This window comes from Syngnathoides biaculeatus, chromosome 15, assembly GCF_019802595.1.
Source record: "Syngnathoides biaculeatus isolate LvHL_M chromosome 15, ASM1980259v1, whole genome shotgun sequence".
In the NCBI taxonomy this organism is placed as follows: domain Eukaryota; kingdom Metazoa; phylum Chordata; class Actinopteri; order Syngnathiformes; family Syngnathidae; genus Syngnathoides; species Syngnathoides biaculeatus.
The window spans coordinates 6820001-6947500 of NC_084654.1; the positions used below are offsets into that span (position 1 = coordinate 6820001).

At 41.0% G+C, this 127500-nt stretch overlaps 6 protein-coding genes across 16 annotated transcripts in view; 2 read left to right on the forward strand and 4 right to left on the reverse strand.

Annotated features, from left to right (window-relative positions):
- Window positions 1–22060, forward strand: part of rock2a (rho-associated, coiled-coil containing protein kinase 2a) — a 62313-nt gene extending 40253 nt beyond the window's left edge. Inside the window, exons 11-32 of the mRNA XM_061844863.1 lie at window positions 899–987; window positions 1068–1116; window positions 1513–1648; window positions 2187–2278; window positions 5019–5265; window positions 9609–9715; window positions 9896–10055; window positions 10171–10331; window positions 10576–10760; window positions 10863–10932; window positions 11157–11260; window positions 11771–11957; window positions 12056–12149; window positions 12232–12326; window positions 12451–12642; window positions 12853–13021; window positions 13155–13225; window positions 13331–13419; window positions 13574–13652; window positions 14779–15046; window positions 15115–15328; window positions 20793–22060. Coding sequence (XP_061700847.1) covers window positions 899–987; window positions 1068–1116; window positions 1513–1648; window positions 2187–2278; window positions 5019–5265; window positions 9609–9715; window positions 9896–10055; window positions 10171–10331; window positions 10576–10760; window positions 10863–10932; window positions 11157–11260; window positions 11771–11957; window positions 12056–12149; window positions 12232–12326; window positions 12451–12642; window positions 12853–13021; window positions 13155–13225; window positions 13331–13419; window positions 13574–13652; window positions 14779–15046; window positions 15115–15328; window positions 20793–20796 — 2862 coding nt within the window. The 3' untranslated portion in view covers window positions 20797–22060. The remainder of the gene's footprint in view (window positions 1–898; window positions 988–1067; window positions 1117–1512; window positions 1649–2186; window positions 2279–5018; window positions 5266–9608; window positions 9716–9895; window positions 10056–10170; window positions 10332–10575; window positions 10761–10862; window positions 10933–11156; window positions 11261–11770; window positions 11958–12055; window positions 12150–12231; window positions 12327–12450; window positions 12643–12852; window positions 13022–13154; window positions 13226–13330; window positions 13420–13573; window positions 13653–14778; window positions 15047–15114; window positions 15329–20792) is intronic.
- Window positions 22061–22505: 445 nt separating this feature from the next.
- slc66a3 (solute carrier family 66 member 3) lies at window positions 22506–28473 on the reverse strand. The gene is made up of 7 exons (XM_061844867.1): window positions 28183–28473; window positions 25281–25363; window positions 24545–24614; window positions 24379–24436; window positions 23293–23413; window positions 23133–23174; window positions 22506–22810 (listed from the first exon to the last, which is right to left on the reverse strand). The coding sequence occupies exons 1-7, from the start codon at window positions 28329–28331 to the stop codon at window positions 22710–22712; spliced, it is 624 nt and encodes a 207-aa protein (XP_061700851.1). The 5' UTR covers window positions 28332–28473; the 3' UTR covers window positions 22506–22709.
- Window positions 28474–29215: 742 nt separating this feature from the next.
- Window positions 29216–32422, reverse strand: c15h2orf50 (chromosome 15 C2orf50 homolog). Its single transcript, XM_061844868.1, has 3 exons — window positions 32108–32422; window positions 31997–32036; window positions 29216–29564 (listed from the first exon to the last, which is right to left on the reverse strand). Exons 1-3 carry the CDS (start codon window positions 32320–32322, stop codon window positions 29367–29369), a joined length of 453 nt encoding a protein of 150 aa, XP_061700852.1. The 5' UTR covers window positions 32323–32422; the 3' UTR covers window positions 29216–29366.
- A 6045-nt stretch (window positions 32423–38467) lies between these two features.
- On the forward strand, window positions 38468–93219 carry LOC133513383 (CAP-Gly domain-containing linker protein 4-like). 4 transcript variants are annotated; one of them, XM_061844128.1, is made up of 15 exons: window positions 38468–38571; window positions 40101–40247; window positions 41431–41570; window positions 42124–42217; window positions 42367–42528; window positions 51685–51803; window positions 57709–57954; window positions 59753–59888; window positions 60065–60196; window positions 73155–73301; window positions 73378–73512; window positions 83061–83184; window positions 89110–89177; window positions 89276–89354; window positions 90120–93216. In XM_061844128.1, the coding sequence occupies exons 2-15, from the start codon at window positions 40121–40123 to the stop codon at window positions 90481–90483; spliced, it is 2073 nt and encodes a 690-aa protein (XP_061700112.1). In that variant the 5' UTR covers window positions 38468–38571; window positions 40101–40120; the 3' UTR covers window positions 90484–93216. The 4 variants fall into 4 exon arrangements, with proteins under 4 accessions (XP_061700112.1, XP_061700111.1, XP_061700113.1 ...); XM_061844127.1 differs by lacking the exon at window positions 38468–38571 and adding an exon at window positions 38688–39018 and having other exon boundaries at window positions 90120–93219; XM_061844129.1 differs by lacking the exons at window positions 38468–38571; window positions 90120–93216 and adding exons at window positions 38689–39018; window positions 89588–90113.
- A 6067-nt stretch (window positions 93220–99286) lies between these two features.
- On the reverse strand, window positions 99287–104866 carry LOC133513323 (creatine kinase, testis isozyme-like). 3 transcript variants are annotated; one of them, XM_061843988.1, is made up of 8 exons: window positions 104760–104866; window positions 104610–104661; window positions 100818–101005; window positions 100362–100712; window positions 100113–100284; window positions 99917–100040; window positions 99660–99849; window positions 99287–99576 (listed from the first exon to the last, which is right to left on the reverse strand). In XM_061843988.1, the coding sequence occupies exons 2-8, from the start codon at window positions 104630–104632 to the stop codon at window positions 99398–99400; spliced, it is 1227 nt and encodes a 408-aa protein (XP_061699972.1). In that variant the 5' UTR covers window positions 104633–104661; window positions 104760–104866; the 3' UTR covers window positions 99287–99397. The 3 variants fall into 3 exon arrangements, with proteins under 3 accessions (XP_061699972.1, XP_061699973.1, XP_061699971.1); XM_061843989.1 differs by lacking the exon at window positions 104760–104866 and having other exon boundaries at window positions 100362–100494; window positions 100558–100712; window positions 104610–104753; XM_061843987.1 differs by lacking the exon at window positions 104760–104866 and having other exon boundaries at window positions 104610–104753.
- Window positions 104867–106934: 2068 nt separating this feature from the next.
- Window positions 106935–127500, reverse strand: part of alk (ALK receptor tyrosine kinase) — a 453734-nt gene continuing 433168 nt past the window's right edge. For 5 of the 6 annotated variants that reach the window (XM_061844090.1, XM_061844089.1, XM_061844092.1 and 2 more), the window contains 4 exons: window positions 121440–121541; window positions 121016–121150; window positions 112453–112543; window positions 106935–109549 (listed from right to left, as the gene is read on the reverse strand). In XM_061844090.1, coding sequence (XP_061700074.1) covers window positions 108539–109549; window positions 112453–112543; window positions 121016–121150; window positions 121440–121541 — 1339 coding nt within the window. In that variant the 3' untranslated portion in view covers window positions 106935–108538. Of the gene's footprint in view, window positions 109550–112452; window positions 112544–119054; window positions 119243–121015; window positions 121151–121439; window positions 121542–127500 lie in introns of those variants that run through there. The other variant, XM_061844093.1, reaches the window with a different exon arrangement.

The following is a 127500-nucleotide window of genomic DNA, read 5'->3' on the forward strand; positions in this document are numbered from 1 at the left end:
AGTATATTGACAGCTTTCAAACATCCTCCTAGTCCGACTGAACGCACTTTATTCTTACATTTATCCTCTGTGTCATGTCTCTGTTATAATAATTGTGTGAGCCATTGAGCCTAAAACTAATTCAGGAAGTCCCCATTGACTTATTTAAAATAGAATTAAGGACTCCTAATCCGCAACTACTTTGAAGGAATATGGAGGATTAGGTGGTCCAGAAATCTGTGTCATTGTCTTGACATACTGCAGTGAGTTTGCTGAGACATTAAAAAGACTTCTAACAAATAAACGCAATGCTAAAGAAGAATTCACAAATTCTGGTTCCCAATGAATACAATATTTCAGTTCAAAATCTTTCTGTTGCTTTTTATTTGAAAAACCAAATGTAAGAAAATTCAATGACTGGATTATAGGGGGGAGAAATTCAACACAATTTATTATGTAGCTCAGAAGTGTAATGTACGTGACCTCCAAATGACTGCATACACTTCCTGTTACTGCTGCGATGACAGTCTCTTCTGGGATCTCCTCCCAGAACTTAATCAGGGTATCATTCAACACTTGGACCGTCTGGCTCTTGACAGAACAGAAGGTGAAACTCATTCACAAAGGCTAATGCTCATAGGAGTGCAGCGGACTTGAATTTACACAAAGTGTAAGTGTACTTTTTGGGGTGTTTGCACATCGTGTACTGTACTGCTTGTTGCGTGCAGTGACTCTTATAAGGAATAGTTCCCTATTAATTGAATGTCTATTGTTCTTCGTTCTTGTTAGTTTGTTTGTTCTTCTTCTCAGTACTCAACATGAATATCGTACCAGGGCGGCACCAACTGCTGGAGACAAATTCCTTGTGTGTTGTTACATACTTGGTGATTAAATCCAATTCTGATTATTATGTTCTTAGTCTGTAGCACTGCAGAAGAAGCTTCACCACTTGGAAGTGCAGCTGAATAATGAGAAGCAAGCTAAAGATGATCTGGAGCACAAATTTAGGTACATGAGCTGAAGCTTACAATATCTGACTTATTAATGAAACTAAATTCTCTTATAATTATTTATCTGTATCACTTCAGAGCTTCCACAAGTCGTCTGGACAAAGTCTCGAAAGAACTTGAAGATGAGGTACTACAATGGTGAAAAGCATGGTGCACAAACAGATTTGACTTGAATATTTTATATTGCAATGTTTTTATGGATATACAGTCTAGTTTTCCATCCACAATAGTTAGCTTTATATGCTGAATTGTCATTTCCTTGTTTCTGTGTGTGTGTGTGTGTGTGTGTGTGTGTGTGTGTGTGGTGTGTGTGTGTGTGTGTGTGTGTGTGTCTGCGTGCTTGTGTGTGTGCGTCCATGCGTGTGTGTTTAGTTTTGTTTCAGTCGAATGACATTGCTTCTGCAGTGGGAACAGCCATATAAAATGTCTGTGGGGTGTTGAAGACAGAATTTTATCATTTGTCGTTTAGATAGTGATAACATCACAGGCTTGATAAATGTGCAACACAAATGCTTCCTTTTAGGTGGCTAGCAGGAAGAATTTGGAGTCAAGCATGAGGCAGCTAGAAAGGGAGAAGGCACTTCTGCAGCACAAGAGCCTGGAGAGCCACCGCAAGGCTGAGAGCGAAGCAGACAGGAAACGCTGTCTTGAAAATGAAGGTGACAACAGAAAGTAACTATTTAACTTCATGCCGTTATATTTTTGGGATCCTTTTAACCCTCTGTTAACCAAGCAGGGTTCCAGATAAAAGGGCCCCTAATGTACCATGTGCAAAAATGCAACATGGGTCAACGGAGGGTTTTAACCCATTCATGGGAAGGGTGGCAATTTTTTGCCTTATTGAGATAAATGTCTCCTAACAGGCCACAATCAAGGAAATAACACTTCTTTTTCGTTTAATGCATAAAACAAAGGGCAAAAAAGATGTACCCTCTTGCGAGCACCGTCCCAAATTTGGAATGGGTATGTTATCAGTCCTAATGAACCATGTGCAAAAATGCAACATGGGTCAACAGAGAGTTAAAGGCACTCATAAATACTAAAATAATTCAAATCAACACAATTAACATATTGTTGCAATCAGTGAAAATGAATATCGTTATCTTGAAAATGACCAGGAATTTGATATTCTTAGCTAGATTGAAGAAACAGTGTCACGTGGTAATGTGGCGTATTCTTCTGTTATACCTTTTTCAGTCAACAACCTCCGTGATCAGCTTGATGATCTAAAAAGAAGAAATCAGAATTCACACATTTCCAATGAAAAGAACATACATCTGCAAAAACAGGTCAGTGAGGTTATTTTTTCAGGTCAAGGCTTTTTTTTCCATGAATGTTTACATATTAATCATTTATATTCTCATATATAACAAATGTATGGACTGAAATGTTCTCTGTAAGTTTCCGTGATTTGCAAGCCAGATTAGTTACTCGTACTTGGCTTCGCTACACACTGACTGGTTTAAGTTTTTTTATGCTTTCCTGTCAAAGTTTTAGATTAAAGTGCCACTGACACCAAAACAGCACATCAGAATGTTGTCATATATTTATTTTTTTTTCACCCCATGAAAAAGCTGTGGACTGTGTGAAGTTGACGAAGAAGCCGGAAGTGATGTATTTTGCAGACAACTTCAGCTGCAGGATCGAGTGTATTTACCTCTTGTAGAAGCGAGAAATTAGCTGTTTTCTTCTGCGTTTTTGTGAAAATGCCAGGTTGTTGTGTTGGATTATGCTCTAATACACGGTGGGATGGATTCACCCTTCACACGTTTCCAAAAGACCCTATTGGTCGTGAAAAATGGATTGCACAGGTGCAAAGGACAAGAGCTTTGTGGGTTCCAAATGACAGATAAGTGTGTATAGAGCTAGTAAAAAAAAAAAAGAGTGGGAGTACTAATTTGTCCCACAGTTCATATATGTTGTGTGATTTTAGAATAAATCCCCTTGGTCAAACCAGCAAAATATAACAAAGCACTTGTATTGCGTTTGAGGCAATTTAATCACACACAATACAATACAACACAAAACAATAACAAAATAGAAGTACAAAGACAGTTTAGTAGTGTGTAAAACGAGGTAACTAGCCAAAACGACCTATAGTCACCAAACTCAAATGTTATTTCAAGCGAATGTTCCGGGAAGGCAGTGTGGCATCCGTGTACTTGTACACTTGTCCGAAAGCAGCAGTATTAATAAAAAGCTCCATCGACAGCCACCCTCGTTCTTATAGGAACATTCTAGAAATTCGCGTCCGACGACGTAAACCTTCTCTCAGAACGTAAGATCCACGTCATAATAACTTAATACAGTACAAAAGTAATAAAGTACGTAAGAAAGGAAAATAAAGAAAAGAGTAAAGAATCTTCTTCTTTTCCTTTCGGCTTGTCCCGTTAGGGGTCGCCACAGCGTGTCATCTTTTGCCATCTTAGCCTATCTCCTGCAACCCCAACTGCCCTCATGTCTTCCCTCACCACATCCATAAACCTTCTCTTTGGTCTTCCTCTCGCTCTTTTGCCTGGGAGCTCCATCCTCAGCATCCTTCTACCAATATACTCCCTCTCTCCCCTCTGAACATGTCCAAACCATTGAAGTCTGCTCTCTCAAATCTTGTCTCCAAAACATCCAACTTTGGCTGTCCCTCTAATGAGCTCATTTCTAATCCTATCCAACCTGCTCACTCCGAGCGAGAACCTCAACATCTTCATTTCTGCTTCCTGTGGTTTCTTCAGTGCCACCGTCTCTAATCCGTACATCATGGCCGGCCTCACCACTGTTTTGTAAACTTTGCCCTTCATCCTAGCAGAGACTCTTCTGTCACATAACACACCAGACACCCTCCGCCAGCTGTTCCAACCTGCTTGGACCTGTTTCTTCACTTCCTTACCACACTCACCATTGCTCTGGATTGTTGACCTTAAATATTTGAAGTCGTCCACTCGTGCTATCTCTTCTCCCTGTTGCCTCACTCTTCCCCCTCCACCTTTCTCATTCACGCACATATATTCTGTTTTACTTCGGCTAATCTTCATTCCTCTCCTTTCCAGTCCATGTCTTTGTAATTGTTCCTCTGCATGCTCCCTGCTTTCACTGCATATCACAATATCATCTGCGAACATCATGGTCCAAGGGGATTCCAGTCTAACCTCATCTGTCAGCCTATCCATTACCACTGCAAACAGGAAGGGGCTCAGAGCTGATCCCTGATGCAGTCCCACCTCCACCTTAAATTCCTCTGTCACACCTAAGGCACACCTCACCATTGTTCTCCTGCCATCATACATGTCCTGTACTATTTTAACATACTTCTCTGCCACACCAGACTTACGCATGCAGTTAAAGAAAAGAGTAAAGAATGAATAACTAAAATAACAGTATAGACTCATGTGACTCATAGCTCTAGATTAATTTTGATAACACCCATGATATTTACTTCGCCCAGCATGGGTCCTCCGGAGCACGCTACATACACAAGATTTGTAAAAGGGTTAGGAAATCAAACAATCATGGGCCAGTCATTTAGAATATTTCATTGGGTCCCTCATCCTCCTCATCTGTGTCTGTCGGGGAGTCTGTTGTCAGTGGTGAAGTGATGCGCATATCGTCAAAATATGGCTCGAAATGATATGACAAAATGGCCCTGGTCGCTTTACTTGCTGCTGTAATGTTTTTATTCCTCAAAAAGAGCTTCAGTCTCTGAAGGGTGTCAGAACAATCAGAAAATTTCTCTTGTTCATCTGCCACTGCATTCGGCACAGCATGTTTTCAACGCCAGGGATCCAGTGCGATGCCTGCACATGACATTACAGACAAATATGACCGCCACTGGGATGTGCATTGTGTCGAGTCAGACTTACGCAACTTTGCACTTTTATAAAACGCTTCTAGCTCACTTTTTCCGACTGGTATTAGCATCAAAGTGATTAATATTTTTTGTAGTTTTGACAACAATACCTATTTTAAAATGTGCTTTTTGTGTCAGTGGAACTTTAAGAAGAGTTTTCTTTCATTTCAAAATGAATTCTCTTACAGCTGGAAGAAGCCAACATATTGCTGCGGGCTGAATCTGAGTCTGCAATGAGGCTCCGTAAAACCCAGACAGAGAACAGCAAACAACTGCAACAGCTGGAGGTGAACACACGAGAGCTGCAGGACAAATGCTGTCTGTTGGAACGCAGCAAGTTAAGCCTAGAGAAGGAATGCATCAGCCTGCAGGCCGCCCTGGAGACAGAACGCAGGGAGCATAGCCAGGGCTCAGAGACCATCAGTGACTTGATGGGTGCGTAAAATTAATGCTTTACTCAGCTCAGGAAATGGACGCCACAGTTCTAAATGAACTACACTTATTTTCCTTTCGGCTTGTCCCGTTAGTGTCGCCACAGCGTGTCATCTCAAATGAACGCGTATTTGTTTGGCACAGTTTTTACGCCGCATGGCCTTGCTGACGCAACCCCTCTGCATTAACAACTTCAGAAATCACCTTAAACATTGGAGAATGAATTCGTCCAAGAAAGCTTAATCGTCCACTTGTTGGGATAAATTTAATCAGTTGAATACGCTGATACCTGACTTAGAATCACTTTTATCTCGTTGTGTAAACTGCGGTATAGTGACGTGATCCTTGTAAGTTTGGCTATTTTTATTTAACCAGGGTACAAACTTGCCCAAGACAGCAACAACATGGTTTTAATACATAGAATGGGCACAGAAACCATTCAAACCCTTTAATTTTTTGCAGTCTTTGTTATATTGCAGCCATTTGAGTTCAATATTTAACTTTATTTTTTCCATACAGTATCCATATTAACAGAAATAAATTTGAATTTGAAATTTTTTTGCCATTTTATCAAAAACGGAGAAACTGAAATATCTAACAGCCATATGTATTCAGCCCCTTTGCTGTGACATTTATTAACTCTGGTGCTGGTCACACACCTGTCTATATATATACCTGTCTATGACCTTTCAGCTCACAGTGCATGTCAGAGCAAATGACAATAATGAGGTCAAAGGAACTGCCTGGAGAGCTCAGACAGAATTGTGCCAAAGCACAGATGTGGTCAAGATTTTTTTTGAAATCCTGCTGCACTTATAGTTCCTAAGAGTACAGTGGACTCCATAAAACATTTGGGATGACCAGCACCCTTCCTCAAGCAGGCCACCCGGCCAAACTGATTATTCACGGGAGAAGAGTTCTTGGGGGTGAACCCAAAGCTCACCATGGCTGAGCTTCAGAGATTCAATCGGGAGATAGGAGAAAATCAACCATCACTGCAGCCCTCCACCAGTCGGGGGATAATGGCAGAGTGGCCCGACATATGACTCCTACATGAAATTTGCTTATTTAAAAAACAAACCAAAAAAAAAAAAAAAACTAAAGGACCACAGTCAAGGGAGAAATAAGATTCTCTAGTCTGATGAGACCAAATAGAATTTTTTGGCCTTAATTCTTAGCAATATGTGAGGAGAAAACTCGGCACTGCTCAACACTTGTCTAATACAGTCCAAACTTTGAGGCATTGGGGTGGTGGCATCCTGCTTTGCGGGTATTTTTCAGCTGTAAGGACAAGACGACTCATTGCAATCGAAGGAAAGATGAAAGCAGCCAAGTACAGGGATATCCTAATGCTCAGGGCCGAAGGTTCACCTTCCAACAAGACAATGACCCTAAGCACACAGCTAAAATAACGAAAGAGTGGCTTCAGAGTAATTTAATGACATCTACTTCTTAGATGGCCCAGCCATGGCCCTAACTTAAACCCAAATGAGCATCAAATGGCTGTCTACCAACGAGATGCCATCCAACATGACAAAACTGGAGAGAATTTGTTAGGAGGACTAGCAGAGGATCCCCAAATCCTGGTGTGAAAAACTGTTGCATCTAGTCGTTCATCATGGCCTCACTGAACTCCTCCCACTGCCGAGTTTCTGCCTCAGCGTCCATCAAACCTGCATTACGCTTGGCCAGCCGGTCCCCAGCGATGGCCTCAGGAATCCCAAAGGCCAAAAAGGCCCAATAAGATTCTTCAGGTTGACTGCATCCATCCCTGCTGGTGTCAACCAACTGGTTGAGGGACACAATCGGTACCGACACCTTACAGCCACAGCTTCGGTTGGCCGACTCTGCAGTTGAGGCACGGAACATGGTCTACTTGGACTCACCCCTACCACCGCGTCCCCAAGCCATGGGTGAAGTTTTGCTGGAGGTGGGATTTGAAACTACAGCTGACAGGGTATTCTTCCAGACGTTCCCAGCAGACCCTCACAATATGTTTGGCCCTGCCAGGTTGGATCGGCATCTTCCCCTGCCATCTGAGCCATTGGATCCGTGGACAGTTCCACGTCTCTCTTCACCCAAGGCATCAAGCTGCAAGTCAGATTACACAACCACAAAGTCAGTCATTGAAGGGCAACCTGTGAGAATTCAGTTTTTGTTGTATGATAAAGCCGCAAAGACTTCAACAATTCAATTTTTTCTGTTAATATAGGGTGCGGTGTGTACATTAAAGAGACAAAATGAACTTAAATGGTTTGAGCAAATGGCTGCTATAGAGTTTTTGGAGGTGATGTCACCATTTTTACAGCACCATAAAGTCAAAAAGAGCTGCTCAACAATGTGGGGAACATTGAACCGGAGCAGAATATACACAATGCCCAAACATGTTATGCTGTTGGTTGTTACAACAGACAAGAGAGATATTCAAAGAGATCAATCTACGGAATACCAGCTGATAAGACGACAAAAAGATTGATGGATTTCGGCAATTAAACGTAATGGATGGTGCCCAACCAAAAAGACACTACTGTGTAGCGATCAATTCATTTCAGGTAGGAATTATTCTTCTCAATCTCAAATTCCCTAGAAGTATTTATAATGCCAAGTTGGCTCATTTGAGAACAATGCGTAAAAAAAAAAGACAGGGAGTCGTCTCCAATGTACATGGAAACGTATTGCGGCCACACGTTAAACTTATAAATTTGTTTAAATATGCATTGTTCTCAAATGAGTCCAATGCGTATTTAAAAAAAGAAAATAAAGTGTTGGTCACTGTGATGTTTACGTAGTTTAACGTGTGGCTGCAACACACTTCCGTGTACGGGGGCTGAAGCCTATCCTAGCGGTTTATTCTCTTTTTTTCAAATATGCATTGGACTCATTCGAGAACAATGCATATTTAAAAATAAACGTCTGTCACGAGAGCTTTACCGAAGTTTAACCTGTGGCCACAACTCGCTTCGTGTACAGAGGAGACGACTCACTGTCTTTTTTTTTTTTTTTTTTTTTTTTTTCAATCATACCTAATGAATGTGAGTTTGTGTAAAGCCAGGGGTCATTTATTTAAATATTGGTATTTGTATTGAAAAAATCTGATTGGCTCCATCACTATGTGGGATTTAACCATGATTGAGAACAGATCCAGCAACAAAGTATTTGAATGCGTCCAGACTTTGCTACGCTTTCAAACTCTTCCGTGTAAATCTCGACAACTTACTCACCCCATACATGTGTATATCCAGTTGTCCAAGACAAGCGGAAGCAGGTTAACAGTCCACTTTCTTATCGGCGAAAACATCAACTTCGCCATTAAATATAGATCCTCTATGCCAAGTGTATCTCATTTTTCCATGTACTTTCGTTTATTATCACCTTGTAAATGTTTAACGGTTTGGGACAAAACTCTGGGCATCGTGCTAAAAGACATATTTTCGTGCCGTCTCCAACCGACTTAGCATTGAAGAATGCTTAGCTAGACCGTCAATATGGCCAGTCATGTGACTTCGGTGACATAGGTGCACGAGCTCTATATAAGATCCATCCATCCATTATCTGAGCTGCTTATCCTCAGAAGGGTTGCAGGAAAGCTGGTGCCTATCCCAACTATCTTCGGGCAGGAGGCGGGATATACCCTGAACTGGTTGTCACCAAATCGTCAAAACTTTATGTTGGACAATACAATGCATTGAGACACTCAGCATGTGCACGCATATCCAGAAACTCACCATAGTTGAATATGTCATCTCCTTTGGGCCTTAAATGAGAGGCAAGTCTTTGTATGAAAGTTAAACCGTTTTAGTCATTTTTTACCTGCGTGGCCTGAAATAACACAAATACAGTATTTATAGCGAAATACCTCATTAAGGTCCAATTTTAATAAATTTTTTTGGGAATTCCTGAAGCGTACTAATTACCTCAGAATCATACTTTCAGACTGCTATATTTACTAATTAAATTAGCTTTTTAGAACTGTCAGAGATTATGGTCGTGAATCAAAAGAAGCACCATGATGATTGAAAAGGAGATCTCAGATGGCCTAGATAACTTTAGCCTATCACCTTTTTAATAGTCACAAACCTCTACTTCTACTGTTTTTCTTCAAAGTTAGACATAGCTTCTGGACCTTTTAGTAATCACTTACACAGTATGCGTTATTCTCCGTGATCATTTATAATTGAAATATGCCGAACAAAAAAACGAGTGATATGATCACCACTGCTGCTATTTGTCATGATTTATTGCCTTAAGGGTACCAACACACTTGTACTTTCTACAGTCAAAAAATGTTAAAACTTTTAGGGTTATATTTTGTTTAAGGACAAAGTGAAATTGTATCCATCTTATAGGGCGCATATCTGGCCTTGAAGGGGAGGTGCAGCAGCAGAAACGAGCTCTCTCCAAAATGGAGATTGAGAAGAGGCATCTTCAAGAGAAGCTCACTGACTTGGAAAAGGTTAACACCATCATCCCACCAAATACATGACTATTTGGAACTAACTCTCTCAAGCTAAATTCTTCTTTTTTTTATTATTCTCTTCCATATGTGGTTCTGGACTCTGGCATCTTGCCTTGGGCATGGGTGACATTTCCCGCTTTGTACTGTGTGTTGAAACATGTTTGCACTTATACATAGGAAAAGAGCAACAAAGAGATTGATTTCACCTACAAGCTGAAGGTGCTGCAGCAAGGGCTGGAGCAGGAAGAGAGCTCCCACAAAGCTACCAGGGCTCTGTTGGCAGACAAGAACAAGATAAAAGTAACCATTGAAGGTGCAAAATCGGAGTCTATGAAGGGTAAGATTCCCTAAGTTTACTTATTCAGAATTTGTCAAGTAACTGTCCTGATAATCATTGTGAAATGTCCAACATATATACAAAATATATGTTGATGTGTCCTTTTATAACCCAGAAATAGAGCAGAAGCTGGCAGAGGAACGAGCAGTCAAGCTCCGCCTGGAGAACAGAATACTTGAACAGGAAAAGCACAATAGCATGATGGACTGTGACTATAAACAAGCTCTTCAGAAGCTGGATGAGCTGCGCAGACACAAAGACCACCTCACAGAGGAGGTGAGTAACTGTTCTCATTATCAAATGCGTCAATATTGAGACTTTAGTCACTAATCAGATTTCAGTTTTGAGCTGTATGGAAATTAACACTGACCACAACACACAGGTATTGGTTTATTGGGACTCAGATGGGTTGAGATTCTGTTGATTTGTAAAATCAGAAACTGATTAAATAGGAAAACAAAAGGAAAACACAGCCTCTCTTTATTTGGCAGCATTTTAGTCCAGTTGTCCATGCCTACAGGTGAAGAATCTAACACTGAAGATTGAACAGGAGACCCAGAAACGTAACCTAACTCAAAATGATTTGAAGGCTCAGAATCAACAGTTAAATTCTTTGCGAACGTCCGAAAAGCAGCTCAAACAAGAAACAAATCACCTACTGGACATTAAATGCAGCTTGGAAAAGCAGAACCACGAGCTGCGCAAGTTAGTTAATTTTTTTATGACCACTTATTTTGATGCACATTTCTTATTAGGACATGCATAGTGGATGGATTGCAATAAAACTGTTCCTGTTTTTGTCTACAGAGAAAGACAAGATGCAGACGGGCAAATGAAGGAACTACAAGACCAATTAGAAGCAGAACAGTATTTTTCTGTGAGTCTATTCCCCGTAAAGGGTTTCACAGTTAAAAATGTATTTTGGGGTGTGCCACCTTAACAGCCCTTTTATTTTTATATAATGAATCTTTTTTTGGATGCAAAATTGAGAAAAAAAAGCATCAGCGATAAAAATAAATACAAATTACAAAAATATATTCAAGCAATACATTGTAACTACTATAGCAGTCATTAATTTGACCTGTGTTTTGTATTTTCCAGACTTTGTATAAAACCCAGGTTCGTGAACTAAAAGAGGAATGTGAGGAGAGGAACAAACTCTTCAAAGACGTACAGCAATCTCTTCAGGAACTACAGGAGGAGAGGTGCTTTAACTTTTAAAGAAAGATTCTGTCCTAGTGAGGAAAAGCCGTTCAGAAACTGGATGGACAGAAGGAGCCAGACAAACAAACAAATGAGATTGATAATATCCTTGGCATCCCTAACATTCAGACATTCTCTCCAGCCAGTTTTCCTTTTTTGACATTCTATCGCTAAGAGCAGCCTCTAGTGGTACAGTGTAACTGATTGTACTGATTGTAGTTCAGTCCATGTACCCTCCAAATGAAATGACTCAAGCTGCCTGGATACATTTCCAAAAATAGAAATATGCACAACTATGTTCAGACTCATTAATGTTAGATACACGTAATATTTTCCTATACTAAAAGGGAAATGTTACCAAATAAAATCCCTGTGCCATAGTTACTAGTTCTTCGTAGAGGTAAGTGACGAGGTCTTGTTAATTTACATTTTAAATTACAGGCTCGATTAAGTATTTATGTCATAGGCTTGTGGATGGCTGATGCTCAGCCTTTCATTTTTGAATCTTTCAGAGATTCTCTGGCTGCCCAGCTGGAAATCACCCTTACTAAAGCTGACTCAGAGCAGCTAGCTCGCTCAATTGCTGAGGAGCAATACTCTGATCTGGAGAAGGAAAAAATCATGAAGGAGCTGGAGCTAAAGGAGATGATGGCCCGCCATCGACAAGAATTGTCAGAGAAGGACATCACCATCAATTCGGTAATTTTTCCAAGCCTGCATATGTGTGGGATTTGATACTGTGAGTAAAAGTAAAACACAAGGCTATCATATCTCTTGCCATAATATTGATGTTATAGTTGGAAGAAGCCAATAGAACCCTCACCAGTGATGTTGCCAACCTGGCCAATGAGAAGGAGGAGCTCAACAATAAAATGAAGGAAGCCCTTGAAGGTATTGATTTATTATTATTTTTTTTTAAACATCAAATTCCACTAAAACTATTCATCATTGCTGCATTTTTTCTTTATTACAGAAACAGAGAAGTCCAAGGATTGGGAGCAGCAGATCATCCAGATGAAACACACATTTGAGAAGCAGCTGCAGTCAGAGAGGACCCTGAAAACTCAGGTTTGTTAAGTTGCAACAACAGCCCTGCAATGTTGTGTTTCTTTCAACATTTCAAGGTGCTTATTTTCCACCAAGACATTTCAGCAATTGGGTTATTAAAAACTAACAAAATCTCCATCTACAGGCCGTCAATAAACTGGCAGAGATTCTGAACAGAAAGGAGATACGTGGTGGAAGTAGTCGCCGTGGCAATGACACGGATATGCGCCGCAAGGAGAAGGAGAACAGAAAGCTGCAGTTGGAGCTGAGATCGGAAAAAGAAAAGCTCAACAGTACCATAATCAAATATCAGCGAGAGATCAATGAAATGCAGGCGGTGAGTAGAAGCCTCAGTTTGGTTTTGCATTCTTCACAAGACTTTTTGGATGAGCTGATTGAGTTGGTATTGTACACTTTGTTTTTTAATATGCACCACATATGCATTCACGTCTGTTTTCTAAGTTAATGTTGGGGCAGGTGCGAACTAATGCCACCTTCTGTGAGTATGTTTGATCATACCTGTTTCCTTTTTAATTGTGTTTTGTAGCAATTGGCAGATGAGAGTCAGATGCGCATTGAGCTCCAAATGGCGCTGGACAGTAAAGACAGTGACATTGAGCAGCTTAGGAATCTCCTCCAGTCACTCACTGTTCAGTCAATGGACTCTGCCAGCATCAGTAGTGGACCGGATTTTGATGCAGATGATGCCTTTACAGGTAAAAGTAAATGAAGAGCTCCACTGCACGATACACTGTATTTACTTACAATATATTTTTAAAAGATTGAATTTAGTCTGAGTTTAAATATAGATCATGCTTTTATGAGCCTAAGGATTTATTTACCTTTTAGAAACAAGGCTTGAAGGGTGGCTTTCCCTCCCTGTGCGTAGCAACACTAAGAAGTTTGGATGGGAAAAAAAGGTAAACGTTAAAAACTGATAAGTGAAATGTAAAATGAGAAATATTTTTGACCTCTCTCTCTCTCTCTCTCTCTCTCTCTCTCTCTCTCTCTCTCTCTCACTTTAGTATGTTGTTGTGAGCAGCAAGAAGATTCTCTTCTATAAGAGCGAACAAGACAAAGAGCAGTCCATTCCTTATATGGTGCTTGATATAGAGTGAGTACACACAGCACCTGAATTGAACTGTAGAAATTGATGTTTGTCAATTACATGAATTAAATTACTTACTGAGAGTGAAGCCTGTATCACTCAGAAATGCAGCAGCGGCATGTATGTATTATTTTATTCTTTTTTTTCCTCTTCTCCACAGCAAACTCTTCCATGTGAGGCCTGTCACTCAAACAGATGTGTACCGAGCTGATGTCAAGGACATTCCAAGAATATTCCAGGTTTGTAATTGCAATTTCAATCTTTTCATCATTCAGGATATTCACAGGGCACGTACAGTCCACAACATTTAAAGATACATTCCCCTCCAGGTGGATTTCATTTATTTTTACTGACTGAGTGGTTTGACGTTCAAAAAGATTAATATACGACATGGTGTTTTATTTACATGTACATCTGATGCACAACAGATTTGTAACGAAACTGAAGTTCTCTTTCGCTTTTAATAGGTGAATCAAGGCTTTACTTGTTCTACCTGTTTGACGTCAGTTACTCAATACATTTGTTGTCTTTCTTGATCAAGACATGTCCAAATGGTTGTATTGTCTGTGGACAATGTTTTGGGCTATGATAGAGTTTTCATCTTTTCTCATGTTTACCATTACTCGTTTTCCACCCATACATATTGTTCTGATTCTTGGTTATGGTAGTTACACCTCTAACTAGTAGAGGTTTTCTCTTTACTTAGAATCTTCTGAACCGTGTCTGATCCAGATGGTGAACATTGATCTCTTGTTTCATATTCACCTTTTGATGTCAAACCCAAATGTCTGACAGTCTGGAGCACAAATAAAGAAATTGGGCAATCGCACCCATCTGGGCACAGAACACGCAAACGGATGAAGGCAAGCTGTCGAGAGTAATCGGTTCCAATTTTTGCTGTCTTTGCCACGCTGGTAACTGTCATCGGTCTGTGCATCTTTCACACTTGAGGTGAAATGAAATTAACCACACCAGATCTCATTTAGATGTTAACCAGGACCCACCTCTTGAAACGGTCTCAGTTGGTAGCGGTGTGATAGCATTCACAAGTAACCAAACCAAGATGACTCATACCGCAGTTCATTTTAACTGAATTACATCACACAAGAATAAAAATCTGGATCTCTCTGTTGTCACTAAAATAAACACAAGCCAAAAACCAAGTACTAGCACTTTAGAACAAAATTATTCAATAGTACAGCGTTTCAACAATATTGTTACTGATATATGGATTTTCTCACTGAACCAGAATGGATTCAAAAGAATAAATCAAATTCTTTGACCAGGCCATTCTGAAGCGGAAAAATTGTATAAATAAACACCAGTTCAAGACATCACATCTTTCCTTTTTTTTTTCCTCTTTAGATTCTTTATGCCAATGAAGGTGAGAGCAAAAAGGAGCCTGAATTTCCTGTCGAGCCTCTGCCAATTGGTGAAAAGTCCACCTACATCTGTCACAAAGGCCATGAGTTCATCCCCACGCTTTACCACTTCCCCACTAACTGTGAGGCATGCACCAAACCACTTTGGAACATGTTCAAGCCTCCACCTGCTTTGGAATGCCGGCGCTGCCACATTAAGTGCCACAAGGATCATATGGACAAAAAGGAAGAGATCATCGCTCCTTGCAAAGGTGAAGTTGATCAAGACATTGTTTCCAGTGTAATAATGCTAATAAAAAAACCCACTTCATATCTTCAGTGAACTATGACGTGTCTACGGCCAAGAATCTGCTGCTGCTCGCCATGTCTCAGGAGGAGCAACAGAAGTGGGTGAGCCGTCTGGTCAAGAAGATTCCCAAGAAGCCACCACCACCTGAGAACTTTGCACGCTCCTCACCACGCGCATCCATGAAAGTCCAGTCCACTCAGTCCATTAGGAGAACCAGTCGACAGCTCCCCACCAGCAAGAGCAGGTAGCAAAACCTTTTACCTTTTTTAATTGCTTCCAGGTTTTACTTGATGGCTGATCTCTACAATGGAGAAGTGGTCATGGAAAAGTAATGTATTTAAGAAAATTTGAATCACAGACAAATTTTAAGGTGCTAAATTTTGTAGGTTACCTGAATAACTGATAGACTAGTTAGTAATACCGAGCCTTCACATTCCACAATTGAGCTGTGCTTGTGAGGAAGGTGCCATTTTGAAGTATGTTGTAAATCCTGCAATACCTTGCATATGGGTGCTTCTCAATTCATTACAATTTTGAAGTAAAGTTATGTATCTTAGGAGTTAAATTTAAAAATTGAAATCCAGTATACAGACACCCATGAAAATACTTTTCAGAAGGTGCAATACTACCTCTCCTAAAAATAATTTTGATTGTTTTTGTGAAACAAGATACTCTCTTTGTAATGTTGGGGTTTCATTAGCCATAAGCAATAATCATCAAAACTGAAAAAAGTACATTAATGAAATATTTGACTTTGTGTAGTGAACTACTGAGGTAGATTGATTAGATATTCTCATTTGTGGTGCACCAGTTCATGAAATAGACCGGTCAGAATGCACTTGGATTAAAATTTAAAAATTTTTTTTGTTTGTCTTTTTTGTTTTGCTCTATACAATGACAAGATGTTTGATACTGAAAGTGATTTTTTTTTTTCTGGGGGGACCAGCATTATTGGAAAAGAATTTTGAAAGAAATATTTTTTTGTCTGCGTTATTTGTCTCTGGGACAGCAGTACTTTACATTATGTGTCAGTTGTGTGTGATTGGTCTCTGGCCATTATAATTTATCTCCCCTTTCAGATTGGTGGATTTTGGTCTTCAAGAGTGGTACTGGTCCCTGGATGACATTGCTAATTGTTTCTATTCACTTCTGATGAGTTGTTATGGTAAACCTGTGTGCAGTGTTGTGCAGTGCAATAGATGCTGTGTGTATCTATCGCACATGGTTTGTCCTGATGCATTTTGGTTGGCTTTGGCCTTGTTTGTTAAATCTCATTTATCGTTTATTTTGACAAATCTGCACTTTCTTACCGATACGAAAACTACACGAGGCCTTTTTTTCCCCAGATGAGTTAGGAGTTGAACTACAACCCCGATTCCAATGAACTTACCATTATTTATAAATCACATCCAGCCTGTATTTAATTGAATGCACCACAAAGAAGATATTTGATGTTCAAATTGATGAAGTTTTAGTTTTTAGTAAATCATTAACTTTGAATTTTATGACTGCAGCGTGTTCCAAAAAAGCTGGGATAGGTGGCAAAAAAGACTAAAAAAAGTTGAGGAATGCTTATTAAACAGCTGTTTGGAACATCCCACAGGTGGACAGGCTAATTGGGAACAAGTGGGTCCCATGATTGGGTAAAAATGGGGCTTCCTCGAAAAATGGGGCTTCCTCGAATTGTACACTGCCTCCTGCCTGATGACAGCTGGGATTGGCTCCAGCGCTCCCGTGACCCTCGTGAGTATAAGCGGCTCAAAAAATGGATGGATGGGTGTCCTCAAGGCCAAATAGGAAAAGAACCATATGGACACAACATTTGAAAGCCAGCATCTGTGATTATTTTGGTCTGTGTTAGGGTCAATGGCATGGGTAAAACCATTCACGCCGAAGGGTTTTGGAGAAACATATGGTGCCATCCAGGCGACGTCTTTTTCATCATAGCCCCTGCTTATTTCATCAAGACAATGCCAAACCACATACTGCATGTGTAACAACAGTGTGGCTTCGGGGTAAAAGAGTGTGGGGATTAGGCTGGCCTGCCTGCAGTTCACACCTGTCTTCCATTGAAAATGTGTGCCAATTAAAGCAAAGCAGAGCAAATTTATTTGTATAGCACATTTCATACACGAGGTAACTCAATGTGCTTTACATGATTAAAAGCCTTTGAAAACAAAGAGATAAAACATTTACAATGGGATAAAAACAATAAAAATGACAACAAAATATAAAACAAATAAAAAAATTAAACCGCGTACAGTGCAAGTAATATGATTAAAAAGTGGAAATACTATTAAAAAGCATGAGAAAAAAAGTTTTCAACCTGGATTTAAAAACATTCACACTTGTGGCTGACCTCACCTCTGTTGGTAACGTATTCCATTTGTGTGCAGCATAATAGCTAAATGCTGCTTCACCGTGTTTGCTTTGGACTCTGCACTCCACTATTTGAGCTGAGTCTACTGGGTTTGTATTCCTTAAGGATTTCTTTCACGTATTCAGGACTTAAATCATTTAGTGATTTATAGACCAATAGCAGAACTTTAAAACGTATTATAAAGTTGACTGGAAGCCAGTGCAAAGACTTTAGAATTAACCCTAGAGAACCCAAGATATCCAAATCCTCTTTTAACCTTGACCTCATGAGTTCTCTAGGGTTAATACTCTTTTTGGGGAGTCCAGTGAAAAGACCATTACCATTAGTCAAGTCTACTTAAGCGTAAAATGCTACAACAGAGGCCCTTTGACTGTTGAACAACTCAAGTTGTACATCAAACAAAAATGGTAAAGAATTCCACCTACAAAGCTTCAACGCTTAGTATCCTCAGCTCGCAAACATTTATTGAATGTTGTTCACAGAAAAGGTGACGTCAAACAGTGGTAAACATGACCTTCTCACAGCTTTTTGGAGTGTGTTACAGCCATAAAATTCCAAGTTAATGATTATTTTGGTGGCACAGGGGCGCAACTGGTTAAGGTGTTGGCCTCACAGGTTTGAGGACCGGGATTCAAATCCCGGCGCCACCTGGGTGGAGTTTGCGTGTTCTCCCTATGCCTGTGTCTGTTTTCTTCTGGATCTCCGGTTTCCTCCCACATCCCAAAAACATACATTAATTGAAGACTAAATTCCCCCTCTGGATTTTTGTGAGTGGAGCTGTTTGTCTCTCTTTATGTGCCCTGTGATTGGCTGGCAACCAGTTTGGTGTGTACCCTGCCTAATGATGGCTGGAATAGGCTCCAGCACTCCCACTCCACTTATGAGGATATGCGGCTCAGAAAATGTGCAGATGGATTATTTGCTAAAAACAAAGTTAATCAGTTTGAACATTAAATATATTCTCTTTGCAGTGTATTAAATTAAATATAGGAGAAAACCCACGCATTCAGGGGAAGAACATGCAAACTCCACACAGGTGTGCTAGAATTTGAACCACAGACCTCAGAACTGTGAGGCCAACGCTTACTCCAGCTGTTCCACCGTGCCGCCGCATTACAAATATGAACTTCTGTATTGTATCCATAGTAAACTGCTTTGCATCTACTGATATTGTAAATGCAAAAAAATTGCTTTTCCTCAAAAGAGAATTCTGTGACTGTAAGCCCTACTGTTAAGCCATTTTTGGACTAAAAAGGTTTCTCCCCCCCCCCCCCCCCCCATTTGCATTCACAACATTTAAGAAATGTTTAATCCACTAGCTCAAATGGAATCAAATTGATGCGAGAAAACTCCAGGAGTGGACTATGGTACCAACTGATTTCTGTGACTTTTTTTTTTTTTTCTTCTTCATCTTGGGTCGGTTTGTGGTGGTGGGCAACTCGCGATGCATGTCTCAACTTGGTGCTAGCATGAACGCAAACGTGGTGCTTTTCTTAGGGGATGGATTTACAGAATTCCACAGTGACAAAAATGGAGACAGTTTTCCATAGTATTGTGTAATTATTTTGCAAGGATATTGAATAAGATGTTTGAGTATTTATTTGATATCATTGTTCGAGAACTTCCAGAAGTTTTACTAGTAATGTTCAGTTGTGTACTAGTAGGCATAGGGTACTTTATACTCCCATGGTGGCGTGGCAAACAATGGCTGTATTGCATTATGTGACCTCAGTATCGCTCGTGCGTAGCTCGCCGCACGCATGTCCAAGAAAGTTGCTGCGCGGCATTCACCATGGAGCTCATCTCTCGCAATTGGCCCATTTAGTCACATGCTGTGATGACGTACTCGCCGTTACTCCCAGCTCCACATAGCATGTACGCTGCCCCCTTCTCAATTGATTTTGCAGAAATTAAACATCTGGTCATTTAGGTCCATTTTTTTCAAGCAGACATGCTTCCATGTTCACCATTGTTGTTGCGTGGTTCCTTGTTACAGAAAGCAGAGTAAAAATAGCTACCGGAAATGACCAAAATGTGCTGAGGAAACCTCTCCTGGTGGCGTCTGAGCCAATACTTCTAGAAGAACTGCAGTACATTTTCAAAACTGAGTGTGGGGGTTGCGCTTGGGTATGAAGGCAAAGTACGACCAGGAGACCCGCAATGATGCCAACGTGGTCACCCCACATGAGAGTATAAAGAAATACAGAAGTAGCATAAGTAGTGAAAAAAATGGCTAGCTAGACACACATTCAATTGGTGTACAAAACTTTGTAACTGGTAAGGACCTTGAGCTGGATATCAAATAAATGCTCGAATAGCTTTCCGTAAGTAACATCATGTCCGATTGTGTTGACTGGAAATTGTCAAATCAGAATCAGCTTTATTGGCCAAATATCTTCTAAGAAACAAGACATTTGTCTCCAGTAGTTGGACCCGCTCAAGTATCGTAACAAATAGCCACTGTGCAGAAATTTACATTTAGCACATTTCAAGTGACCTATACACATGCAGTACATCTCCAATATCAATTGAACATATGAAACAACCTAATTGCATAAATGCCCAAATTGCAAGTATTGTAACTAACTGCACAAGCGTCAGAACCAGAGAACACACAACAGAGAAATAATCAAGTAATACAAATATTGAATGTTGCATATTGGTTGGTTGACCTGGGTTACTCTTCTCCCCTGACTGCTTTAAATGAGCGTAATCTTGTACGTAATAGTGCACTGGCTCCTGTGAGCAATTATGTTGCTTAATGAGACACACTTTTAATGTACCATATTTCCTGTTCTATGCTAGGAGGCCCCGTAGCTCAGTGGTTAGAGCACTCGTTTGGTAAACCAGGGGTTATGGGTTCGTATCTCACTGGGGCCTCCACTCCCTGAGAAGGGTTGCGTCAGGAAGGGCATCCAGCGTAAAAATTGTGCCAAACATATATGTGCGTTCATCTAAGATGACACGCTGTGGCGACCCCGAAAGGGACAAGCCGAAAGTGATCTCCTTCCTGTTCTATGCTTACGTAGAGTTTTAACAAGTTTCTTTTAAATATCTGTATTTTTATTTGTGTAGACTTGGTTGTGTAAACATGACCAGGCAGTGCATTTTGATATCAACCTTGAATTGCCGGAGTAGATCCAACCTCCAACCCTCGCACCACCCTCACACAAAATCACACACACACATTTCTGCTACCATGATGCATCTTAATTGCTCCACTTGAGAGCCATAAAAAGTAAATAAATTCACTTGAGCCATGGAGTGTAAATTCACTTTAACTGACAACAAAATGCAATAGCCCCCTTCTGTTTCTGTCTTTCTATAGCTAACCTTGTGCGGGAGGAGTGGGTTCATCTTGAAGACATCCCCCCTTATAAAATGAAGACTGTATTACAAAGCTCTGTTGGCCAATCAGCACACTGAAGTTCAACTCTCCACAAGCCGCCCTTCTGCTTCACGCCAGGCATGACTTCCAGCTGCTCATCTAGTTCATGTTCCTGTAATCAACTCGGGAACACTTGACGTGAACATTGAAGCACGTCTCGGGATTCTCGGCTCCCACAGAACAAGATGAGATGCACATACCTCAATACTTAATTGAAGGACCCTCATCTCCTCCTCTTCTTCATTGTGGATCATGGCCAAAATACTTTGTGTGTTATTGTGAATAGAATTAAGGGTTTATGTGGAAAAACTACAAACAAAAGATCATAAATCCTGTAATTTAAGCGCCGTTACCATTCGTTGTAGCTTTCAACTGTGACCACATTGGTCACTTAACTTGAATAAGCGACTTTAGCAAAAGTGCCACCAAAGTCCCGCTTGTTGCGATCCTGTCGGTCCTAAACAAAAAGAAATCCACTTTGAATGCCGGCTCCCGTTAATCCCGCCGTACTGCACTGTCAGTTCAGAGTTGTTGTTTACTGAATTGAAGGGATTTACCTTCATTGCTTTCCTGATCCAGGCGCAGTTGTTTGAATGTAAAAGCTGAAATGCACCAGAGACAAGACGCAAGCATTGTATTCCTTGGATCCAAACTTACTTGATTGAAGCGCTTTGTCAATCACAAAGCCACTGAATGACCTTGCATGTCCACTTGTTATCACACGCGTACACACTGTGACACATTTAGACGTGTCATTCACAGATATGAAAGTGAGGGAAGTATACCAATAACCAGAGTTAGAGTCGACTCAACTCACTGAGTGACACTATTTTATTCAAAGTTTTTCTTCAAAGGTGTTTGGTATGGTATTTTTGTATTCAAGGTAACCAGACGCTAGAGTTTGGGCACATTGTTCTGTGTGGATCTGGCTTTTAAAGCAAGTGGAGAGACAGGTTTTTTTGTTGTTGTTTTTGTCTTTTTGTGTGTGTGGGTGCGCGCTCCTTTAACCATCAAGCATGTTTTATACATATAAATAAATATACACGGTAATAATGTACACAGTATATAGTTTACATGCGATACAGTGCACATATTATTTATACAGATGTGTCCACTTTGTATTTAAGGGCTTTACATTCAGACTGCATGTTGGCTACCAAACAGTTCTCTATAATAACCACAATTCAACAATAAAGATGTGGATGTGCCCTTTGGCTCCTCAGTTATTTGTCTAGAAGAAAAATGTAAACTGAAGAAATAGTGGGAGGGTACCAGGGGTTGTCTGGAGTTTTGATGTCCCATGTCCCTCTATGGGTTTTCCCCGGGAACTCAGGTTATCCTCCCACATCCCCAAAATATTGGAAGCCTAAATTTCCTTTCATGGCCACATTAGCTATATCTGCAACACAAACTCTTTAACTAATATTATACCCCAAGATAATGTTGGTTGATCCTGGCAATTAATTTTGATAAAAAATTACCCTGATGTTAAATTGGTCTCTATCATACTCAAGATTTATTTGAACGCCTTTGTCAAGGCAGAATTTCCAAAGGGTACCTAGTAGAATAGCTAGGTGTAGATTCAGTAGAAGTACCTTATGAGTGCAAATGTACCTAAAGTTGCAGTGTACACAAGAAGCGTCACACACCAAGTTAATAAAAACGCATTTTATTCAAATATTTCCATGACAAGGATTTAACATAAGAACACTCATTTATGCTGAGTTGGAATGTGTCATTTTGTCCTGAAAGTTATACAACACTAGTGTAACAAAATATATGTCTGTATAATATGTGTGTACTTTTTCCAGGTTAAATCTTGCAGTAACAGTTTTGTAACATTGCGCTCTAATGTGCTCAGTCTTCTTTGATGGGGGTGCCCCCGTGTCTTCGGTAAAAGAGCACGCTGAGCAGCACCCACAGGTTCAGCAAGGTCATGGCGATGAACCGCATCAGAACTGCACTCAAGAGAACTTGTGATAGATCCATAGAAACCCTGATGCATTCAATGTACAAGTTTTTTTTTTCCCCATGCAATTCTGACATGACTTCAATCACGGAAAATAGGAGTAAAAAAAAAAATTTATACTGTTGAAGTATATTCAAATGTTCTGAAATAATTAAAAAAATTTAACACAGTCCTTTGCAAATCAACAGCTGTGATCGAGAACTGAAATTCCAATGAAGTTGGGACAGAGTTTAATACTAAAAACAGTGTATTCAATGTACATCCATCCATCCATTTTCTTAGCCACTTATCCTCACAAAAATGTTATTTACCTTGCATGTCTCCAGTTGTTGCGACAGTGGTGTAAATCCGTGCTGAAAACAGAAGCACGGTGATTGATGGCACCAATACCCAATCAATCATGAACGGAAATGCTTATCTACTAAAAGGCAACCAACGGGAAAATCTGTGTACTGTATTCCTTTGACTTACTTGAACACGTGTAGGTGGCCAGCGTCCAGGTGAGGGCGCTCACCTGTCCAGCATCCTTTGACCTCCAGAGGCATTGGAGTTGGGCAAACTTACTGGCTGCACTAATGAATGTACACAGGCTCTGAGAAAAGAGGTTGAAGATGGGTCGACAAAATAAACAAGACAATTTACAGTGTGTACACAGTAAAAATCAACCAAGGTTAAAACTTTAGGCGCTGCCTAATTGGAGATTTCGACAAACCAATGACATGCAGAGTAACTTTAATTTTGAGGGTTTTTTTCCCCACATTAGATGGTGTTTACAACAATGTTCTCTATGTCATATTTAAATTACTGTAGAGCAAACTTCAGCAAAAACAATATCCATATGTACCGTGGACCTCTTCACTTTTTTTACTCACCTATTTATGTATACAGACTGTATCAATCTATCAATACATATAATTGCAAGAATTCAATCAAAAGCCTTTGTCATAATATGACTGCATACAATGACATAACGACCGCTACCCCACAAGGTGCTTGAACCAATATAAATAAAATAGAAAACATTAAATGTGAGGTCAAGTGATTCAGATAAATTGAATACCGCAAGAATCAATGATATATTTTTTTTTAATCCAACCAAAACACTGAATACAGTATGCCGCACAATGCTTGTATTATGAATAATTTGGCAATTGTACTTTTTAAAGGCTTACAGATATGCCACTTGCTCTCTGGAGTACCTGCCCACCCATCAACTAAGTAATTATTTTATCTGTCTAGTTGTGAAAATCTGTCTGTGAGTTGAGTTGTTGTGAATACTGGGGCATTTTGACATTATAAGACAGCTAATTTGCATGATCAGAGCCACTGCAATGAGTTCCTCTCCCTGTCGGAGCAAAATGAAACCAAACTCAATGACCTCATAAGGTTTACGCCCTTTTACTTCCCTTTCCAGTCCTCCATTGCTAACTGCAGGACATCTTGGCCCTTGTACACCATCCCAAGATGCTGTCTAGACAATTAATTCAATATCCACCCAATTGTTGCCAACTAACTGCATGATTTGGTCATCGTGGTTGGTTATGGAGGCGCGTTTACCATTGCTAAATCGATGATCCGTTTATCCACTGTGAGGAGCTGCCAACCCACGACAAAGCTGAACGTGTGACGTTAAGGTACATGACATATATGAAGATGAAGGTAACAACACGGGCTTGTGGGACACGAAACCCTTTCGCAATGAGATTCTGTGGAAAAAGAATACACGACAGCGTACAGAAGGCTGTCTTTCAGTCTGCCCCTGTAGAGAAGAATCAGGAGCAGAAGAACGACATCTGAGGAGACAAAAGAGTCCTATTCATTTGTGTCATTCACAAAATACAATACTTTATCAAGGTATGCATGTTTGTCTTTTTTTAAAGGTGGTGAACACATTTATTGTCAATCCATAAAATGATGCATTCAAATATCCCTACGATGCCATCTCTTCGACAAACACAGTCTGAGGTCACCCATAGTTTTGTTGGCTATTTTCACTTTTCCCATATTTTCTTACCATCACCATTGCTTGATTTTCACCCAGACAATTTTGGTGTTTTCGTCTTGGTTACACTTATAATTGTAAATGTAGCTAGTGGTACGCTTCATGGATAAAACCCAAATCTGAAACTGCATTTAGTTATCTGTTGTAAAAAAAAAAAAAAAAAAAAAAAAAAGATGTAATAGGACACACTTGGGCAACAAATGACATCTTCCAATACGTTTGCTGACATTAAACAAAGGGATGGATTCAAAGTACATTGTCCTGACATGTCCAGCTCGTTTCATATTTAAAACGGAAATAAAAGGAATTGGCCTAATTGTTCCAATATTTTCTGGAGGGGGTGATACACAGTATTGTATTATACCATATATTGTAACACTGATAACACTAATAGTGACATTTTGCACACTAGACTACTTTAAATAAAGATTTAGACAAACTGAACATGTCACCTCACCTTGAGCAATAAGAATGGGGTATTCCAGGTAAGTTGGAGGTGGGTACTCATAATACATCTGGTATGTAACAAAGACAATGAACCTGTGAAGTAGATGAGAAGTGAACGTTTTGTACTCAACTCGAGTGACAGCCAGAGTGAATGAAAAAAGCAGTCATGCTGTGCAAATGGTCAAGTACATTATGTGGCTTCAAAGCGGATGGTCACAAATACTACATGGAGCCAAGTCTGATGAGCACTACGTTATTTAAAAACTGCTGACATTTTTTGAGGCACGCGTGCAGAATCTAATGAGATCCAATACAACGCTATAGAAATGACTGTATTTGTTCAACTTCTTTTGATCTCATCAGAGTGTGTAAGTTGTAGACGTTCCATATTTCGTTCGCTGTATTCTGAAGTGATATTCACCACATAAATATGCAGTGACGTGGGCAGGCAAAAAAAATAAAATACAGTGTATATACAGTGAAGAAAGTAAGTACTTGAACACCCTGCTATTTTGCAAGTTCTCCCACTTAGAAATCATGGATGGGTCTGAAATTTTCATCGTAGGTGCATGTCCACTGTGAGAGAGATAATCTAAAAAGAAAAATCCAAAAATCACGATGTATGATTTTTAACGATGTATTTGTGTGATACAGCTGCAAATAAGTATTTGAACATCTGAGAAAAGCATTGTTAATATTTGGTACACTAGCCTTTGTTTGCAATTACAAAGGTCAAACGTTTCCTATAGTTGCTCACCAGGTTTGCACACATTGCAGGAGGGATTTTGGCCCACTCCTCCACACAGATCTTCTCTAGATCAGACAGGTTTCTGGGCTGTCGCTGAGAAACACGGAGTTTCAGCTCCCTCCAAAGATTTTCTATTGGGTTTAGGTCTGGAGATTGGCTAGGAAACGCCAGAACCTTGATATGCTTCTTACGGAGTCACTCCTTAGTTTTCCTGGCTGTGTGCTTTGGGTCATTGTCATGTTGAAAGACCCAGCCACGACCCATCTTCAATGATCTGACTGAGGGAAAGAGGTTGTTCCCCAAAATATCACAATACATGGCCGTGGCCACGACCCATCTTCAATGTTCTGACTGAGGGAAAGAGGTTGTTCCCCAAAATATCACAATACATGGCCGTGGCCACGACCCATCTTCATTGTTCTGACTGAGGGAAAGAGGTTGTTCCCCAAAATCTCACAATACATGGGCGTGGTCATCCTCTCCTTAATACAGTGCACTTGTCCTGTCCCATGTGCAGAAAAACATCCCCAAAGCATCATGCTACCACCCCCATGCTTCACAGTAGGGATGGTGTTCTTGGGATGGAACATTGGTTTTCTCAGGTGTTCAAATACTTATTTGCAACTGTATCACACAAATTATGAAAAAAAAAAAATCATACATTCTGATTTCTGGATTTTTCTTTTTAGATTATCTCGATTATATCGAACGCTTGTGTTCATTGGATCTCACGCCATTGTAGCATAGCGAATAAAACAATACAAAAACAAATTTTATCGCATCACTAAAATTGACATTCCACACGCAACTGTGCAAAATTGCTCAACTACCACTCGCTTTAATGTCCACAAGTCACTTCTCCATTCAAATTTTGTCATACACAGGAAGAGTGACGTACATTTTAACGTGCTTTAACTATGAGAAAAGTACAATAAAAATGGCCATATTTTAGTCTGTTTTGAGTTTTCTGAGACTGATGCAGTAGTTTATAGATGCCCATTGTAGCATTGCCATAGCAAATGATCTACTGGGGGCCAAACACTGCACTGCACACTAAACAACTAAAAAAGAAAAAAAAAAACTAGAGTAATGTTAATCTTTACTTGTAGTCGTAAACATTTTTGCTTCATTTTACTGACCAACCTGGACACAATTAGGAAATGTATGCAACTTTCCATTAGTCCATGAAATTTTTTTAGAAAGTGGTTATTGTGCAATATACTTCCACACTGTTCAAATCCTTTTCTAATTTTTTTTCCAGTACTTTCAGTAGCAATAAATTTAACACATTAAATGGCATTCTCCATCTGGTTTGCAGTATCTTTTGATCCTCTGTGCAGAGTTAAGCATTGATTGCTTTTTTTTTTTTTTTTTTTGTCACTGCCGCATGCAAGGTGACAGCAGGGCTTCACTTACCACATCAGGGGCCTTTGGCACTAAAGGAAATAAAGTATACTGAGAAATGATAGCACCATCATAATATGACTCACACCAACACTGAGAACCACCACCTCAACAACATTTGAAGAGTTTTGAGAGAAATGTGCAGAACAGGAGCCTTCGCTTTACAACATTTTGAGGTTCAGAATGGTCTGGAATGGTTAAGAAGATGTTGTCAAGCCGCACAAGAAAGTTAGTGCCGTGACTACTGTTTTTCATTTGATTGTTTTATATTTAGTATGTGCTTTTCAATGCTGTAATCGTGACTTCACTATTGTGTGAGCGTAGGTTAGTGATGAGTTCTGAAATTCCCCCTTCCAAATTCGAACCACGGATTTGCTGTAATCTAATGTATCTACTGAAATAGTGGCATCTGTTGGAAAAGACGCACTACTCCAAATAATCTCTAACTGCGTTGACGCACCTTAAACAGATGTCCCTCTTTCTATGTGCCATAAGAGGCCTGTGATGACCTTAAACGATAATCCCGCATGTTATACAACATAATAGTTACTCTGTTATGGTTCATAAATTGTGGCTACGATGTTATTTGAATATATTTTATTGCATCAACCTTGCAATGGCGGATGGTGTTGTAACCTGAATCAAAGTATCCGACAGCCATGACAAATATTTGTGTATGGGTTGAATCGTCAGTACCAATTCTATTCTCAATACTTTACGTAATACTTTAGATTTATATTTTTTTCAATTGTATACTCACCCGATAAGTTCCAGCACAAGACTTTTGATGCTGATCCCAGTCGTGGATTTTGCCCGTAACAGTATGAAGATTTGCGGGAACTTGAGCACCATGCACACCAACAATGTAGAAACATTGGCGACGTGTAACAAAGTGTCCGACTGCATCATGTTTAATCGATGGTTACAATTAACAAATGTGATCTATAGACAACGCTGGGGAAGTGATGCGCTCCTACTAGTTTCGAAATGAGCATTATTTCCATTACTGAATTTCAAAACAAATAGAAGACCGCTTGTTGACAGAGTTTCCTGCCTGATGTTATGGGTGAAGCTTTTATTTTGAAGAGCCTCTCCTCTCGCCCTCTTTATGCAAATCGTTTCCTGACCAGTGTCACGCGCTCACTTCCGTATACCGAGCTGAAATTTGTTTTCGATATTGCAATCGTGGAAATTCCACCGCTAAACACCCACCGTCATTTTCACCAGACGAAGATTTAAAAATTTAGTCGAAGCCAAATTCATGTTAGAACGGAGAGGAGTCATGTTTTGCAAAAGTATGGCAGTAGACTGGTACTGTATTTGCAGCTTTACCTTGTCCAAAAATTGGTACATACCAAAAAATTACGTTACATATATGGAAATAAGACAAGGTAATAGCGCATTTGCACTGCAAGTGGTCCCACATTAGCACTGCTCTCACGTCTTCAGGACCTCAAACCATTTAGCCATTTATAGGCCAATAGCAGAACGTAAAACTTAATCATACAGCTTACTGAGAGCCATGGTAAAGACTTGAGAATGACCGTAATGTTATCTGATCTGTTTGTTCTGGTCAGAACCCGAGATGCAGCGTTCTCAATGAGGTGCAACTGTTTGATGCTCTTTAGGGGGAGTCCAGGCAGAAGACCATTGCAATAGTCAAGTCTACTTGAGATAAAGTCATGCATTAGCTTCTCCTGAAATTAGGAAATCAGTTTGAACAAGATTTATCTTATTAAATTGTATTTTGGTGTACATGGGGTGAGCATTATTTGAAAAACAATACATTTTCCTTCATCACTGTGCATATAGATTACATTCTGATTACAAATCAATATTGGGCTGCTATGACAAGCTGCAAATCGAATGAAACAAAACTGAGCACCATGTAAGGACAGGAATATCCCAATTTGGTAAACTCATGGATCAAGAAGAGTAACTTATCTAGCATGTCATCATCTCTGAATCCTGTTTGCATTTGTGATGGCTTGCAGACCATGATAGAAGATTGTCCAATCTAATCAGTTCACGTCCCAGTGGCGTTGATAGTCGGCTTCCAAATATTTGGTTAGTGGTGTTGGGGGCCCAGTCGGAAAAGAGTGACGCATTATCAGGTAAAGGCTCGTCTCTCCTCAACTCTCCCTACAAACAGACAGCAGATTAAAAAAAAAAAAAAAAAAGACTGAGCGAACGTTCACAGTTTGAACTACAATGGCAAAGCCCCCTTGGAGGGTGCATTAATCAAAAGTCAACCACGATGTAAGTTCAGGCGGGTTAACCACGTAGCATTTTTTAACATCCATCCATGATCTGAGCTGCTTATCCTAACTAGGAGTGATGGTCAGGCGGGATAACTATGTTGCAATTTTTAACATCCATCCATTATCTGAGCTGCTTATTCTTACTAGGTGTGATGTTACCCACCTCAGCTATCTTTGGGCAGGAGGCGGGGTACACCATGCACTTGTTGCCAACCAACAGGAGGGCACATAGAAACAAATAACCACTCGCACTCACATTCACACCTATGGGCAATTTATAGTCTTCAATTATTATGTTTTGGAGTCTCTGCTAGGATGAAGGGCAAAGTTTACAAAACAGTGGTGAGGCCGGCCATGATGTACGGATTAGAGACGGTGGCACTGAAGAAACAACAGGAAGCTGAACTGGAGGTGGCAGAAATGAAGATGTTGAGGTTCTCGCTCGGAGTGACCAGGTTGGATAGGATTAGAAATGAGCTCATTAGAGGGACAGCCAAAGCTGGATGTTTTGGAGACAAGATTCGAGAGAGCAGACTTCGATGGTTTGGACATGTTCAGAGGCGAGAGAGTGAGTATATTGGTAGAAGGATGCTGAGGATGGAGCTGCCAGGCAAAAGAGCGAGAGGAAGACCAAAGAGAAGGTTTATGGATGTGGTGAGGGAAGACATGAGGGCAGTTGGGGTTAGAGAGGAAGATGCAGGAGATAGGCTAAGATGGCAAAAGATGACACGCCGTGGCGACCCCTAACGGGACAAGCCGAAAGGAAAAGAAGAAGAAGAATTATTATGTTTTGGGGATGTGGGAGGAATACCACGCAAGCGGTGCCAGGATTTGAACCCCGGCCCTCAGAACTGTGAGAAACCCTAACTCGTCCATTGTGCCACACAATTTTTGACAATTTGAAACATTTTTTTTTTTTTAAATGTGAGAGAACCGTGATAAGTATGTGCTTACTGCACTTCTCGCGCACGTTCCACTCAAATGGCTAACACAACACACCACACACATACAGTAATGATCATTTCAAGAACAATCATGGGAGACCAAACAACTCACCTGTAAGAGGCAGTATAGTGCCCCAGGTCATACAGTCTGCCAGAAAATACAACAGAGAGAGCAAATGTCCTGTAAATCCCACCTCGGAACAAGCCCTGCCACAGAAGCTATTGTTCTACCATAAATCACCCCCTTCCCCATTAAAAAGGTTTGAAAATGTGTGTAGTTAACAAAATAATTTGATTAATATTTTTCTCTAAATGAAATTCTTTAACGCACTTCAACAGAGTTCCATGGCATAAAGATGTCACAAGATTGATGCAAAGCAAAAAAGTGTCTCAATTCAATTTAACGTAGTTCCATGGCACCTAAATGCCATGAAAGCTATGCTTTTGTCGAAATGAAGATCAACAGTTCACTAAAATATCATTCCTTGGCACCAATACGCCACCATACGGTGCCAAGATAACATTTTATTGCTTTGGCCTTATAATAAAAACGGTGTCATCACTATGTCTTGAACCGCATTCATGAAAATAATAATGACAAGGAGTGTTTGCAACCGCAGTGTACTTATGAGTCAAACTAAGAGTTAGCCTAGCTTCTTATACTGCTACTCAATCTTCTTCTCTCTTGCAGTTAAATGACCTTTGGCCCCCTAGCTTGGCTCTAACATATAAGTATTGGTACTATGACAGACCTCTGGGTTTGTATTACTTCAGCTGTTGTTATGTGTGTGGGGATCTGTGTCGGTCATCTGCAGAACATCCCACACTAGAAGAGCAGAAAGTAAGCACACAATTTTTTTCCCCTCAGTTCATGTGGGCTAAAAGAAAACAAGTCTTCTTGATAAAATTAAGGCGTTCTCTTTTTTCCAGTTTACCATTACCTTTGCCTCGCTTCTTTTTCACTCGTGTGATAATGAAACATGAAAAAGTGATATACGTGAGGGGACATGATTCACTTTTGTGTTAAGTAGGTGTTTTACTTCAAATTGGTTTGACATCATAATTGCCGTTTTTTTGTTCCATCCGTATGGGTGTTTATTATGAAAAGGGCCTGCGCGATAATAGGTAATAGGAAGGGCATTTAAATGTAAAACAATGAGTAAACTGTTGAAATCCGATTAAAAAGCCGACATTGTATTCAACGTGATGATTGACATTCTATTTTCTCATTTTTCATCACTGATACTTTTGATATTGTTAATGTACGGATTGCTATGAGAGCTATCAAAAATGTTGCATTCGTTGGGCACATTTATCCATGATTTTTTTATATACTAGTTTATTAGAAACAATAAACAGTCATGCTTACCAAGTGGTCGTAATTCCGCAGGAAACTCCAATTCTTCTCCCTGTGAAAGAATCGTTGTTGTCGCGGATTGTTTATTTGTAGCTCTTTGCAGCGTGTTGAAAATATACTCACCATTCCAGCGTCGCTCTCCTTTCATTCCACAGCATTTCTTTCCAGGCTTGGTCTCGTTTGACCGGATCAAACTTGTCTGCATCCCGCGTCGCGGTGGGCTTCGGGTCTTTGCCCCTCTGCAGACTTTTGGCCGCAGGTGCCGGCTGCTTCGCGTTCGGCCGTTCCGGTAATCGGTAGCCAGCAGATGAAGCGCGTTTAAGATTGTCGAAGTGCATCTTGCTCAATTGGAAACAGGAAGTGATTTAGAATCGTCAGCTGAGCGGCCGATCAAATCACTGCCGTTACTTCTTCCGCGTGTTTGTGTTACCTAGGAAACGGGACAGTGAGCTCGAACACCTTCCCGCCCCCCGCATTTTGTACAGGAACTAGTTCAAAGTTCCATTCGCAAATATAATGAACGAGTTCACTTTTTAAACTAAATTCACAATTCCCAAAAAATAACTGCATAATAATAATTGTTTACTTGGCGAGCCTCAAATACTGACATTTCCCTATTTTTTCCTCAAAGTCCAGCTCATATCATCATCATCAATTCATTGTGTGCTTTTATTGTGATTTAGCTTTAAGTTCGATAGTCGTCAATACAGCTACAGTACTTGTAACCTTCGTACCTCATTCAAAACTAAATAATCAAGTATGTTTCAAAATCTTTTTGGCATTTATTATTGTGGTGTAACACATTAGTGGTGGTATGTAATGATTATACTTTTCTGAAATCCCTTATAGTTTATATTGAATCCCATTAATAATAAATAATAAATGTTAATTTTTTTAATGATTCTTCACGTTGCCTTTAAAGATTGGTACACAATTTTCAAGTTGTGAATAGGTAAGTCATATTCTCCTGTGTAGCGAAACAGAAGTGGGATTGCATTCAAAATAAGAGGAGATAAATAAAAGATGATGCAACTTTCCAACAAGGGCAGACAAACCATCTAAAGCACAACTGTTTGAAAAAAAGGCCTAAAATGGCACTTCAACTGGCTCTGTTTCATTATGAACACAACAGTTTTTCTGCTTTGTGTTGAAATTCATTTTGCATTTGTGTGTACACTAAAATCATCCATTTTCTTTGAGAATCTACTGCCCCCATTGGTAACTTTTTTTCACATGTAGCAATAAAAAATATATTGAAAATGTGGATTAATGTTGTTAGTCACATTGCACTGCTATTATTTTGAACACTACTGTACATTTTTTTTGATCATCCTAAACATCAAAGTTGGGAAACTATGCAATAAATAATAATAACATCCATCCATCTATTTTCCTAGCTGCTTATCCTCACAAGGGTCGTGGGGAGTGGTGGGGCCTATCCCAGCTGTCAACGGGCAGGAGGCAGGATACACCCTGAACTGGTTGCCAGCCAATTGCAGAGCACATAAAGACAAACAACCACACTCACAATCACACCTAGCGGGAATTTAGAGTGTCCAATTAATGTTGCATGTTTTTGGAATGTGGGAGGAAACCGGAGTGCCCGGAGAAAAGCCACGCAGGCACGGGGAGAACATGCAAATTCCACACAGGTGGGCCGGCGATTGAACTCGGGACCTTGGAACTGTGAGGCTAACGCTTTACCAGCTGATCCACCGTGCTGCCTACACTCAAATCAATTTACACTGAAAGCGTGTTGCTTTTTAGGATAAATTTTGTGGGACACTGCAATTTGTGAGCAACATGGTGTGCCCCGCCTCGTGCCATAACATAGCTTGGATTGGCTACAGCACTCCTAAATTCCTTGTGAAGATAAGTATAATTTGAAATGATTAATCAGTATGAATTACATATATATATATATATATATATATATAATATATATATATATATATATATATATATATATATATATATATATTATTTTTCCAAGTCCCTAATTTTACCATTTCAACAACTTATTTTAGACCAATTTAATAAGATTTGCATTCATTGAATTTGGGTTTTTACTACCTTCCACTCTCATAAATCCTTTACTAAAAGACGGTCCAAATGTTCTCAAAAGGGTTGACTTCAGGGGAGTGGGGGGGGGCACAATAGGTTTGCAGAGGTATTCCATCCATCCATTGTCTTAGCAGCTTATCCTCACAAAGGTCGCTGGAGTGCTTGAGTGCTGGGGTCTATCCCAGCTGTCAATGGGCAGGAGGCAGGGTACACCCTGACCTGGTTGTCAGACAATCACAGGATACGCACAAACAAACAACAATTCATACTCACATTCACACCTATTGTCAGGATCCTGGCGCTTCAGCCCGGGCTGTGCGGGTGCCCACGCGCTCGCGCTAATTGGGAGACACACATGTGCCTCATGCGGGCTGATTATCCCGTATGTGTATATATAGGACCCCAATGACGACTGGTGCTCTGCCAGATCGTTGAGGTTCATGTCCCGTTCCAGCACTCTCGTATCCCTGATCATCAAGCCGTGTGTACCGACCGTCGCCTGTTCTCCGACCGACCCCATAAGCCTGACTCCTTTGAGACTTCTGCCTGCCTTGCTCGATCTCCCGTGTACCGACTCCTGCCTGCCCGCTCACCTGCTCTCTTCGCCCGACGTCCCAGCTACCGCTGCTGCACCTGACTGCCTGCCCGATCCCCGACCTTCTAATAATAAACGTTTTTCCCCGAACTACCTTGCATCTTCCGTGTCCTCCTGCATTTGGGCCCTACCTCCGTTCCGATGGGTCGTGACAGCAATAGGCAATAGAGAGTCGTCAATAAACATGTTTTGGGGATTTTGGAGGAAACCCGAGTACCCAGAGAAAACCACAAAGGCACAAGGAGAACATGGAAAGTCCACATAGGCGGGGATGAAGATTTCAACCCTGGTCCCAGAACTGTGAGTCAGACACATTAACCAGTCATCCACCGTGCCGCCTCCTTGCATTCCATAATTCCAAATTGACAGAGATACACCTTGTGCTTTATCATGATTTCCAACTACTGTGAGAGCTTATCTCGTGTGCTGTTGGAAATTATCCAATTCCAGTTACCTGGGAATTGGTCATAGTTATTTACCACAACAAATGCATATTTTTTCCCATCCTTTTATACCATAGAGTTATAATGCAGAACGATCAAATGCTCTTCCACTAGATGGCAGATAGTACAATTAACACGCATCTCCACCTTTTCCTGAGAGTATAGAACGGTTATCTTCAATTAAACAGGCCCAGCTTTCGCATGACATTAATTTGCAAGTAAACCACCATCTGTCCACTTTCCAGTTTCAAGTATTGTACAAAACATAATTAACGAATCCAAACCATCCACTTGTCAACTCGATCCTCTCGCAGCATGGCTTGTCAAAGTTTGATAACCGCCTTTGTTCATTTCTATCTCACATCTGGTACTGCACCTTCATCTCGAAAATCTGCCGCACTTTTTCCACTCCTCAAGAAACCTGGTCCTGACCCCAACAACTTCAACAACCTCCATCTGATCTACAATCTCCCACTGATTTCCAAAATCCATGAAATAACTGTTGTTTCACAGATCTATGTTCACCTTTCCGATAATAACATATGGACGATTGCAGCCCATTCCACACCACAGAAATAAAATATCAATGACATCCTAACGACTGCTCATTGACGACAGCTTTCCATGCTTATTATCCTGGACTTACTTCAGCCTTTGACACAATATCACCCTCAAACATCAACAGATTTTGGTCTGTTCACTTCACATCTTTCTGACTGCACTCAGTTCATCAGATTAGCATCCTTCAAATCTGATTGTCCCTCCCTTTCCCCTTGCTCTGGTGATCCCTACGGCTCTGTCCTTGGTGTAATTCCTTTCTTAATCTACATTCTTTCACTTGGTCTAATCTTTCAGAAACATTATTTTCTACATGGATGACACCCAGGTCTAGTTTTCCACCCAACCTATCTCCGTCCGTCCACCCACTTTGTTCACAAACTGTTTAGGGGAAATCTGTTCCTAGCTTGCCATTAAATTTCCCAAACGGTCAACTACTGGCACAAAATCCATCCTCTCAAAAAAAAAAAAAACTTTTCTCATTAGATTGACAAATACTCAGTTTTACCCTCCACACAGAAGAGACTTAAGAGTCTAAGCGTCATCCTTGATAGTACTCTTTCATTTAAGTCAGACTTTTACCTCCTCTCCATCCATCCATCCATCCATCCATCCATCCATCCATCCCTCACCCCAAAAACACTTCCACGATTATTCTTTCACTCGTAATACTCGGTCTTGTTTACTGCAACTCACTTCTCACTGGCCTGCTACTAAACAAATCTATCTGTAAATTGACACTGGTTGAAAACTATGCCTCCTGAATTTTTATATGATCCCCTCATAAAAGCCACATCACAGCAACTCCACTGGCTACCCATTACACACTACTTTTCATACAGTACACGATCCTCCTCACATTCAAAGCCATCAATGGCTTTGTTCCTGTGTACCTCCCTAATCTTCACCACATCAACAGACTGACCTGTTCTCTTAGGTCGTCATCCATCTTCAAGTTTTTCCACCAGGCACCCATTTGATCAAGAGCCTTCAATCGCTCAGCCCCCCTGCCATTGAAACTCACTTTCACTGACAGGGAATTTAGACTCTTATCACATTTAAATCATTGCTCAAAATACATATTTTTAAACATGCATATTCTTTACAACAGGCTTCGTCATAACAACTGTATTTTCTATTTATTCTTGCAATATAGATTGCTGTATTTTTGTGCTCATTATACATTACATAGATTACTGTATCTTATTGTTTTTTTTGTATTTCTGATATTTTTCCCAAATTGTTCTTTTAACCTTGTAGGGTGATGTTAAAGGTGCCGAAAATAAAATGCATTATTATTTTTCTTATTCTTATTAGGTGAGATACCCTTCTGACTCAGGGGTAATATACTGTTTACACATGCTAATTTGATAACATTTATAAAAACTCATTCTCCAGCAAGTATTCCATATCTAACTTGAGTATATATCCTCCCATGGTTTGAAAATCGAAATTCAGCATGGTAAACATCAAAATGACACTTGCTAAATCACCCTAATTAGATGGGCTATTGTTGATAGTGTTTAACAATTCAGAACTACAGATTTGTGACACATTTTGTTATAAAACAAATTATCAGAAATACTAAACCTAAACTAAACTAAACCTAATCCTCTATTTAGAGAGGAACTGTGGCACTGCATGCGTAAGTCTGGTGTGGCAGAGAAGTATGTTAAAACAGTACAGGACATGTATGATGGCAGGAGAACAATGGTGAGGTGTGCCTTAGGTGTGACAGAAGAATTTAAGGTGGAGGTGGGACTGCATCAGGGATCAGCTCTGAGCCCCTTCCTGTTTGCAGTGGTAATGGATAGGCTGACAGATGAGGTTTGACTGGAATCCCCTTGGACCATGATGTTCGCAGATGATATTGTGATATGCAGTGAAAGCAGGGAGCAAGCAGAGGAACAATTAGAAAGATGGAGACATGCACTGGAAAGCAGAGGAATGAAGATTAGCCGAAGTAAAACAGAATATATGTGCGTGAATGAGAAAGGTGCAGGGGGAAGAGTGAGGCTACAGGGAGAAGAGATAGCTAGGGTGGACGACTTAAAATATTTAGGGTCAACGATCCAGAGCAACGCTGAGTGTGGTAAGGAAGTGAAGAAACGGGTCTAAGCAGGTTGGAACAGCTGGCGGAAGGTGTCTGGTGTGTTATGTGACAGAAGAGTCTCTGCTAGGATGAAGGGCAAAGTTCACAAAACAGTGGTGAGGCCGGCCATGATGTACGGATTAGAGACGGTGGCACTGAAGAAACAACACGAAGCAGAACTCCAGGTAGCAGAAATGAAGATGTTGAGGTTCTCGCTCGGAGTGAGCAGGTTGGATAGGATTAGAAATGAGCTCATTAGAGGGACAGCAAAAGTTGGATGTTTTGGAGACAAGATTCGAGAGAGCAGACTTCGATGGTTTGGACATGTTCAGAGGCGAGAGAGTGAGTATATTGGTGGAAGTGTGCTCAGGATGGAGCAGCCAGGCAAAAGAGCGAGAGGAAGACCAAAGAGAAGGTTTATGGATGTGGTGAGGGAAGACATGAAGACATGAGGGCAGTTGGGGTTAGAGAGGAAGATGCAGGAGATAGGCTAAGATGGAAAAAGATGATTCGCTGTGGCGACCCCTAACGGGACAAGCCGAAAGGAAAAGAAGAAGAATCCTCTATTTAGACATTAGTGTACCTTCAAAAAGTTTCGTGATAAAACGAATTATCAGAAATACGAAACTTAATCCTCGAATTAAACATGTGTCCCTTTAAAAAAAAAATTAAAATATCAGTACTATTGTTGTTAAATGCCAAACTAAATGCTTTTATTTTGAAACCCGACATAAAAACTCGGATGTTCCTTAGTAGTATCGCTTACTGACGGGATGTGGGATTGATGGAATTTCCAGTGCGAGATATTTCATATGAGCCAGGCCACTGTGATAAGGTAAAACTTTAAAAATATTTTACACAGCATTTATGTATAATTCGGCGTGAGTTATCTGCTCCGCACGTGTTTTATATCAGTCTTTTTGAACGATTGGACCAATATCAAAGCTCGACGCTCAAGTACGATTTGAAACGAGATGAAATTATTCTCGCTTTTCTCGTTATGCATGAATAGACTGGATAAAAGATAAAAGTGGTTCTGGACTATTTCTACTTTCTTGCCTCGAGGCACCACTTCCATCATTCAGGTTTAACCGGTATCTGAAATCATGCTAGCCCGCTATATCGTGAAAGCGTATGACGTTTGACAGGACATCGAACGATACGCTTTCGAGTACAAAATAATGACAACAAAAGTCTGCTCCCTTCCCTTCAGGGATGGAAATGTCTCAGTTTATTTTTTTTTCTTCTTGCGCACGCATGCTGATGCATTAAAATGATAAAGGTACCTATACTCAGGACGAGATTAAGAGTAATTGAGTGGGTGGAACTAAGAGTCAATGTTTTTATCATGTTTTATCAGAACTGTTCAGCTGAACCTTTTGGGTAATAATTGAGTTTTATTGTTTGTGCACGTAGACAACAACTGTGCCTGTAAAATCGCTTTTGAATAGTGCAGTGTAGTTGTCATCTGAGATCTGCTTCGGCAAGGTTTAAAGACTTTCCGTGCAATGATGCCCAAGTTGAAGCATTTAGACTATGACCATCTCCACTCTGGTACACTGTTTGTTAACGCGGTCATACGACAAGGCCTCATTCGCTGCATTGTGGTTGACCAGCGACATGAATTGGCGGCAGGGTCACAGTGCACAATACAGGGCCATGTCAGACATTGAGCATCAGTGGAAAAAAGACATTTAGGTCTTGAAAGAGAGCAGGGTGTAAGTAGAGCAGGCAATCAGGGGATTAGCGGCGTTTAATCAGTGGGACAAGTAATGTTGTTGCCCGGTACACACGGTGTTTTAGAGGAAGCAACTTTCTTGGATGTTTGTTATGCATGTTATTATTGGCTCTTGATTGAACATAGCTTGACCATCTTACTTGTATAGATTTAAGTGGGAAAGAAGATGGATTCAAAGATGTATTGGTTGGGAAGATGTGTGTTCTGTCTCCCGGATTTTGGCCTGTGTGTCTTCTTTCAGTGCTACGTCCTACTTCTTTCTCACCTCCTTTGCCTTTTAAGATGAATAATTTTTCAAAAACATATTTAACCTGGATCTTTTCTATAATTATTCACTATGGCTCCCTATTCAATTCTCTGGTCTTCCACATGTGGTCATATTATGCAGTTTTTCTACATAAGCATATAGCAATCCTTCCAAGGTAACTTTCTAACAAAGTGACTTTGCTGGGAGTTTGTACAAAACGTTAGTACCATAACCATTCTACTAAAATCAGCCTCAAAGTCACGTTATTCTTCTTGAAACATTAAATGGAGAAATTTCACTGTGCCAATGGTGTTGTCTCTGCTTTCTTGAGATGAGACCCATTTAGTTTCTAAGAATAGGGCTTCTAATATCGTTTCAGCCACGAGCCCGGAGAGGGAGATGACAAAGGAGGATGTTTTACAGCCTGTGGAGGAAGATGCTGCCCTCGACTGCCTCACTACACTCTCTCTCCATCAGCGGCCAGTCATCCACCAGGTGGCATCTGCACCAATGCCTAATGACTGCGGTGAGAAAACACATGAATGCACTGCTTGCATTGGAAAGTTTACAGGTTCACAATCACTAATTAGTTTACATTCCTGTAGACGGAATAAATAAAAGACAAAAAATAATATAACAATAATAAAATAGAGTAACGTTACCCGTTATAAAAACTGAATTGACAAAATGTGGGAAAAAAAGCACTCAAAATTGACTGAGAAATCAAATACTTTGTTGTAGAAGATCAATACGAAATTTCACAAATAAAGTATAAATGAGATTTCCCTAGCAAATGCATGACGTTTTCTTGATGTGTTTCAGGTACTGTAATAATAAATAAAATAATGTATAGTAGCCATGCACATCTAGATGAGGTTTAACATATCCATATAGATATGTACAAAAATGAGTGGTTAGTGTCAAAAAGTTAAATCCCCGAATAGACTTACAGTATGCCAAACAAATTATATGAGTGACGCGCTCGACCCCTGATGGGATAAGCAATAAAGTCGCAACATTGCCGAATTAATAACAAAAAGGAAAATTTTAAGTGGAGCTCAGACCTGCTGACCTTCGTTTTGTACTCTAAGTGCACTTTCATGGAAACTTTTAGAACACTATCAGCAGTACAGGAGAAGGGCTGCTTTTAGATGAAAAAGGGTCCAGAAAGGTCCACTAACATTTAGTTTCAAAGTCTCCGGTGTCGGTTATTAGGGATTTTGTTGCTCAAAAAGCTGCCTTAAGAGAGCGAGTGGAATCAGATTTGTTTGTATAGTCTTTCATTACAGTGTCTCCAAATGGCTTTACAGTTGAAAAAGACAATATCGGCTGGTCTAAATGTCCTAGCCAATCAAGGGAAAGTGAAAAAAGGAAGAAGCCTTGAAAAGGGACTATAGATGCAGGAACTTGAATGCCTCTTCCAGAGTGCAATGGATGGCAAATTGGCAACATTATAACAATATGAGACTTAATTTAATTAGGTGAAGCGTTGCAGGTAGAAGCCTCTGGGAAAGTGGGCCTTCCTTAGGGCTTGACATGTTCAGTCAATGCGAAATCCATATGACGACTTGATTTTGATCCAATCATTGCCATCGAGACTGCTCTCCACCCATTTGTATTCATAAGAACCAATGGGGTCGGGGTGGTGGATAAAGCACAAGTGATTCTTATTATTTCCATGTTTGTTTTCTTCCACCCACCATGGCCAGAATTCTCCTTCTTTGATCCCAGCGAGCCGCAGTGCAGAGAAGTTCTACAAGACCCTAACACCACCATACCGGAACTGTTTGCTATCCTTAGGCAATGGGTTCCCCAGGTTCAGAAGAACATTGATCTGATTGGCAATGAGGTAATATTACAATCCTTTTACCCACTGTGTTAGACATGCATATAGAACCGCAAAGCTTACTGCACTGTGTACTTCTGTTTGTCTTCTAGATATTGATCACTTGGTAAAAGTCTATAAGCAAACACTCATCCAAAGGGTTAAAGCAGCAGCTGTTTCCTCATGCTTATTTGCAGAGTTGCACATAACAATTTTAGCTGGGTTCTCAAAAGACCACCAGTGCTGGGTGTTTATTTTTCAATCCTTTTTATACCACTGTCCGGATTCATGTAAATGATGGGCCCGAGTCATATCTGCTTTCTTTATTTATTAACTGAATCCCTTGAGGAACTGTGCCTTGTTTTGATGTCAGTATATGATACTCATACACAGTTTTTAGACAAAATCTAAGTCAAGTCTCAGTCAATTGCCATTTTATTTGCTTCGTTGCATGGTTGGTTTTGGGTCTAGCCAAAAAAATTGGTGCTCATCAAAATGTTATAATTATGCGTGATCTTTTTGCCTGTTTTGTTCATAGACTTATATGGTCTCAAATGTATATTTATTTTTTGCACAGATTCTTAACAGAGGTTGTGGCGTGAATGACCGAGATGGTCTGACAGACATGAGCCTTCTGCACTACTGCTGCAAGGCTGGTGCCCCGGGGATTGGTCAGTGAAGAGAATATTAAAAGTTTGGCTTTTTGTCAGGACTTAATGTGAATATAACCCAGTATGGCATGGCACTCACTAGTATTTCTACAAAATACAGTACAAGGATCTTACAATCAACACATGGTTTATATCATTGTTCTGTTTAGGTGATGCAGATACAGCTGCTGGTTTCGCCCACCACCTTCTTTCCCTGGGAGCTGATCCTAGCCAGCGCTCCCGTTGGACAAACATGAGGGCTCTGCATTACGCTGCATACTTTGACGTTCCCCAGCTTATTTGCGTTGTATTGCAGGCCTCTCAGCCTGGAGGTAAGCAGAGGCTTGTTGCGCCATTTTTTTTTTAATAGAGGCCTAATGGTCATTTCACTAACAAGTTGATTTCATTTATTCTTTGGTCAAGAAAATGAAACTGGCAGTAATATTAAGCTATGTTGGGGGCGCCCCCACCCCACTCGCCCCCATGTCTTGAAGTGATGTCAGTGGCAGAAGTGGAGACAAAATTCACTGTATAACTGTCTGGAAAAAGGAATGCACTATATCCTGTTAGTGGCAATATTTAGTCATTTTATATATTGTTGCTGTCAGGTAGAATACCCCCTCCACTTCCAAAATAACTTGGAGAAAAAAAAAAGTTCAGACACTAAATCTGATGTGGCGATAGGAATGCACTACACCAGGGGTGGACAGACTCTTTTACCCCAAGATCTACTTTTCAAGCAGCCAGCCTCTCGTGAGCTACCGACGACGGGGGGGTTGATGATGCTCCCAATGTTATGTTATTAATGTTATGTGATATATTATACTCTATATAAATATATATAGTAAGTAAGTATCTTTCGGCTTGTCCCTTTCGGGCTCGCCACAGCGTGTCATCTCAGATGAACGCACATATATGTATTCTCTGCTTTCATCCTGGATCAGGCTGTGCCAGGGTGGAATTTTAAAATTACACACCATCTGATCCTGCACTTTCTACTTTGGCTGGCTTCAGACCAGACCTTTCCCACTCGTAAAGAAGAAAAACTCATCCAGTTTAACCACTTTTTCTTCGATATATTCACAAAGTCTGACAGTCATTGCATCTTAAAACAACAGCATTTCTTTTCTTAACTTTCTCCATTAATATTGAAAGTAAACATAAGAAGCATGTCTAGCTCATCTTTGCTCTACGTTTCCCAGACTGTTGCAAACTAAAGCAGTGGTGGTAGACGTCATTATAAAACACATTGATGGGCTGCGTAAGTACTGTAACATTTGTAATTATGAGTGCACGTCTTTGAGAGTGGGGATGGGGTGCGGGTGTAAGGTAAACTAGGAAAAAGAATCACATTGCAAAATGCCACAAACTGAAGAGTTGTATGTTATACTTTCAATTTACGTTGGATTTTTTTTTTGTGTGCGCAACACAGAATATCTGTGAAGAGACTGCATCAGCGGTGCACAATTGCGCAGTTAAGAGGGAACATTAGCTGATGTTTTTTTTTTTTTGGGCACGCCGGTCGATTGCAATCGCATTGAGCACCCCTGCACTACACTATAAAGTGCAAGTAATAACTGGAGTTTCAAGTAACTTTGTCAGTATCATGGTCCTGCCGTTCCAGCCCTGGCTGAGCGGGTCCCAGCACACCGGGGCTAATTAGGAGGCGCGCACCTGCGCCTCATCCCCGCTGATTAACCTCTGTATTTATAGGACCCAGGGGACGACTGGTCTTCGCCAGATCGTCGCCTCGCATGCCTCGTTCTCGCACTTCCGCATTCCTGACGCCAACCTCCCCTGTACCGTCCAACACCTGTCTCCCGACCTACCCTGTAAGCCTGTCACTACTTTTCCTGCTGTTTGTGCTGACTGACTCCCCGGTTACTGACTCTGGAACGAATAAAGACTTTCTCCTTACTGGTTGCCTGTGACTGGAGTCTTGCATTTGGGGCCGCCCTCGACTCCTGGTTATGACAGAATGATCTGGCCAAGACACGGACACAGCCGACTTCAAAGCCTTCCGCCGCTCGTTACAATTCCAGGGCTGATGCCTGGCCCTCCAGGTAACAAACCAGAGACTCTTCGAGATCTGTGCCTGGCTGGAGCCATGCCTAGCCTCTCAGGCTAGCGCTGCTACTACTACGCTGGTGGCGACCATTCCAGCTGCTACCCTAGTCCAGCTTACTCCGGCTACCCCGCCCGCTGCGAGATTCAGCGTACCAGAGTAACACCTCTCTCCTGACCCGAACGTTTCTCTGTCGACTCTGGGAATGTCAGACCCTTCCTCGCTCAGTGTGACCTCCACTTCGAGCTACAGTCCTCCGCTTTCCCGACGGACCGCTCACGGATCGCCTTCGTCATCTCCCACATGACGGGAAGAGTGGAGGCGTGGGCCACGGCAGAGTGGAGTTGCGACTCGGAAACGTGTCGCTCCTGGACGGCCCTTGTCTGCGCCATTATGCAGGTCTTCCAGTACGCCGCGCCACAACGTGAGGCAGCGGCATCGCTGATGACGTTACACCAGGGACAGCGCCGGGTGTCCGACTATGCCTAACTAAGACGCCCTCTCGACGCCTTCTTCCAGGGGCTCTCCCCGCAGATCCGCAGCCTTCTCATCGCCTTGGATCTTCCTACCTCATTGGATGCACTCATCCCGCTGGCGCTCAAAATCGACCAGAAACTAACTATGCAGGGACAAATGGATGCGCTGGTCGGAGGAGAGACAGGGGCGTCCGTCCTGCCACCTTCCCTGCCACCGACGCTCACACCCGCGACGGAGCCCATGCAGGCGGAGGGTCTCGACGGGGCGGTAGAGGAGCGCCTACGATGTCGATGGGAGGGATGCTGCTTCTACTGCGGCCCCTCGGTCCACTTAATAGCCCACTGCCCAGTCAAACCGAAGCGTCCCGGCCTCAAGATCACCACGCCAGTGAGTGTACGATATACCGCGGCGGAATCGATTCGGGCGCTACTCCAAGTCACCCCAAGTGCGGAGGGCTGTGTGTGCTCCATCACAGCGTTCATCGACTCAGGCTCTGACGCAAAATTAATCAACCCCCGCGTGGTTGAGGCGTTTGGTGCGGCAACCTTTCAGACGCAGTGAAAATGGTAAATCCCTCTGTCGGGTGACGCTCTGCACGCAAACCTTCAGAATGCCGTTTCCGGACGCTCACGTGGAGAGAATTAGCTTCCCCGTGTTCAACTCGCGGAGCAGCAATATCATCCTGGGTAGTCCGTGGCTCAAGGAGCACAACCCGCATATCGACTGGATCACGGGCCAAATACGGGCGTGGGGCGAAGATTGCTGCAAGGGGTGTTTCGGGACTCATGAGGAAGGGAGGATTCAAGTTGCGCCCGTTGAAATAGAAGAGCCAGGTACCGTACCGGAGCTACCCGCCGTGCCTTCCTGTTATCTGGACCTCAAGGAGGTTTTTTCGGAGGCAAAAGCTACATCCCTGGCGCCACACCGCCCGTACGATTGCGCCATTGAGCTCCTACCCGGCACCTCACCCCCACGAGGGAGGCTGTTTTCTTTGACAGGACCGCAGCACCATCCATGGAAAAAATACGTCGGAGTCGCTGGCGGCAGCGCTCATCTGACCGTCTTCCTCACCAGCTGGAGCAGGGTTCTTCTTCGTGAAGAAGAAGGACAGCTCACTACGGCCCTGCATCAACTATAGAGGGCTCAACGACATCACCGTAAAGAATAGGTACCCTCTTCCCCTGATCGCGACTTATTTCAAACTACTTCAGGGGGCCCGGATCTTCACTGAGCTGGACTTAGGGACTGCGTACCATCTGGAACTCATCCGGGAGGGGGATGAAAGGAAGACGGCATTCAATACCCCCACGGGCCATTACGAGTACTTGGTGATGCCGTTTGGGCTGACGAATGCACCGGCTGTATTCCAGAACTTTATTAATGATGTGCTCCGGGAGAAACTGAACAAAAACATTTTCGTATACTTCGACGACATCCTGATTTTCTCCTCAGACTTGACCTCCCACATCGAACATGTCAGAGAGGTGCTTCAACAGCTGCTGCAACATCAGCTGTATGTGACTGTTGAGAAGTGGGAGTTCCACCGAGCCTCCGTTTCATTCCTGGGGTTCATCCTGGAAGAGGGACAGATTCGAATAGATCCCGGGACGCGGTTCTTCAATGGCCCACTCCCTCTTGTCAGAAGGACGTTCAGAGGTTCATTGGGTTCGGCAATTTATACCACAAGTTCATCCGGACCTTCAGCTCCATTGCTGCCCCTCTGCACGCTCCCACGTCTCCCCGCAACACCTTCGAGTGGACCAGGATCTGTCAAGAGGCCTTCGACAGGCTCAAGGCAAGTTTTACCACCGCAGCGATCCTCATTATCCCGGATCTGGAACGGCAGTTTGTGGTCGAGGTGGACGCATCAGATTCTGGAATAGGAGCGGTCCTCTCCCAGAAGTGCGTGAAGGATGGAAGGATTCACCCGTGCGCCTTCCTTTCGAAGAGACTGGCCCCGGCCGAGTGGAACTACGGTGTGGGTGATTGCGAACTGCTGGCGGTCAAGACAGCTATGGAGGAGTGGAGACATTGGTTGGAAGGGTCGCAGTGCCGATTGTGGTACTCACCGACCATAAAAACCTGGAGTACCTGAGGACTGTGAAGAGGCTGAATGCCCGCCAAGCCAGGTAGGCACTGTTTTTTTTTGCGGTTCCGGTTTACCCTGTCCTTCCGTCCAGAATTGAAGAACGGTAAGCCGGATGCACTCTCGCGGATCCTCGAGGGGGACCGGACGGAGCCCGTGAGTGTCCCAATCCTTCCGGAGGCCTGCTTCGTGTCTGGCTTTGCCTGGGAGATCGAGACACGAATGAAGGAGGCCTTGAGGGACACTCCGGGTCCAGCCGGATGTCCTCCCGGCCGCTTGTTCGTTGTCCCGTCACTACGGGGAGACGTCATTGACTGGGCTCACACCAACAAGACTGTCTGCCACCCGGGCATGACCAAGACACGCTCTGTCGTCGAGCAGCGGTTCTGGTGGCCATACATGGGTAGGGACGTGAGGGAATAAGTTAACGCGTGCCCGGTATGCTTGGCCAAGAAGACTTCCTGCCTGTGACCAATGGGGGAGTTGCAGCCACTGCCAATTCCCTCTCGTCCCTGGTCACATATCTCCGTGGATTTCGTCACAGGGCTGCCTCCTTCCGAGAGGAATACGGTGGTGTTCTCCATCGTGGACCGTTTCTCGAAGATGGTCCATTTCGTACCGGCCCTGAGGATCCCATCCACCAAGGATGAGGTCGTCCGCTACCACGGGCTGCCGGTGGATATCGTCTCAGACAGGGGACCACCGTTCGTATCCCGTTTTTGGAAGGAGTTCTGCACCCTCATCGGGGCATACGGGCCTGACGTCAGGCCATCACCCGGAGTCCAACGGCCAGATGGAGAGGATTAACCCAGACCTGGAGACCGGCCTACGCTGCTTGGCGTCTTGTGACCACAGCACATGGAGCCATCCTCTCAGATGGGTGGAGTATGCTCACAACTCCCTGCCCTCTGCCTCCACAGGTATGGCTCCTTTCCATGTAGTGGATGGTTATCCTCCCTCTCTGTTTCCATCAGTGGCCACAGACTCCGTGGTGCCATCCGCTCTGGCGGTGGTGAGACGCTGCAAGCGGACCTGGGACATAGCGCGTAAGACGCTGGTGCACATGGGCAGCTCCTACAAGTCTGCAGCGGATCTCAAGAGGAGAGGGGCACTGGCGTTCAAGGTGGGACAACATGTGTGGCTGTCCACATAGGATCTTCCGCTGCGGACGGAATCGCGCAAGGTTGCTCCCAGGTTCGTTGGTCCGTTCCCCGTCAGCAAGGTCATCAACCCTGTCGCCGTCTCATTAAAGGTCCCCAGGTCGATGAGGGTCCACCCCACCTTCCATGAGAGCAGGCTCCGTCCAACCTGTCCGTCACCACTGGTTCCTCCGGTCAAGCCTCCTCCGCCTCCCCGCATGGTAGACGGTGGTCCTGTGTACTCTGTGCGCCGTCTGCTGTCTTCTCTTCCCAGAGGTAGGGGGGTCCAGTACCTGGTGGATTGGGAGGGATATGGTCCAGAGGAGCGTTCTTGGATCCCCTTCCGCTTCATTGTTGACCCCAACCTCATCAGAGACTTCCACGCGGCCCATCCTGAAGCCCCTGGGCCGTCTGGAGCTGGCCATTAAGGGGGTGGGGGAGGCGCTAATTAGGAGGCGTGCACCTGTGCCTCATCCCCGCTGATTAACCCCTGTACTTATAGGACCCAGGGGACGACTGGTCTTCGCCAGATCGTCACCGCGCATGCCTCGTTCCCGCACTTTCACATTCCTGACACCAACCTCCCGTGTACCGACCAACGCCTGTCTCCCGACCTACCCTGTAAGCCTGTCGCTACAGTTCCTGCTGTTTGTGCTGACTGACTCCCCGGTTACCGATTCTGGGACGAGTAAAGACTTTCACCTTACTGCTTGCCTGTCACCAGAGTCTTGCATTTGGGTCCACCCTCGAGTCAGATGTGTTAATCATACATGACATACATCATACCTGAAATGGCATTCTTCTTAGACCTAAAGTTCTGTGATAACAAAACACATCCATTCATCCATTTTTTGAGCCGCTTATCCTCACAAGGGTCGGCAGATTGCTGGAGCATATCCCAGCTATTTTCGGGCAGGAGGCGGCTACACCCTGAACTTGTTTCCAGCCAAATGCAGGGCACATAGGGATAGACAACAGTTGCACTCACATTAACTCCTAGGGGCAATTTAGAGTGTCCAATTAATGTTGCATGTTTTTGGGATGTGGGAGGAAACCGGAGTACCAATAGAATCAATTCTTCAGTATGCGTACCATACAGAGGACAGAAATTACGCTACTCTCGGGCGCAGGTGTCAAACTCAAGGCCAGAAGGCCATATCTTGCCCATAGCATGATTTTATGTGGCCCGCGAAGACAAATCATGTGACAACTTTCATGATTCTTGGACCCAAATTTCAAATTGTCATATATTATATATGCTCATGATGAGATATTGTAAGCATTTTTGTGCTATCAAACATGAAAAATGGTTGAAAAATTCCAAAACTACCTCATAGATTTTGTGTGTAAATATAATGAGGCGATGAAAGATTTTCATGGTTTCGCAGTCATAACGGCCCTCTGAGGGAAACTGTAACTACAGTACAATATGGCCCGTGACAAAAAGTAGTTTGACACCCCAGCTCTAGGGAATGTGGTTCTACAAATAATATCAATACAAAAAGCTCAATAAAACTATGGTATGTACAATATAAAGTTCTAATTGAATCTACAATATCAATGATGTGCAAAATAATCAAGGTCCAAGAACGAGAACATAAATTAGATGACAAAAATGTGGGGTTGTATTGCCAAAGGAGGGACTGGTACACTTCACAAAATAAATAGCATCATAAGGAAATATTATGTGGAACCACTGAAGGAACATCTTCATACATTAGCCAGGAAGTTAAAATTGTACTCTAAATGTGTCTTCCAAATGGACAATGACGCGGACAAGCATTCTATAAAATAAGTGGTTTTTGGATTCCAAAGTCTAAAATGTTTGAGTGGTCAATGCAAACCCCTAATTTCGATCCTATTGCAAATTTATGGGCAGAGCTGAAATAATGTGTGAGCAAGGTGGCCTACAAACTTGGCTCTGTTACATCAGTTCTGTGGGAAGGAATTGGTCAAAATTCTTCATTATTGTGAAAAGTTTGTGGAAGGATATCCAAAACATTTGATGCAGAAATAGTTTTCAAGGGAGCGGTATCAAATACTAATGAAATGCATGGAGTCTTAATTGAAAGAAAGCAAGGATGAATTGTCTGGGGGAAAAAAACCCATCATTATTCATTTACCAAATATAAATAGTTTCAATAATTTGTCTTGACCCAATATAGAAAAGGTTCAGTCTGATTTCCTGTCAGACAGTGAGGAAAAAGGTGCACGTCTTTTTATATAGTGGATTTAAACTTCTCATTTCAACTGTTTGTCTGTACACATATTATACATATACACAAAATGGGTAGTTTGCATCAGGAAAATAATTTGCCATAAAGTCAAGGCCAAACAAATGTGAGTTACTCATCATGGAGAATCCCTGGTTTCAACTTTTTACCAAATTTTAGTCCAACAATCCATCCATCCATTTTCTTTGCCACTTGTCCTCACGAGGGTCCCAGGGAGTCCTGGAGCCTATCCCAGCTGTCAAAGGGCAGGAGGCAGGGTACACCCTGAACTGGTTGCCAGCCAATCGCAGGGCACATAGAGACAAACAGCCGCACTCACAATCACACCGAGGGGCAATTTAGAGTGTCCAATTAATGTTCCATATTTTTGGGATGTGGGAGGAAACCAGAGTGCCCGGAGAAAACCCACGCAGGCACGGCAAGATCATGCAAACTCCATACCGGCGGGGCCGGTATCGAACCCGGGTCCTCAGAAATGTGAGGCCAACGCTTTACAAGTTGCTTCACTGTCCCGCCCCATCTATCCTATAAATCCAATCAAAAACAGGCAATAATTATAGTTAATTGAGTTATTCCTTTATTTTTTTTTAATTAAAAACGTGTACTGCAGTCTGTTGTGTCGTCCACTGTTTTTTAATTTTGTTTTTTTAAACAATGACAGCTGTAGTTGGTGGTTAAAAAAAAAAAAAAAAAAAGTATTTACATACTGTACAACTGCCTGTTTTGCGGGAGGTAATTACATTGGCATTTGAGGAAAAACTTTTGACAAGGTTAAACGATCCTGATGTGGCTCAACTCCAAATTGGTTACCCACTTATACACTAGTCTTAGCTATAAGGTACAGATTTATTTTTACTGACAGTCAACCTGATTTTTTTCAACAAGAATTATGTACATCATTCACTAAAGCAAACATTTGAAGCATTTCTCCTAGTTTGTGATAAAAATAGGGATTGGCGAGTACTGATGCCAGGCATCAATATCAGGCCAATACCAGCTTTATTTCAATGTATTGGGTACTCCTGAAAGCTCCTGATACAGTCACTGATCTTTAAGGCAAAATAGTACAACTGAGTAAGTCCTCGTCAGTAGTTGTTGCCGCACTGCAGAAGTTTGACGCGTGGGCAAATCTTGCTTCAGAAAGAAAGAAAGAGGTTTTTGGTCACAATTAACTCTCTCTGTTAATTTTAACTTCATGTATCAAAAGTACTAGTTGTATCAGTATTGGTGAGTTCTGTACTTCAGAGTGAATACTAACACTGGTATCATTTGAATAAAAGTGCTGGCAATCATCCGTACGATCAAAGAAAGCAATTTTAAAGTAACCCTCTGCAACTAGAGCCTATCTAAACATTAGTTGAGGCACAACAAACTATTTTTCATTTCACGGTTTGAATTTATGGTGACTTGAAATAAGTTGATGAGTCAAGAAATACTGTATGAAAGCCTAATAAAATCCTCAGATTTCTTTTTTTCTCCTCTCTAAGACATTGACGCGACCTGTAGTGACTTTGACTTTGGCACCGCCCTCCACATTGCGGCATCTAACTTGTGTACATCGGCTGTCTCATGTCTCTTGGAGCTGGGAGCCAATCCTGCTTTCAAAGTAAGCGACATCTTCTCTCAGAATCTTCTTTTGTTCTTGTATTATATCAGTACACCACATCTAGAATCCATGTCCATTCATCTTTTTTTTTTTTACACTGTTCACGGATCAAGGTGGGCTGCCCAAGTATTGATACTTAAAAAAATAAAATAAAAACTCTTACAGCCTTTTGATGAAATCATCTGAATTACATTTTCTTTTCATCAGTGTGCCTCCAAATTGCAAAGACATGCATAAATAATTCTATACTGCTTATCCTCATTAGGGTAGCAGCAGTGAAGTTGAATTTACGCCCACACCTATTCAACAACATAACCATTCATAAACCATTCAACTCGCGCTACAAATTAGGGTCCACTCTTCAAAGAATCTTCCATGCATGGTTTTACAATGTGGGAAGTAAAAATAATAAATAAATACATTTGTTTTTAGCTCTGTAATTTTCAGAAGCACTTTTACAACGCGAGTACAGCATTCTCTCTTTTTGGTAGTCAGGGGGATTATCTGCCATTGTTATTATTTTTTTTGTATAATTATTCTCTCATTTGAGAATGAATGCAGCTGATATTTAGAGATAGCAATGTTCAGGTATCCCCTTAGAGTTTCAATCAAAGTTCCTTATGGGTACTCCAACGCATACAGAAGTATTTCTCAGGTACTGTGTTATCTGAGCGGTGTGTGGAGTCATTGTCATAATGGGAGGTTCATGGAAAGTGGAAGTGTTAGCCCAATTTGATGGCCTTTGTGGGCTTTCTAACGCTTAAAGTCTACGCTAAAAATCTATTTAAAAAAAAAAAATTCTGATCCTCTGTATTTTCTCTGCTTACCATTTCTGTTGCTGAGACTCATGGCATAAGTCTTTAAATTTTCCCCTTTTCACTTTCAAGCATTTTTTTCGAAAGTTATTACCAGGCTCAGTCAGAGAGCCAAAGTAATAAAAATAAATCCAGAAAAATACTGACCACTTATTAACATGACGGGATATGGAAATGTGAACTAAGACAAACTACATTTGGGGAAAAAAACAGGGAATTAAATACAAACAAAGTGACAAGACAACAAGGAACAACTGGACAAGACGTGAGTGGTTGGAGGGACGTGATTGATTGACACAAGGTAGAGGGTTAATGAGCACACGACATGAAAAATACCACAAAGCCAAACATGAAACAAAGCTTCATCGAATCTAAACTAAAACAGAGACCATGGCAGTTTTTGCTTTCAGTTTGTTTAAAATAACAGGTAGCAAAAGTTCTGAAGGTTGGATTCATTGAATGCCAGGCAACAGAATTTTCATAACACACTGCCAGAAGGTATTTTTTGCAAAATGACGTTTGATTTGTTTTTTTTTTTGTCTGTACACAAGGTCTGAGCAGGATGGTGTTTATTTTTATGTTCTTTTATTATTGGATGTTGTTTTCATAGGTATTGGTGTCTTACTGGAGGAAATAAAACTTTTTATAGATTTTTTTTTTTTTTCCCTCGTCAAATTTATTTTGTTGTGTTGTCTTGCTGGTATAATGACAACGTCTGAGAGTTATTGCAACATGGAACATAAAGTGATTTTTAGCATATTTTCCTCATGTATCGTTTAGCTTTGATGGATGCAAGCGAAAGGTTGATAATTACTCTATTTTGGAATTTATTTGTATTAAAAATTGTAATTATTATCATGAACCATGGACTGACTCTCCACTGGGTGTCACTAAAGCCCTTTGTGCTAAATTGTTTCTTTTTCAAAGGCGCAACCTTTTTTTTAGTTCTTGATACAAACCTCAAAATCCATGTGAGCAAGGTTTATGTGGGAAATGCTCTTTTAACATCTTGAAATAGATGGATAGATATATGGTAAGCATAGTAGGTAGTTGCAGGTATTAGCCCACTGTCATAAGAAACAAAATTATAATTTAGGGAAGAAAAAGGCAACCATCTTACACAATGTGAGGGCAAAGCAAAAATGTTGTGACCCAATTACCTTACTTCTCCTCTCACTGCTCTGTACTTCTTACCCTCATTACCAAGCTGACTCGTACCCTATAAATTATTTTAACAATTTATCCAATCATCTGTGTTCATGCCATCATGATCCTCTTTTTGTATGCATTCAAATAGAATTTTGTTCCCAGAGTCCAAGTCCCAACATGGTCTCTGGAATAATCCAAATACAAAATATTGCCAAAAGTATTTGCTCACCTTGACTTAATATAATTTTAAGTGACACTCCATTCTTAATTGACATGGTTTAATACGGTGAAGAAAATAAGTATTTGAACACCCTGCTATATCGCAAGTTCTCCCACTTAGAAATCATGGAGGGGTCTGAAATTTTCATTTGAGAGATATAATCTAAAAAGAAAAATCCAGAAATCACAATGTATGATTTTTTTAAAATTGTGTGCGACAGCTGCAAATAAGTATTTCAACACCTGTCTATCAGCTAGAATTCTGACCCTCAAAAACCAGTTAGTCTGCCTTTAAAAGTCCACCTGCACTCCATGTATTATCCTTAATCAGATGCACCTGTGTGAGGTCGTTAGCTGCGTAAAGACACCTGTCCACCCCATACAATCAGTAAGACTTAAACTTGTAACATGGCCTCGACCGAGGACTGTCCAAAGACACCAGAGACAAAATTGTACAACTCCACACGACTGGAAAGGGCTACGGAGAAATTGCCAATCAGCTTTCTGAAAAAAGGTCCCCTGTTGGAGCAATCATTAGAAAATGGAAGAAGCTAAACTTGATGGTCATTGTCAATCGGAGTGGAGCCCCATGCAACATATAACCTCGTGGGGTCTCAGTGATCCTTAGAAAGGTGAGGAATCAACCCAGGACGACATGACAGGACTTGGCCAATGACCTGAAAAGAGCTGGGAACACTTTTTCCAAGGTGACTGTTGGTAATACACTAAGACGTCATGGTTTGAAATCATGCATGACATGGAAGGTTACCCTGCTAAAACCAGCACATGTCAAGGCCTGTCTTAAGTTTGCCAATAACCATTTGGATGATACAGAGGAGTCATGGGAGAAGGTTTTGTGGTCAGATGAGACCAAAATTGAAATTTTTGCTCATAATTCCACTAACCGTGTTTGGAGGAAGACAAATGATGAGTTCCATCCCAAGAACACCATCTCTACTGTGAAGCATGGCGGTGGTAGCGTCATGCTTTGGGGGTGTTTTTCAGCACATGGAACAGGACAACTGCACTGTATTAAGGAGAGGATGACCGCGGCCATGTTTTGTGAGATTTTGGAGAATAACCTCTTTCGCTCGGTCAGAGCATTGAAGATGGGTCGTGGCTGAGTCTTTCAACATGACAATGGCCTGAAGCACACGGCCAGGAAAACCAAGGAGTGGCTCCATAAGAAGCATATCAAGGTTCTGGCGTGGCCTCGCCAGTCTCCAGACCTAAACCCAATAGATAATCTTTGGAGGGAGCTGAAACTCCGTGTTTCTCAGCGACATCCCAGAAACCTGTCTGATCTAGAGAAGATCGGTGTGGAGGAGTTGGCCAAAATCCCTCCTGCAGTGTGTGCAAACCTGGTGAAAAACGACACGACAGGAAATGTTTGATCTCTATAATTGCAAACAAAGGCTACTGTACCAAATATTAACATTGGTTTTCTCAGGTGTTCAAATACTCATTTACAGCTGTATCAGACAAATAAATCGTTAAAAAAAATCATACATTGTGATTTCTGGATATTTCTTTTAAGATTCCCTCTCTCACAGTGGAAAGGCACCTTTGATGAAAATTTCAGACCCCCTCCATGATTTCTAAGTGGGAGAACTTGCAATATAGCAGGGTGTTCAAATACTTATTTTCTTCACTGTATATATAATTAATTAATTAATGTATTTATTTTACAATGCAATGTAAAATGGGAAAATTCTGGTCTGCCCTTTACTGACAGCACAATTTGCATAGGTTCGCAAAACGTTACAGCCCAGTTATTTTAATATTCGTTAATAAATCACAAATGCAGATAAAGCCACATGCTGCACAGGAAATGGTTTGCTAAAACCGATTCATGTTATACATGAATGTTTTACCACCAAGGATCTCAACACTGATCTTAAAATACAGTTAACATGCAGATTTTTCTTTTTAGATTATCTTTCTCACAGTGGACATGCACCTACGATGAAAATTTCAGACCCCTCCATGATTTCTAAGTGAGACAACTTGCAATATAGCAGGGTGTTGTTTTATTTTCTTCACTGTAACATCTTCCTGGCATCACATTCGTTAGGAGGGACGTCAATTTTTACCCATGATGCATGACACTCGATTGTCACCAAATCATGTTAGCGCTGTTGCACGCTGTCACACGCTAGCACACATTAGGACGGTACAACTTTTACGTGAGTATTTTTTGTTTTGTGCAGGTTTGTTCATCTTTACTCACCAAAAGCCCCAAGAAACTTTAGTGGAATTAAGTGTTGTGTGTGGGTACATTTGTACATATGTTTTCTCTCAGCTGTCAAATATTTGCCCTTACTTCTGTCCCCCACGATGCCTTTTGCTTGTCATTCACCCTTCTCTTTGCATACTCGCCCAACACCAAAGCTAAATTAACCTAATTTCTATTATTCTTTAGGTTATGTACTTTGAATGCTTATTTTTGGCAGGGGGCTTGGAACATACTTGGCTATTTACATGTGAAATGTGCTTCTACTTACGAACAATTCACGTTTTGAAACGACTTCCGAGCGAATTAATTTCGTAAGTACCGGTACCACTGTATATATTTGAGTATACTACCAGTGGCTCTTAATAGAATGGATTAAGGTTTCTCTGTTGCGTTGTTGTTCAGCACAAGACCAAAATTAAAAAGTGAACACATCCAAAAAAATGTTCCTTTTATTGCCATGATCAATGCTGTACACAAACTCTTGGTAAAGAACACAGCAGACACAACAAACACACTGTAAGTGAAAAGGCCCTTTGCTAAGGACATGTGCTATTAACCATGATACTCAAAGTTCTTAAAGCATTTTACTCCGAAGACAAAAAAATTGCAATCCAATAACAGGATATTTTGTTACTTTTTTTTATTTGCCTAGCCAATAGCAAGCCAAGATTCTTCTTTAGAAAACAAGTTATTGCCTCCATAGGAATAATATAAAAAGTAATACAGTGCAAAGTTCTCAAATAGTTTTCTTATCACAAAATGATTTGTAATTCTAGTTGTTGAAACCAATGCATACAAGTCACAAACGTTTAGCTTGTTGTGTGCTGCTTTTTTTATCGATGGCAATGTATGCCATTCAGATGAAAAGAGGATAATAGAGCAGCTTGTTAGCACTACATACTGTTTGTCTTTTGTCATATTATTTATTGACTAAAACACATGTTTACTTTTCTGAACAATGGGCAGAATTTGTTAATGCACTTCTTCTATTATCAGCGATAGGCGAAATAACATGAACACATGTAAGAAAGTGCAGACAGTTTTTTTTACGACTACTTGTGCTGACATAAGTCTTGTAAAATCAACAGCAGACCACGGAGTAATGTGATCATGTACCGGAGGATTTATGGAGTAGTGCTGTAGTAACTTCTCTGGAACACACTGTCTAAAATCCCCTGTGCCTGTGTCTTCCAGCTAATAACAACATGTGTACAGCATGAAGGAGCTCCATTGAGGGAATTCGGCTTCATCTTCCATACTATATGCAAGTGATCAAAAAAAAAAAAAAAAAACTTTCTTACAACATTGCATTGAATAATAATGATGTTTGCTAGGCTTGCATCTCTCCAGTCATTTATATTTTTTCTGACATGATCCAAATTCAATCATTAATCATGGATTTCCTGAATGCACATTTTAATCTCTATAGTTGAACATATTCCTGTAATAAATTATACATCAGATCCTCTGGGTTCTTATATTACAGGATGACAAAGGCCAATACCCAGCTGATGTTGTTCCTGAGCCCCTTGACATACCCTTAGAGATGCCAGATGCTGCCTCCCTGGCCAAAGAAGTGCGGACCTTACTAAGAGAGGCTTTGCCACAGCCCAGCTCCCTGCCTTTAAGATTCCAAGTGCAGACCCCTCCTGCTCTTTCTGATAAAGCCAGGATAAAACTGGCCTCAATCGGAATAAAGCTCGGTGATCGAGTGATGATAGCTGGGCATAAGGTGGGTGGTCAATCTTTGTTTAGTTGATAATTCTTTCTATAACTCACACCTTGATAATGAAAAAAAAATATTAATAAAAACCATTTCTTTAGTGGTAGTGAGTGAGTTGGTGGGGGAAAAAAGAAATAGCATTGACCTTAAGAAAGTATGTAGTTTATTAATGATAAATCATGTCAATATTTTTAATTAGTTAAACTTTTTTTACCTTTAGCTGCTAAATTAATACTGTTATTTTCAGTGGTGGATAGTCAGTTACATGCTCTATTTACTCCGTTACATCGACTCATGTTACACTTTGGATAAATTGTATTTGTCAGAGTAATTAGAATTCACCATACGTTTTACTTTTACCCGAGTGTTTATGTTAAGAAGAATCAATACTTTCACCCCGTTCCAGTGACTGACATTCTGCTCAATACTTTTATTTAACTGTTACTATAATATCTATTTTTAGACTTTACCTTTAACTTCCGCCTTGGGTGCCTTTGCACCAATACAAAAGGGGTCATTGTCATTTGACTTCGATTCACCAACCAAGACGGCACAACACAGTCACATGACTGCACAAAAAGCCTTTGCAGACCAATCAAAATGACTTATTTTTTTGGGGGAAACCCCCCCACCCCACCCACCAGCTGCTGTGGAAATGTTTTCTTGAGATACTCCACCCCCCCAAAAAAAAACAAAAAAAACATCAGTCTTATGTCTCCCCAAACGTGGATATTTCTGCCCACTACTAATTTGAGAAAACACCTTGCAGTAAGTTGCAAATTTATGGTCGTTTTGGCAGTCCATGTGGCAATATTAGCCCTATTTTATGGTCATAAATTATTGTAAAATCTCACTCACTGACTCAGTGAGTGATTGTGTCTGTTCAGCAAATAGCTTCTTCATTCAGTCATTGAAGCGAGAAAAGCAATGATTCTGTAGGGGACAGTGCATGTTGGTGCATTTGGACATTTAAAGGTGAAGTGGTGTGTGTGTATGTGGACTCAACTTTTTTTTTCTTGATGTTCTTGTTTTTTTTTTTTAAATCAGAAGTTAATCAGATCTACTTTTTACTTATAGTTTCGTTTTCCACAAAGTACTTTTTTTACTCGGAAATATTAGGAAGAATAGTTTTTACTTATGCTCGTGTCATATTATTCTAAAGTTACTGTACTCTTGCTTGAGTGCAAGATTTGGATATAAAAATAGTATGGAATTGCATTTCTTATCTTTCACACAAATATAAAGTACTCCATTGGAAAAACACTGAGGAATTGTTAGATTTTTATTTTTTTAGGTTTCTCCGACAATAAAACCTCTGCATGCCAAAATGGACTAATCAACTGATCTTTTATTTCTGTGCCCCAACTTTGATGTGTGTTTCAGTTATTTTCACTTACTCTTCTTATTCCACCCAAGAACAATAGAAGGAAGGACGATACAATCTGATCACCCACTCTTCCACTCATGTGTTAGCCTTCATTGACTGAACCTAGCCCCAGGTTCAAACTAATTTACAAATTAATGAGCTAATACTATATCTGTCTTGACTTGGCAAAAAAAAAATCCTCCAAATGTACTATGCCTCAATTACCAGTAAGCAGATTTCATGACTGAAAAAGCACAGCAAATCATCTATGACCCTCGGCCTTTGTAATGTTGCCATGAGGAAGTACCTTTTCTTTCAGTTTGGTCAAATAAGATCATACCACCTGTCTCTTGTGTTGACTAGCTGCATTGTGTTTTGCAATGACTGTGTTTACTCCTTGTGATCATCTTCAGTTAGACATTCATGTTGTTGGCTTTGCAGATGGGAACCCTGCAATTCTGTGGCAACACTGAGTTCTCTAGCGGTCTATGGGCTGGAGTAGTGCTTGACAAACCAGAGGGGAAGAATGATGGCTCTGTAGCGGGCGTCCAGTATTTTACCTGCCAACTCAAACACGGTAGGTCGTAGCACAACCCTTGAGTCATGGTAGAAATTTTATCTTACACTTTATTTATTATTCTGTTTTTCCATCGTTGTTCTAAACATCTATTTAATCAATGTAATTCATAACCAAGACTATGTATTGTGAAGCACAACAAGCATTTGATTTTATCTTGTTCGTTTTTTTTACAGGCGTATTTGCTCCTCTCTCCAAGATAAGCAAACCTTTGGAAAGATACAAAAGGGCCAATAAGGTGTCTATACCTGCACGCCCTCGTCGCATTGACCTGTCCCTCATTTCCCCTAAGTCTAACACAGAGTTAGGTATGTATGTTAAGTATAATTATGTCAACATCAAAATCTTTCTGCTTTGTACTTATAGAAACTGTGCCTTTTAGCTTTGAGCATTTGTTTTACGGTGTTGTCAAAGTTGAGCTTGTACAACATAGATGAAGGGTTGTTCGTGTAGATTCCAATACATAAGCTTAACTGACTAGACTGACATCTATTAGGTAGTGTGCAGTACGGTCAATCAACTTTTTCATTCAAAGATTGGAGCAAATTCCTAATTGCAGCAAAGCCTGCAAATACTTTAAAAAATTCTGTACAGACACCAAAAACATGCCATCATTAACCTTGACTGTGGTCTGAGAGTGGGTTGTGGGATTGGTTGCTGGGGTGGGGCACACTACTTGGACTTGTGTCTGTAATTGCACATTATTCTCTGTTTTCTATGAATTTCTCTCTCTTTCTCTCTCTCTCTCTCTCTCTCTCTGTCTCTCTGCCTCTTTTTGTCTGTCTGTCAAGAACCTCGGGGGCGGACCCAAATGCAGAGGCATAATGTTCATTGTGGTTTATTCCGGAAACTGGGTCATACACGGTGTAGCAGTCCGAGAAGGCAGAGGCACAGAAACGCTTGGCTAGGCGGGATCCAAAAGACATACGGTCCGATGACCATGGGGGAATGTATCAAACTCCACAGGACTGGATCAAACAAAAGGGCACAGAATCGCTGTGACTAGGGTTACTCTAACTTACCCGTAGAAGTGGAGAGTCCCACAGGCAGTGAATGCAACTCACTAACATGAAGCAACAAACTGGCAAATGCCAGTGACAAAAACTCCAACTTAAATGTCTGTCTAATTACAGTCCAAATGTAGAAAAAGCTGTGACTCGTGGCAGGTGTCACTGCCCAGAGCAGTGGCCTGGCCACGCCCCTCTTGGCAGTGGCCAAGCCTTGCTCATGACAGAACGTCCCCCCTTCAAGTGCAGATCCCAGACGTGACAAAACCGAAAAACAGAACAGAAAACAAGACCAGGGGAGGGTCGAAGTGGGCCCGGAGGAGGGCACATACCCCCCAACCCCAGTCTGTCTGCTGGCCATCCAGGCCACCCAAAGCGGGGTGTCCGACCGAGCTGGTCAGGAGGTCGACCAGGACGCCAAGCACCTGTGTCCCCATTGTGCGATTTGGGTGGACTTCCTCGAGGAGGAACCCAAAGGCGACGCAGGAACCAGATGGGAGCAAGCAACTGCTCCGGACGAAGACCTCCAAGGATGTGGTCGTGAGGCGGCTGGGGATCGGTCGCTGCCGAGGTTCGGTCATGAGGTGGCCATGGATCAGTCGCCATCGAGGCTAGGTTGGGAGGCGGCCGGGAACCGGTCATCGCTGAGGCTAGGTCGTGAGGCAGCCGGGAATCGGTCGCCGCTGAGTTTTGATTGTGAGGCAGCCGGGGATCGGTCGCCGCCGAGGTTTGGTCGGGGGGTGGCCGAGGGATCGGTTGCTGCCGTAGCGTGGTCCTCAGATGGCCAGGAATCGGTCGCCCTTGAAGCGTGGTCATGAGACGGCCACGGACCGGTCATCATCAAAGCAGGAGAGGGAGGTGGGCACCGTCGAGACAGGGGCGTGAGGAGACCATAGGGTGGTCGCCGTGAAGACAGGGGCGTGTGGCGGCTGTATTCCTGCGCTGTCGAACGTGAGACTGAAAAATACCTGTTGCAGCCGAGACAGGAGAGTGAGGCGACCATGTGCCGGTCTCCGTCGAGACAGGAGAGTGACGCGGCCGAGGACGGTCGCCGTCGAAGCAGGAGCGGGGGGCGGCTGCGGGCTGGTTGTCGTCTAGACAGGAATGTGAGACGGGCGGATATCTGTCGCTGCTGGAACCAGAACAAAGGGGACCGTGATGTGGCCGCCACCGGGGGGGGAACGTGAGGCGGCTGACGAGCCGTCGCTGGGACAAGAACATGAGGCGGCCAATGAGCCTTCGCCACCGCCTGGAGAGGAACGTGCGGTGGATGACGCTGTTTGTGTTTACTCTTGATAAAAGTAAAAAAAAAAAAAAAAGCGCTGTTTCTTTAATGAATGTCGGGGTATATGAATATTAGAAGAAAAAGCGGTCAAACTGGATCAGATTTTCTCTTTTTTTGATTAAAAATATATATAGGAGGCAATAATAATAAATATAGAAGGCAACATAACATTAACCTTAAAACTGTTTGGGAGCATCATTCAGCTTTCACCGTCCATTGCTGAAGATATTCTGCAAACAAAAATGCAGTTTTACACCAAGAAAAATAGACAGGGATATCATTGTGGGTTAAAAAAAAAAAATGAAGCAAAGTTGGAAGGGACCTTTTAAATTTATAGTTCATAGTTGGCTTGGTTTGGTTAGAAATGTATTTTTTGTTTGTTAATATTTTCATTGTAGGTTTCCAAAAACACAAAATTGTTCTTAAAAATGTTCTGATGGGAATGTAAAAGCTGTAATCTGTATATTTGAATGAGCCATGTAACTTCAATGGATGACACTGGGGCGCTCACGGGCTTAGTGTTTGCTCTGACACGAGGTGAGAGTTAAGAAGCAAAGCAAAAAAAGCTCTATTATTTACTGATAACCAAAAATGATGTTAATTGTTGTCAAATTCATTGTTTCAATCATTTACAAAAACAAGAATTAAATCCTTTTTGAATGGATACGATATACATGCTTTGAAAGCACGCTTGCATGCCATGACGCAAATCTGAATTTAATTTAGTTTCACTTCTAGTAGTTAGTGGAATTTGTATTTTAATTTGTAATTTTTTGGGGTAAAGGTATGTACCTAAATAATCAACGATCATGTTGTGTAAATTTTGAAAACAGAATAGCATTTATTTCTCGATGTCTTAGATATATTTCATTCACAATACAATTTATAAAACTTGCACTTTAAAATTGGTGATCATACTTGCAGCCACCCAGACGCCTGGCTATTTTTCAGTCTTTTTTCATTCAGTCAAATCACATGCCTGTTAGTGTATGACCAACAGTCACCTTGGAAACGGTGGTCCCAGCTCTTTTCAGGTCATTGACCAAGTCCTGTCATGTAGTCCTGGGCTGATTCCTCACCTTTGTAAGGTTCACTGAGACCCACGAGGTGATATCTTGCATGGGGCTCCACTCCGATTGAGATTGACCGTTGTGTTTAGCTTCCTCTATTTTCTAATGATTGCTCCAACAGTGGACCTTTTTTTCACCAGCCTGCTTGGCAATTTTTCCGTAACCCTTTCCAGCCACGTGGATTTGTACAATTTCGTCTCTGGTGTCTTTGGAGAGCTCTTTGGCCTTGGCCATGTTACAACTTTGAGTTTTACTGATTGTATGGGTTGGACAGGTGTCTTTATGTAGCTAAAGACCTCACAGAGGTGCATTTGATTCAGGATAATACATTACATAAGACAAAATTGGAGTAGACCCCCATGCAAGATATCAGCTCATGGGGTCTCAATGATCCTTAAAAAGGTGAGGTATCAGCCCAGGACTACGCAACAGGACTTAGTCAATGACCTGAAAAGATCTGGGACCACCGTTTCCAAGGTGACCATTGGTAATACACTGAGACGTCATGGTTTGAAATCATGCATCCCATGGAAGGTTCATATGCTTAAACCAGCACATGTCAAGGCCTGTCTTAAGTTTGCAAATGACCATTTGGATGGTACAGAGGAATCATGGGAGAAGGTTTTGTGGACAGATGAGACCAAAAAGAAACTTTTTGGTCATAATTCCACTCACCGTGTATAGAGGAAGATGAATGATGACTTCTATCCTAAGAACGCCATCCCTACTGTGAAGCATGGGGGTGGTAGTATCATGCTTTGGGGGTGTTTTCTGCACATGCCACGGGACGACTGCACTGTATTAAGAAGAGGATGACCGCGGCCATGTATTGTGAGATTTTGGGGAACAACCTCTTTCCCTCAGTCATAGCATTGAAGATAGGTCGTGCCTGGGTCTTTCAACATGACGATGAGCTGAAGCACACAACCAGGAAAATCAAGGAGTGGCTCCGTAAGAAGCATATCAAGGTTCTGGCATGGCCTAGCTATTGTGATTTCTGGATTTTTCTTTTTAGATTATCTCTCTAATAGTGGACATGCACCTACAATGAAAATTTCAGACCCCTCAATGATTTCTCAGTGGGAGAACTTGCAATATAGCAGTGTGCTCAAATCCTTATTTTCTTCACTGTATATATATATATATATATATCCCAGTGTTGTCTTTTCTTTGGAAACCGGGTCGAAATGGCTTTTTGAATATTAAAGGTTGCTGACCCCTGCTCTAGTCACTGTCACGCCTATTTATAGACCATCTGAGCCATGCAATTTGATAGGTCATTTGGTATCAGGAAAAAAATTTTATAAAATAAATAATCTGAGTGTCTAAACATGCACATTTCTTATTGTAGACCACACGTCATGTCAAGACAAATTAACTACAACCACACCAGAATAACTGCATCAAATCAATAAATATTCTAATATTCTGTTAATTGAAGAAATAACTCTTACATACAGTACACTGAAGTACGGTGGCAGCAGGGACCCTCCCATTACTGAGGGGAGGATATACTCGGCATGACAGCAGTGTTGTTAATCAGCCTCCATTCCAAATTAAATACATTACTTATCTGGACTGTAGTCTTTCTTACAGTTGTCTGGTGATATGCACAATAGTATGGATCATTACAAAAGTAATGTTGATGTTGCTATGACATAAGTAAGTGGTCATATACTGTGTCTTATATTGCCCATTTATTTTCAGAATTTGCTGACACAGAGTATTCAAAGGAAGTGGTTGAGGTTCTTTGTTGACATGAGATTTTGTCCGAGGCTTGGTGCACTTTAGATATTACAAGGTCGAACACAATTCATTCTCAGGTGGTGTTGACCACCGTTGTCCATATTTAGAACCAGTTTTACAACTTAGAAAACAATGGAATCAAATGAATCTGTTCCAGGTTCGAACTGTTATCATTAATCTTGTACTAACGATACAATAAGTCAGTAGTTTCCAACCATTTTTGTCCTGTTTACCCACTGACCAATTTTGTCATACCATGAGTACTTCCATCTGTTAGTTTCTCCAGAAGTAGAATGCAACTTAACTGATTGAATCAATGATTTTATTTTCATTTTAACACATACATACATACATTTCTTGAGTTTCAAATAGCATTTGCTTTGAACTGCATGACTTGGATCAAATGTTTTGGGTAACCTTCATCAAGCTTCGGACAGTATACTGCTGGAATCCCAGCCCATTCCTCCTGACAGAACTGGTGTAACTGAGTCAGGTTTGTAGGTTGCATTGCTCGCACACGCCTTTTCATATCTGCCCACAAATTTTCGATGGTATTCAGGTCAAGGGTTATGTGATGCCCACTCCAAGAGATTGACTTTGTTATCCTGAAGCCACTTTCTAACTATTTTGGAAGTATACTTTGGGTCATTCTCCATTTGGAAGATTCATTTGTGCTTAAGTTTCAGCTTCCTGTCTGATGTCTCGAGATGTTTCCTTAATATCTCCATGTAATGTTCTTTTTCATGATGCCAAACAGAGCTCCAATTCTTGCAGCAATAAAAAAGCCCCACAACATGCTGCCACCTCGATGCTTCACATTTGGTATGGTGTTCTCAGGTCTACAACCCCCTCCCCCCCTTTTCCTCCAGAAATAACGTTGGTCATTATGCCCAAAAAAGTAACCCTATTTCATCAGACCACAGGACGTCTACAGAAGTTAAGATCTTTGTCTTAGTGTCTTTTTGCAATTTATCATGTCTTTTTTTCATGTTTCTTTAGCCGTAATGAATTCATTCTCGGTGAGTGGCCTTTCAGCCCATGTTGGTGCAGGAATCGGTTCATTGTGGATAATGACACTTTTTTCTTCAGCTTTATTCATCTTCTTCAGAAGGTCTTTTGCTTGTGTCCTGGGATTGATTCACACACTTCGGCCCAATAAACCTTCATCTCTGGGACACAGAGCCCGTCCCCTTCCTGAGTGGTGGGATGGCAGGACATACCCCTGATGTTAATACTTGCGTATAAGTGTTTGAACAGTGGCACCTTCAAGCATCTGGAATTTACACAAACGATTCTTTCTCTGATTTCCTGTGTAATTTCTTTTGATTTTCCCATGATTTCAAACAAGGAAGCAGAGTGTTTGAGGTGCAGGGCTTCAAGTATTTCAGCGAGGGGTATTTCAATGGTATTTACATGCATATCGACAGAGAAACCATTGATATTAGCGCAAGATCTTTCCAGAGTCAGAGGAAGACCGAGAAGCCACATAATATAATATATTATAACCTAAAGACGAATTCGTCATTGACAGTTTCCTATTTTCGTGTTACATATCACACATGTGTGCAGAATCTGTATATGTATCTGTATAGCCGTTTGTGAACCGCCGTATGAAGGAAAAGAAGGCGAGGCTTGATTTACAAGTTGTTTCTCTCGTTTTCTTTGTGTAACGTCATGCGCTCCCCTCAATAATTATTCTTGAATTAGTGCCGAACCTACGTAAGTCCCGACCGCGTACGACAATCACTACTTTAGCGTCATCAAACATCCTTCCTTCAGTCTTGGTGTCTCGGTGCACGTCGAAGGCTTTTAGGACTGCTTGTCCGGTTTAGCTTAGCTCACCGCCCAACAGAGACACGTTTGTGCAGTCAGATCATCGCAAAATATCGCTCAACACAGATCAAGTGTGTCAATCATTCACTCTTAGCTATGTTATGCAAGCGAAGAACTGCTAATTAATTTATATGAGACATGTATAGAAAATCAAATATAGGGCATTCCTTCGTGCAAACAAAAGTCCGGTTTAGCTTAGCTTGGGAGCCGCCGAACAGAGACACGTTTGTGCAGTCAGATCATCGCAAAATATCGCTCAACACAGATCAAGTGTGTCAATCATTCACACGTAGCTATGTTATGCAAGTGAAGAACTGCTAATTCATTTATATGAGACATGTATTGAAAATCAAATATAGGGCTTACCTTCGTGCAAACATATCTGTTCCGGTTGATGGATTCAGTTGATCATGCGGTCTTCCACAAAGTTTGATCCATCAAAGACATTTTTCGTACTGGGTCTTCGGTTTTGGAAAGGGTATGAATTGAACTCCACCAACTAGCCTTTCAGGATACCTGTCGTCACTATTATAAAGTCCATGACTACACCTCTTAACCATATCTATTGTTAAAGAACCCAAATACGCGATAAAACGCTACCAAAAGGTATACTGGACCGTACAAAGTCTGAGAAAACTGCGGTTCCAAAAAGGGGCGTGGTTTATGCAGATCTCTGGCCTCTGATTGGTCAGCGACGCGGATGACGCAATTTCTACGGAGGGGTCAATTAACTTAAGTGTTGTCAGTTAACCTATCAGGATCTTCCACTGATTCGATGTGGTTACCTGAAAGCTTTAAATGAAGTGGAACTCGTAATATGTGATGTTGGCGCCAGGAGATGCCAATCCAAATCAAGTACATTTCTAGGTTTGTTGCATTTATTCTGAAAACACCGAAGAGTCTCTAACACACGAGTCTACAAAACAATCATCGGCTCTGGAGTCAATAAACGCAGAAACTGCCACCAAATCCTGAGACTTCGCTGGCACTTGAAGTCTTATTATTGGAAGCCGTTATCAATTCACTTGGCACAGAGTCTTCACTAATTTTTCAGTGTGCATTCATTGTTTTGCTATGATTGTCAACATATGATAGCTTTGTGACAATCCTCCCACTATGTCAATTTCTAGTTTTATGGTTGTCATCACATCTTCTTCTTTGCCTTCACTGTTACTCTGTGGCGTTGTTATAAAAACAACAACAACAGCAAAAAAGTTTCTTGTCTTTTGAGACTTGATGCAATTCAACCTGTGAATTTTTATACAACTTCAGAAGTGTTACTTTTTTGAAAAATTTAATGGAATTATGAATTGCACAAATTCTGGGGCAATCCAAGAGGGACCCAGAGACTATACATTATGTACATGGTTGTTTATTTACAGTAACAGTAAGTAACAGCGGTGTGCAGAAAGATTTTTAACAATAGAAATAAAAGCAATTAAACTATGAGGTGAGGAGTATTTTAAAACATCAACTCCAAAACCACTTATGATGTTTAATTGCGGTATTTGTCCTGTTGGAACACCAAAGTGTGCCCTATTTTAAGGCACTGGCTTGATATGTGGTGAATTCCGATCGGGACGTAGTCTTTCTTATTCATTACTTAATTCACTTTATGCAGTGCAGGAGTACCACGGGAAGCAAAGATTTCTTTCTATGTGGAGTTTGCATGTTCTTTATGTAGTTGGTTTACTCTGAGGACTCTGTGAATTTGCGTGTGAATGTCTGTTTGTTTATGTGTGCCTTGTCATTGGATGGGCACCAGTCCAGGGTGTATTCAGCCATTCACCCAAAGTCAGCTGGTATTAGGGTCCAACTCACCTACAATGCAAGTGAAGCTGATCACAGCAGTATAGAAAATAGATGTACAGTACTGTTCAAAGTAATAGCAGTCTTTTGTGACCAACCAGATTAATCCATGTTTTCAGTCTATTTTTTTATTGCTACATGTCAAAGAAATTACTAAAAGGTGCAGTAGATGCTCAAAATCAACAAGACCCAGCATTCCTAATATACAAACTCTTAAGGCTGTGAAATTGGGCAATTTGTTGAAAGGGGTGTGTTGTAAATTGCCGTGTAGCATTCAATCAGTAAGGTTATCAATTTTGTGAAAAACAGATGTGAATCAGGTGGCCCCTGTTTAAGGATGAAGCCAGCACCTGTTAAACATGTATTTCTCCTTGAAAGCCTGAGGAAAATGGGTCGTTCAGCACATTATTCAGATGAACACCCTACTTTGATTAAAAGTTTGATTGAAGAGGGCAAATCTTATGAAGAGGTGCAATAAATTATAGGATGTTCAGCTAAAATGATCTCTAATGCCTTAAAATGGAGAGCAAAACCAAACACATGGCAGAAAAGGGAACACAACCATCAAAATAAATCGCAGAATAACCAGACTGGCAAAGGCTCATCCAATGATCATCTCAAGGATGATCAAAGACAGTCTGGAGTTACGTGTAAGTACTGTGACAGTGAGAAGATGTCTGTGTCTATTTACAAGAATCCCCCTCAAAATCCCTCTGTTAAAAGAAAGCCATCTTCAGGAGAGGCTACAATTTGCCAAACAACACAGCAACTAAAGAGAAATGTAGGAACCTTTTGTGAACTGATGAGAGTAACATTGTTGTTTTGGGGTCCAGAGGCTGCAGACAGTTTATGAGATGACCCCCAAACTCCAAATTCAAACCACAGTACACAGTGAAGAGAGTAAAGCATGGTGGTGAACGCATCATGATATGGGTACGTTTCTCCTACTATGGTGTTGGGGCCAGATATCGCCAGGGATCATAGATTGGTTTGCATATGTCAAAATACTTGATGTTGCCTTATGCTGAAGAGGACATGGCCTTGAAATAGGCGTTTGAACAGGTCAATGACCCAGAAAACACTAGTAAACATGTAAAGTTTTGGTTCCAAACCAACAAAGTTAATGTCATGGTGTGGTCAGCCCAATCCTTTGGACCTTTATCCAATTGAGAACTTGTGGGGTGTTTCTGAAGCAAGACCAATGCATGTAAATGAATTGTGAAATGTTGTTAAGGATTCTTTGAGTGGAATAACAGCTCAAAGGTGCCACAAGTTGGTTGACTCCATGCCACACAGATTTGAAGCAGTTATATAAAAACTGTGGTCAAAGAACTAAATATTATTTTCGTGATTCAAAGGATTGGTAAATCCTAGAAACAAAATTTTGTACAACTAGTTTTGAGTTTATTAAGTCAATGGCAGACTACTATTGTTTTTAGCACACCCCTCTGAACAAATCGCCCAAGTACAAAGCCATAAGAGTGTGTATATCATGAATGCTGGGTCGTGTTGGTTTTCAGAGAATCTGCTGCAACTACTGGTAACTGGTTTGACATGTAGCTATAAAAAATATACTGAAAACATGGACTAATCTGGTTAGTCACATTGGAAGACAATTATTTTGAACACAACTACTACTACCATTTTCTATACTGCTGTGACCAGCTTCAACTGCAATGTGGGTGAGCTAGAACGTAACACCAGCTGACTTTGGGTGATTGGCAAAATAATAATCAAGCCTACTCTTCTGTCATAGTCTTCCCAAACTTCAACCATGCTGACACGGACGAGGGGGACCTAGGGTTGCAGCGGGGTTGTGTATCCCACCTGGAGGTGTGCGCCTATGTCCTCCTTCATCAATGCACATGCACAGCAACTCTGCACACCAGTTATAGCATACAAGCATCTGTGGTGACGTGAAATCACGAGTCTCCATAGTTGTTTGGTGCAGTATTAGTCAAACTGCTCTACACAGCCCCTTGCGATCCCTTTATCTTCTTGAGCTGTCCTCTTATTTGCACTTAAATGCTTTACAGGCTTGATAAGCTTTGTATACATAATCACACTACACACTGGGAGGACTATATGACACTTCCTTTATTTTTTCCTGAAATTTTTACCCTTCCAGTCTTTTCATATTTTCCACTTTTTGGCATCCCTTCTTCACTGTAATACTGCCCGCCCAGGACACGTATAGCTTGTCTAATTTTGGTGTCCGGCCCTTCTCAAACTTTGCTCTGTCTAACTGCAAGCTGTGACCCAGCAAAGCATATATGGTGTCAATAATGGATGGATGTGTCTATATGAATATTGTTCACTGTTGAAAGCCAAATTCACAGACAGTGCAGACAGTAACAGTGCATACATTATATTGCTGACAATACCAGTCCTTGGTAGATGTCCTCGTCACATTGGCCTGCGATATCGTTACCTAGTGACCTTAGAATATCGTCGAAACCTGAAGGTTTTTATGGTTTCTGGGCCCTCTGAGATTTACAGATTTAGTGTACAGGGGTAATATTCAAAGGTTTTGATGGCTGATTGATCATTACGTGACTGGAATTGTGGACCTTAGAGTAGCCAATGTAATTCTGTGATTGATAGTCCAATTAAGTTGAGTTTAATAACCAGGGCATAGACAGGCTGAATAGTTTTAGCGGCAATTCATCACTAGGTGTGAGTGTGTATGTATGTGTGGCGCAGAAGAAATGTGAGGTTGTTTGTGTCAGCACCTCCTTGCACCCAAGGAACCAGACTAATTCATGACTAAACTTTCTCAGACATTTACAGTCCAGATTCAGAATGCCACAGTTTTTGCGTCTTACCAGCTTAACAGTGCAGCCATCTTAGTCATGCGCTGTTGTGAAACACTCTCATCTCGTTAACTATAAAAATGTCAGGATATTTATTAAATTAAAAGATCAATGATTCTTTAGGGCGGCACGGTGGTTCAGCTGGTAAAGCGTTGGCCTCACAGTTCTGAGGACCCGGGTTCGATCTCGGCCCCGCCTGTGTAGGGTTTGGATGTTCTCCCCGTGCCTGCGTGGGTTTTCTCTGGGCAATCCGGTTTCCTCCCACATCCCAAAAGCATCCACCGTTAATTGGACACTCTAAATTGCCCCTAGGTGTGATTGTGAGTGTGGCTGTTTGTCTCAATGTGCCCTGGGCTGGCAACCAGTTCAGGGTCTACCCCGCCTCCTGCCCGTTGACAGCTGGGATATGCTCCAGCACTCCCCGTGACCCTATTGAGGATAAGTGGCAAAGAAAATGGATGGATGATTCTTTAGTTTTTCTAGTCAGCCACAGCCTGTCATTTGGGATTGGTGGACTCGTTTTTTCTTCAGTAAAACAAAATGTTGCTTGAAATAGTTTATTTTGGTCTTGTGTTCTTTAACCTCAAAACAGTCTGTAAGTAGAATAGCTGGAACAGCTAAGGCTGGAGCCTTTTGCACACTGGCCATCTACAGTAGCTTTCCCCACTTTTTTATGCGCTCGCTGTTCTTTGTGTAAGGTCCCAATGTTGGATGGGGATTGAAATAGAGCTGAAAAATTTCCATTTTAGACAGTAAAGAGTGCGATTTTACCCCCAAAATCCACTAGGCATGCCCCTTCGTGTTGAAAATGATTGACACCACACACAAATTTATCCAAATGTTCTAATCTGTGTCTAAACACATTTTTGGAGGGGTTAGTTGTTTTCTTAAAAGGACAGGGGAATGAAATGACAGCTTTACAACAACCATTTAAGACTATTAAGAATTGATCTTCCCGAAAACTATCAGCAACTCAGACTCCTATTTGACTGAAATGGTATTTGCTAAGGCGGAACGGTAGCACAAAATCCCAGTCCCGCCTGTGTGGAGTTTGCATGTTCTCCCCGTGGCTGTGTGGGTTTTCTCTGGGCATTCCGCTTTTCCCCCACATCCCAAAAACATGCATTCATTGGAGACTCTAAATTGCCCCAAGGTGTGATTGTGAGTGCAACTGTTGTCTGGCCCCATGTGCCCTGTGATTGGCTGCAAACCAGTTGAAGGTGTACCCTGCCTCCCGCCCGGAGACAGCTGAGATTGCTTCCAGTGCTCCCGTGACCCTCATGAGGATATGTGGCTCCGAAAATGGATTGAGGGATGATAATTGCTTATATTTAAGGTGTAGTATTGAAAATCAACTTAAAGCTAAGGGTGATTTTTTTTTTTTTTTTTTTTTGCATTTATTTGGAGTGAAGTGCGCTGATCAAATACGTTGGCTTCAAAGTGGTTCTCCAGCTAAGAATTGATGATATTACACAGCAGAAATCATACAATTGTTTTTGTTTCAACCTTGTTACATTACTTGCTGGATGGATGGTGCTGTTAATATTAAGAAAGAAAGTAATAGACCTCACAACCGGACACAGTGCTGACTGTATTGTATTATTGTGTATTTCATGGAATGGTCTGCATTTTTGAGCTCGCAGAGTACACGTGACATTTTTTTGGCCTTTTGTGTGATTTTTTTCTTGTTGATTTGATCACAGGTGGTCTCTCGCAATCGCTCTCCTCTTCGACTTCCTCGCTAGAATCTCGTCACGGACACCGCCCTTGGCCGCGTCCCCATCCCAGGCAACGTCTTATTACCAGGCAACAAAGGGAACATATTTCTCAGAGTCCCTGTGGTACAGCAGGTTGGAATTATTTTAGCACACCACATCAGGATACACAGAATCATACAAGGTACTGCAATACTCTTTGCCTTACCAGGACATCGAAGCCAAACACCTTCTGGGAGTAGCTCTGTGTGTGGGGGCCCTGAGGTGCGCCTGGGGGATAGGGTGCTGGTTGTTGGCCAAAGAACTGGCATAGTCCATTTCTATGGGAAGACGCACTTTGCTCCAGGTCAGAATATATTCTCTCACATCTCACAAATCCATTCTTCATTTGTTTGTTAAATTCTTGTGAGAGCAAGTGTTTGACTTGACCAGAGGGAATCAAAAGTAATGGTTCAATCTTAATCCCTTGAATCTGGTCTTTGAGTGTAAAATGGTTGCTCATGAAGCAACAAATCAATGAAGCATGTTAATACAGCAGACCACTTCATTTTGCCTCATCCAATATGGCTTCAATGTCGACTTATGATTCGGAACACAAAGAGTGATTTATATGTATGTACTGTAAATGTCGTCTATGGTAATACGTGCAGTTGTTGCAAACTGGTGATTATGACTCGCTCTGGAGCTGTGCTTTCCCTTGCTGAATATGCACTGCACGAGTGTGCAAGACCATGCTGTACTATAATTTGTTCTATGTAGAAACTTTAAAATTTGTTTAATAGTAGACGGAAAGTGTTTGAAAATGTAAAACGTTTAATCACACGAAGGATCAGGATCTAACACCTCGGTATATTGTAGTTAAAGGGTTATCCACTGGTTTGCATTAACAATGTATCCAATAGGTCATGTAATATGTACTCTATTTTGACAATGTGTTGTTAAATCCTCTCTTATTTAACAGTGTTTTGAGAAGATTTTTATTGACAATTACAAATTTTCAGGAGCGCTGTCATTTTCGCGAGTCACATGACCTACGTGCGCGGATGTGACGTGTACCGTGGTGCAACAAAGGCTCGATTACATGGGACACCATTTATGCCCAGCGCTGATTTCTCGGATTTATCCTCATCTGATGAAGAAATAGGATTATTGGTTGATCAGGAAGATGGAGGAATAATTCCATACACAGCCGTGAGCGGCTCGGCCCCTCGGTTTATCAGGAAGACGGAGGAATACTTCCATACACAGCCATGAACGATGCAGCTCATGCCACCGTGGACCGCGTAGCTAGTTAGCATGCCGGAGTCTCGTTCGTTATCGGAATTAACCAGGACCCGGCGCGGCAGTGGCTTTGGGACGGCGCGCTGCGTGATTGAGCTCTCCACTGGCAGCCCGGTCCCGAGCCCGCGCGGGATGTGCGCGTGTGAGTTTCAAGCAGGAGATGTCAGAAAAGTTACCACAGGGATAACTAGCTTGTGGCAGCAAAGCGTTCATAACGATGTCGTTTTTTGACTCTTTGATGTCGGCTCTTCCTCCACAATGCGAGGAAAAAGGCGTGAGTGACACGTGTTATGTGGGGGACAGACACCCCCAAGCCATGACCTATTGGATACATTGTTAATGCAAACCAGTGGATTTCACATTTAAAAACCTAAAATAAAACATTCAAAGGTTATTTTAAATATTTAGTATGTTGTTAATAAATTATGTCTGCCCTTTCTAGTTTGTTTATTTAGAATTTTTGTGTTCTAGCCACAGGGATGTCATGAAGAATCAACAACACGTAATTCTTGCATTTTTTTTCCACATATAAAAAGAAACAGGCTGAGTTCATTTCCTATTCTTTTGAAGCAAAAAATAGTGGGATTTCCACAGTAATATGATTATCATTGCACGTAATTGAAATAGTATTAATCAGTGAGTCACTTGTGTAAAGCTACGCATATACTTCATTTCGTTACTGTATTTTTCATTTACTCAGTTATGGCTGTGTCGAACCTCAGGTTAGATACTGGGTACTTGGTGGGGAAAAGGTTCAAGAAGACAACTGCTTCTAAAAATGAAACCAAGGAAAACCCAGAGAAAACATTATATTATTCCTATCATTATTATTATTGACGTTTTTTAAGTCCGAGCATCAGGCGAGTAATGGGCACGGCAGTTCTTCTGAATGTCATGAATCACTTGAATCGGTTTGTTAAAAAAAAAAAGACTAGTTTGAGTCATTCACTGAAGGGTTCAGTTTTTTTGTTTTTTTTTTTTTTACAGATACAAGTGCTCGCTCCTTCAGTTAATGATTCGGCCAATATGTTCACCAAAGGACTATGGGTTGTTGTTCTCCCACATTATAATTTAGGAAAGGTAGGGAGATTCAAAAAAACATAAATAAAGCAACCTACCTACCTAAGTACAGTGGGTACAGAAACTACTGAGACCCCTTAAATTTTTAACTGTTATATTGCATCTATTTGCTAAAATCATTTTCAAGCTGTATTTGATTACAGTGTGTCCTTACCTATTCATGGTTCACTGTTCACTATATATTCGCGGATCTTGCTCTCGCAATTTTTTTTTTATTTACCGTGTTTTCATTTATTTTTCCTAATCGTAGAGGTCCAACATTTACAAATGTTGTATGACTTGTCCAACAAAGTACACTTAAACACAATGGTTACACTGTTAAGCATGCATGCCACCACATGTTTTAGCGTGTATGTAAGCTACCATATGATGGTGCTCACGAAGCAGTGAGGAACAATTGCATTACACATATGTAAGCAAAAGAAGCTTACATTGCCCCCTCACTCTGACTGTGTTGGCAGGTCATTGCTGACAATGTACACACTCAATTCAAAGAATGACTCATTTCATAAACTGATTCAGTTTAGTACCTTGACTAAAAAGATTCATTCTTATGAACAAAATGTTTGAGAGTGAAACAACACTACATCAGACATGTATGGATACAACTGACACATTTCCCATAAGTTATCACTTTGCTTTTGATCCGTTAGTGTGCTATTTCAGTCCCAGTACACAGAGTATTGTCTGTGTAGTTACCAATTCACATCCCTGCTGTACTATTTGCCAAAATCTTTTGCCTTTATCTAAGGCCCAGTGTGGTAGGCCAGCAGTGGAACTACCTTGCCACCTTTTATGATCTGATACAATCTAAGATGCAGTGGTACCTAGACATACAAGTTTAAGTTGTTTCATGGCAATGCTTGTTACTCAAATCAATGTTCTCCATTGAAATGAATGGAATTGCCATAAACAGCTTCCCCAAAAGCATCACAAAAATTTGCACACTGAAAAAAACATATTTTTATGTATCACGCCACAGTATTGCTATAAACGTGCAATAGTTACAACATCGAGTCAAATGAAAATGATCTTACAATTTGATCACAATCTCTTTCAATACAGTGGTACCTAGATGTACGGGTTTAATGGCCACATGTGTTACTCAAATCAATGTTCCCCATTGAAATGAATGGAAATTCTATAAATAGCCACCCCAAAAGCATTACAAAATCTTTTCAACATTTTAAAGAAAAAAACAGTGCCTTATGAAGGTAGTCCGCCCCCTTGAACTTTTCAACCTTTCGCCATTTCAGGCTTCATACATAAAGATATAAAATTATTTTTTTTGTCAAGAGTCAACAACAAGTGGGACACAATCGGGAAGTGGAACGAAATTTATTGGATATTTTATACTTTAACAAATAAAAACCTGAAAATTGGGGCATGCAATATTATTTGGCCCCTTTACTTTCAGTGCAGCAAACTCAGTCCAGAGGTCCAGTGAGGATCTCTGAATGATCCAATGTTGACTGATGATGATAAATAGAATCCACCTGTGTGTAATCAAGTCTCCATATAAATGCACCTGCTCTGTGATAGTCTCAGGTTTCTGTTTAAAGTGCAGAGAGCATATTGAAGACCAAGGAACAGACCAGGCAGGTCCGAGATGCAATTGTGGAGAAGTTTAAATCCAGATTTGGGTACGAAAAGATTTCCCAAGCTTTAAACAACTCAAGGAGCACTGTGCAAGCAATCATATTGAAATAGAAGAAGTATCAGATGACTGCAAATCTACCAATAATAATCACATTGCCAATATTGCACTCCCCACTTTTCAGGTTTTTATTTGTTAAAAAAAGTTTAAAATACCCAATAAATTTCATTCCACTTCATGATTGTGTCTCACTTGTTGTTGATTCTTGACAAAAAAATAAATATATATATATATGTTTGAAATCTGAAATGTGGCGAAAAGTTTAAAAGTTCAAGCGGGTTGAATACTTTTACAAGGCACTGTACCACTCCACAGTATTGGCAAAAAGGTTCATACGTTTAATCCATTTTCCAAACTGCTTATCTTCACAACGGTAGCGGAAGCGCTGGAGCCTATCTCAGCTAACTTTGGGCCAAAATGGGACTACACTCTGAGCTGGTTGCCAGTCAGTATAATAACAAAATTTAATTGAATGTGAAAGCCACACAATGAAAGAGTAGTGGAGGCTAGACTCAGGACAGAAGTAACTATCTGTGAGCAACAGTATGGTTTCATGCCTAGAAAGAGTACCACAGATACATTATTTGCCTTGAGGATGCTAGTGGAAAAGTACAGAGAAGGTCAGAAGGAGCTACATTGCGTCTTTCTGGATCTAGAGAAAGCGTATGACAGAGTACCAAGAGAGGAACTTTGGGACTGCATGCGTAGGTCTGGTGTGGCAGAGAAGTATGTTAGAATAATACAGGACATGTATGATGGCAGCAGAACAGCGGTGAGGTGTGCCTTAGGTGTGACAGAAGAATTTAAGGTGGACGTGGGACTGCATCAGGGATCAGCTCCGAGCCCCTTCCTGTTTGCAGTGGTAGTGAATAGGCTGACAGATGAGGTTAGACTGGAATCCCCTTGGACCATAATGTTCCCAGATGATATTGTGATATGCAGTGAAAGCAGGGAGCAGGGTGAGGAACAATTAGAAAGATGGAGACATGCACTGCAAAGGAGAGGAATGAAGATTAGCCGAAGTAAAACAGAATATATGTGCGTGAATGAGAAAGGTGGAGGGGGAAGAGTGAGGCAACAGGGAGAAGAGATAGCACGAGTGGACGACTTCAAATATTTAAGGTCAACAATCCAGAGCAATGGTGAGTGTGATAAGGAAGTGAAGAAACAGGTCCAAGCAGGTTGGAACAGCTGGCGGAGGGTGTCTCGTGTGTTATGTGACAGAAGAGTCTCTGCTAGGATGAAGGGTAAAGTTTATATAACAGTGGTGAGGCCAGCCATGATGTACGGATTAGAGACAGCGAGACTGTAGAAACAACAGGAAGCAGAACTGGAGGTAGCAGAAATGAAGATGTTGAGGTTCTCCCTCGGAGTGAGCACGTTGTATAGGATTAGAAATTAGCTCAGAGGGACAGCCAAAGTTGGATGTTTTGGAGACAAGGTGAGAGAGAGAGAGAGAGAGAGAGAGAAAGAGAGAGAGAGAGGAGAGAGAGAGAGAGAGAGAGAGAGAGAGAGAGAGGAGACATCGATCATTTGGACATGTTAAGAGGTGAGGGAGTAACTATGTTGGTAGAAGAGTGCTGAGGATGGAGCTGCCAGGCAAAAGAGCGAGTGGAAGACCAAAGAAAAGTTTGATGGATGTTGTGAGGGAAGACATGAGGGCAGTTGGGGTTAGAGAGGAAGATGCAGGAGATAGGCTAAAATGGAAAAAGATGACACGCTGTGACGACCTCTAACGGGACAAGCTGAAAGGAAAAGAAGAATTGAATGTAAAGACCTAAACAGTTTTTGCATCCTCATTACACTAATCTATTCAATGGACATTGGACTTCTCCTGTTGTGCACGTCTTGGCCAGCAATGCTGTATTGCACATATCGTGGAACCTCTGTAAAGCAGATAAAACGGATATCTGATGAAAGGAACTGTTGTGACTGAACTTTTTTTTCCAATAATAGTTTCTATTTATCACTTAAAAAGCCATTGACGAAGACTGTCAGTTCCAGAATTGACTGCTGTTGTTTACTGGCACTGACGTATTTCCGGGTCATAGATTTCCAATATTTCTACAACCACTTCCATAAGACATGCCTCCCGTGCCTGTTGAATTCCTGATGTCCATGTTTTTTCTAGGCTGTGAAAAAAAAAAACTACAAAATGAAAATTTTGTACTGTACAATAATATGGGTGCACATAGCCTAAAAGGGCTTCAATATAATGGACAGTCAGCTAGACTCGACGATCCCCCGCTTCGATTAGTCTCTTCTATCGCTATACACACCTACCAGTAACCTGCGACGAAGTTCATGATTGGTGAGGCACTGAGTACAGAGGAATCAGATATAAAAACATGAACGTTCAGTTTCCTCTCAAGGAATTGCAGCATGTTGTAAACTTGACTGGCAGTACAGTACAGCTGACATAACATCCATCCATCCATTTTCTGAGGTGTTTATCCTCACAAGGGTCATTGTAGTGCTGACGTCCATCACTGCTATCTTCAGGCAGGAGGTAGGGTACACCCTGAACTGGTTGCCAGCCAATCACAGCCAATAAACAGTCATTTGCACTCACATTCACACCTATTGGAAATTTAGAGTCTTCAGTTAACTAACCATTCATGTTTTTGGCATGTGGGAGGAAACTGGAGTACCTGAGGAAAACCCATGCAGCCACGGGGAGAACATGCAAACACCACACAGGCAAGGCAGTATTTGAACCTATCCTGTGAGGCGGATGTGATAACCAGTCATCACCATGCCTTTGTTTGTCAAACCTAAACATTTTCAGTCCAACAAAAATGAAAGAACTGCCCTCACCGTTCAAATACATTTGGAGGAGAATACAGTATAAGTGGGAGTTATACTCACGTATCATGGTTTATGTCGACACTCATTTCCAATGGCGATTAAGTTATTCCCCCCTTCTCTGTACAAATGACAAAATCGTAAAGCAGAGGCTGACAAACTGTTGCCCTGTTATCCAACGTGTTGTGCCTTATCTGTTGTGTACCCAATCACTCATGTGCGTATATATTTACTTGCCACTTGCAATACTGTCGAAATTGCAGCTTTTTTGTAGATTTTTGTACTCTGTAAAGAAGCAGACTGGTATTATCGTGGACTATACGATTGTGGCACAGGCCTATCGCTTACCTACACTACGCATCCCACATTAACTGTCTGAAATGTACCAGACTAAAGAGTTCCATTTTTTTTTTTTTTTTGTAAGCATTCCACCATTTAAACACTGATTCAAATTCTGTTATCCACCCGTTCAGCTGATTCTAGTGTGTGTGTTTTTTTAAGCTGTGAACAAAAAAAATTACTTCGTAGTAAATTGCTTATTATGAAAGTGTCAAGTATCTACAAAAAGAAGTACATGCCTTGATAAACCTAATCTTCAATCAATAAATTGGTAATCAATTGATTATTCTTAGGTTGTTTTTTTTGTTCTTCCCAAGTATTTCTTCATCATATTTCAATTGATTCCCCCGATCTCGAGAGAGTGTCAATATTTTCTGTTTGGACAGACTGTCTGTAGCCTATTCTATACAGTCATGTTTTAATAAGTGATGGTGATGATGATGGTGCTTTTATCCGACAGTACAGAGACACCTCTAGTTAGCATGTCTGCCTCACACCCACGGGGAAATGTGAGTGTGAAACATTTTCTATATGAGCCCTGTGATTGACTGGCAGCAAGTTCAGGGAATAAAACATTACCACCCACTATTTTATTTTGTTCAGACAAGTCTGGAGGACATATTAAGGATTGTACAATTAACTCTCTGTGCCACTATGTACCATTCTAGATCAAATTGTGACAACAAAACACAAAACCTTTTAAATTGATTACTGTCCACAGAGGTTTCTTCCATTCATCCACACAGCCTTCCATTTTCTATACTTCTTATTCTCATTTGAGTCACAGATTTGATGGAGCCTACCCTAGCTAACTTTGGGCAAGAAGTGGTTTACACTTTGGTTGCCAGTCAATCACAGGCTGCATATAAACAAATACAAAAACATTCACATTTTGTCACTTTTTGAGGGAATATTGTTGATTGTTGTCAAATCCAGAATAGTGTGCAATTTTAAGGTTATTCGACCCCAGGTGATTGAAATAGTTGGGGTTACATTGATTCAAAAGGTTTTTCAAATGTTTATGGAATATTGTCGTATGCCTTAGTTAGCAACCAATTCAGGGTGTACACCACCTCTTGCCTGAAGATAGGTGAGAGAGACTCCAGCACTCCCGCGACCTTTGTGAGGATAAGTGACCCAGATAATGGATGGATTGATGTTTGATTTGAAAATAAGACCACAGTCTGGTTAAGTTTGACCCTCAGGTAACTGACTAGCTAACAGACAAATGCCTTAATGACTGATGCTCAGCGTCATCAATTTTGGGTAAAGTACCCTATTTTCCGGACTACAAGTCGCTCCGGAGTACAAGTCGCAACACCCATAAAATCTGCAAAATGAAGATAAAAACATATATTAGTCGAATTTGGGGGGAAATTTATTCGATAAAATCCAACACCAGGAGCAGACATGTCATTTAAAATTTAAATGATGAAACAATTTAAAATAAAAATAGAAAAGAGCCAACAACAGGCTGAACAATATGCTTACATTACATGACACAACTGAGAACATGCCTGGTATGTTTACATAACATTAAGTTATTCCGATAACTATAGCATAAATACCATACTAAGAAGTTTACCAAAACCATCCGTGTCACTCCAAGTGTCCGGTAACTAAAATCCAATGAAATCTTCATCCTCAGTGCCAATTCTAAACAAGTCTGCCAACTCCAGAGGTAGACAATGCGCCCCTTCCTCTTCTACGTTGCTTACGTCACACTCATCATCAGTGTCAATTACAACTAACCTATTCCACCCTTTCTGATTCGATACGATTTCATTCTTGTGACAGTGTGTCATTTATTTATTTTCAATATCTAAAAAAAACAGGATCCCCGCCTTACTGTTTCCAAAGGGAGTATTTCTGTTGGTTTTGTGCCTCACTAACGTAATGCTCAACTGGAACCAGCTCCCTCCTTTCTGTTGCACTAGCCCCCGCAAGTCTCGTCATATGCCACGCTGTGTAGGATCAAATTTCTACCATTCATTCTGCTCCTTTTTGGCTTCTGTTGTGGTGTGGCAATGAATATCCATGCACCCCTGCAGGCGAGGCTGATGGACACCTACTCCTGCAGAGAGGCTTGTTGGGGTGGGGTGAGGGGGGGGGGTTACAGCTATGTAAATGCTCAGAGTTTATACGCATTAAATCCAAATGTTTTTTGGCCAGATTACAGGACCAACTTGAGTCACCGATGATTCATGAACAACACCAATAAGTCATATTAATTGAAAAACAATAAATATATTTTTGTTAGGGCAGCACAGAGGCACAGCTGTAGAGCGTTGGCCTCACAGTTCTGAGCACCGGGGTTCATTTCCAGGCCCCGCTTCTGAGGAGTTTGCATGTTTTCCCTGTATCTGCGTGGGATGTCTCCAGGCACTCCGATTTCCTCCCACATCCCAAAAACATGCAACATTAATTGGACACGCTAAATTGCCCCTAGGTGTGATTGTGACTGGGTCTATTGTCTGCCTCTGTGTGCCATGTGATTGGCTGGCTACTAGTTCAGGGTGTACCCTGCTTCCTGATCGATGACATCTGGAATAGGCTCCAGCACTATTTAGGTTTCCATTTATATCATTTTTATTTGATTATATGATTGCTTTGGGAAGTGTTCCTAAGTGAAAAATGTATCCTTTGTCAGACAAAAAAAGAAAAGAAAAAGAAGTAAGTAAATTGAGTGAGTCTGGTTAATAATCCACTTTACAGTTTGTCTCTCCTTCTAGGCCACTGGTTGGGCATCGCACTGGACACACCCAGTGGGAAAAATGATGGATCTGTGGGGGGAGTGAGGTACTTTAACTGCCCCGCAAGACACGGAGTCTTTGCTCCTCCATCTCATGTTCAACGGTGAGTTCTATCCACAACGTTACATTTGGATTTAACAATTTCTAACTACAGAATAGCCTTAGGTTGGGTTTGTCAATACATTTCCTTCTAATGAGTTCCATTGACTGTCATTTGTGCTCGTGTTGACATCATGATATTGCCCTGTGTGGCAAAAAGTCGCCTCTGTGCTTCTGATTAACAGGAGTTCGAGGTGTGAGTCGAGACGCCCAAGGCCTTCTCTCGCCATGACTTCTGCATTTTATGTGGCAACCATTGAGCCAGCAGTGGCAAACCTCACCTTTAAGTATGGGTTGTGGTTGCAATGTTTAAATCATTGATAAGAGAACCAGGTGTTGTTACTAAAAGCAAAATCATATCTAAGGTAATTCAGTCATGTTGACCGATTAGAATTACCGTGGTACCTCTACTTATGAATGTCTCTAGTAATGAAAAATTCAGGTTACAAAACACCTCGGAAAAATAATATACTAGTTACAAAGGAAAATTCAGGATACGAAAGGTAAAAATAGGCGCTGGATAGGCGATAGAGCTGCACTCCCATTGGCTATCACTGTAGGGTCTTTCTGTCATCCCGTTGGCTAGGAGGGACATCAATCATTACCCATAATGCTTTTCATTTCCCTTGGACACATGTCACTGAATCACACGCTAGTGTACATTGGTAAATTACAACTTTTTTGTGAGTTTTTCAGTTGTGGTTTTTTTCCCAATTTTATTTCTATCTTCACCATGGGCACCAAGAAACTTTAGTAGAATTAAGTTTTGTGCATGTGTGCGTCAATTTCTACGTATATTTTCTCTCGGCTGTCAAACGTTTACCTCCTCCTCTTCCCCACGCTTGTCACTCATCCTTCTCTTTGCAGTCACACAACGCCAAAGGTAAATGGAAATAATTTTCATTATTCTTTATATTATGCACTTTGAATGCATCTTTTGTGTGGGGGGCTTGAAAGGGATTTTAATGTAAAAAGCTTACAAAAAGTAAGTAAGTAAGTAAAAGTACTTACAAAAAATTCACGTAATGAAATGACTTCTGAAACAAATTCATTTCATAAGTAGAGGTACCGCTGCACATTGCATATGTTATCAGCATTTTGAAATATGTGCATCTGCCAGTAATAGAAGTTGTACTCTGTTTCACTGCCCTAAATTCAATATCTATTGGATGCTTACACAAATACACTCTGATTGTGCACACCATGATTTCACCAACTCATACAGGAGGCCACAAATGAACTCAGGACAACTTCTAAAGAACTGCAGGCCTCTTTTGCCTCAGTTCAGATAAATAACAATAAGGAACACACTCGATAAAAGTGGCATCCATGGCAGAGTTCCAAGGTGAAAAACTCTGCAGACCCCCCAAAAAACAAAAGCTGATCTTACTTTTGCAAAACAACATGTGAATGGTTCATTCTTTATATTCTCATACTTTTGGGAGAATGTTATCTGGACTGACGAGTTGAAGGTTGAGGTTTTTTGAAGTTGTGTGTTTCATCTTGTGTAAATGTAGGACAGCATTTCAGAAAAAGAATATACCAATTGTTAAACATGGTTAGGAGTGTGGTGGTCTTGGGATGTGTTTCTCCTTTTGGACCTGGATAACTTGCTGGGATTGATGGAACCATAAATTTTGATAACTTTAACGGAAAATCCTGAAGGACTATCTTTAGTCATCGGTTTGTCATCTCAAACTGAAGCTCAAATTGGTTCCGCAGCAAGATAACACAAAAATACCAAACACACAAACAAACCCTCCATTTTTGCTCAAATCAAACAATTACGCAAGGAAGAATGGGCCAAAATATTTCCACAGAGATCTGGAAGACTCAATCCCAGTAACAATAAAATTTGATTTCTGTTGTTGCTGCTTAGGATGACCATTACTTTTTCCAGGACAAGGAACTGAATATTTTTTTCCCTTTAATAAATTAAATCTCCATTTTAAAAGCAGAATTTAATGTTCAGTTGTGTTATGTTTGTCTCGTACTAAAAGTGCCACTGACACCTAAAACATAAAATTTGGTATGTTGTTTACCAAAAAAAAATCAGCCGTAATGGCTCATCCGTTTGTTCACAGCACGTCAGAATGTTGCCGTGTATCTATTTTTTTCTCCCGCCATGAAAAGTCTCTCAAGGGTTTTGTGTTAAATAAGAACCAGGAAGTGAAGTTTTTTTGCAGATACCTACAGTGGCTGGGTCGTGTGTTTGTACCTGTTGTGCCGATGAGAAATTGGCTGTTTTTTCTGCGTCTTAGCCAAAATGCCGGCTCGTTGTATTGCTGGATTCTGCTCGAACACTTGGGAGGATGGATTCACTGTTCACACGTTTCCAAAAGACCCGGTTCGTCCCGAAAAATGGAATGCGCAGGCGCAAAGGACAAGAGCTTTGCCCGTCAGCAGCAGTATTAATAAAAAGCTCTGTCGACAGCCATCCTCATCCTTAAAAAACATTCTAGAAATCTGCGTCCGATGACGTAATGGAGTCCTTCTCTCAGAATGTGTCGATGCGTGCGGGGCACCGTTAGTGGCGGCACGGGGCGCCGTTAGCGGTGGCAAGGGGCGCCGTTTCCCCCGACCTATAGGTGGGTGGTTCGGGCATCAGAAAAATCCTAAAAGCGCTCTCGTCCATCTGCCATTTGCATTGCGAGGGATCCAATGTGGTGTCTGGACATGACGTCACAGACAATATGTGTGCCACTGCGATGTTGAGTCATACTTTTGCAGCTTTGCACTTTAATATAATGCTCCCAGCTCACTTTTTCTGACTCGTATTATCATCAAAGTGATTAATATTGTATGTAGTTTTGATAACAACACATATTTTTAAATTTATATTTTGGTGCCTGTGGCACTTTAACATTTGAGCTTAAACAAAGTGGGGAAAATTAAAAAAAATAAAAGAATTTGATTAGAGGCACAATATTTTTTTCACAGCACTGTATATGAGCAAGCATCCATTTTGTACATCAAGCTCTTGTCATTTTTTTCTTTTTTAAACAGAAAACCCTCTAAGGACCTAAGGTCCTCAAAGGGTTTTATGTTATTATGCATTTAATTTATGGTGAGGTTATATTTCTCCTAGAAAACACTCACACTCATTAAATTAATCAAGGTCAGTTACTTCAGTGATTCTGAATCACTTACTGCTACTGGGAGCAATTATTGATCACTTTTGTATGTGAAGCAAGAAATTAAATAATTCCAATGGTGTTTCTCTTCCTTAGGTAATCACACATTCTGGGCCAACATTAGCTTTTGTCTGTTTGTCTCATTGTGTGAAGTATGCTTGAGTCACTAATTAACTGAATTTACATCACTGTCATTGCAAATTCAATATTGTCATGGTTTGTTTTGTGAGTGTCTGCATGTTAACTATCTTAAACTCAGTGTTGAGATCCTTGGTGGTAAAACATTCATGTAAAAGTTGAATCCTTTTTACCAAACCATTTTATCATTTCCTATGCAGTATGTGGCTTTATCTGCATTTGTGATTTATTAACGAATATTAAAATAACTGGGTTGTAACGTTTTGCGAACCTATGCAAATTGTGCTGTCAGTAAAGGGCAGACCAGAATTTTCCCATTTCACATTGCATTGTTAAAAAAAAATACAAATAATAAAATATATATATATATATATACATATATATATATATATATATATATACACACACACACACACAGTATATATAAAATACATATATGTCCATCCACTCATCCATCAATCCATTTTCTGAGCCACTTATCCTAAACAGGGGTCACAGGGGTGCTGGAGCCTATACCAGCTATCTTAAGCCAGGACGCAGAGCATACCCTGGATTGGTTGACAGGCAATCGCAGGGCACCTAGAGACAACCAACAGTTGCACTCACAATAACAATTAATGCATGATTTTGAGATGTGGGAGGAAACCGGAGTTCCTGGAAAAACCCACGCAGGCACGGGGAGAACATGCAAACTTCACACAAGCAGGGCTGGAATTTGAACCTATCCTGCACGAGATGGGCTTAAATGGAAAAAGATGACACGCTGTGGTGACACCATGGTCCTCAGTGGAAAAGTGTGGCGTGTTGTCCAAGTCGGGGATGAGATCGTACCCTAAGTGAAGGAGTTCAAGTATCTTGGGATCTTGTTCACAAGTGAAGAATGAATGCAACGCAAGATCGACAAGCGAATTGGTGCAACGTCTGCATTCATGCAGACTTTGTATCAGACTGCTGTGGTAAAGAAGGGGCTAAGTCGAAAGGTGAACCTCTCTATTTACCGGTTGATTTATGTTCCTCCCCTCACCTATGATCACGAACTTTGGGCCATGACCGAAAGAACAAGATACCTGTTACAAGCGGCTGAAATAAATTCAGGGAGTTCTGGCTCTCCCTTAGAGATAAGGTGAGAAGCTTGGTCATCTGGAAGGAGTTTAGAATAGAGCCATTCCTTCGTATTAAGAGGTGCCAGATTAGGTAGCTGGAGCGTCTGATACGGATACCTCCCAGACACCTTCCTGTTGAGGTGTTCTGGGCACATCTCACCGGAACGAGACCCCAAGGAAGACCCAGGACATGGAGATGGAGATACTACATCTCTTGGCTAGCCTGAGAATGCCCCAGGATCCCCCCATACAAGCTGGATGAAGTGACTGGGGAGGGGGAAGTCTTGGCATCCCTGCTAAAACTACTACCCCGGTGACTCGACCTCAGATAAGCGGTAGAAGATGGATGGATGAATTACCTAAAACCACTTTGATACCTTTGGTTATGGTTTCTCAGGTTGGTTACAAGTTAAAACATTTGACATATTTGTAATATTTTGTATACTTTTGCTTTTTGTACTTACATACTGGCCCGTGGCAAGGGGTGAAATGTGTGATATCCTGACATGCATTGATCTATGTAGTCTGTCTTATTTATGCTTATCAATATTATTTGTGCCCGATAGCTGGGATGGGCTTCAGCACGCCCGCGACTCTTGTGAGGATCAACATCTCAGATCATGGATTGACGGAATATTATTTTGTATTCTGTTAAACAGTAGATTTGTGTTAATGCATTAGTACAAACTGCAGCCTGCATTTGTTGCGATAGTATTCAATGCTATTCTGTGCAATTTATGTAATCTTATGCAATCTACTCTATGGAGTGTGTGCCACTTTTGCTGATCATAATCTGTGATCTTGGCTTGAAAAGTGCACACCAACGTGACCTAGTGAATGAGTTTGCATTTCCATAATTTAATGAAACATTTTATCACCGTAAACTTTTTAGATCAGTTACCTCAAGAGGCAGCAATGACTCAAAGGGCAAACCAAGTGTTAAGGTAGCTATTTATGGAGAGCCTGGAGTCCTTTTCAATATATAGTCACAATAATTTATTGTTCTTTATCATTTAAAAGCAAAATTGCTGGTTATATTTTAAAATCAAGCTCGGGCTGATTTTGCTCTGCCACGACAACTCTATGTAGACCCTCAAGGAATTTCAAGAAACGTTTCTCCTTTTTGCCTTCATTACTCTCCTTTCATTGTTTCTTTTAATCTACTATTTACACCTTTTTTGAAATAGGGCCTGCTTTGGGCGAGTAAAAACCTTTGTGCTTGCTATCTCTTTTTTTCTGTTCGCTTTTCCCTCTAATTAACCCAGAGGCCTGTACTTCTTTTTTGTTTCAAACACAAACATCCTTTTCCGTCAAAGGGAGAATCTCAGTTTCTCTCCACGGAGTAACATGTTTGAACCTCCCTTTTCTTCTCCTGACAGCAGCTACAACACGCCATTAGGAAAACAAACAACACTTCTCTTGCTGTAGGGAGATAAGATAATCCTTTATTGCTCTCGCTGTGGGGAAATTCATGTCACAGCACTTTTTGCTTGTGTCAGAGCGAGCAATAGTCTGAAGCAATTTTAGTAATCTGGTTATTTTGCACGACCCCAGGATCCACGGATCTGTTGATTGCCTCTCAGAGCTCTCCTCGTCACATCTTAATCATCCATCAATCAGTGGTGAGATGGCTCCCATATTGCAGCCCTTTTTTCGAATATGTCTCTGCATTTGTCTTTTTGTAGAATACACACAGTTGATTCTTGTGATTGTCATGCAGGGGTAATTCGTCGCAGTTTCAGCACATCATCTGCCATTGCTCCACCTAAGGAGACAACCAGAAGAAACCCTGTGAACAGGTATGTCTAGTTTTATGTGCAATACTTGTACATCTTTTCAGATAATACCCATTATTCTCAGCCACAGAGAAATTCAGACGGATGAAAAGCAGTGTGTGTTCATCAGCAGATATTAATATTTTATAGTCAAACAAGGGATTGAATTACAATGCTGTTAAAAACAGTGGTAGTGTAAAACGTCCAACATAATCCATTCTGAGCAGATGGTTGATCTCTGGTTTCTGCTCATTAAGAGGAGTCAGATGAGGTGACTGGGACATATAATTGGAATCCCTCCTGGACGCCGCCCTGGTGAGGTGCTCTGGGCATGTCTCACTGGAAGGAGACCTCAGGGAAGACCCAGGACATGGAGATACTACATCTCTTGGCTAGCCTGGGAATGCCCTGGGATCCCCCCACAAGAGCTGGATGAAGTGGCTTGGAGGAGGGAAGTCTGGGGGATTATATATATTTCTGGTTTCACCATCCTCATGGTGCTCTGATGGAAACCAGAATTTTTTGGCACACCAACTTTTGGTGTTCACAAACTGCACATCTTTTGGTGACCCCCCCGCCCCCCCAGGTTTTAGCTAACTTTTGTGGCATATTTTTGCTGAGAATGTTGGTTGCTTTTCACTATTTCACAACCTTGGGTATTCTAACAATTGTTGCTTCTGTTAATCTTTCATTAACTTTACATTGATCATGCTTGTTTCCTCATCTTTGATTTCCCCCCACCCCTTGCTTCCTCTTGTCATGTCCATGAAAAACTAACAAAAACCGAAGGAGTCATTCCAACCCCAATCGTCGCCACTGGAGCACATTGAGCGGAGGCAGTAGTAGCAGCATTCCCAGGAGTACCACTGGCACCGTCTACAGTTCTGATAAGCAGGTCCGCCTCCATGAGGGTATGCAGGTGCTGTTGAACAGTGCCAACGAAATGGCCTCCATCCGTTACATTGGCACAACAGACTTTGCTCCGGGCCTTTGGCTGGGTCTGGAGCTCCGCAGCCCCAAAGGAAAGAACGATGGTTCTGTACACGGCCGCCGCTACTTCACGTGCCGTCCGGCCCACGGTGTGCTTGTTCGTCCGAGTCGCGTTACCTATCGTGGCATCAACGGTTCCTGCTTGGTTGATGAAAACTGTTGAGAAATGGACCTTTCACCGAAGGTACAATAAAAAGTGGAATCTCTCGATTTTAAGCAATTATCTAGTCCAACATTTTAAAATCATTGATTATCTGCATGGCTTTATTTGGCATTTGATACCTAAAAGCAATGGTTTTATACTTTAAATCAAGCTAATTGTTTAGGAGACAGAATTAATGCACTTTATTCAATTAGCTTTTCATTCCTTGAATTTGTTTGCGTGATTTAATAAGATCTAAAACATTGCACTACTTCTAATCTGATTGCACTCTCAGACATTCATTTCTTCAATCAAACCATGTTTATCGGATGGAATATGAACACTGTAATCTATTGTGTGTGTCTGGTGTGGGATGCGTTAATTGCTAGTAACAACCTCTGGCACATGGCTGTCATGTTTTACAAATAATTGAGGCACTTGATGTCAAAAAACTAATTTTCTCTTGAGTTACTGTGAAATTAATTTTAAGCCTTAGAACATTCGTAGTAGCGAAGTAGCTTATCAAATCAACTGTCTTTTCAGCATTTTATAAATTACTTAATGCAATGATTGACTGGTGCATTTTGTTGTGGCATACAACCTTTGGTCCTGATCGGAATATGCTGGAGAACAAAAATAGTCGTTTTAACCCCATAGTTGGACGGGGAAATATAACCATTCTAAATGGGAAAATTAATATTCTAACTTGGCAGATCATCCAGTATACATGCTCGTGTACTCAAGGTCGGTCTCATCTCTTAGTATAGTGTGCCAAAAGGCTCACCACACACTGAGTGATGCGACTGAAAATGATTGCACTGTCTCGTAGGGTGCAGCAATTAATTATTAGTGACCAATCGCCAGCCACTGGTGAGAAATGTGAATTGCGAGTAAATATGGCAGATGTAAAGGCCAATCAAATATGCCATGTTAGCTGTCACAACCAGAAGATACATTTCCAATTTGAAGCAAGGGGCAACTGGTCACTGCCATTGCCAACCTGCACCACTTAAGTATTATACAGAATGTGTGTTGTGTTTTAAAATAATACTTAACAATATTTATAACCTGTGGACAAAATCACGTCGCTTAGAGAGTCTCTGGCAGCAAGTGCACAAAAGCTTTCTCAACAAAAATGTTTTTTCTGCATAGATGAATCATCCACCTGATTCCAATTTGCCGGTGGTGCCAATCTGTCATAATACATCATAAATATTGTGTTTTACAATAATAGTTTTAATATAAATTCATTTGTATATTTGGGGATGAGAAAGCAAAGGTTTGTTGCGATAAGTGCAAACGTGACGTCAATAAACAGAACGTACAGCTTCTGAAATATCTTTATTTCTTGCTCACTTCTATGTATTATGATAGTATAGATAGACCAGACTTCCACTAACTGCTTTTCCCTTGACAATCGCGCCATATTGTACAGTACTAAAGTACAGTTCTCAATGCAGTGCCTCAAAATATTCCATCTCAATAAGAACACACCAGGGGTCGCAGTTTTTCAATTGCAGCGAGTGGTTTAGACGCACAGGGGTTGATCGGCTGGTCCAGCGAGCAACTCACCGACTGCATTTTTCATACAGTGGGTGTGTGTGTGTTTTTTTTTTTTTGGGGGGGGGGGGTTTAACTATCAGTTTTTGTCTTCTTTGTTCAAGGATAACGGTAGACTTTGGAGAAGCATGTATTTCATTTGAAAGCACCAATATGTTAGATGTGAGTGCATGAGGCAGTTCCAGTTGCCATTTCATTCGAGCAGCTGGAGAGGGCAAACGCAATCATCCTTAAGAACTGAAGTTGAATTGAGTAGTATCCATTTTGATTACAGTTATCAGTCGAAATTTACGGAGGGCAAGTCATCCATTGTGCATGTGCCACTGAGCCACTGTTCTGTAAAAGACTACCGCAGGATTTAATTATGGTGTGTGGGCTACAAGTGAAGCTATAAGATCTTCGGCGGGGTTCTTTCGATGGTCAGCCCCCCCCGTGCAATTGAAACAAAGTGGTGGTTAGAGCCAAACAGGGGTCTGACTCATCAGTTAAGGCGAGTGATCAAATTCCACGCTAAATGTGCAATAGCTTTAGATCCCAGAACAAAAGTGCAGACCATCCTTCTATGGCATGAATATGAAAGAAACATACTGTTCATTACAATATGGATGATAAATTTGTTTGTGCTGTATATCCTCATTTACACTCCACTGAATATTTCCATTGAAATAAGTGTTGGCGACTAAGCTGCCATTTGTACCCTCCGATAAAATTCATTTGTGACAATTAGCATTTATTTGACTGTGCCCTCTAACCTAGAGATCTTTATTCGTTAATTAATTTGAATGTACTGTATGTTTGATGAATGCGTTTGAGTGAGGTTTGATACTGTATTGACATATTTAATAAAATAGTGAGTGAATAAACAATTTCAATTTGAGCCGTTCATTTTTCCTTCTATCTCCTTTTTTGTCACGTGTAGTTGTAAATGTGTGACTTTTGTAGATTACGTGCAATTTAATTCAGGGACTTAAAATTGACGCTTGATCACAAACAATGGTTTTGTCAGATTTGTCTAAATGTAATTATGATTCCAGAAGAAACATGCAACAGCATTATCTACTTACTCAGTGGTAGTTTTGGCACTCAAATCCAAGTTTGAGTGAGTCCAAATCAATGGTTGTTATTTTGCTTCTTATTCTTTTAATTTGTCAAAATCAACTTGGTGTCTCTTTAAAAATGAAGCCATGAAGCCAGCCAGGACATGTTTGGTTCTTTTATGGTTCAAGTAATGCACAGCTTGAAGATGACGTACCTGACTGGCTAGAAGGGGATATTTGTGAGGTTGAAAAATAAACACATTTCGTAAAAACCTTTTCACATTTGACAGTTTTCTTGTCTTAATTTCTATTATTTATTTTTTTCTAAATCAACACTCTTCAAATAAATGCTCTTGTGTTAGACAGCAGACAGTAAAGTAAAGACAGTAAAGTAAATGTGTAGCCACCAATTCTTTGTATTTGTACAGCACGATACATAAAGGCTTTCTGCGAGTAATTAGCAGTATTCAATTAATTAATCAGGCCTGCTTTCAAACAGATTGAATAGATTTGTGAATAAATTGAGATGACATCTCCAGTGTTTCAGTATTCAGACTTTCTGTTTGGCGGTGTGCCATGAGATTATCCTTGTGTAAAATAAGTACTTTGGCTTTATAAAGGTTCAGTGACACTGGTCTAGAGTGTATCCTGTCCCTAAAGTCTTGTATAAATTGCTTTATTCAAACAATGAAATACAACTCCGAAAGCATAATGTTCCACCATCTGCTGTGTGAATAGAATCTTAACAAACGTGATCCCTGATGGCAAACCAAGAATCTAACGAAAGATTTTCAGAGCATTTAGACCTCAACATCGCCACATGCAGATAAAGGACCCTCATTGTAGAGTGAGTGGTACTTTGAGTCCCATGAATCAATTTCGGAAACAGCTTCATTACCATTGACGTTTCAATATCAGAGATGCCCTGAGCAAAAACACGATTCAACGAATAGTTAGCCCTTTTCAGGAGCAGGGTGCAGTTTGTGATCTCCCAAGATCTGGAAGGCCTCATACGCCAAGAGCTGTTGAGAATCAACAAGATTTGGAGCAAAGACTGGAAGAAAATCCACCACCAGCAGAAGATACCAACAAATGGGAGTTTACAAAGAATGTTGCACAAAATGGACATGTTTATAATAAATGATTTAAAAAGCAATATTGAGGATGAAATAAGGATGAAATTCTTTCAAGTGCATTGCAAAGTGTGTTCGATTGAGCTAATCAGTGTGAAATGGAAAATGTTGGACACTTGAAAAACATTCTTTTTAAAAATCAAAGTGTGGAGAGTCTTTGCCGTTGAAATGTGTGGGTGGAGGCAGTGAATGGCGCTATTAATAATACCAGCAGCCTCTCAAAATATTCAGAATTTTGTGTTTCAATACAGACTAGTACAGCTGAGTCTTTTTTTTTTTTTTTGTGGATCCTCCAATCCCAACACGAGGTCACAGTTTCTCTGTTGCACAGCAGCAGCGATGCAGGATATGCAATCACGTGGGATGTAGTGGAGAGTATGTTTTTTTTAATCTTCAGGGCGGGAAGCTTCCACCACTTTCAGCCTCGTTAATGGACAGCATACTGGATACTCTTGTTGGTGTTGTAGAAAAGTACAAAAACAGCATATAGGCAAGTTTTCAGCTTGTAATGACACATAGGCTAGCATTAAAGCGCACGTGATGCTAGATGTAATTAATTTCTCTAAAATCCATACACATATACAGTATTGTAATATACAAACAATCTCAAATCATGGTTAAAAAGCACTGATAATCCTGCAGTGGGGGGCGGGGGTCTCCTGTCACTCAGTCAGGGTTTATTTGCAATAAAACTACTTTTCCAGAGGAAGTTGTCATTGATACACAATATTGACTAAAATGTAATGAAAACAAGCACAGTAAGATTTGGAAGGACAAACAAATCAATATTTCTCGTGTACACTTTATTTGCCACTGCGGTTAAGTGTGTAACTAACAAGAAATGACCAAATGAACAGAGCACAAAGGGCACAGATATTTTCCTCCACCCAACAAAAGTGGACTGTGTTATTTTGAAACTTTGCTTCACAACTTGGGCTTCTTCAAATCAGGTCAGAGAGAATGTCAGTGCAAAGCTCTGCGCTCGAGTATCTCTTGAAGCATCTCGAGACTTTGTCTTCTACCTACCTTTTTGTCTTCCTGACGAAGTCATATGAGAAAAGTGTAGTCACAAAGTGTGCTTACACATTTTTCTTTGACACTTTTTTGTTGGAATTTTTTTAAATTTTTTTTTTTTTGAGGAGCTATTTACACAACGCAACTGTCTTTCATGCAAAGTTATAAAGCCTAAACAAATGAATACATATTTTCCACAATCGCAGGGCAGTTTCAGGGTTACTTGAAGCAAGATTGTGGACCAGTGTCCCCTCAATTAAATCGCAAGGCTATGTTCCGAGTATAATATTTGAGTAGTGTACGCAAAAAGACCAATTTCTTCTTTATAGAAGTGGTGGATATTACTTGTTTTGTTTTGTATCTGTTTCATACCTTGGTAAATTATTGATAATTGTGAGGAATCTTTGATATGATTTGTGCCTATATATAGACAAATATCCATCCATCCATTTTCTTAGCCGCCTATACTCACAAGGGTTGTGGGGAGTGCTGGAGCCTATCCCAGTAGTCAACAGGCAGGAGGCGGGCTACACCCTGAACTGGTTGCCAGCCAATTGCAGGACACATGGAGACAGACACGTAGGGGCAATTTAGAGTGTCCAATTAATGTTGCATGTTTTTGGGATGTGGGAGGAAACCGAAGTGCCCAGAGAAAACCCACGCAGGCATGGGGAGAACATGCAAACCACAAAAGCGAGGCCAGAATTGAACCTGGCACCTCAGAACTGTGAGGTCAACGTTTTCCAGCTGCTCCATTGTGCTGCGTAGACAAATATAATTGTTTATATCTAGAATAACATATAAAGGTAATTTGACAATCCGTCCATCTATTTTCTGAGCTGCTTATCATCACGAGGGTCACGCCAGCACTGGAGCCAGTTCCAGCTGTTATCGGGCAGGACGGAGGGTACACCCTGAACTGGTTGCCAGCTAATCGCACAATAATAACATATAGATAAAGGTAATTTGACCTTATTTTTTTAAATTTCATAATTGTGTTTTAAACCAGCAGCCCTTTGCATTTATCAGGACCTAAGAGCTATCCCTCAATTAAAAAAAGGTTGTCGTGACACCTAATCTAAAATGGCTACGATGGCAGTGTGATGGAAAAAGAAAAGATTAAACAAAAATGGATTGCACATTAACGTTAAACAATCTTCACGTAAGTAAATGTTTGAAAGAAAACGTACTGAGCGTACACGTTACACCTAACTTAACTGACTTGGTCAATGAATCTATATCGTATCACTCGGAGGAGCCAAAGTACTCAGGCCTTTCCCGCTCAGTGATGGTGTCGATATCTGCCCAGCAACTGACTGGTGACCAGTTCAGGGTGTAGTCCGCCTTTCGCCGAAGCTAGCTGGGATAGGGTCCAACTTTCCCGCGACCCTTGTCTGGCTTAGATAATGGATGGATGGAGCCGAAGTATTGTACCACACTTTGATAATCACTCTCAACCTCACTAACTTCAACGTAGTTCATGGCCAAGTGTTAGGAAGTCTCAGTTGTCCTGCATTACTGTTCTGGAATTGATGTCCCAAATTTTAAGTTTGGTCTTTAGTGAGTTTTTAAATTTCATGAATAAATGTTCTTTAATTGACAGTACAGGGACATCTTTTTAAAAAAATATTTCATACTGACAATAAAGTACGTCCAGTACAGTTTTGGCATGATGCATACATATACTTGATTCTCGAAGGCTCAAAAGTTGGGCAACTTTCCCTTAATTTTGTAGCTCTTTAGTGCACAGATTTTAATGTAGTCCAGGTGACATATCCAAAACAGTACTGTAGTCTCCTCAGAACCACAAATTCATACACAACTTTGGTGGAAAATGCCATGTCGAATATGTAACTTGGTTCGGGGTATAACAGAATATATCTAATGGGAATACAGAATCAGAATACAAAAACAAAACAAAAGGTTCCAAAACAGTTACTGTAAAAAAGTAATCAGGCTGTTTGTTGATTTTGAGCCCCAACTTTTTGTCCAGAGTTAGAAGTGCATTGTAAAATAAGGTGGGAGGCGTGCGTGCGCGTGTCAGTGAGGTCAGGGGTTAAACTTCTATACATTTAGTAAGACTATTTCACTCACACTGAGTCACATGGATGGTTTTATAAACTTTGTTATGAAGCTAAGCAGCATGGTATAAAAGATGTTAGCACGCTTCAGAGGCTTTGGATTTGAGTCTCGGATGCTCCATGTTCCTCCCACCTTCCAAAAACATTCAAATGTAATATTTATAGAACAAGACAAAAAATATGTATCTTGCTATCTATCTACATATCCTCAATATTGAATACAATTTTCAGTCATTTTTGGTGTTGGAGTGAGTTACCTTAATATTGTGGAACTTGATTACGTTACTGACGACAATCTTTAACAGGTAATTAGTAATTGTACCAGAATACATTTTTAAAGTAATTCTCTCAACCCTGATTGTATCTGCCAAAGCAGCACCCAAACATTCAGAGTTCAGTAAATGGTCCTGTTAGTTTGTTTATTTTTTTTTTTTTTGCGTTGGGGTTGCGGATTCTCATCAGAATTGGAATACTTGAATGACTCCGGAAAGAAAAACGAGTGTGTCACTCATTGCAAGAAAAAAATGATACAATAGTAAAATAATAGCAAAATGAATAAAATGGCCCAAATAAAACAAAGCAATGTGGAGAAGTATGAGAAAGTAAAACTCAATATAAACTATAAAAGCATGTCACTGTATTGGTGAAGTCTGAGTATTCTACAAATTGTCACCTAATAATGTCGCTTATAAATACAATGTGCATCTTGGTTATTTCACACACTAGGTAAACTCAAAGGGCCTGTGACTTGTCTACTTGTGCAGAAAATAAAATGTTCAACGGCAATGTACAGAAAAATCGGACTTTTAACTCGGCTGTGAGACATTCAGAGAAAATACACAGAATCGTTCTATTGGTCCCTGAACTCTCATGGCGAGCCAGATCCTTTTGGAGTGGATAAAAGCCATTGTGCAGATCTCTGCACAGATGTCATTACGACCAATCTCACTCAGAAACATTATTGGCCTTGTGGGTCCGTTGAATCTGCCTGCAGTCTTCTGCCTGCAGTCTGTCTACCATTCCAGCCCACCAGTCAAAAGGATTAGCACTGGTGACCACTAATTCAGAAAACCCTCAGCAAAGTCAAGGCTCAGAACCTCCTCGGGGAGTACTAATGGCACTCACTGTGGACTTGTATTTGGCCTGTGTACAGGATGTACTGTATGTACGTAAAAATCATGCTTTCTTTCCATCAACAGGCAAATTGGCTTATGATTTTTCCATCTGCATATTTGGAAATATTACCATCTTGGCTGCATTCTTATTGAAGCATGGTAGAAATACCATGGATGTAAAAAAATACACCCCTCAAATGACCATCTCATTTCTTTTTATATCCACTATATGGCTGACATCTTCAGTGCGACTTTACTGTTGTCAACTCCTGTGGATCTCCTTCAAAGCTAACTTTACTGTTGAGGGAGAAGCACAAAGGCTAGTCATTGAATTTCCAAATTGTCAACTCTGGATATTTCAAAGCTAAATACAAGGAATGCTGCAATTGCCACATGATGTGCTATTTTTCTGCTCTAAACTCTGCTATGTCCGTCTTGGGCAATCCTTGGCTCATACTTCACTTCTAAAACGCCACATTAGGAATCCACTTTAATAAAAGTTCCTTGGCTCATACTGCACTTCTAAAACGCCAGATTAGGAATCCACTTGGTTTTGTGTTTTCTAGCCCGTTTTAACTCTTCTGGTTCTTCTAATGACAATGATAGTTGCACATGACAAGGAAATGCAAACTATTCTGAAAGGTTTTAATATCCACTTTAATAAAGTTCCTTGGCTCCTACTGCACTTCTAAAACGCCAGATTAGAAATCCACTTTAAATAAAGTTGTGTTTTCATTCTAGCCCGTGTTAACTCTTTGCACTTCTAAAACGCCAGATGAGGAATCCACTTTAATAAAGTTTTGTTTTCATTCTAGCCCATGTTAACTCTTCTGGTTCTTCTAATGACAATGATAGTTGCACATGACAAGAAGGAACATGCAAACTCTATGCTGAAAGGTTTTAATACACATTCATGAACAAAAAGAAATGATGACAATGCACACGGGTGGGCAGTCATTTAATCACATTCTAAAGGATTTTGAGGCAGGGTCGTTCTACTTCTGGGCAGGCATCAGCTCCTCGATGGTCTCTCCTGCCTCCAGTTTCTTTTCCATCTCCACCAGCAACTTGACACCATCGACAACCATTTGCACCAGCTCCACCTCAGAAAAGCCCAGTCTGTCAGAATTTGAGATGTCAAAGACTCCATCCACAGCATCAGTGTCCACTCCACCTATTGGACCAATTTCACAGACCTTTAGCCTAAAATTCATGACCGTACCAGTTGGTTTCAAGCGACAAGAAACATACACATACCAGTTCCACGTTTCTGCAGTCTCAGCCTTTTTAGGACCTCTTCGAACTCAGGGTGTTGGCTCATATTTGGTAGCTTCACGTGCACACCAGCGCGAAGACCGGTGCCCAGGTTGGATGGGCAAGTCAGGATGTAGCCGAGGTGCTCATTCCACATGAAAGAAAAACCTTTGTTCTTGAACAAAGATTCAATCTAAGGACAAAGCAGATTATCACATTAAATATACAATAACAAAGACAAATTTAAGCATTTCACAAACCTCTGTGAGCCCTTTGCAGAAACGAGTAAACACTTCCTTCAAGTTTCCACCCTTCTGCATGGAGATCACTCGTAGATGGTCCTCCTCATTCACCCACACTAAAAATGTCTTGTTGTCGTTATGCCTTGAAAACAATACATATCAAGGTGACCATCTTTCTGGATCATTCAGTTTCCTGGACATAAAAGCATCTCACCAGATTCCTCTGGCATCGGGCCAGTCACGGGCCATTCTTGAGGCCAGCAGGAGAGGAGACACTGGCTTGTCAAACAGCAGGTGATCGTCAATCATCTGCTGCTGCTCAGCTTCTGACAGGTCTCTCAAGGAATAGTATTTCCCCTGCAGGTCTCCAGTGAGTGAACCCAGGACTTCACAAAAGATCACATTTTGCTATATAGGTTTCAATCATTCCAACTTAATGCTGACCTAGAACTTTTTTCTTTACCTTCGATGGAGAGCATCTCCACTGCACGTCTCTCGCCTCTTCTGCAGAGTGGCGGCAGGCAGAAGCCGCGGACACTGCGGCCAGTTCGAACTCGGGAGCTCAGAACATATTCCGGGTCGAGGTCATCGCCCCCCTTTAAGCAACAGGTATTTGTGATAAAACTAAAACACCTTTGTTCGTTGATGTGATCCTTTACCATGAGGTTGTCTGGGTTGAGGTCAGTCTTATGCATGTCTGTCGGTTTGTACCCTCCATGTCTGTCCTCAATGACAAGGTCAAGCAGCTCTTTGAAGACCTCATATGACTCCTCATCCCCAGCCACACAGCCCACCGTCATAATAAAGGGGTGACCTATATACATCAAACATACAACATCACAGCGACATCACATAGAGAACAAACGTTTCCAAAAGTACCCAGTATTTTCAAGTGACAGGAGTGGCACATCGTTTTTACCTGGATTATCCACCCCTGTCTGGATGACACGGTCTATAGTAAAGCCGTTGGGGGTGGTTCGCTCCCTCAGAGTCTTGTACATGTCCATGTTTAAGAACTTGGCCATGTGGTTGTTGTGTTGACTGAGATCTGGGAATTCGTCCTCTGCTGTCAGCCCCTTGAGCTGAAGGCTGGCCATTTTTTGACAGCTAAACAAACATTTATAAATACATTCTACATTTGGAAGATTACAGATCAAAACCATGCTAGCAGAGGAGAAAATATGGTAACTAATGTGGTAAATTTGAGATTTACACCAGAATCTCTAAAGAGGATTGTGACACACAACCTTAGGTACACTGACACACGGTAGAATCTGAATAGAACAGAATTTGACAGTATCACCCAGCCTAAAGCACTATCCTCACTAGGGTCGCGTGCATGCTGGGGCCTATCCCAGTTATATACAGGCGAGAAGCATGGTACACTGGTTGCCAGTTAATTGTGGGCTACGTTTATACGAAAGAATGTTTTATGAACATTTCAAATCCTATCCAAACTTAGCATGCTGATGTGCTCGGTTATGGCATCTTTGTTAAACTGTACTCATCATATGTGAGTTGCAAGTGGTGTTCTTCTAGTTCCAAATCAGACCTTTGTCAATGGCATTTTAAATAACAAATGCAAAATATTTTGAACACATTATTCAGTATCAATGATCAATTTAATCCAAGGGCCGTTATATCAGGGTTTATTTGATCGAGGTTCCCCTGTGTGTCTGTGAGCTAGTTATTGACCTTTCCGGAAGTATTGGAATGGCAAGGTCAATACCTTTGTTTTTGTTGTGAAGACATTTACGTTGCAGGTCAAAAAAATGAATGAGATGAAAGTTTAAAATTCCAGCTTTTACTTCATGGTATTTACATCTAGATGTGTAGGACAAATCACCTTTTGTTTAAATCCACTGATCTTTCCCGGACCTTTCTGATTTTAGATTCATTGCTTAAGCTATTAAGCAAACATTAAGACCAGAAAGCTGTGTATGGTAGAAAAGAAAAACATTCAAGATGAGGTGAGGGAAAATCGATCACAGCAACTGCACAACAAAGATTGGACATAGCCAATACAACAATTTGAAAAAAAAAAAGCTGTCAACAGCGACATCTAACAGGTCGACCAAGTGTATCCACAGCACTTGACAAAAACATGCTTGAGAATTGTGAAGATACGCCGAAAGACAGCAGTCAATAAAATCACAACCAACCTGCACAGGGTAGGGGTGAACGCATCACAATCCACTGTTCAAAGACAACTTTGAAATGAGAAAAATTATAGATGGATACCACAAGATGCAGACCACTAATCAGTAGGAGGAATCGGGAGGCCAGATTGGTTTTGCTAAGTAGTATAGATGAGCAAAGAAAGTTTTGGAACAAGTTTAAAGACTAATGAGACCAAGATTAACTTTTATCCACGTGGTGGAAAGACCAAACTAGGTGGGGCAAGACTAATGAGACCAAGATTAACTTTTATCCACATGGTGGAAAGACCAAGCTAGGTGGAGGGAAAAAGGATCTGCTTTTGATCCAAAACACACAGGTTCATCTGTGATGCATGGTGGACGTAAATGTCATGTAATGACACAACACACTGCAAACATAACAGAGGAAAAAATGGAAGGTCAAGTCAATCACTGGACCTGAACCCAACAGAGCGTGAATTTTACCCCTTGAAGTAAAAGAAACCTCCAAGAACTAAGACAGCAGTAAAAGCCTGGAATAGCATTTCAAAAAAAGAAAGCAATAGTCTGGTGATGTCAACGAGTGACAGGCTTGATGTCGTTATTGCAAATAATGGTTATGCCACCAAATGTGAAATGTTATTCACGTTTTTATGTTCACTTAATAATGTCTGTTCCAATACTTTTGTTCAACTAAAAGTAGGTGCCTTTAAGGTGCTCCGTCCTGAATTGTAACACAGGCTACAATTCTAAACTTTTGTCTCATTCATCTTATGATCTGAAAGTGATGTGAAATACACATTCATATCAATGCTTCTAAATTCTTTTCTGTTGTGACACCCAGGGAAAAAAAAACATTTTTACCCATCCCAGCACCCAGCCCCACGAGTACACCGTGATACAAAATTGGGGATAATCTAATGTAATACTTATAAACATTGATGAAAGTACAAATGAGATGTAGATCAATTTTGAAATGTTTCTAACAGAATGTAAAGTGCATCAGTTCCTCTAAAATGGAAAACAACAAAACAACTAACTTGTTTAAACTGTAAACATTTTTCATCCCTGTTCAATTTTTCTCGATGGAGTTGTCCAGGTTTAAGCGCTCGTACGTACTCCATTACACACTACTACGCTATAGAGCAATTACTTAAGAGCAACAAGTGCACCACTGCCACCTACTGCAGTGGATATGCAAATACGCTTATAGTATGGCAAATCATGTTAATTCTGTCACCCCCGCCATCGCAAAGCGATCCCCCACACACTATTTGAGCAGCACTAGTATATATATAAAGTATATATACAAATGTGTGTGTGTATACAGATTTCTTGTGAAGGCATTGTTTATTTTTTTAAGTGTACTTAAACTGTTTCTTGGGATAAGCATCAGATTGTGCACTTGTATAAATTAGGGCAAGGCATCATCACCCCATATCCATCCATTTTCTGAGCCACTTATCCTCACGAGTGTCGAGGCAACACTAGAGCTCATTCCAGCTATCTTCAGGCAGGAGGCAGGGTACACCCTGAACTGTTTGCAAGCCAACCGCAGGGCACATACACCGTTCGACCCACATTAACAATTATGGGCAATTTTGAGCTTTCAACCTCTATCAAAGTATGCATAATTAGGCAGCTTCATTTCAGAATCAGACTTAGGTTGTTATTTAAAAATAAACAAAGAAAAAAAAAGGATGCAAATTAACAGTAATTGCTAAGGAATCTTCTCTTACCAGAAGCCATTTTACTTCAGTGCTTTCACTTGGCCAAATTACAAAGCAATTAGTGCTTTGAGAAAGGCCAACTGATCAATAAAGATTTTATGGATCAATGAGTGACTCTTCATGGATCAGATGAACAGGCTTGCGTGTGTTGACCAATAACAGGCAGAGCTCCAATTCAAATCCAATGCCAGCGGTTGGAGGTCTGCACCCAAACCTGATGCCCGTTTTTAAGAGCCTTCCTTCATACAATGGCAGCCATATTTAAGCTTTTATTTTTTATTTAGCAGTATGCAGGACAAAGCTCTACTACCTGCATTGAGTACTCAGTATTGCGATATTGGCCTTTAAGATGAAAGAATAATGACATGTACTCGCCTGGCCTCAAAATGATAATTTGTGGGCCCTTCCTGGGAGATTTGCATTCTAGAGAAAACATACTTGTATTGTACATTATACTGAATGAAAATAAGTTTTCTTCAAGAAACTAACAGCCTAGAAATCACTTCATCTTAGGCTGTTCAAGGTAAAAAACAAAAGGCAGATGATTTTATTAATTGTTTGTGCATTTAAATTCTAATTGTAACACGTTTGTTTTTGTCATTAGAATGCTTATTAAAGGCTAACGCCTACTTTTGAGGTGTAGTAACATTTTGAATTGAATGAAGCACAGCATAGTAGTCTTGCGCTAAAATGAACCCTCAAAAATACAAACCGTTTCATTAAATGTCATACCTTATAAAGTGTTACACTGCACTACCTTTGCCATATTTCATAAGTGAATTAAAACCAGCCATTTTTGTTCCAACACATCAAAGCTGAGCATGTTTTAGCGTCTTAACTTACACTTGCTCAATCGTGTCTGACATATCGCCGTTTTCTTTTCACCGATCCAGCACTAAAAAAAAAAAAAAAAACAATGTTAATATTAATAATGATACGGTCACTCTCTGCAGACGCGCAGACGTTTTTGTCCAGTTGAAGGTTTACACGCACATATTTATATGTCATACGTGTGCCCCGATGAAGCGACGTAGTCAGCACCAAAAAGAGTGCGATAAAAGCGACGTGCGAGACGTTTGCAATGGATTCAAAGTCATCGTGCGCTCGACGTTCCCTTTGGACCAAAAAAAAAAAAAGGTCCAACTAGGCGTCATTTTCGTACTCGTGACGATAAACTTGGACCTACGAAAGACAAATCAAACTATCATACAACGGAGCATACATATATTAATATCTTTTAATACATCTTGTGGACTAAAAGCATGCATTGATTTGTTCGAAACACACGATCAAACTCCATAGTTGTCTGTTAATGTAAAGTTTGTGGCCACAAGGGGAGGGCATAATTTAGATGTAGATTTATTTTCTTTAATAAAGGTTCATGCGAACATGGTTGAATATTGTATTTATAGTACTGGCAAGGCTCAAAAAGTAATACATTAATTAGGGCTGTGCCATGCTCCTTATCTGACCTTGGATCTTCAAACTTTAGATATTTTGGTCAGATGTATGCTTCTAGCTTTCTCAGAACTTGAATTAATTTTATTTTTTCAGAATGACTACCCATGATGCAACAGTCCCCAAAGCGCCCATGCTTTGGTGAGTTAAGTATAGACTTGACCTGTCAAACAACTTTCCAGTAAAGCCGAACAGACAATCGTCAACAGCTGGAAAGACAATCCAAATATATTTTCTTCCATGTTGCTCATCTGGCCCAATACTTGCGTGGATAATCTATGTTCTCTATTAGGTCACCAACAAGATGCACGTCGCACTAGGTAGCCCAAAGAACCACATCAACAGCCCATAGGCATTTTTGTGTATGATGTGATACCCTCGGAATTTTGTAACACATTTTGTAACACTTTATTTCATTTTTATATACTTACCTGTTTTTTGCCTTGCGTTAATCATTTTGGTAATTACTGTGAGAAATAATACTGTCTTTAATTTATATTACACACTTAACGTTTGGCTAAGGGAATATTATTATTTTATTATTATAATTAATATATATGACCTCCTACCACATATGTACAGTATGTGTCAATGTATCTTCTAAACCTTCCTGGGCTTGCTGCAAATCTTTAGATTTTATTCATGTCTCCTGGGATCCAAAACATCCCAAATATTTATATTTATCGCATTGTTTTCCATAACAATGTATGTATACCATGCTTTTTGCCCTATTGACCATTGCGGTGTCCATAATGGTTGCAGAGAGTGCAGTCTAGTTTTTATTCTACGTCATTGCGGTCTCTACTTTGCAAATGGTTCATATAAAATGGCCGAAAGATGTCTCCTTGCACAATAACAGCAATTTTTGATATTTTGAGAAACATTCATGACACAACAGTCACTGTTGACGGGAAATTACTGTTCACCACTCACTGTTGAATTTTATTTGTGTTGGTAAACTGCTGGTTGAAATAGGGTTAAGGGTTCCAGCAGAGTAAACAGAAAGAGCCAACATCCATTCAGTGTATCTCCGTATCTACTGCGCTACCTGATGGAACCAATCGGCATTACAGACAAGGTCAAATGAATGTTGTCATGATGTTATGATTTTGGGCCATTTTTTAGCAATCTTTGGTGGGCCAGACTGAGATGCTCAATGGGCCGCATGTAGCCCATGGGCTGTAGTTTGCTCACCCCCAACATGTAACTCCAGCCCCAAATTGCCAGTTTTGCTTTATTTGCTATATTTGAATAGAAAAGAGATTCACTTTAAGTATGTTGACACTTGTTTTTGGGGTTACTGGGCCATTCATCCCTCTATGTCAAGAATGCACATGAATCGTGCTTGCCTGAAGCACCCATGGATTACACATAAAGTGTAAAGTCAAACCATAAGTCCCATAAGAAACAAAAAAAAAATATTAAAGACATTTTCCTGCCTCTAGACCTCATTTTTAAATCATGACCAGCAAGTACAATGGGATGAGTCACTTAAGTGTTTACCATGAGAATTATTTGCACTCTTAGTAGACATTTAGGTACGCCTACACATTGTAATTATAGAGTTACTGAATATCTTCATTAATAATAAAAGCTACATTGATGTTTTTTTTTGTACCAAATTATCAAAAAGTTCTGCAGGAAACATTGTATAGTAATTTATTCATATTGGTGAATGTCTTCCCAAGGGCAATATATAGCATTTACCAGTGCCATAGTACAATACTCTTTAATTACATCATTTACAATTGCAGTTCAGGATGTCTTTGTACATGAAAGAATGACATTTGGGCTACAGAGAACACAAAGTGGCAAGAAATGATCCACCTATAGAAGGCAATCTCAAGAAATGGATTGCACGTCGACTTGGCCATGACGCACGACGGCCCATCTTTGCTTTGCAGCAGATGGACTGACACGCTTGTCAAGTCACGTCAAAACAATGTATGTAAAAGGTGACAAACATCACTTGCCGAAATGTCAACACGACGAGGTTGTATTTGTCAGATCGGAAACAGAACAGGAAATGCAGATATTAACCGTTATACAAGGAGCAAAAGTCGTTTCTCCATTGAACTCATTTGTATTCCACAGCATTCGTTCAGTTATAAAAAATCAAATATGTAAATGTTGAAGTGCTTTGAGATAGCAAATTTGAAGGTTAACATCGAGTCAGCAGTATCCACTGTTTCTATAACCACACAAAAAAAGGAAGTTGTTTTTTGTCTCTTTATAAAAAGCGTGAAGGAAAGTTAAACCTTGCTGTCTTCAACACAATGAAGTCATGAGCACAAGAACAGAGTGTTGGGTGGGTGTGATTTTACAGCAGTGGGGGTGACCTTTTTCAAGTTGAGCAATAACAAAGTACTGAACAGATTGCGGCTGAGGCTGCCTGTTAATAATTCTGCTTTACCTGCATCAGATTTGTGAAAGCATCCACAATCAAAGCGTAAACCAAAAAGGACACTGGGCATTTCTTGTGATTACTGTTAGTTTTTTTTTCATTTTTTTAGGGGGAATTCTTTCTCACTTTTTCTTGGCTCGCTCTTTGCTGTGAATCATTTCAAACAGTTTAAAACATGATGTGAGCGTTATCTGATGCGGGCTGGTTTTCCTTATGCTACGAGCCTGTTCATTGATAATTTATAGCGCCTCATTCAAATAATAAACAAGCAGGCCAAGCAAAACATCAACAAACAATTTTTTTGTAGTTTTTCTTTTTAGTACAAATGTCTCTGTAAATCCAACAACATGAGTCTCAAAAATCGGGAGTCAATTGCCAAGTCCCCCTCCCCCCACCTTTGTGAAGGTTGTGGGCAATTTTAGGGTCCTGCAATTGAAATGAAACATGTGGCTGGCAGCACCCCCTTTAAACTGGTCTCCAGAGTCATCAGTTTGTGAATCAGTCTGCAGTCAGCATACTATTGAGGTTTAAATCAGAATAATCGTCCATTCTGGTGGTGCCTCAGCTGTCACTTAGTGACACAAAAAATTTAAATATTTTTTAAAAACGCTCTGAGGTCTCGGTCACGCTCCCTTTACGATGAAAAAATACATTTTGTGGACTCAAAAACTAGCCATTGAATTCACTTGACCGTCCCGTGTTTGCTGATGTGCTTTGATGCTCACTTGGGAATTATACACTTGATCGGTTTGTCATCATGAAAGTTTCACAGATTGAGTTCTTGGTCATGCTTAAAAGGTTGTTTCCAAATTGGAAGGAGAAACCAAAGGATGGTGGGATTTGTGGATGTTGTGTACTCCGAAACACAGTTGCCGAAGATGGGTTGTGAATTAGACCACCGGCATGTCGGCTAAAGCACAGTCGCATTGTGACCCTCCATCCTGGGCATTCGGGTGTCCTGCACTGTCCCCATAGTGACCAACAGTGGTCGGCTGTCCTCTGGTAATCCTGAACGACCCATAGACACCGTCGTTGGGGCTCTCTGGTGGGCTGCTGATGCGCCCTGTTGGGAGGGAAGGAGTGGAGGAGGGTTCCCCCCCATCGACAGGCCTTGCTCCTGGTAACCATAGCTGATACTCCCGCAGGGGAAATGTCGTAGCCTGTAGAGGGGACCAGGTGGCAAAGTGCCTGAATCTAAGAGGAGGGGGGACTGTGTGACTGGAGGTGGAGACACTGACGGGGGTCCGCAATGACCCTGCTGCAGCATCTGAAGTTGATGCTGATGTGGAAACTTATGCTGGAGACCCACCGAACCGGCCACCTCAGCAACAGTCCGTCCCACATGCTCTTGCCCTTCACCGGGCACCCTCCCACCGGTGACGCCTCCCGCCAAACCGCCCCCCACTCCCCCCTGCCTCTGTTGCTGCTTTCTCTGTAGCTGCTGCAGGAACCACGAGCCATAAGTGGGGTTCCAAAGACTGGTGTTCTTCCCACTGTGGTTCTCCTTCTCTCCCGGGTGACCCTGGGTAAAGGCAAGATTGATGTGGCCCCCCTCTGGGCCTGGCTGGGCAGGACCCTTGTCAGTGAGTGTGGAGGTGGCTGCCGAGGTGACAGTGGTAGCCATTGTCATGGAGGTCTGTGTGTGAAGTTGCTGGTGCTGATGTAGGTATGTTTTGGGCTGAGATGGTGTTTGTGCTTTGGCCTGAGATGCTGTGCTTGACCCGGCAGTGTGCTCCACTCCTCTATGACTCTCCTCTGAGTGATAGCATGGATGTTGCTGTGGAAGTTCCCCATCAGGTACTTTAGCATTCACCAGCACAGTAGCACCAGAGGGATCATCAGCGCGTAGAGGTACACACTCCTCTTCTTCCTGGACAGGCCCGTATTCGATAGGCAAAGGCATGGTCACCACATCGGGGTCCTAAAATGTTTAGGTTAGAGTGTTAATGGTTAACATAACATTTTAGATTTTAGCTTAGCTCAGTCAATAGCTTAATGACTGATCTAATGTTACATAGAAGACCGTTACTATAATTGAATGCTGGGTACAAAGTAGCTCCAATTGATATTTGGTGCAGCGCTTTAAATATTGTGTTGTGAAATGAGTAATAAAAAATATCACTGATGGATACCTTCCTCGTGTAATGACCCAAGTACCTTCCTGGTGTAGTGATGTGGATAATACATGTTACTTCAGGTACTAAATACCAGGCATCACCATGGTGTTTGTTATGGACAATCAGTGATGAGCACAGAAGGCCAGTAACAGAACAGCACTCGGGTCTGATTGGGGGACCGTTCTTCCCAATCACACCCTTCCAGTTGTCACTGTCTTTGTCCACATGGACATTGAAGTACCCCATGATGGCGTCCCGAATGGGAGCTCTCTCCAGCACTCCCTCTCAGGACTCCAAAACGTGTGGGTACTCTGACCTGTTTGGTGCACAGCCACAAACCATCTCGTCCACTGGGGTGATCCCCAACGTACAGGCACCGAGCCGGGGGGCAATAATTATATGCACACCTCCTCAGCACCTCTGATAGTGGGGAACTCCAGAGTGAAAGAGAGTCCAACCCCTCCCAAGAGGACTGGTACTAGAGTCAAAGCCGTGTGTGGAGGCAAACCCGACTATCTATTTGGAACTTATTAACCTCACACACCAGCTCGGGCTCCTTTCCTGCTTGAGAGGTGACATTCCGTGTCCCTAGAAACGAGGAACAAATCGTCAAGGTCCCTGTCTTCGGCCAATGCCCAGCTCACACTGCACCTGGCCCCTATGGCCCCTCTCACAGGTAGTGAGGCCATGGGAAGGGAGACCCACATTACCCCTTTGGACTGTGCTTGTCCGAGCCCCATTAGTGCAGGCCCAGCCACCTGGCGCTTGCCTTCGAGCCCGACCTCCAAGCCTGGCTCCAGAGGGAACCCTGGTGGCCCGCGTCCAGGCATACCTTGTCTCTGAAATGCGCTATATAAATACATTTGCCTTGCTATGGCTTGTATGAATAAATGTTATACATGTATTTAACTTTTTGTCTGAAGATGGCAGACGTAAAGAAAACAAAACTTTAACAAGTTCAACTTACAGAAAAAAAAAATCATGCAATCAACTCTACTTTTGATCGTTAGCATAGCATTTATGCAGAAAGTCAGCTATTCCGTGTTGGACACGTGACATTCTGCTTATAGTGGATTGATGCAATGTGACAAAAATGGTTTAATTCTTTTAAATTCCATTTAAATAAATGCTTTTACCATATATTTTTATAAAGCACAATATTATGAGTGCTATTGTTCTATATTACAATTTACATTATTTTTATTTTAATAGTTAATTATTTTTTTGGGGTGGCTGGGAATCGATTAATGATGTTCATTCATTTTAATGGTTAATGTTTTGAGTTATTTAAAGGCCAAGTGTCGTCAAACGGATGGTTTTTGGTATATTATTAATGAAAAACCCACAGCCAATATGGTCCCATATGTTTTTTCACCATAAAACATGATTTTGACGTATACGGCTTTTTGTAACTCCCGCCATGAAAATCCTCTCGAGGGATTTGTTTTCGAGAAGAAGCAGGAAGTGGCGTAAAGGAAATGCGTCGGAAAAATCCGAATCTCTCTGTTGTTCGGCTTTCATAGTAGCAGGCACTCCGCGTTTTCAACGGCGGAAGTGGCGATGACGTCAAGGACAGAGGACGCGACTAATATGGGGACCTCTTGGATGTCGAGGGACACTCAATTGCGCAACTTTGTGCATAGATGACGCGCTCTCCGCTCCCTTTTTTTTCTTCGTATAGACATTGAAGTGAATACTGTTATATGTATTTTTCATTACAATATCTATTTGAGAATGTTTATAGGGATGACACCCAGGCTTTAAAGTTAGTGGTGAGATCACAGAACAAATTGAACTTGTATCTGAAGACACTAATGTATGAAAATAATATGTAATTTGGTACGTGATAGGGAAGCAATCTATCCATCGTGTCCACTTATCAAATGGGACAGGCTATAAGCTTGACCGCACACCTGAATACAAAATAAGCAGTTGAAAATGAATAAATTAACGTAATGTGGGCTCTGTCACTCACTTTCTTTTCATGCGTTTTCTGATCACTTATATGTCCTACACGGACTCAGTCAACTCAAAAAGCTTTCTGTCGAGCTTCTCACTTTCTTTTTCCCACATCCACTGAGCCGTGTCAGTGGACATCCTAGCCATCTTTTGTTTTTATCTCCAAAGGATATTTCTAGGCAGATTTGATACCAGAATGCTGTGTTCCATACAGCAGCAGTTTCTCCATACCACAGATCCGATGTCAGCTCTGTAGGCAACGTGTGCTATATGACTGAAGTCTTTGATAAAGACCTCGTAGAGGTAATCGCAGATACGCTTTGGCACAACCCATTATTATATCTTTTTCTTATGGGGTTGAAACAATATGTGTTGAGTTAGGGTGCAGCTTTTATTGAATTGAGGGGACAATGATTAATTAGGGCCCTGTGTCTATTAGAATGGAGGTCCCTATTTGAAGAACTACAGTAATATACATCTGTTATTCTGATGTCTTTGTAGCTTCTTTTCCAAAATTTCCATAGGACAAGTCTTGATGTCTTGATGTTTCTGATTTTCAATTCCAGGTCATGCTCGACTGTATATTTTCCACTAATGTTTATGTCCCCATTTATATGATGCAGAAATTACTACGTGAATCTTTGATAGAGAAATGATGTGATCCAATGAAAACAACAAACACAACTTTGGACAGGTTCACATTAAACCCCAGAGTGCAATCACAGCCACAATATATATTTTTTTTCACCTGCAAGCAGTAGTCGATTCTCTCCAGGATGGTTGAGAAGTTGGGTCTATCCTCAGGTTGGTGCTGCCAACTTTGAGTCATTATACGGTACCTGTGTGTAAAAAAGAATGTACGGACATGAACACATTTTTTTGTACTTTTACCTAGCACCTTGTACTTTTAATCGCTGGAAGAATTTCTTAACATATGTTGACATTCCAGGCAAATGCTGATCTAATTGGAGAGATTTTCATAAATCACACATTGAATAAGTTCTTTAGTTATTTCTTTACAACCAGGAATATAAACTGCTTTCTTGTAACCACTAAACTAAATGAATGTGTTGATTAAACATTTACTAAAAGAGGGACTACAGGAATCTAATAGGAATTAAAACCAAACAGTCTACAGTGAAGAAAAGAAGTATTTGAACACCCTCCTATATTGCAAGTTCTCTCACTTAGAAATCATGAGGGGTCTGAAATTTTCATTGTAGGTGCATGTCCGCTGTGAGAGAGATAATCTAATAAGAAAAAGACAGAAATCCCAATGTATGATTTTTTCAATGATTTTTTTTGTGATACAGCTGCAAATAAGTATTTGAACACCTGAGAAAACAAATCTTAATATTTGGTACAGTAGCCTTTGTTTGCAAATATAGAGGTCAAATGTTTCCAGTAGTTATTCACCAGGTTTGCACACACTGCAGGAGGCATTTTGGACCACTCCTCCACACAGAACTTCTCTAGATCAGACAGGTTTCTGGGCTGTCGCTGAGAAACATGGAGTTCAGCTACCGCCAAAGATTTTCGATTGGGTTTAGGTCTGGAGACTGGCTAGGCCACGCTAGAACCTTGATATGCTTCTTACGGAGTCAATCCTTAGTTTACCTCGCTGTGTGCTTTGGGTCATTGTCATGTTGAAAGACCCAGCCATGGCCCATCTTCAATACTCTGACTGAGGGAAAGAGGTTGTTTCCCAAAATCTCACAATACATGGCCCCGGTCATGCTCTCCTTAATACAGTCCAATCATTCTGTCCCATGTGCAGTAAAACAACCCCAAAGAATGATGCTTCCACCCCTATTCTTCGCATTAGGGATGGTGTTCTTGGGATGGAACTCATCATTCGTCTTCCTCCAAACACGGTAAGTGGAATTATAACCAAAAAGTTCCCATCTGACCACAAAACCTTCTCCCACGACTCCTCTGAATCATCCAAATGGTCATTGGCAAACTTAAAACGTGTGGTTTAAGCAGGGGAACCTTCCGCACCATGCACGATTTCACACCACGACGTCTTAGTGTATTACCAGCAGTAACCTTGGAAACGGTGGTCCCAGCTCTTTTCAGGTCATTGACCAAGACCTGTCGTGTAGTCCTGGGCTGATTCCTCACCTTTCTAAGGATCAGTGAGACCCAACGAGGTGATATCTTGCATGGGGCTCCACTCCGATTGAGATTGACCGTCATATTTAGCTTCTTCCATTTTCCATTGATTGCTCCTACAGTGGACCTTTTTTCACTAAGCTGCTTGGCAATTTCTCCGTAGCCCTTTCCAGCCGTGTGGAGCTGTACAATTTCATCTCTGGTGTCTTTAGACAGCTCTTTGGTCTGGGCCATGTAACAAGTTTGAGTCTTACTGATTTTATGGGGTGAACAGGTGTCTTTATGCAGCTAACGACCTCACACAGGTGCATCTGATTCAGGATAATACATGGAGTGGAGGTGGACATTTAAAGCCGGACTAACGGGTCTTTGAGGGTCAGAATTCGAGCTGATGGACAGGTGTTCAAATACTTATTTGCAGCTGTATCACACAAATAAATCGTAGAAAAATTATACATTTGTGATTTCTGGATTTTTCTTTTTAGATTATGTGTCACACAGTGGACTTGCACCTATGATTAAAATTTCAGACCCCTCCATGATTTCTAAGTGGGAGAACTTGCACTATATCAGGGTGGTCAAATACGTTTCTTCACTGTACCTACTTGTAAAATATGTGCAGTATTTAAGTATATTGTTTGATGTAAAACTTCAAAGCTGATTACACCCTATTCCCTATAACCAACCCAGGGCCCAATATAATTGATACTCTGGAATCGTCATCCTCATCGAAAGCTTTGTTTATCATTTTTTTCCACTCATACTTGAGGCTCTCGTTTTTTTTTTTTTTTTAATAAATCCCTAAAAGTCTGTTCACTGGTTTCATTTGAGGCCCACTGATAAAGTAATTATCGTAATAAAACAGTTAATGTTTTCAAGGACATCAATAAAGACTGCCTTTTCCCATTATTTCATTCAATTGACTTCTCTCAAATTGCAGATGAACTCCCGTCACTGCGGTAACCGCCCTGTCAAATTCTGACATCTGGGACTACTATTGAATATTTCATTTTTTTTCTCTACAATCACTTTCTATAGAATATTCTAACTGGGCATATTGTGGCGGAATGAGGATTAAAACGGCATTAATCAATCAGCATCTGTCGAAGAGACTGAGTCGCCAGATAATGTTTGAATATTGGTTCACATGCTTAAGTTCTTCATCCTAATCATTGGATGGCTGCAACAAGAAAAAAAATAAGATAAAGAGATAGAGCAAAGGATGTAAACTCTAAAAGCTTCTCTCTCTCCCTCAATGGGCTTATAAGTGTTTTTAGTATAGAGCTTAGAGCCCCCGAAAACACTGCACTCTGAGGGTCTAGAGCTACTTTTGGGTCTGTCAATCTCCATAAGCAAAATGGGTCGAGAGAGTCTTCTGATGCTGGAGGCAAATCTTTCAGGATAATGCAATCATCCCATCAATAACCATTTACACAACAAATTGGAGAATGCAAGTGTAGCAGTGATTTTCTCCAGGCACTGTGGTTTCCTCCCACATCCCCCAAAACAAGCATTAATTACCCTAATTTCCCTCAGGAAGACCCTAAATTGCCCATAGCTGTGAACGTGAGTGCGAATGGTTGTTTGTTTCTAGGTGCCCTGCGATTGGCTGGTGACCAGTTGAGGGTGTACTGTGCCTTTTGTCTGAAGATATCTGGGATAGGCTCCGCATGTTTGTGAGCCTCGTGAGGACAAGCAGAATGGAAGATAAATGAGGTGTAGCATTAGCGCTGACATCTACTGTACTTGGACTTTTTTTTTTTTCAAACAGAACTTTACAGCTTGGCACATTCCAGTCATAAGATGTACAGTGATGATTGCTTTCAACACAAACAGGGATGGAATGGGAGTCTTGTGGGTTAAACTTCACACTGATGGCGCTCCCCATGTGTTACATCTCTGATAGTCTGAGGGAAGCCGGCAAGATCAACTATCACAGGTCGACTGCAACCTACAATCCCGCTTTGGTACACACAGGGCAGGGAACCGAGAACAACAGTAAAGCAGCTTTTATTTACTAACTATCCATTTACTTTCCGTGCCGCTTAGCCTCACAAAGGTTGTGGGAGTGCTGGAGCCTATCCCAGCCTGCTTTGGACAGGAGGCCCACCCTGAAATGTTTACCAGCCAATTGCGGAGGCCGTTAGCCGAGCTTCAGCATCCAGCAGAGGCCGTTAACCGAGCTTCAGTGTCCGGCGGAGGCTAACCTCGCCACCTTCTTTCTGAATTAGCACTATCTTATTCTTATGAATGGCAAATGCGCCTATTTGACCCCTCCCCATGAGAGCCAGGCTCGGAGTGTTGTTACGTTCGTGAACGATTTTTTCAAAAGAAGTAATCTTTTTAGTGAAAGAACCGAACAGAATCAATTTATGAAATTTGTTATTTTTGCTTGGCTGCCGCCTGCCGGTGTAAGGTGAGCAAGTCACCTGGGTGAGGAAACGGACCCGTTGAAGTGTTCTGACACTCACTTTTGAATATTTGGTGAATGACCAATGAACAGCCAGCGTGCAGGCAGCCTTGGTGCAGGAAGGGACTTAAGTGAACTGAGCTAGTTGTTCACTGAACTGGTGTACTGAGGAAGTCAAGAGTGATTCATTCTGGGGAGTGGCTTAAGCGAATTGAGAATTTTGGTTACTGAACTGGTGCACTTAGGAACTGAAGAGCAATTAATTTTCTTTGTTTGTGAATCGCTTTTATTTTCCAGAGGAACAATGTACTACGCAGTGAGCGCACTCATGAGTGATTTTAAATGCCCGTCCTGACGTCCTTGTGGGGATAGCTTTCACTGGCACCCGTTTCTTCATGGTAACGGCTTATTTTGACTTAGTGAAGCACGTATTTAAAATAAATGTACAGTATATATGCACACATACATATCATTCCCTCTGTGTCTCTGATGAGACTATTAAAGCCCAATTTTATTTAATAATAATAATAGTAATAATAATAATAATAACACATTGAACTGATATAATGCTTCTTAACACTCAAGACACTTTCCACTAATCAGATCACAATAACATTAAGGTGAGTGAGCAGGAAGCCCAAGTGGCAGATGGTGGTGTCAGCGATGCTGTGCACCGGAATGCTGAAAACTCATGGCGTTTGGCGAGAGCCTAGAGTCTAGACTAGATGGATGTAAGTGAACGTGGAAGGACAGTCGGTTGACCCTGTTGCTTGCTCCCCTCCGCGCAGTTTTTTTTTCCTCCCTCTGCCTTTGCTACGTCAAAATACACCTCAACTACAACCCATGTAGTGCTTCGGTGAATGTGTTGAGAGCACGTGAACCTCAGAGAGGGATCAATTATGGAATGCACTTAAATCATTTTATGAAAAAGAAGTGAAAGATTCACCGAGGCAATCTTTTGAATGAATCTTTTTCAGGAACTGATTTGAGTGATTGAGTACACTCAAAATGCCCACCACTATCAGGTAGCCGCACAGCACATTGCTGGTTGTTTTACACAAAAAAGGTTGTTTTTCAGATATTAACAACTTTTTTATGCACCATAAGGAAATCCCAGAGTCTCAAGGAACTCCCAAGTCACTGTGCAAAAAAAGAAAAGAATCAAGCAAGTTATTACTTGCTTTAAGTACGGTAAGTCATAAGTCAAGTGATACAATCTTGCTCCAGTCGCAACATGTATTGGACTTGTAATAAAATGTTTTTTTTCCCGAATTGTTTTTCTCTATAAATCATAGCACAAAAAATTTACACCCTACAAAAAGTTAAATGAAAATTAACTGAGTTTATGAGTGATTGAGTCTATTACACAGAATCGTTTTAATTTACAAACTCATTTTAAACTCAATTTAACTCAACTTGACTTCTTTTTGGTGACAGTCTCGTAACTCCTACAGTTCTTAAGAGAACACAATCGAGCAACAGCCACGACTGTTTTTTGTCAGTCAGATGTAAATAGATGGGTACCTCATGGGTTAATGGAAAATGAAAGCCATCCAGAATTATGGCATGACACAAAAATGTTACCATCCTTCAGAAAAAAAAGTAATGTGACAAAAAGCTGCGTTTTTTTTTTTGCGGCCACTTTCATTAAATCACTGTTGGTTTGTTAGTTTATCTCGAAGCGCTGACTGTGGAAAATTGACAGTTTTCATTAGATTAAGGGTTAAGTTTCATATGCTGTGGTCTCAATTTTAAAACCATCGTGAAAAAAGTTTTATCACTACGCTGACACAACAGATGACATTTTAATGATGGCACGTCAATAAACACGTTCAGTTGAGTGAAAATTATATGCACGTAGCTATTCGTAATTTGTACTGAAATTTCTAAAAGTGGAACGCACTTTTGTTAACATCTTCATCCTCATGATTGTAATGCAGAAGAATCCCATATAACAGACACCTGTACTGCAAATGTGTTTTAAAAATCTCTACAATGCTAGCAAGGCAACTTCACTTCTTCTGCTTTCTGCGTTTTGCATTAATTTGCAGATGCTACTTTCAGCTCTTGAGTGCATGAGACATTTGCATATATATATATATATATAATATATATATATATATATATATATATATATGTATACACACACACTGTAATTGTATATTGCGTCCTGAAGTATAATGCACACCCCTAAAGTTTACCTAAAAAAATGTATATGTGTATATATATATATATATATATATATATATATATACACACATATATATATATATATATATATATATATATACACACACGCACACACACTGACACAGAGCCTTGTGAAAGTATTCGGCTCCCTTTAAGGTTTTCAACCTTTTGCTACATTTCAGGCTTCAAGCATAAAGATATAAAATTTAATTTTTTCGTCAAGAATCAACAACAAGCGGGACACAATCGTGAAGTGGAACAAAATTTATTGGCTATTTTAGACTTTTTTTTTAATTACTTTTGTTAGAGTGTTATTCGGTCCCTTTACTTTCAGTGCACCAAACTCACTCCAGAAGTTCAGTGAGGATCTCTGAATGATCCAATATTGACTGATGACGATAAATAGAATCCACCTGTGTGTAATCATGTCTCTGTACAAACGCATGTGCTCTGTGACAGTCTCAGGGTTCTGTTTAAAGTGCAGAGAGCTTCATAAAGACCAAAGAACACACCAGGCAGGTCCGAGATACTGTTATGGAGAAGTTTAAAGCCGGATTTGAATACAAAAACATTTCCCAAGGTTTAAACATCTCAAGGAGCAATGTGCAAACAATCATAATGAAATGGAAGGAGTATCAGACAACTGCAAATCTACCAAGACCTGGCCGTCCCTCTAAACTTGCACCTCGAACAAGGAGAAGACTGATCAGAGATGCAGTCAAGAGGCCCATGATCATTCTAGATGAACTGCAGAGATCTACAGCTGAAGTGGGAGAGTCGATCCATCAGTCGTACACTGCACAAATCTGGCCTTTGTGGAAGACTGGCAAGAAGAAAGATATCCATAAAACATCTTGTTTTTTTTTTGCCACAAGCCACCTGGGAGGCACACAAAACATGTGGAAGAAAGTGCTCTGGTCAGATGAAACGAAAATCGAACTTTTTCGCTACAGTGCAAAATGTTTGACATAAAAGCAAAGTAGCTCATCACCCTAAACAAACCATCCCCACTGTCAAACATGGTGGTGGCAGCCTCATGGTTTTGGCCTGCTTTTCTTCAGCAGAACAGGGAAGATGGTAAAATTGATGGGAAGATGAATGGAGGCAAATATAGGAGGACCATTCTGGAAGAAAACCTGTTGGAGTCTGCAAAAGACCTGAGACTGGGACAGAGATTCATCTTCGAGATTCATCTTCCAACAAGAAAATCATCCAAAACATAAAGCCAAATCAACAATGGAATGGCTTCACAAATAAATATATATAGGTGTTAGAATGGCCAAGTCAAAGTCCAGACCTGAATCCAATCGAGAATCAGTGGGCAGAGCTGAATCCTACTGTTCACAAACGCTCTCCATCCAACCTCACTGAGCTCAAGCTGTTTTGCAAGGGCAAGAATTTTAGTCTCTTGATGGGCAAAACTGATAGAGACAATGTATTAATGCAAGGGGGCTGAATAATATTGCACGCCCAACTTTGGAGGTGGAGGAGCCCACCTTATTTAAAAGAGGGATTTGCATTAGCAAAATTTGGGAGAGTACCAATAGCAGAAAATGACATTTTGAATGACGGAATTGAAATTGTTTGTGCAAGAAAAAAAGTACAGAGTAAAGAAAATAAATCTTGCACTGTATGTTGGGAAAGTTATGAACCACATAATAGTTTATTTTGTTTTATTTCAATTGACCCCAGGTTTACAATTAAACAAAATAATCTTGAAAGAGGAAAAAAAAACACTAAGACATGTTTTGGGGCGTTTGTTCCCCCATCCTAATAAAAGAAAAAAAATTAAAGCTTTAGAGGTTTATGCAGGCGTCCACTGTATTTGTTCAGGTTGCGTTTAACTAAAGAAGTGCTCTGGGAGAGGACAGCAGAAAGTGCCACAATGTGTTTAAATGACGCATCTGCAAATGCAGTGATAAAAAGAGTTTTGTCATATATGTTCTGGTGTGACTCCTTCATTTGACTGGCTCCGGGTCAGACCTCAGATCCTTGGAAAGCTCCAAAATTGCAATGGTGAAGAGTATATAGCTCTAGTCATAATTTTTGCTTGTGGCATTTTAAAAATTCCACAAGCGGAAAAGATCAATTCTCCCGGTCTCCTCTCATTATGCCTTGCACCTCCTCCACCATCCAATGTAACTGGATGCTTGTTATGCAAAGTGGCGCTGTTTTGCACCTGGCTTTCATACACAGTATTTAAGGACACAAAATCCCTCAGAGCAATTCATCTCAAGTTTAAAAATCAAACTCGGTAAAATTCATTTGGATCTACTTCCAGAGCATGCCAAATGAACACAATTTTATCTGTTTTGGCAGAAGAAATAAACCACCATGGTCCAACCAATTCAACATTTGTTTGTGAAACCAATCAAGTTTGTGCCTGTTTTTTCATGGGGAACCTTAAGCAAATCAGACCCATTACATTTGCAAAGCACAATTTATATGAGTCATCCTGCGCATTCAGAGCATTTTTTTGTTTTTGCAAGCCCCACTTAAATAAGTGTACGTTTCACGGGCATCTTAAAATCAAGCCATTCATTGTACTTTGTGTTATACCGCAACAAACACTGAATACATGTTCATATTCACGTACACTGGCCCAGGGCAGTTTTTGGGTGGGTCCATTCTTCCACCGTTGGTTACAAAGTCCATCACTTCTTGGTTACTGCGACTTGGATAAGGCATGTAGCCCAATGAGAAAATCTCCCACAGCAGAACCCCAAATGACCTTGGCGAACATTGAGAAAAACGAAAGAGGGTGAGAAGGACAATCAATTCATATATCACAATCACCATCAAAGCTATGGCTATAAAGGATAAGAGGGGATTTAAAAGAGCTAAGATAAAGAATTAAAAAAGAACAAACACTCGAGTGTGCCAGCTTGAAGGACAGATAGCCATCATAGAGAGCAACAGCATACATGCAAATGTAACACATCAAAATACGATTTCAAAGTGATAGTGGGTGTGTGGTGGGCTGTGGCTATGTATTCTACATTGAGGATAGGGGTGCTCACCAAGTGTCTGTTTTTGATGTGAAGATGCCTTCCATGAAGGCTTCAGGTGGCATCCATTTTACTGGCAGCATGGCACGACCACCTTTCCTGTAATAACTTGCTCTACACATCCACACGCACGCACACACGTCACGCACACATCAGAATAATTATAGAAAGACAACCAGAATGAATTTGCTTTGCTGTTGCCTTAGCAACAGCCTCAAACAGAGGGATGAAAGAAACCTGACATGCGAAATAATTCTGTGCTTTCAGCGGGTGTATCATTGGTCCGATTCAAACGTATTTTCACATGACAAATATCTTGGTGGGAGGGACCCTGTAAGAAGTCGCAATCTCTCAGGGGAAAGAAGCATAAGTGTTTTCTTTGCTCCGCTGTGCTGAAATGCATCAATTTTTAATGCTGCTTTATCATTGCTAAAGAAATGATTAATTGTTAATAACGTTGCCGGTCAAAGCCTTATTCATGATAACCTGATAAAGGAACCTCCTGAGTGACAGACATGACTGCCCAAGCGACTCTTATCCTATGGTGTCTTCCAAAAACAACAATAGACACATAACATCTAAATTGAGAGATGTCAGCTGGAGGATTCTATCAGGGAAATTCTAGGATCTGAAGTGATTTGTAATTATGATGATAATGATGTAATATAATACATATTTAGTCGAACACGCAGACACGCAAGGTGTCATCTCTTATACCAAGAGTTGGGGGCCACGGTTATTAAGTCTCTCTATCAAGAGTAATATTTTTCTGATTAAAGCACCTTATAAAATTTTGTTGATGTTTGGGGGCAGGGGGCATCGGAGCTGAAAGGTAATGACATTTGCATTTATTATAGTGGGTCAAGTGGATTTGAGATACAGAGTGAGCTCAAATTAAACTGCTAAACAGGCAAAATTTATGAGGGGATATGAGGGACATGTTTCCTGCACCTTTTCAGAGGGATATTTTTGTCTCCCAAAGTTTTTTTTTTACAGTTCACAAGCAATGTCCAGTGTGTACGAAAAGTATTCAGCCGCACCTAAATATTTCACACTTATATTGCAGCCATTGGGCAAATTTCATCCATCATCCATCCATCCATGTTCTACTGCTTTTCAGAGTTGACTCGCTGTGGCACTACCTTTAGTGGGAATACCCAGACTTCCCTTTGCCCAGCCACTGCATCCAGCTCTTCCAGAGGGATCCCGAGGTGTTCCCAGACCCACCAAGAGACATAGTCTCTCGAGCATGTCCTGGGTTATCCCCGGGGTCTCTTTCCGGTGGGACGTGCCTGGACCACCTCACCAGGGAGGCATCTGGGAGGCATTCGGATTGGATGACCAAGCTTCTCACTCTTTCTCTGAAGGAGAGCCTGGACACCCTGCGTAGGAAACTCATTTCGGCTGCTTGCATCCAGGATCTTGTTCTTTTGGTCATGACCCATAGCTCGTGACCACATGTGAGGGTAGGAACATAGATGAACTGGTAAATTCAAAGCTTCGACTTTTGTCTTAGCTCCCTCTTTACGACAAGGGACAGATACTGTACAAAGTCCGTATCACTGCAGATGCTTCACTGATCCGCCTGTTGAACTCCCGCTCCATGCCTCCCTCACTTGTAAACAAGACACCAAGATACTTGAACTCCTCCACTTGGGGCAGGATCTTATCCCCGACCTGGAGAAAGCATGGCACATTTTTCCGACTGAGGATCATGGTCTCAGATTTGGAGGTGCTCATTGTCATCCCAGCCACTTCACACTCGGCTGTGAACCGCTCCAGTGGGCTAAGATCATTTAAGTTCATTTTTTTCCTCATTAATATACACACTACCCCATAGTGACAATAAAAAATATTAATTGTTGATTTTTTTGCAGATTAAAATAGAAAAAGTGGAATATCACATAGCCATAAATATTTACACAATTTTCTCAATATTTACTAAAAGCGCCGTATTAAGGCAATATAGCCTTTAGAATGGTGTAACAAGTTTTTCACACCAGGATTTGAGGATCTTCTGTCATTCCTCCTTTGCCCATCCTCTCCAGTTCTCTCAGCTTGGATGGTTGAACATTGGTGGACAGGCATTTTCAGGTCCATCAAGAGATGCTCAATTGGGTTTAAGTCAGGGCGCTGGCTGTGCCATTCAAGAGCAGTCCTGAAGTTGTTCTGAAGCCATTCCTTCGTTACTTTAACTGTGTGCTTTGGGTCATTGTCTTGTTGGAAGGTAAACCTTTGGCCCAGTCCAAGGTCCTGGGCACTCTTTGAGAAGTTTTTCGTCCAGGACCTGGCCATCTTCATCTTTCCTTTGATTGCAACCAGTCATCCTGTACCTGCAGCTGAAAAACACCGCCACAGCATGATGCTGCCACCACCATTGGGACTGTATTGGACAGCAGTGGCTGTTTGTCTCCACGCACACACAAAAAAAATCTATCTTGGTCTCATAAGACCAGAGAATCTTCTTTTTCATTCTACTGGAGTGCTTCAGTTGTTTTTTTAGCTTTCATGTGTCTTGCATTGACGAAGAGCTTCTGTTGGACCACTCTGCCATAAACCTTCGACTAATGGAGGGCTGTACTTTCTAAAACTTTTTTTTTTACAAATCTCAACTGCATCTCCGGGGCTCAAACCTTCCTCACCAAGGCTCTTCACTTCTGATTCCTCGGTCTGGACAAATGGTCACCTCTAGGAAGGGTTCTGGTCGTCCCAAATGTCTTCTATCTCAAGGATGATCAAAGAAATGGACCCCACCCAAATGGAATATAGATGTGCCATATTAACAGCAGTGCATTGGTCTATTGTTTAAACAACACTTGGCTGGCCCAATAAAGATGCTTAGAAGTGGCGCCTTTGTGGAGTTTGCATGTTCTCCCCGTGCCTGCGTGGGTTTTCTCCGGGCACTCCGGTTTCCTCCCACATCCCAAAAACATGCAATAAGCGGGTAAGAAAATGGATGGATGAAAATATACTCAAAAGTTAAAATGACTGCACTTAACAAAAACACTGTACTGAATTTTTTAAAATGTTTTTCTAACGCTGAAGCCACTTCAACCTTCTGCAAACTTTGAACATTACCGTAAGTACTTTTTTTTCCACTTAGCACTGGAGCAGAGGTATCAAACCCAAGGCCTGTGGGCCAGATCTGGCCCATCACATCACTTTAAGTGGCCCACTAAAGCAATTAGTGTTTCTAGAGCAGGGGCCCGCGAGTCATGTATATGAATAGCACAGGTCACAAATTATTATCATTATTATTATTTGTGCATATAATATAAAGAATGTAAACAAAAATATTTAATATATAATGAACTCTAACCACAGATATGGGCTTATGTAGCCTTTCATATGATCGGTGCTCACAAAGTAGCCCTCAGCTTCAAAAAGGTTGGTGACCCCTGGTCTAGAGTGTCTTTTGCTTCATAGTTTCATCCAAGTATTTTTTGCTCCACCAAACCCTTAAACATAACGTGATTAATAGTTGTATACCTAATATTTGTATGAGAGTTTTCCATTACTTTTGATTTCAGATTCAATTCCTTCCTAAGAATATATAGTATGTAACAATCAATTACCAGGGGAATAAACATGAAATAAAATGCTGAAGTCACAATATTTATATGGTTTTCATAGTCATAAGGCCACTCTGAGGAAAACCATTAACTATGTGGCCCAGGGGTGCCCAGACGTTTTACACCAAGATCTACTTTTCAAGCAGCCAGCCTCTCCCAAGCTACCGACAAGGGGAAGGGGGTGATGATGATGATGATGCTCCCAAACCATTTTCACCCATTCGGGGGCAGCGTCCCATTTTTGGGACATCATAATTTTCATGCATTATATCCTTCAATATATCAAAATATTTGTATTATAAGTGTTTCAATCTGAGGCCATAATTTGGTATAAGGAGAGGATAACTCATCGGTCAAAGTTAGCACAGAGTTATTTCCCTTTCTTTCCTGACCCAACATAGCTCCCTCAAGTTATCATAAGTTCCATGTGCTGCCTAAAAGAAACCAGTGGCTTCTTCTTACAGTATGTATGTGAATTGTGCCATTGGATGTAACAACCAGTCATCCCTCACTCATTGAATCATTTTGCAAAATGCCAGAAACGGAATAGCTGTATGTTAAATTTTCAATTTCCATGGGATTTTTTTTTTGTGCGCAACACAGAATATCTCCAAAGAGACTGCATGAGCAGTGCACATTTCCGCATGCGCGCAGTTTAGAGGGAACATTGGCTGACTTCTTTTTTTTTTTTTTGGCATGCTGTCACGCGATCGACCAAGACTGCCTCGTGGTCAAGGCATTCAGCACCCCCGGCGTGGCCCATGAAAAAAAATTGTTTGACACATCTGCACCTTTAATTCTCAAATTGTGGTACAAGTACGACTGGCGGTACATGCGCTTCTTCTGGTGGAACATGAAATAGTCACTGAAATAAAATTTAAAACTGCCTCACTTTTGATTGACGTTTTAGCCTACTACACTACTGTGTTTTTTTCAGGTGGTGCTTGATGTAAAATGTTCAAGAACCACTGCTCTTGACTGTTGCTTAGTACCTATTTGTTCTCCATGACAATGAAAAGTCCACATGACTGAAAAAGGAAAAAAAGAGAATGTATCCACCCCCCCCAAAAAAAAAAAAGTCAGCACCCCTGCATTTCAGACTTAAGTTACGGCACTGTTTTTAAGGCAATGTACCACTGCATTTTCATATACGGCCTTTTGTCCAATGTTAGCCCTGATAGTTTCTGGCACTCCCTCGACCATTGTGAGGATAAACAGCTTGGACAACGTAATGAGCTCCATGATGAATTCTGCTCCAGTTAAGAAGTATCTTTGGACCATTTGGGAATAACAAAGTACGAATCTCCGTTTTCATCCCATCTTGTCATGCGAGGCAAGGTGTGTAATTACATAGAGCAACTCTCAACATGTGTTTCCTGAGTTTAGTGTTCAAAAACAGAATGAAAAGAAATGAACACTTAGTTGAAAACAAAACCAAAATGTCTTGGCGGCTCAAAGATGCATTAGAAGTAGTTTTGAAAGCCTGACCTTTTCAAGGAACATCTTAAGATGTTTTTATATCAAGGGTGGGGGATATGGCTGCTCAAAAAGACACTGTATGTCTTCAAAGTAATTTGCTACCATGAAAAACACCCATGCACCAACAACCTTGCAAAAATCACAGCCTTTTCACAAAATCAGTCAAAATCACTCATCTTGCTCAAACCCAATCACAATTCATATTGTATTGGCCATTTTCACATTGCTGTTTCTTCACTTGAACGTAAAATTGTGCCAGTTTTCAGATATGGCCTTGGTGGAAGTAGATGAGCACCGAACTATTTTCCCATTAGAGGGAGGCAACCATTTACATTACTCCTTTTTTTTTTTTTTTTTTGCAGGGATCCGACAGTCCAGGACTGGCACCACAGTGACTTTAGACAAATTTAATACATTAAAAGACAGACAATCCTCTGCTAGGAGTCTGCATCAATATAAAATTCTCAGTTACGCATACGACAGTGGCCCTCATACATTGATGTCCAAGGAGGCAATTGCTCATTTTGTCAGTGCCATTATATCCAAAGCAGAGATTGATTAGAGCATTTATTATTGGTGACGTTGATGGGATTCTTGATGATCTTAGGAAAGCTTACTGGTACCCAAAGGGTTCCTGGAACTTATCTGTTTCAAAGCTTCTAGGGCAAAATAAACAGAAATAATTGCTGGAGATGGTGGACAAATTATGGGGAGGTTGGCATTTTAACAACCACATTAAAACTTCAGGGACACTGTTATTTAATTGCCTTAAAAGAACTATGACGAACATGCAACTATTACTGCACACCAAAACAAAAAAGTAAGTAGCTCGAGATCCTATGATAGCAAATAAAATGTGAAATAATTCAAGATAATTGAATAGGATGACAAAGGGTTCATAATTTGAGGCTGTCAAACAAACTATAATCTTAAATTTAATACGGTCAGTATCAACCCCAACTATCTGGACTTGCAGATGTAATCTTTTGCATGGAATGAAAAAAAGTACTTTGGTGCCTTGA

What these genes read in the sequence shown, in the direction of transcription:
- slc66a3 (XM_061844867.1), bottom strand. Translation starts at nt 28,331, where the DNA reads ATGATGCAGTCGGACACTTTGTTACACGTCGCCAATGTTTCTACATTG. An exon ending in GGATCATCGATTTAGCAATG is followed by an intron (nt 23,414 to 24,378) that starts GTAAACGCGCCT and finishes CTCTTTTCTCAG; the next exon opens with AGCCTGTGTACATTCATTAG. An exon ending in AACAACTGGAGACATGCAAG is followed by an intron (nt 22,811 to 23,132) that starts GTAAATAACATT and finishes TCTTGAGTGCAG; the next exon opens with TTCTGATGCGGTTCATCGCC.
- c15h2orf50 (XM_061844868.1), bottom strand. Translation starts at nt 32,322, where the DNA reads ATGCACTTCGACAATCTTAAACGCGCTTCATCTGCTGGCTACCGATTA. An exon ending in AGGAGAGCGACGCTGGAATG is followed by an intron (nt 32,037 to 32,107) that starts GTGAGTATATTT and finishes ATTCTTTCACAG; the next exon opens with GGAGAAGAATTGGAGTTTCC. An exon ending in TGCGGAATTACGACCACTTG is followed by an intron (nt 29,565 to 31,996) that starts GTAAGCATGACT and finishes GTCTGTTTGTAG; the next exon opens with GGAGAGTTGAGGAGAGACGA.
- LOC133513383 (XM_061844128.1), top strand. Translation starts at nt 40,121, where the DNA reads ATGACAAAGGAGGATGTTTTACAGCCTGTGGAGGAAGATGCTGCCCTC. An exon ending in CCTCCATCTCATGTTCAACG is followed by an intron (nt 83,185 to 89,109) that starts GTGAGTTCTATC and finishes GCACGACCCCAG; the next exon opens with GATCCACGGATCTGTTGATT. An exon ending in AGAAGAAACCCTGTGAACAG is followed by an intron (nt 89,355 to 90,119) that starts GTATGTCTAGTT and finishes CAAAAACCGAAG; the next exon opens with GAGTCATTCCAACCCCAATC.
- LOC133513323 (XM_061843988.1), bottom strand. Translation starts at nt 104,632, where the DNA reads ATGTCAGACACGATTGAGCAAGT. An exon ending in GGAGATGCTCTCCATCGAAG is followed by an intron (nt 100,285 to 100,361) that starts GTAAAGAAAAAA and finishes TCTTTTGTGAAG; the next exon opens with TCCTGGGTTCACTCACTGGA. An exon ending in TCTGCAAAGGGCTCACAGAG is followed by an intron (nt 99,850 to 99,916) that starts GTTTGTGAAATG and finishes CTTTGTCCTTAG; the next exon opens with ATTGAATCTTTGTTCAAGAA.